Source organism: Amphiprion ocellaris, chromosome 5 (assembly GCF_022539595.1).
Source record: "Amphiprion ocellaris isolate individual 3 ecotype Okinawa chromosome 5, ASM2253959v1, whole genome shotgun sequence".
In the NCBI taxonomy this organism is placed as follows: Eukaryota; Metazoa; Chordata; class Actinopteri; family Pomacentridae; genus Amphiprion; species Amphiprion ocellaris.
The window spans coordinates 33,843,149-33,967,344 of record NC_072770.1 but is presented as its reverse complement, the minus strand read 5'-3'; the positions used below and the strand labels follow the sequence as shown (position 1 = coordinate 33,967,344).

Below are 124,196 nucleotides of genomic sequence, written 5' to 3'. Positions count from 1 at the left end.
AAACACTATGGTAAGGATTTCTTTGGAAAAAAAATCATCATGAATTTTGGCGCAAAAAAAACGCCTTAGTATACTATGTCGAAAAAAAATGAGATTTTTCAACATGTTGTAAAAACGTGCCATATGATGAAATAATGTAAAGGAGGCCGTGAAAAACACTCCAGAAAGGTTTTCTTTGAAAAAAAAATCATCATGAATTTTGGCGCAACAAAAACGCCTTACTATACTATGTCGAAAAAAAATGCGATTTTTCAACATGTTGTAAAAACGTGCCATATGATGAAATAATGTAAAGGAGGCCGTGAAAAACACTCCAGAAAGGTTTTCTTTGAAAAAAAAATCATCATGAATTTTGGCGCAAAAAAAACGCCATAGTATACTATGTCGAAAACAAAATGCGATTTTTCAACATGTTGTAAAAACGTGCCATATGATGAAATAATGTAAAGGAGGCCGTGAAAAACACTATGGTAAGGTTTTCTTTGGAAAAAAAAATCATCATGAATTTTGGCGCAAAAAAAACGCCATAGTATACTATGTCGAAAAAAAAATGAGATTTTTCAACATGTTGTAAAAACGTGCCATATGATGAAATAATGTAAAGGAGGCCGTGAAAAACACTATGGTAATGTTTTCTTTGAAAAAAAAATCATCATGAATTTTGGCGCAAAAAAAACGCCATAGTATACTATGTCGGAAAAAAAAATGCGATTTTTCAACATGTTGTAAAAACGTGCCATATAATGAAATAATGTAAAGGAGGCCGTGAAAAACACTCCAGAAAGGTTTTCTTTGAAAAAAAAATCATCATGAATTTTGGCGCAAAAAAAACGCCATAGTATACTATGTCGAAAAAAAATGCGATTTTTCAACATGTTGTAAAAACGTGCCATATGATGAAATAATGTAAAGGAGGCCGTGAAAAACACTCCAGAAAGGTTTTCTTTGAAAAAAAAAATCATCATGAATTTTGGCGCAACAAAAACGCCATAGTATACTATGTCGGAAAAAAAAATGCGATTTTTCAACATGTTGTAAAAACGTGCCATATGATGAAATAATGTAAAGGAGGCCGTGAAAAACACTATGGTAATGTTTTCTTTGAAAAAAAAATCATCATGAATTTTGGCGCAAAAAAAACGCCTTACTATACTATGTCGAAAAAAAAATGCGATTTTTCAACATGTTGTAAAAACGTAGCATATAATGAAATAATGTAAAGGAGGCCGTGAAAAACACTCCAGAAAGGTTTTCTTTGAAAAAAAAATCATCATGAATTTTGGCGCAACAAAAACGCCTTACTATACTATGTCGAAAAAAAGAATGCAATTTTTCAACATGTTGTAAAAACGTGCCATATGATGAAATAAGGTAAAGGAGGCCGTGAAAAACACTCCAGAAAGGTTTTCTTTGAAAAAAAAATCATCATGAATTTTGGCGCAACAAAAACGCCATAGTATACTATGTCGAAAAAAAAATGCGATTTTTCAACATGTTGTAAAAACGTGCCATATGATGAAATAAGGTAAAGGAGGCTGTGAAAAACACCCCAGAAAGGTTTTCTTTGAAAAAAAAATCATCATGAATTTTGGTGCAAGAAAAACGCAATAGTATACTATGTCGAAAACAAAATGCGATTTTTCAACATGTTGTAAAAACATGCCATATGATGAAATAATGTAAAGGAGGCCGTGAAAAACACTATGGTAAGGATTTCTTTGGAAAAAAATCATCATGAATTTTGGCGCAAAAAAAACGCTATAGTATACTATGTCGAAAAAAAAAGAGATTTTTCAACATGTTGTAAAAACGTGCCATATGATGAAATAATGTAAAGGAGGCCGTGAAAAACACTATGGTAATGTTTTCTTTGAAAAAAAAATCATCATGAATTTTGGCGCAAAAAAAACGCCATAGTATACTATGTCGGAAAAAAAATGCGATTTTTCAACATGTTGTAAAAACGTAGCATATAATGAAATAATGTAAAGGAGGCCGTGAAAAACACTCCATAAAGGTTTTCTTTGAAAAAAAAATCATGAATTTTGGCGCAAAAAAAACGCCATAGTATACTATGTCGGAAAAAAAATGCGATTTTTCAACATGTTGTAAAAACATAGCATATAATGAAATAATGTAAAGGAGGCCGTGAAAAACACTCCAGAAAGGTTTTCTTTGAAAAAAAAATCATCATGAATTTTGGCGCAACAAAAACGCCTTACTATACTATGTCGAAAAAAAAATGCGATTTTTCAACATGTTGTAAAAACGTGCCATATGATGAAATAATGTAAAGGAGGCCGTGAAAAACACTATGGTAAGGTTTTCTTTGAAAAAAAAATCATCATGAATTTTGGCGCAAAAAAACGTCATAGTATAGTATGTCGAAAAAAAATGCGATTTTTCAACATGTTGTAAAAACGTGCCATATGATGAAATAATGTAAAGGAGGCCGTGAAAAACACTATGGTAAGGTTTTCTTTGAAAAAAAAATCATCATGAATTTTGGCGCAAAAAAAACGCCATAGTATACTATGTCAAAAAAAATGCGATTTTTCAACATGTTGTAAAAACGTGCCATATAATGAAATAAGGTAAAGGAGGCCGTGAAAAACACCCCAGAAAGGTTTCCTTTAAAAAAAACAAAACAAATTTTGGCGCAAAAAAAACGTCATAGTTATACTATGTCAAAAAAAAAGCGATTTTTCAACATGTTGTAAAAACGTGCCATATAATAAAATAATGTAAAGGAGGATGTGAAAAGCACTATAGAAAGGTTTTCTTTGAAAAAAAAAATCATCATGAATTTTGGCGCAACAAAAACGCCATAGTATACTATGTCGAAAAAAAATGCGATTTTTCAACATGTTGTAAAAACGTGCCATATAATAAAATAATGTAAAGGAGGATGTGAAAAGCACTATAGAAAGGTTTTCTTTGAAAAAAAAAATCATGAATTTTGGCGCAACAAAAACGCCACAGTATACTATGTCGAAAAAAAATGCGATTTTTCAACATGTTGTAAAAACGTGCCATATAATGAAATAAAGGAGGCCATGGAAAACACTATGGTAAGGATTTCTTTGGAAAAAAATCATCATGAATTTTGGCGCAAAAAAAAAACGCCATAGTATACTGTCGGAAAAAAAATGCGATTTTTCAACATGTTGTAAAAACATAGCATATAATGAAATAATGTAAAGGAGGCCGTGAAAAACACTCCAGAAAGGTTTTCTTTGAAAAAAAAATCATCATGAATTTTGGCGCAATAAAAACGCCTTACTATACTATGTCGAAAAAAAAATGCGATTTTTCAACATGTTGTAAAAACGTGCCATATGATGAAATAATGTAAAGGAGGCCGTAAAAACACTATGGTAAGGTTTTCTTTGAAAAAAAAATCATCATGAATTTTGGCGCAAAAAAGTCATAGTATAGTATGTCGAAAAAAAATGCGATTTTTCAACATGTTGTAAAAACGTGCCATATGATGAAATAATGTAAAGGAGGCCGTAAAAACACTATGGTAAGGTTTTCTTTGAAAAAAAAATTCATCATGATTTTTGGCGCAACAAAAACGCCATAGTATACTATGTCAAAAAAAAAAAAATGCTATTTTTCAACATGTTGTAAAAACGTGCCATATAATGAAATAAGGTAAAGGAGGCCGTGAAAAACACCCCAGAAAGGTTTCCTTTAAAAAAAACAAAACAAATTTTGGCGCAAAAAAAAACGTCATAGTTATACTATGTCAAAAAAAAAGCGATTTTTCAACATGTTGTAAAAACGTGCCATATAATAAAATAATGTAAAGGAGGATGTGAAAAGCACTATAGAAAGGTTTTCTTTGAAAAAAAAAATCATCATGAATTTTGGCGCAACAAAAACGCCATAGTATACTATGTCGAAAAAAAATGCGATTTTTCAACATGTTGTAAAAACGTGCCATATAATAAAATAATGTAAAGGAGGATGTGAAAAGCACTATAGAAAGGTTTTCTTTGAAAAAAAAAATCATGAATTTTGGCGCAACAAAAACGCCACAGTATACTATGTCGAAAAAAAATGCGATTTTTCAACATGTTGTAAAAACGTGCCATATAATGAAATAAAGGAGGCCATGGAAAACACTATGGTAAGGTTTTCTTTGAAAAAAAAAATCATCATGAATTTTGGTGCAACAAAAATGCCATAGTATGCTATGTCGAAAAAAAATGTGATTTTTCAACATGTTGTAAAAACGTGCCATATAATGAAATAAGGTAAAGGAGGCCGTGAAAAACACTCCAGAAAGGTTTGAAATCTTTGACGTAGCAGAACTAAACTTCAGACTGTAACCTCTGATATTAACATGTTCTAATATCGTGTTTTAAAGTTGTTCTGTAAATCTGAGATTCCGTTTCCTCATTTACTGTTAACGCTGATGCTAAATCAGGTTAGCCAGTGTCATAAACTAGTGAACTGTAGGCTGTAGCTAAGTTTCCTGCAGATCACAGCTGATCAATCATAACGGATTGATAACTGCTTTTTAAATTATCAGCAGATATAAATAAATCTACGTTAATGTTCCTCCACAGAACTGTTACTGATGAATGTTAATCTCTCAGTTCAGTTCTGAGTTAATATCTCTGTTCTTTGCTTCAGTTTATGGTGAGATAACTGTGGAGCTCATGGTAATGCTAATAATACATTAGAATAAAATAGAATAAACTTTATTGTCCATCAAAGGCAGTAAAATGTTCTTTAGCCTCAACCAGGAAAAGAAACATTTCCATATGATTAAAAAATAGGACAAAATACAACACTCTGTTGTGTTCCATTCATATCCTGCTGTGTTCACTCTCACATTTAACGTTCCTGCAGTTGGAATGAAAGAACCTTGTGGATCTTTTCCTCACTGTTAGTGTATTTTCCCTCCAGCCTTGGTCTGGATCATTGGGGACATCTAGTCGGATGCACTGAGAGCTACAGAGAACATGAACATCCAGCTGTAGTTGTCTGAAAAGTCTTCTCTCCTTCATCACTGTGAGGAAGAGCAGCACTGATGTCTTCCTCATCCTTCCAGTAATAACAATAATGCTGCAGATTCAGCTCCTCTCTTCATAATACAACTTGTATTGCGACTGTTCAGGATTTACATTTCACTGTCAGCAACACATTATTTATTTCATCCGTATTTATTTCATGGATTTACACATCTTTACAGTTCCCAAAAGTTAAACAATGTAGTTTTTAAATGTGCAACAAAGATAATAATGAAGCTCTTGACCTGAATGTGTTGATGTTTTAATGCTGCATATCTGCTATAAATAACATGGACTTTTTATATTGTATTTCTGCTACAACAGCAGAGATGAATTTAAAGGTGATAAATAGAACCCCTGAATACTAAGAACAGAGAATAATAAACAGCTGAAACAGTTGGTCTGTCCTTCTATAAGTAAAAGCTAAACAGGAAGTGGCTCACTGAGGATGTCGTCCATTCAGTCTCCTTCTTCACAACCAGATGAGGTTTTCCTTCTGCTGGCTTCACTCAGAGGATCCTCACAGTGAAAATGAGACACCTGAGATGAAGACAGACATCACAGTATCAGCATCAACAGCAAAGGTTCATTTGTAAGTGACCCTGGATAGATTTGCCATCATATATCTTTTTCCAATCACTGTAAGACAGAAAGGCCTGTAGTCACTTCAGCTTTAGAGGAGAGGATTTTATTATCCAGCTTATCTGTGCTGTAATTTAAATGTAATAACTGTAGTGTTCTTCATTACTTTGGACATATTCTGGGAGGTTATTTTTCTAATCTACACTGCAGGAATAAGTACTATAACATGTGAATCAGTCATTAAACAATGTTAACGACTAGAGATTAGATTTACCGTTTTCTCCAGTTTAACTTCAGAGACTCAGCAGATATTCAGGACTACTGACAACACAGAACCTTAACCTTACTGTTTTAATCACATTTAGGTTTTCTAAACGTTACATTCATGTGAACTGTCTCCATGAACAGTTTTATTAACGAAATGTACCACATTACAGTAACACAGCACACTTCAGCTGTTTACATGAAACTCAACACAAACATCGTTAGCTTAATGCTACGTTAGCTTTAATCAGGCTATACCTGAGCAGCTAGCACGGTTAGCATCCTAACGTTAAAACTAATATTTACCAGATGCTAACTTTCTTCTCTGGTCAATACACACAGAAATAAACTCCACCAACGTCTGGAGTGCATGGCACACATTATATCTGACACTGAAGCTGCATATAAAGTGCATTAAAAGCGGCACCGATACGAAAATAAACATTAACTTACCGAATTATCAGTCCTTTCAGTGTCTGCTGGTAGAATCAGGCGAAGGTAGAAAACTGGTTAAAACAAGCCAACGGGCAGGAAAACGTTCTGCTGCTCCAATGATAAATAAACCAACAGTTATTATATCAGAATTAATCCAAACGAGGAGAGCAGAGTCTCTGCTGCCTCCTCCATAGGACCTGTCAATCATTCCAGACCGGACTTTCAATCAAGTAGCCCCGCCCCCTGGCTTCGCAAAACTTTAATGCTTTATAAATAAAAAAAAAATCAATATTGATTCATTTTAGGATCGGCCACTTGATCTCTCATTTTGACCATGAAAACTAACGCAAAAAATATATACAGTCTATACACCGTACTCTGTTTGGCTCCACACTTGCTGATGACCACTTCCGGTCTCAGAATATGAAAAAACGGACTTTTTCGTTTCTGTCTCTTGCTGATTTTACTTTTTTGTTATTCTAAATATAAAATGAAAATCAAAGCATTTTTAAAATTTCGTATGTCCATTTTGATCATGAAAAGAAAAAACGCCTTGTATTTCAATTTTAATTTTTGTATTTTAAAACGAAAATCAAATAACCACTCGTTTTTTGGTTTTCAGCACCCGTTTCAGAACGGAAAATCCAATTGCCAAAATGTACACGGACCTGTAACAATCCTGCTTCGTCACAGCTGGGTGTGGTCAGGTGTGATACCCAGCAACAAGTAAACATCAGAAGCTCAAGAAACTCAAATCCAAATTTCCTTGTGGAGTATAAAGATACCCTGTGGAGTTTCTGAGCAATGACCTGCAGAACTGTTCTGACAAATAAGTCAATCTGTTGTTTGTGTCATGCACATGGACAAGAACAAAGTCCACATTTCTGCTGCAGCTTTTACATTATTCTATCAACAGTTGGTGACTAATACACAGAGCTGTTGCAAATGTGCCCATAAAGGCACCGAAAAGCCAGTAAACATGGGTGTAAACAATGCACGATTCAAACCTCCTAAATGGGACCTGAACCAGGAATGTTGCAGTTACATAATCAAAGCGTTGGATGCTCTGGTGCCACCTTATCATAAGTGTTCATAAAGCTTGCCAACATCCCGTTTATGGTGTATGACATAAAGAGAATCTTTGTATAATCAATCTAAAAGCTGGAGACATTTCCTACAACAAGACCCTTTTGAAACCAAACAACCATATATGAAAAACACACAAAAACTTATAGTCACAGTAGACATCAAAAGGTGAAGCACAACGAATCAGAACAGGACATGTCACACGGGGCCAGGACACACCATGCTGGGTCATGCTGCTCTGGGAGATTTATTTAGTGATTTTTCCTTTTTTTTGTTTTGTTTTTTTTGTTTGTTTTTATTATGTTTTTCACTTGCGCTCCTGTCAGGAGTGTGGTAAATTGGACAGTAAAGCAGCAAGAGTCACAGTTCATCATCAGCATCATCATCAGCATCATCATCATCATCATCAGCATCAGCATCATTATCATCACTGTCACCACCATTGTTATCATCCTCCTCATGGTATCATAATAATTTTCATCATCATTTAACTTTTTCCTCCAGCTAGAAAATAATTTACATCACATTGTTTTTACTGACTTTTGAGACCACAAACATTCCAGCAACACACTCTAGGATTAAGGGTGGGTAACAATCAGAAAAGCATGACTTTTTGCATAGTATTAAATGAACAAAGACATTGAGTTCTTTATTTACAATTATTGTATAGATAAAAAAAAATATCATAAAAACAAGATGAACACTTAAATCACTTACCCATAAATGGCTAAGTATGCCAAAAAGTTATCTGTTGGCATTTCTCTTTTTCTTTGTTCCACAAACTGCATGCTGCTAAATACAGTACATCGAGGCAGGTGAGAGTATATTGCAAGAAGTATCATTGATATCATCATCATTATCATCAGCGTCATCATTGTCATCATCATCATCATCATCATCATCATCATCATTGGTGTCATCATCAACATAATCATTGGTTGTTACAACACGTGTTATGATTCGGATGTAATCACGATGTTTAAAAGTTTCTGACAGGAGCAGTGATTGATTACATACAGCCAAACAGCTGTGTCGGCAGTATGACTCGTCGTGGTGCATGATGGTACATGTAGTCAGGAAGAGTTCCTGTTTTTACACCAGTCCGCATTGGAGTTTCTGTCCTCAGTGGACTCATTGCTGTATTTACAAAGATTATTTTTAAACTCAGTTTCGTTGCATCCTCTTAAAGCTGAATGTCCTCCTGGATGTAAAAATGGTTTGAGAATGTTGGCTGAAGTCTTTTTTTATTATTATATTATTATTGAAAATGTTATGTTTTTGTCTTGTTTATTATTTTAATTTTTTACAGACAAATAAACAAATAAATTGTCAAGTTAAAACATTGGAAAGGAAACAAAATTAATCAACAGCTTCTAAGCAGAATATCAGAATCCAGACTGTTTTTCTTCTTTTTTTTTCTCCAAAATTAAACAAGAGACAGATTTTTATTCAAACGGTCCATGTTACTTTTTCAACATGCCTGAGCTGACTGGTAAAGCTTGTGCACCCTCTCAAGATGGTCAGATTGGCTGGGAAATGACAGAGGAGGAGGATATAAAAAAGAAAAAAGGTAGAACTGCTTGGATAAATGATTGTATATACTGTAGTAGTGTATAGGATTCTTTTTAAGTAGAAAAATTGTGAATTTTCTCAAGTTGCATAATGAGTCTATCATGTCATGCTTGCCAATGACTTCGGTTAGTAATAGAAATAACAACAGTACAGGCTAGTTAGGTGGCCTTGTCCTTCTGAGTGCAATAAGACTGGGTAAATGTGCCTTCTGTATGTAACGTCTCTCTGGTAATGTCTGATTGGTCAAAGCACAATAAATAGTTTACAATTAGTGAGTACAGTTGAGATGCTAGAGTACTGTATATTCTGTGACGGCAGGAAGACAAGCTTGGTTAAAACACACAAAAGCACATCTAGAATTACACCACAGAAGTTTTCATTCATAACCAGATAGTGCAGAAAATCTTTTTTTTATATATAGAAAAAGAGTCAAAGCAACATTCCATTTTTGTTGTAATTTGTCTTTTTTTTTGTCAGTTTTTGCTTTTTTTTTAGATGTTAAAAATGCCAACAGCTTTGTGGGGCTGCGTGTGTCTCTCTGCTGGACGAAAAGAAACTCCTTGAAACAAAAATAAATCGAAATTAAATAAAAAATAAACAACGCAATATATTCCAAGTTTGAAACCCCCCTCCAAAAAAATAAAATAAAAACAAAAATCTGATTTCCGTGCGGTACAGATAAGCCAAATATAACTTTGCAAATTTCTAATATGACTGAACTGCAGCCTTTTGATGGTCACACATATTTTTAAAACATCAAGTCCTTTGAACAAGCAGGTTTATCTAGAAGACAGTTCACTATAAAGGTCCTGATATCAGCCTTTGACTCGAGCCCTGACCCCAGGCCAGCGCTGAAGCACAGAAAAAAAACATAATTTTAAAACAAAAGAGAGAGAGAAGTAGTAGTGGAAAAAAGAATTAAATATCCCCCTCTGTCACAAAAGGAGGCCTCTGTTTAGAAAAACCAAAGGCAAGCCACTCCAACTTGATCCCAACAATCATATAGAGTAATACTAAGATTCCACATTTACTATGTATCCCATTATATTTTGGTTTCTTTTTGTTGTTAATCCTCTAAAAATATCTACATTATTTGACAAGATAGCAGGCAAATTCCAGCACATGGTTTTTCAGTAATAACACACCAACACAGCTCTGGTCCATCTGAGCGTCAACTTCGTCTCCCTCCTTCTAGAAACCAGGAAGTTTATCTCTACGAGGTTGTAAACAAATTACATTCTCTTTAAGACATAAATAAGTCAAAGTAATTTGAGCCATTGAAGCAGGAACAAGGCAACATGCCAACAAACAAAGATAAACTCTCTCTAAATATATTTATATGTATTTATATTTATAGAATATATCCCATAAATGCTATCATCATTATTATTTTGCGTTCCTCTTTTCCGACAGGTGCAAAACTACTGTGCAAGTTGAGCCCTACCACCTCGGTACACATTTCCGTTTATGGATGAAATAAATTTTTACAGTCGGGTACATGTTCATGCCACACAGAAGAGGGAACTTTGCAGGCCAGGAGATCAGAGAAGCTGTCTTTAAAACTGCAGTCCGCTGCGAAGGCCTAGCCCATCAGAACCAAAGAACTCCAATAAAATTAAAACCCTTTTAAATAAAACTTGGGTAATGTACATTCATGCAGGAGCAACAATAATAATAACAATAATAATCAGAATCAGAATTAGAATAATAACAATGTTTTTCAATTTAATTTAAACTATTATCAGTATTAACAATGTTATTGTTGAGGATAGGGAGTGTAAGGGGAGTTTTAAAGTCTGTCCTGTTTCGTGATTTTCACTCCTCAGCAGAGTCTCCCTCCTCATCGTCCTCCTCCTGGTGCCAATGAAGACACAGTTCATACATATGTGCAGTCAGCGGCACGCTTATACAGTACATGCTAACCAGTACAAGCATATAGTCATACACACCACCACGGCTGCCACCATACGCATACAACCACAAAAGCAGGATGGCTGTGTAGGTTTTGTGGCTTTGTTGCGCTTTTTTGATTGTATGTTAGTTTGTTTTTCTTTTCACCTTGCCATATTATTTAGATTTTCTCCATTTTGAAAGGAGCTTTAAGGGCTCAAGGTTAAGGGAGGGGGAGGGAAGATGGACATTTTTCCACAGGACCCGCCCTGTGTGGGTGGCAAATGGTGTATTGGGGGATTGGGAGGTGAGAATTAGGTGTATATTTTGGGGGCGACAAGGTTACAGTTAAAGGTCTGGAGGAATTTGAGGAGGCGCCCCCTGGACCGCAAGGGAACAATATTAGAGGTTAGAGCTGAGTGTAGGATCAGGGTTAGAGGCTGGTCTCCAAGCTGTGCAGAGGACTGGCGGGGCTGGAGGAAGCGGCGGATTTACTGGTGTCGATGGTGAGATTGATGCCACTGTCAATGGCGTTGTTGTTCTTGTTAGGGGATGAGGGCTGGCTGGAGTACTTCCTCCTCCTCCGAGCAGAGTCATCGTCCGTGTCATCAATGAGGGGGATGTTGGGCGTGGAGTCTTCTATCCTAAACTCAGGGTGTGTCATGAAGTTGTGGATGGATGTTCTGGAGTCTGGTTTTTCCAGGCCTTCATAGAGGGAGCTACGGAATGCGTTCACAACTCGGATCTGTCGTGAAAAAAAGGGACAACAAAGAAGAAAAAAAATGATGAGAGGTGACGTTAGAGACGAAGTGGAAGGGTTGGACGGACCCTCGGGATGAGAGAAAGAGGGAAGTTGGAGGAAGGAGGGACACAGAAGAGGGAGGGATCCTCTAATTTGAGGATAAGGAGGTGGAGAGGGAGGAGAAGGTGACGGAGAAGCAAGAGAGAAGGCAACTGCAGTCTGTGTTCTGCTTTCACAAGATGACTACTGTTCACAAGTCACTCAATTTTGGCGTGCACTAAGGAAAACTGTGAGGAACACAATCGTAAAAAAACACAACCAAATCATACATTTCCAGAAAAACAAAGCAACACAAACGCTCGTTGTAAGTATACGCTTTAGTCCAATGTGCTGTATACCTAGAAACAAGCCACGTTAATAAATGGAATGCTCACAGAAAAAATTAAAGGAGAATATCACATGCAAGTTTGAAGAAATCTGGTGGACGAGGTCAGTAAGAAGGAAGGAGGTTAGATCTGAGAGATCCAATCAGGTGGTTTAAAAACTTCTGGAGGTACCAGAACACTGTCTGGGACAATATCCACACAGACTCTGGATAGGACACACAAACACGCAAATATAGCACAGGGTGGGTAAAGCATGGTCCCCAACAGGGCAATGGAGAGAGTCAAGTCTGCATGAGGCTGGCTCAACACAAGCATTGCAGTGTGAAACTCACAGGAAAACAACACATCCCCCCAAAAAACGGTGGCATTTAGACAACAAGCAAACACAGCAGGTTAAAATATTATGAACACGGAAACTTAACAGGGGGTAAACACAAACTACATGCAACAAGACAACAGGACTGTGAAGAAGGGCCACATAGACTGCTGACACAAAACACGGGGAGGTGAATAATGAAAAGAATAGTTTTATTGCCAGAGGTCTGACGGTCAAAGCAGGTTCTCAACTCCATGCACATCTAAGTAAACACTCAAGTATAAGTCCCAACCAACTGTGTGACCATTTAATGACGCTAAACAAGTAGCTGTGTATTGGTTTATTTAGGTAGAGGATAGTGGGAGGGTGTTGTTTTAATCAAACCCTTGTTTGCATGTGCGGTATCATCAAAATGTTGACACTTACGATGTAGAGGACTCATTTGATGCCTCTATGTTTCACAGGAAACTGAATCCTGTCAACACTCAAGAGTACATATATAATAAAAGAAAGTTTTTAAGGACCTTTGTTGTTTATTTTATCCCAGTTCCACTGTAATACAAGATCGAACAGATACTGGAATGCTACTTTTTTCTTCTTATTAATAAAACAAAGTGTTTCCAACTGCAAACTATACATATTGGCAGATACAACTATTTTAGGCTGATTAAATAATCAATATTTTCCACGGTGAGTCTATAAAATACCTGAAAATAGTAAAAACTAAAAATGACTCTTTTCATAATCTAAGAACATCATCTTGAAACTGCTGTTTTTGCTCAACCAATGATCAAGAACCGAACTACAAATCGTTTTATATTGATATAAAACAGAGAAAACAGTGAATCCTCACATTTGCAAAGTGTAACGTGAATGTTCTGTGCTGTCGGTTGATAAATGACTTGATTATTAAAGATGTTTTCTCATGGATCACTTTGGCGCTGAATATTTTGAATGCAAATTGCTTCCTGGTCTGTCAGAAATCTTTACATTACAATCTTATATAATGTAGATTTTTCTCATTCTGTGGGGAGTTATGCTAAAACGAATGCTAGTTTCAACTTCTATTAAAGTATAGTTTTGTTTTTTTTTTTTTACTTTACCCATGACAGGTTAAGAAGAAAAAGTCAAGATATTGGGTTTGGAAATGTATTAGGATATTGTATATATTTTAAATACTGTTGTACTGTTACTGTATTAAGTGTGGCAGAATAGGTTATAAGGAGACAAAACAGATAAAAAAATAATAAGAGGAGCCTGTCTGGATGAGTACATGTGACAGGATGTCTGACAAGTAACACTGATGGGGTGTCAGAGAGGGGTGGGGAGTTGAATTTACGTTGCTGGTGCTGCAGAGGATCTTTGTTCGTAACTATGGCAACATGACAGTCAACTACACCGACAGTATGAAGCGACAAGACGGGATGAATTATTGGCACAGTGCTGCCTTGTGGTGGTTCTCCTGCCGCTCCCATTCCAGTCTACACATTGTAAGCACAGAGTTTCACTTGATTTTCATCAGGCAGGTACAGATTAAGTCAAGACAGAGGAGTGTGTACACATGTGTGAGAGAGAAATAGATAGAAGATGGAGGTGGACAAAAGCATTAAGTAGATTCGCTGACGCTATCACTACCCCCTTGTGGGATGTTTTAGTTCTGGGATCCCCTTTTGAATTAAAACAAACACCTGTCTTTAAGGTATTTTAAGCCACACATAAAGCAGCTTCCTTAATGTTTTCTTGCCATTGCAGATGTTGTGTCAGCTGGAAAATGCATGAATTAGCAGTTAAAATTTGCTTTATCTCAAGTCCGTCAGGGTGATTCGCCACATCAGCAGCAAACTCACAGATAAAAATACATTGCAACTTATACTTGAATGTTACCCAGTCCCTTGGTGAGTTGATTGGAATTAGTTCACACCGATGTCTGTCAAGACATTAAAATGAGAGGACTGAGGGATGGGATGATGGATGGGAGGGATGAGCAGAGGGAGACAAACTCACAACCTGAAATGTCACGCCGTGGGTATCACCCTTAGTCCTGCGCTCCTAGCACTCTGGGGAAACAAACACACATTCACCAATGAGAGGACAGTACACCCAACCATGGGAGGAGATATCAAGATGAATTTGAAATCCAGTATGAACAGCAAAAAGACAGAATAAAGAGAGAAAATGAAAAAAAAAAGGCAGATAGCGAGAGAGAAAATCTTCAGAGATGCCAACCTCAAAACGGAGACTGTCACTGTGATTTGTTTTCAAATTCTAATAGAGAAAAAGAACTTTTGGTTCATGACAGGATGGCACCCCTGAAGCAAAGAGAGCAGAGAAGCAGACTGACAGAGTTCTGACTCACGGCCAGTAGTGGGAGGAGCAGTAGCAGCAGTAGTGCTTGTAGGAGAGGAAAGGGCATTGGACAAGGACACGTGACTAGGACTAGAAACATTGGTTACATCCTGGGTCTGGCTGGTGGTGGATGATTGGCGTCTCAGAGCCCCCGCCCCCTGAAAGGAGGTGCCGCTCTTGAAGGTGTTGACTACTTCAATCTGTGGGAGGAGAGCGGGACAGGAGAGGACAAATGGCTGCTCAGAGTGACACAGACCAAATGGCAACACAGGTTGACTGGCTGGGTGACTTTGGTGGTAAAAGGGAGTACAGTGTCTCAGTCATGACACGATGGGGGGGCAGCTAAAGGCCAGGGTGTAGTATCCCCACAACAACACGGTGAATCTGACCTAACGAGTTGTTTCACCCAAATCAACCAAAAGGAAAAACGGATACCTTTAATAGCAGCCATGTAGACAATATAAGGTTTACCTGTCCATTTTTTTCAGAATATCAGCAGCCAGCAAAAGAGTGCAAGTGATCAAGTATTTTCTTTGGGGCAAAGAAATTTTCTTTTGAAGCTTTTTACAAAATATGCCAGCCAATTTCAGTTTCTCCTGAAACAATGTCTCATTTACTGTGTACGATCAAAAGAAGTAACTATGAGCAATTGTCATAGGTAGCAGTCTCTACCAAGAAAGGCACTGATAGTGAATTTCGTGGATTGCGCCACAAAAAAAAAAAGTTTTGAATTGAACATCTGGAAAGCACTTTGACAAATAAAGCTGAACTGTCTACATGGTTGCATACTTCAGTGACATGATTAATTTTTCTGTAATTTGGGTGATCCAACCCTTTAAAAGACTAGTTGATGTAAAATTTAAAAATGTACAGATGCAGCCAATTACATCATCTAATGCATGTTGATTCATGACATCTTAACACAATATAATTCAGGAATTACAAGAAAACTAAGGCTTAGAAACTTAGGTATTTCCTTTTGTAGACATATGTCTTGGTGAGTACAGTATTGTCCAAAGTAACTTGTTTTTTTTTTTTTTTTTTTTTGCTTTTAACAGTCTCTTAACTATGTTTGGCTGCATCTGTAAGATACTGGTCCATGGTATCATTTCGTGGGATAGGAACCAGGACCACCAATGACACATCAGTGAGATGAAACCACACTATCTGAAATATCACAGTGATACCGGTCTGCAGAGCTCATCACAGTGGCAACAACATTTCTACTAATTTCAGTTGTATTTCACTCAGAGGTTTGATTGTCGTTCTTCCACAGGTCCACAATGGTGATCGTCGCTGTCCAGTGAGGGAAAGCTGCATCTTCATGTTCCTAAATAAGTCACCTTGAGATAAAATGACTTTAAGATTGTGACTGACTAACATTAACAACATGTAATATTGTCTAGCATTTTATCTTAGTGGTAAACTTTACAGGCTGTCTGAGGTGACCTACATAGACAGACAGTGAAAGAAAAAGCCATTTCAGAAAACTTCATAGGTGAAATGCTCACTGCTTGGTGTTTTTTAAGGATGAACTTGTTTAAATAAAAATCTCAAGTACTATCTAGTATCTCTCTCTATATATATTTTTAGGTCATATCAATCCATTAAAATCTCTCTGTGAAATGAAACAGATAATACAACATGATATTAAACTGTGCCTATCACATGTCCTCACCTGAGTCTGAATGCGGTTGAGTCCCCTGAACCAGAGGATCTGTCCTCTCCTCAGCTCCCTTTCCGCGTGATCGATCTCCTCATTTTCTTCATTAACGTCCTCCTCTGGTAACTCATCTTTCTGAGTTAGCTGGCCCGCCCGCCTCAGGAAGCGCAGCCTGCTATTAGGTATGGTGGCTATCACCTAACCCACAGAGAAGACAGAGTGCTGAGTCAAAAGGAAATCCACAGTGTGTCTGTAAACTGGAATAACAGAAAGAAAACAAGCAAAGCAGGGATCAAAAGGCTGAGAAACACATGAGTTGGCTTGTTACCTGTCCCCACACAAGCTCTCCCAGCCCGAGGAAAACACACCACATCCACTTTTCCAGGTCCAGAGGCTGACAGCTGAATGGCTTTCCTCCAAACTGCACAATCACAATCTATACAAAGCAAACCATAACTGGTGAACATACAGACAACAGAAAATGGCTTTCACTTACTGCATTTCTGAGAAATTTTTCAACTACTTTGACATGCCTTGTCTATGGTATGACAACTAGGAACCAACATTTAGTAATTAACACAATCAAGAAATATGCATTTTCTCACCTGTACAGCAAATGTGCCAAAAACAATCGAGCAGAAGATGGGGTTCCTGAAGATACCATCAAAGACATTCCTCTCTCCGTGGATTTTGCGGGCGTTTATCTCATTAAACAGCTGCATCATGACGAAGGTGTTGAAGATGATGGTGTAGTGCTCAGAGGGAGGAGAGTGGAGAGGAGCGTTACGGCCACTGTCAATGTCAAAGATCTGTTCACCTGTAGGGTTTAAACAAAAAAGGAGACAGTTTGACGTCATTGACCCTGAACCTGCATAGTGTCATGTCATTACCGCAGAACAAAATGACTGCACTTACCAACAAAGAGCAGGGTGAAGATGATAATGAGCTGATAGACTCCATGTCCGAGGATGTTCTTTGTCATGGTGCTGGAGATCAGAGGCTTATTGCGACCATATGGCTTCCTCTTAAGCAGAGACTCTGTGGGAGGCTCTGTCGCCAGGGCCAGAGATGCAAAAGTATCCATGATCAGATTCACCCACAACATCTGCACTGCTTTCAGGGGGGAGTCCTTGGAAACAGAACAGAAACTGATATTAGGAACCAATAACTTTATTTCACACCAGGAATGGAAAGTAACTAGTAACAAGCACAGTGGCTGTTGTAACTGAACTTTTATTTTCATAATAAAGTATTATCTATATCTTCTAATTAAAGCAACTGTTTAGCTTCTTTAACTAGATATTTGATCAGTTACATCCAACCATGAGGATGCTTGTCTCAGCACCGCCTGATAATGTTGTTAATACAAACAGCTGCTAATACAAGCTTTTGAATGCCTCTGACCTGGGTGATGCAGGCGCCAGTGAAAGCCACTATGACGGCCACAACATTGACAGTCAGCTGGAACTGAAGAAACTTGGAGATGCTGTCGTAAACGTTTCGGCCCCACATGACGGCCTTCACGATGCTGCTGAAGTTATCATCAGTAAGAATGATATCTGATGCCTCCTTGGCCACATCTGTACCAGCAATACCCTGGAAGAGCGATGATAAGCTGCCATCAGAAACAAACTGGGGTTTTCGATTTCACAGCTCGATCGTGTATTTCATCAAACTGCATCATCGTAAAAACAGAAATTTATCTTAATCAATTCCACAGCCACTGGACAAAACTGGAGTCTAGACATGAGTCAGCTCTGGCGATTGATAATAATGAAGACTAATTAGGGAGTGAGTGCATGTTGGTTTGATGAGAGGAGGCTCCATATTTACGGGAGGAGCAGGACACTCATTCTAAATTTTGCCATATTATGTACGTGATAGTATGAGGAGCAGTGTGTAACACCTTCTAAAGGGTCACTGCATTTGGACAAGTTTGTGTTTGCGAATTAAAGTGGGAAAAATACTTATGAGGACATCTTTGTGAGTGTGCTCCACTTAAAAAATCCATGTAGAGTGTTTCATTAGGCTTGAAATATCAGCCTGAGGCAATGTCCTCCTGACAGAGTACATTCATGCACACACACATGGAAAACTAATTTTGCACAGAATCATAAAGGAACACAGTGGACATGGCCAGCCTAGTAAGCACCACCTTACACCTTCTACCAGAGATTGACAACCAGAGATCAGAGTCAGGGAGGCGTCAGTAATTGTCTAGCGTTGTGGTAAAATGGCTCGGAGAGGCCTTCTAAAAATAGTCAATTGTAAAATCACATGGTATGACTCGGAGTGTGTGAAATGTGGTTCTGCACGTGTGCAAAAATCAAAATGCAGAGTAAATATAAAGGATAGTCAAAACATCCGGTTTGAACAGGAGGATGAATCACAACAATAAAAAGCGAAGGGAAGCCGAAATAGAGAAAAACAACCATAGAACAGAGCAAGTAAATATATCAAGTTATGATTTACAGAAAGACCTGTCAAAACCTTGTTTAATACTTATTTATTAATAGTCTGAGGAATCCACTGCAGGGAAAGGGTGTGAAAATAGAAATCCACTAGGGGGAGCTTCTGATCTACACAGCCAGAGGCAGAGTGCCTGAGAAAAAAAAAAAAACAACTAAATACTGCAGAGGTGAAAAGGACCTCTGCAGATTTTGACTGAGATCAGTCTCACAAGAATGCAAGAACAAAACAAAAAGACACAAACCAACAGACAAACAAAACAGGGCGGTTGCTTACCATGGCAAATCCAACATCAGCTTTCTTTAGAGCAGGTCCATCATTGGTCCCATCTCCTGTCACAGCCACCACCTGCCTCTGGTCGACCATAGTGCTGTCAATAATGCCTGTCAAAAACACACAGACACTTAAAGATAGTAGCATAGGCAGAAGTGCACATGCATTGATCTCTGTTGATCTATGTATGCATATCATAGTAATATCCACTGGAACACATGTTGATCTAACAGAAAACAATGTCAGAAAAAAAAGAGTTTTACAATGAACAGTGATTCTGCAACCAATTCACCTTTGACCAGTGTGTGTTTGTCGGTTGGGGATGATCTGGCCAGGACTCGGAGTTTTGGCCAAACCTTGTCAATCCGCTCCTGTTCCACCTGTACATAACGCACAAGAATGTCCACAGACACAAACATGGAAATAGAAAGACAAGTGGTTGCAGTTTTCTTCTTTTCTAGATACCCTCAGTCTCTGTACCTGTCTGTACGTAAAAGTAATTGGTTTTACCTCTCCTTTCTCGTTGCGGATCCTCCTGTTGAACTCTTTGCCATCGATGCAGAGGAAGTCCTCTCCAGGGTGGATGATACCGCACTTGATGGCTATGGCCCTAGCTGTGTTTATGTTGTCTCCTGTCACCATTCGCACTGTGATGCCTGCGCGCTGACACTTCTGAATGGCATCGGGCACCTAAACAGTGACACATAAGCACAAATGCAAACTGAACAGAAGGTACGTATATAAAGTTACACACAACAATTTGCTTGCTACAAACTTTTTAGTAAAAAATTGCCCTCTGATGCATGCAGCAGACACAGAGACACTAGTATTCATTTAAAGTTTCGATTCTGGCTATTAGATGAATGCAAATCCAAGTTCCAATAGTTGTCTCTCTGGTTTTGGTCTCCACCATCTTCTAACCTTATAATTAACTCTGTCTTTTGTGGTGTGTGTATGGTGGGTTACGAGAGCTTCATTACTGAAAAGAGCTGTCTGCTGATAAACAAAAATACAGATTTATATCCTGTAATGAACAGAGGGAAACTGCTCTGTGAATGATCCCTTTCACATACAGGTAGTCACATGATTTATTGTTAATATACACATAATGAATATAGCGGCTTCAAGAATACTGCAGTCCCTGACAAACACACACACACACACACACACACATAAAAGGGACATTTCATTTCATATTTCATTTAATCATAAAAGAAGTCAGCCGCCTTTATCTGTTTTTTTTAACCGTATTCACAAGATGCATAGAGGCATGTTATCAAAGTTCTTTTCTTCTAGACTGAAGACTAGTAGATTAACAGGGAGATATTAGCATATGGAGATTGATCTGTGGTAGAAGCAGCGAGCAAATGCAAAGTATTAATTCAGAAACACATCTTCTTGCAGGCAAAGGTCAGTGTGGGCAAGGTGTGCTCTCTCCAAACCCACACACAAACAAATGTGTGCATATACAGTAACAACAAATCAAATGAATTTACACATGCAGGCCTACACTCTATGTTTCTCTATCTTATACACACACACACACAGAGGTAGGAAGCTGTATACTTTCCACTTCACACTCATCTTGCACATACACATGGGAGCATGTTTGTACTCACAAACACGCAGATGTACACGCCCACACAGACACACAATGCAGCATGGGATGGATGAATCCACAAATGTATCGTAAAGTGCCAAATGAAGCTGCTCATGTATGAGCATAAAGGAATTAACTCATTTAAAGGGAGCAGATTACAAAGAAAATCCAGTCAGCGAAGGAGTGAAAATCTTAAATGAGCTGGAGGTTGAACAAACAGAAACATGTAAGTTTAGTCTGCACAGGACTGTGTAACTTCAGCTCAGCAGCAGCTGCATAGAAAAAATATGACCCTACATATTAAAATGTACACTGTGGGAAAAATCGTCAAGGCAATAAATGCATTTAAAAATTTCACTGCAATATTTAAATTGACAAAAAGATTTAGTTTTTCATCTCCTCACTTCTACAAAACTACATACAAATATTCAGCCTACTCACAATAATACTTCGAGGAAAAAGTCAAAGAGATTAAATATTTTCTGAAACTAAGAATAATATCATCGCAAATATGCATTTAGAAGCCAGTTAACATCAGTACTGGTACATATGCTGATGTAATACTCGTGTTAAACTGTTAAATTAGCATTTATTTTATAAGCAGCATGATTTGACAAGGTAAAGAAGCTCTTCTAGTAAATATTGTGGCAAGTGGGGCAAGTTAGTACATTCTGCTTTTTCTTCTCACACTGAGTCATTCTTATTAAGATATCAAGTTCCCGTTTGCCTGTCTGTCATCTCTGGTGTTTATTTATTTATTTCATTTGGACTCTCATTTTCTCTGGATTCCCACCGCTCTCGTTGACTGGTCATCGGAAAGAGGAGGTGAAGAGAAGAGTGGAGGCTTATTAAAAATACAATCTGGCCCGACAGAGGAAGAGGGTAGGAGGATAGTAGGTGAGACTGAAAAACAAGCCTCTCGTGTCTTCAATATGGATCTGGTTACACTCTCGTTTTCCTCCATTTCTCTCCTTACCCGTCCTGCCCCTCCTCCTCCTCCTCCTGCGTTCTGTCATCCCTCTGACATGAATCTGATTTTGAATCTGTTTATCTTTCTCGGTCGCTATCTCTCTTTCATTCCCTGCTCCTCTCCCGTTCCCTCCTCTCTTCTCGCTCGTCTCTCTGGGGGCAACCCTACAGAGCAGCCAGTTATTAAAAGAACATCACATTCTGGAGGAAGAAATTAGGGACTAATAAACAAACAAAAAAACATGTTTACCACTCTGTGTGACCTTTTTAGCAGAGGGGAAAGTCATCTCATTTCCAGTATTAGCCGGTATTAGCAAGAGGCCTGGAAAGATGTTGCTGGAGCGCAGCGGTGTTCTGTGCACTGCTTTTCCACATTGGTCATCAAAGATATCAGACGCTAAGTGGCTTCTTAGGTGGAAGAAAAAAGGGAATTCTTCAAATTTTCAGGCTATGCAGCAATGTGAAGGGCTGCATTACCATTTTATTGAGAATTTATGGATCATAAATGATAATATTTGGCTTTTTTACTCTAAATTTCTTGTGACTTTTTTATTTTCAACTCTGTTTTCTATGATAGAAGAAGATTTTCTTTTTAACTTCTTAAATTTCTCATTAGATTATTTGCAGCTTTTCTATTCTAATTCTTACTTAACTCAGCTTTAGACAGAAAGACAGAGAGATGAAACGACAGAGAGAAAAGCAGGTGCAGGGAAAGTCAATGGAAAAAGCGAGCAACCAGAGTAAGGCGAAAGCCAAACCTGACAATACAGTGAGAGGTGGAAAGGAGAAAACATGTTGGGGAAAGGTTGAATGAGAGACACTGTTGGAGAGTGAGGAGGGGGATGGAAAAAAAGATGAAAGGAAGAAGTTGAATAATGCAGTAGTCAGTTAGTTTCCTGCTTCCCTCTACTTCACTGGAGCTGTCAAGTGAGGTCAGTTTTCCTACTGTACAGATACCAGTTTCTTCCAATTATATTACTTCTTTTGTTTACAAGAAATCCACTATGAAATATTTACAATGCCAAAGAATTCACAGACCATGAAAACATTCTGAATTATAAGGTAATGTCCTGCAATCAAAATAAATGGGTCAATATATAATTGAGGGACTTTTGAAGTCCATAGGATTTATCTTGCATATATTTTTTATTAAAAGTAAAAAACTAATGTTTTTTAATGTTCATTATGATCATGTCTCTACAAATCCCATAAGTATTTATTATGGAAACATAAAAAAAGACTGGATATCATTAAAATGTCAACTAAATAACTGTCCTAATTTAATAACAACCACCTTCTAATCAGCTAAACAATAATAAAACGTGGTTATCAAAAATAGTTTTGATTGTGTTCTTGTTATTAAGCTGAGATAATTGTGACAGATGTTTCTTTTTTTGGCAATATATCAAACTTTATGTGGAAAATAACAAATTGTATCTGTGTTCGAGAAATCGCTTTCAACTAAATTACCCATTACAGAAACACCTCTCAATGAAGTGTGTTAATTCCAGATCACATGACCTGCTCCACATGATGTCATTTCCTCCTGAAGAAAAGACTGGCCAGACTCCAAGGCTTTCGGAGTTATTTAATATAAAGTAGTGTGTGAGTCAAGTGTGGATTTATGGCATGTCAACAGGTTTACTACAATATCTTTATAAATAATTTTTAATTTCAATTTTACTCAATGATATATATAATATTTAGAAGAATCTTTCAGTAAAAATGCCATGCAGTGTTTGGTTATAGGTGGTCATGTTGATTTTAGGCCTGAAAACAGCAAAAACGTCACCTATGTTACAAAAAGTCCCACAATTATATATTTACTCAAATGTATAAGCATAGCATGATACATAATGAATTAAGATTACTAGCATTAAAATGCACTATCAAAAGTAATGTATCAAAAGGAGATTTTTTTAATGCAAAGAATGGTTCCTTTCATAGTGTTAAATGAATGATGCCTTAATATAGATTATCATTACTATCATCATCATAACTGCTGTTACTATAATTTAAGGACTTGTTGCTGTTTAAGTACTTGAACTCTGCATTACATTGTCACTGTTGAGTTCAAACATCATAGAGTGTCTCCAAATCTATTTCTTCAGTTTGGGTCTATTCTTTACGACCTCTCAGCTTCACTGAAACTTTTCTTGAAAACTTGACATTTTGGAGATACAGTGATTTGACCCAATCAGACTATGCCCACGCCACAGAAAATCTCTTTTGCGGATGACCCGGCACCACACAGTCAGTAATTTCCTGACTAATAAGCTTGGTTATAACACAGATAAATACATTTTTTTCCTGCCAATTTCTTTTTTTTTTCCACTGCTACAAATAACTTGCCAGATCTCTGTTCCAAGCACATATAAAAAAATGATCATTACCATAGGAAAAAAAACACATTTAAGTAGGTATGGATGTACAATCCTTGAGGATAATATCAAACTGGCTGAGAGATTTTAACCCAAAAGAGGGATATTTTGTGATCATTATTTATTTATTTTAGTTTGGACGTAAATATTCCATCGGCCTAGTGACTCAACTAACCATAGCCAAGAGATGAATTTAGAAAAGTAACAATTATTTCCACTTTGGTATTGTGAAAGTATAAAATGGAAATATGACAGTTCAATAAGGTAGTGTCAGCTTTAATAAATGTTCTTCACTCTCCACCTATTCTTCACACATGCAGCCTTTAAAAGTTCGCCTCTTCAAAGAGCTGCAGGTCCACTCCTCAATATCTAATATACAGTTCCATGTCTCTATGTATAATATGTCTAGAATTCAACCAGTATTTGTATATTTGGGGACCCAATGCAATATATTTATTTTCAGAATGATTATTATTTCTTCAAATGTTACAATCTTTTTACAATATACAATACTGTAACCAAAACACACACATATTGCACGTTATATTAATGTCATATTGTAAAATTATCAGTGTATGAAAGCTGAGTAGTGCATGTCAGAAGTCTCGAGTCCCATCGAAAGTGTACATTTAGTTACATCCTTGGGTCAAGCCCTGCAAACGACAGATGATCCCTCTCTGTCAGCTCACTGTGCAGGCTGCTACTTGCCACTAGAGTCTTGTTACTGTGTCCACTTCATGTTTATACAGCGCCACGTGTTTAGATCTCATATCAGAATCAATACAGAGATAGCGTGCAGCCCAGCCAGTTTACAAAGCTTAAATCTTAATGTAATAAAACAGCCATCAAACCGATAAATGTTCACTAATAGGGTTGTTTTGTTTCCCTGAAATTACATTAAACTAAAAATTTTCAGCTTGTACGCATTTTTCCCAAGTTCCATATAAACAAGGGGGCGATTCTATTAGATTAGATTTGATTTGATTAGCCTTTATCGTCTCCCTTAGGAGAAATTTGTCTTGGATATTCGAGAGAATGCGGTCAACGTTTAAGGAAGTGAACACAAGAAAAGGAGCTGAACTGATGCAACTAAATTCCATAGAAATGCTAAAGTGTTCAAATCTGGGCTTTCTAGGGGAAATGTGTATTAACTGTGCAAAATTTGAGACATTTATGAAAAATCCCAGCAGTTGAAATGTAAGAAAATTGTGGATGGTCAATAGAATGTCATTTTTATGTGTCCTGGGGTAGAACAGCAAACACAAACTGGACTGATGAGATACAAACCTAAAGAATAATATTCTGTTATTCGACTGAAGATGTAATACTTTCAACCTTATCTATTTCTGTGATATTGCTTGAAAGTTACAGCAAAGGCACACCAGCTGCTGACAGCTGTAGGTATAGGCCATTTGCTCACTCTCCTCTCGGCATATTACTAAAATATCTCACACTCTCCTACCTCTGGCCTGACAGGGTCCTCTATTCCGACGACGCAGATGGCTGTGAGGTCACTGAGGATGTTGTTCTCATCATCCCAGTTGGGCTCAGGATCGCTGGGAAAGTCACGATATCCCACACAGATGGTCCTCAGGCCATCGCACGCCATGGGCTCAATCACCTTCTTCACCATCTCGTCCTTGTCTCGTGGACGGAAAACCCTCGGCTCACCCACCTCGTTCAGGATATGGCTGCATCTGAAAACAGGGTGGGGATTTCATTAAAAGTGTACGCTATACTGTCAGTATTTTTGCAGCTTTTGTACTGTCAAAATGACCCAGCATGCTGATCTCAAAATGCAGAGTTGTGCTGACCGGATTCGGCAAATTAAACACAGTGCCAGCCAAAACTATTCACTGCCTTGGAAGTTTTCTTCTTTTATTGCTTTTCAAAATTAAATCATTGTCAATTTAATTTAGATTTTTTGCCTAGAATATACAAAAAAAGAGTCTTTCATGTCAAAGTGAAAACTGATTTCTACAAAGTATGTCAAACTATTAAAAATATAAAACGCAAAATGAAATACTGGATTCATTCCATTTAAAGTGACTCTTCTAATTCAATACATATTTCAGTGAATTGGGGTTAGAGGCCACACAAAAACAACACTCCAAGCATCTCTGTGAAAAGGTTATTTCAAAGCATAAGTCAGGGGATGAATAAAGGAAAATTTCCAAGTCACTGAATATCCTTTGGAGTACAGTTAAATCCATTATTAAGAAATGGAAGAGCAATGGTACATGCGTAAATCTGCCTACAGCAGGTCGTCCTCAAAAAACGGAGTGACTGTACAAGAAAGAGACTAGTGAGGACGGTCACCAAGACAGCTATGACTCCTCCTATTTTACACTGTATAGTTACAATTAATGGATATTACTATGTATAAACACGTTTTCACTTTGACAGGAAAGAGTTTTTTTTGGAAATTCTAGTGAAAAAAACCAAATAATATTGGCCATGATTCCATGTTGGAAATCAAGAAAAGCAGAAAACTTCTAAATACTTTTTATAGACACTATATGCATTTCTTGGAGAAAACACCAGACTATTAAAAAAACATGACTTAAAATGCATCGCTCTAAGAGAATAACATATAAGGATTGGGTAGCTTTGGATAGTAAATTGGAAAAAAATTTACAGGAAATATTTTGCTGTAAAAGATCATCATAAGTGCTTTATCACTTTAGGACAAGTGGGCCATTCTAAAATAATATGAAGCTTCTTTGCAGACATTTAAACAAATTGTAAGTTATTACATGATGTGATTACGGTCTCTGAAACAGCAGCTAAATAAAGCTTAAGGTGATGCTCATTTGGATGGGTTTAACTGATATCTGCTTTATTCTATCTGCTGATAAACATCAAATGATATGGTCCAAAGCTCCAGTACCAAATGGACCATGCAATTAATTAGCTTTGTCAGCTAATTGTGACTGATTTAGATCAGAATATGATGCCGTTCTCACCTTACTGAGGATATACAGTAAATCTGTTCAGAATTTAATGTATTTTTTGAAGTAAGCAAATAGATCCGGATCCTTGTTCATGCATGTTCAAAAGGCTCAGGAGTTTCGGATAAGCACTCGTCCATGAGAGCAGAAGAAAATAATAACTAGAGCAAATATTACTATAGTACTGCAGCCAAAATATATTAACATTTAATTAACAGTAAATGGTCTTCTAATTAACAAAATAAATCAACATAGAAATGGAAAACAAACAGGTGTTCTGGCATACAGCTGCAAAAGCAAATGAACTGTTATTTGCACAAATATGATTTTAGGACTTTAGTTATTGAGGCAAAAATGTGCATTTAAATGTATATATAATGGACTTTCAAATGAAGCTATTTGTGGCTTAATCAGTTACACATGTAATATCTAAGAAACTTACAATTCCGTATTAATAATTATAATTTAAGTAGTAGTTTACTGGCACTAGATCTCAACAGAGACTGATGTCTTATTCCTTCAGTGGCTAAAGGAAGCTTGATAACTGCCTCCCGTGCTTTTCTCAGTGTTACTTATTTATTATGATGCTGTTCTTGTAACACATGGTAAAATGACACAGTTTCGAGACCTTCCGGAGGAAGCCCAGCCCACGCTGATGGCAGCGAGAATGTATGATAGGCCATTCCCTCCATGCTACACAGCTGGTAAACATACAGCACCTACTGAGATCTTATATCTGTACAACTGCGATCATTATCAATCAAAATCATTTATTTTTTTCGGAAAACCAATCTTACTTTTTGAGTACAATCTCAGAGGCTCCCTTGCTGTACATGCGGAAGCTCCCATCAGGCAGTTTGATGACGGTGCTCATGGACTTCCTGACGGAGTTGAAGGTGTAGACTTTGTAAAGCTTCTCCTCTGGAATCTGGTTTCTTATTGGCTGGTAATCCCGCTTCAGGTCCAAGACCAAACCCAGCAGGCCGCACTCTGTCTTGTTGCCCACTTGCTTCGGCAGACCGCCTTCCTTATCTGGGGGCTGGAGAGAGGCAGAGGAAGAGATTTTCAGAAGTTAATTTCTATTTTTAGGCTAATATTTGGTACAGCACAAATGATTTAGTGGGATTTATCTAGCTGTAGATGTTTTTTTTTTTTTCACTTTATAGCAATTTTACTTGTCATGTTATTTCAATCTATGCAGGCACTTTCATTGTGTTTCTTTACAGAGAAAAAAAAAGCCCTGCTACGGAGGCTGTCAAGTGTTCAGCTAAACATGTTTTGAGCACAAGCAATCTATACTGTTTGTTCTGTGATCTACTCAATGAATGAGATTCTCCTTTTCCTTCAGTGCAGTGCAACAGATGCAACACTTGAAATAGCTGCTAGTGATAATTAACCAGCTAGCAGGTGGAAGGGTTACTCTGTGTGGGAGGGCAGGAGATTAGATGGATGGAATCAAATGTGGATGTTCTTATTTCAGGCGTGCAGCTCAACCCTTTGCAATCTGTAATTGTACGCCTGGAACCATGCATTTTTCTGGTTCATTACACATGCCCATGGATTATAGCACGTGATGTACTATTTTTTACATAAGATATGAAATTAGTTTCTTATAGGATTAATACTACTATGTGTGTCTTAGGTGTGCACCCATTTTTTTTTCTTCTTTCTCAGTTGATCTGCCATTACTACCTCGATCATTACTTTTTAGAAAACTGGAAGAAAAAAAAATGGCTGCCACAATTTCCCAGAATGTGATGTTATTAAAATACCCATTTTCTCAAAGTAATAATCAAAACCACAATAAAATTAATTTTACCGTCAAAGAAAATCAAGACAGGCATCAAATCTTTGCTTTAAAAAAGCTGGAACCAAAGATATTTGCTTGAAAAACGATCACTCAGTTATTAAAGTTGATGACATTGCTGAGAATTGATTATTCAGTAAATGTGTCTACCTTCAAGTAGCAGAAATATCACACAGAAATGTGCAGTAACATCAAGGGAGCATTTTCTCTGCCTCTGAGAGCTGGAATGTGTTTATTATCAGCCAACAGCAGAGACTTCTATCGTAGGTTGTGTGTTTGTGATACAGTATCTGTCCAAATCTGTGCATGTGTGCTGATCAGGTGCTACAGTACATGTGCACAGTTGCACACACACTTACTGTATGTGTGAGCGTGTGTGTGTGTGTGTGTGTGTGTGTGTGTGTGTGTGTGTGTGTGTGTGTGTGGTCAGCTTGTGGAAGACTCAGCATTGCCATGGTAACAGTGGGCAAAGCACACTTGGAAGAAGAGAAGTGGGAAAAGAGAGAGTGCACTCTTCGCCACTTGGGGATTCTTACTCCTTGGCTCTGATTCTCTTACAGGATTCTCACTCATCTCACTTCACACGTCCTCCAATCTTTTTTTTTTTTGTGTTTCCCTCTTCATCTTTTCCCCGGGCCTCATTTATTAGTATGCCTTGAGCCTCACTCCATTTAGAAACTCTTTTTTTTTTTTTGTCACACAGGAATGCAAGTCTTAAAGCATATAGACGTACAATCTGCCACTGTGCTAGACCAAATCTCATTGTTGTCAGTATCTTGCACACACTCACTCACACACACACACACACACACACACACACACTGACCACTGTAGTGACACTGATGCTCATATGTCTGGACACATCTAAGGAGTGTGCAGATCTTACTGTCATTATTCATAGCATGCCTTTTCACACAATCACACATTCGAGTTGATTTTAATTTCTGTCTGCTAAAAGACTGCTCAGCTTCACATATAAATCTTTTTGCTCAGAAAATGTCAAGAAATAATGAAAGATACCTTCTTCTCAACAAAATAACCAACTATCAAAAAAGCTACCTCTTCATTTTCTATTATTTGACTCATCATGCAACCGACTGAAATAAGCACAATTCCAAAAACATGCATCAAATTGGTTGCAAAATGGTGAACAACTGTTGGTAAGCATTAATAAATGTTACAGTTAATCAGTATTAGCTTTGGGCTGCAATCCTGTTTGATAGCACAGCATGTTACATTTGCTTCATTCGGTTCCCTATTAGCTGGCACTGAGGTGACAGCTAGTCTCCCTGGGGTTTTGCGACATAGTACCTACAGTACGCTCAACACCTACACTCACAGCTAAAGAACAGCTTGTCAGGTACACTCTCTCTTACACACACACACACACACACACACACACACGAATGCATACAGCAGCATGTCAAAAGCACACTGAACATAATGCTTCTACCTTGCTGCTAAGCCGACACCTTCAGTCTGTGCAATTTGCCCCAAAATAGACTGACTGCAGGCTCACTGTTCTGCGCCTAAACAAGCCTCCAACCAAGATTAGATTTAAAAGGAAAGCTTGACATTTTGATGTTTTCTCTTTTACTTTATCGCTGTTGTTTTCTTCACTTGGAGCCCACCGCAACGTGTTGAGAGAGATTCCGTGTTGGCAGTATAGTTAATCACATTAATAGCTTGTTGGAATTGATGCACTCACATTCTGCATCTAAAGATTTCCCCTGTCCACTGTGTTAATGTGCCTTTTTTTTAGGTGGACTGATGGACAAGATTAAAATATATTTCCAAGCAGTGAATAAGAAAACCTCACAGAACATTTGTTTCTCCATAGAGCCATTGCATTTTATTTTTTTCAGCCTATCCTGAACATATGATGTATAATATACTGCACGTCTGCCAGTTTTTTGATCTTCCTGTGCTAAATTTAGAGGTATATTTATTATCTGAAAACAAGATGTAAACCTTGAGGGTGATGTATAGATTATAAATTTATGGTTTGTGCCTTAACTTGGTTGAGATCAATAATTGCAAGGTTTCCACTTTCTGTTGTGTCTTTTGCAGTTTCTCCAGTAAATCCTACATTAAGTGAAATAAATAGCCTGGAAAGATTCTGAGCAATCTGTGGAAATTTAGCTGAATACTGAAAAACTTCTTCAAAATCTTAATTCATCTGTCTTGCAATTGATATATCTGCTTTCAGTGTTTGCTTTAGCAGCTCAATATTTTGAAAACACATTTCCTTGAATAGCAGTGAATATTGATTCATTTGGGCTCCGAAAAATTTGACTTGTCCCTTTGGCTGCAGTTGCTGAGAAGCCTAGTCAGTCCAGTTGAGAGGGTTCGAGAGAAAGTCATCTAAAATCTCATTAATCATTAAAACCCAATCAGAGTGCTGGCCCATCTTCACTTAGTAATTGGACATATCTGGTTATTGTCCAGCTGTGTGTCTCACAGACACAGACAAGAGTATAAATACTTTATACTGAATTTGTGGTAAATAACAGAATTAATGCCTTTTCCTAATGACCAATGATTACATCAGGAAGACACTGCCTGTCATTGGCTAATGAGGGGATGGAACAAATGGTCTCATCTGCACTGTCTGTGAAGTGTTTGGGAGAAAAGGCTCCAAGCCAAAGGACAGCAGCAAATCAAACCTCTAAAATGTAAACTGCTGCCTGAAAACCCACACAGGATGTATTGCAGCTTCAAATCATAATTCTACATAATCTAGACTATAGATGAGACTCCCTGGTTGGTGTAGAGTAAAGCAGCCATATGTAATATTAATCATTAATTGCATTTGTAAAAATATTTTGATACCGCATGCAGGATTCAAGATAAATTACTACAGTATAGAGTTCATCGTGTTTATTGGAAATACTGCCATTTTAAAATCAACTTGGCTAGTGGCACAATTCCTGCTACAAATGAAGAATATTGTAGGGAACTGAAGAAACCGACAGCTGCTGCAATAACTAAACAAGGCAGGGGAAGGAGCGATGAATAAACAGATAATAAACAGAAAGCAGACACAAACACGGCTGCCTTTCAGAGACTCCGCAGAGGTTTAGCTTGACGTGGGTTTCTACGCACAAGGACAGTCGCTGGCATGGGATGCCCACTGTTGGCACGGCTGGGCTACTGCTGGCACGTCTTGGCCTGGACATGGCTATGGACCAGCTGCCCTCTCCCTGGTCCTTGGGTGTTCCCGCAGGCAAGGACATATGCCAGAGGGAGAGCTGGCAACTTTACTTCCTATTCCACCTGGGGCTCTCCTTAATCCATCCCTCCTGTTCCTTCCCCGTCTCTTTTCATGCGTTCTCTTTTCTTGCCTTTTCTCCTCCCACTCCACTTTTACAACCCACACACTGTTCATTTTACAAATTTTCTCCTCTCTTTCCCCCTCTCACTCCATCCCATTCCTGTCCTCCTGTCTTGTTTCCTCGCTATCAGTTTCCCCAGTCTCCTGCAAGGTGCTCCACCTCCCCTGCCTCCGCCTTCCTTCTCGTTCCCTCTTTGCATGTAGGAGTAGATGATATTCTAGCTCTCCACATGACTGTACCAGCCAACCAGGCTAAGGCCTGGAGGCGTGCTGGAGGGCAGTGATATACTCTTTCAGTCCATGATGAGGACACTTGTCACGCGAATGTGGTTTCTCTCATAACTCCGCGTCTTCTTCTTCCTCTTCTTCTATGCTTTTTTTTTTTTTTTGCACTAATACTTGCTGTGCCTCCCTCTGTCCATTTTCCATTAGCATCCATCATTAGCTGTTTATTTCCTGGTCATTTTTCCACAACCAACACGACAATAAATGAGCTTTACCTTTCAACCAAACAAAATTACCCAGAATCAACATTACTCTTATCCATAGCATTAGCATTAAGCATATTATTATTGTGTTGTAGTGTTATTATAGCACATATTATTGCTACTTCTATTATTTTCAAATTGTTGTTCGTCTGGACATGCTATTTTCGTCCACTCTGGTCAGCTAATCTGTCAGTGGTTTTGTTAATAAATAGGTATTTATTTCATTATTTATTTCTTTCCTGCTTCTCACTTTGACTTGTTTTATCACAGAGAAACACATCTCCAAATATGGACTACTATGTGATCATGGCCGTCGGCTTTAATGCGTCATTGGCAGTTTATTAATTAGCTTGTTAAATTTAAGTGGCCGGCTAAAGCCTTTCTGCTATGACAAATGCTAATTACAGTTCTGATTTTAAAGAGATATCTGGTTACCATACTGGTTATTATTGGGAGACAAATCATGGATGTCTGCTAAACTCTATACCAAAACTACTGTACAAGTGGCAACCAAAAATGCCAACCAGGTCAAGCATTAATATTGCCGTTTGATAAAGTGGTCAGCTTCGTTACTACTTCCTTCGCTTTTAACTCTTTCATGTATTTAATTGATGCTGGTCTCTCCAATCAAATTTGTCATGTCAATTGAAATGGAAACGCAGGGAACCCAATAAGCTCTGTGCCTCCGAAACTTCAAAGGAGCGCCATTCTAATGTGTTGACAACTTATTTTTCCCTGCCATCTCTGCAGCAAATCTATAAGAGTGAAGAGAAGAGAAGAGAAAAGAAGAAGAAAAAGAAGAGGAGGAAGAAGAAGAAGAAGAAGAATCTGTATTGAACATGGTTCTACTGTGGGTATCTCTGGGAACACTGGGTGCTTCACGCCAAAGACATCCAAGACACTCCCCTCCATGTTGAGCAAACAAGCCCGCACTGTCCAGATGACACAAGCACTGTGAGCAACAGCTAATTATATCAAGGCCTCACTACTTACAACTGAACAAAAGCATGGCAGTCCATTTTAATCACAAACTATACATTGCTCATTGTTGAATGTTATTCCTCCGCTATCTCCATTTCAACACATTCTGCTGAATTAACCACATAGCGAGCTCCTCTGACGGACGATGCCTTTTCCAAAAAGCACGTACGTTTCAGTGCCGATGCCGTGTTTTCGTCCCTGACCGGAATAATGACCTGAGCAGGTGGTTGAAGCTACATGAAACTGAGCTCCCAGGACACTCACACTGCCATGCTAAACACACACCACTGTGCTGTGAGAACACACACCTGTGATCCGAATACCTCCCACCATGTCTGGATGTCCGAGATGGCAGATGTGTGTATGAGTGATATATGTGTGTAGCTGCACAGGCATGAACACACAGACTTCCTATGTTTTATAACTAACACAAAAGAACTAAGAACATAAAGTTTACAGGAATGCAAGAATAAAAGCACAATTCATTCTCTGGGGCCTTTGCAACCAGGGATGACGCATATTCCAATGAAATGGCGTCAGTATATTGACGTCACTGAAGGCCGTTGACAAATTGCTATATACCATGCCTGACTTGTTTGCAAGAGACATTCCAGGCAAACTGGTGTGTTAAGAATCTACGCGTGCGCCCACCTGAATGAACGCATGCACGGATGCTCTTCAGAATATATGAATAAAATTACGTGTGCAGATGGATATAATATCTATGAGCATGTGCATGTACAGTAGGGGCGAGCGTGCGTATACAGTTTGCGTGCATGGTTTCATTGTGTAAATGTGTGTGAATTTCTCCCTCGAGGACAGAGGCTCCTCCACTTTATACTGTAGTCTGTATGTGCTGACAGAAGAAGCAGAGCTATACCAGTGGCTGTATTATGAAGCCAGAGAGGCAGTAGGGGGACTGATACGCGTATCAAAGCCTGCCTCTTTGCCTTTGTGCCTTTGTGTGGTGGCCATCAAAGACTTCCATTGCCATCCTGGCATCCCACAGGATTGGCCTCTTATATAAGAACACACCAGCCAGCATACTGCAGGGCTGGAGTGGCGCTGAGGGAGTGGGGGCGGCTGGGGGAGGGAAAGAGGGATGGACTAAATATTCCTCAGAAATCTCCCTTCTACATCCTGCTTTCTGAGTTCCCTTCAATCCTTCATTTCCTCTGCTCTTCTCCATCAAACTTGTTCCTGTATTCCACCTATAAAAAGCTCTCAGTAAATGAATACAACATGTAGTGTACTATCAACTATAAATGCATATTCAGTACTTTAGCTATTAATTTAAGTATTGTGTATTTACTGTATGTAAGCATACATGGATAAATTGGTGTATGTACATAATATGCACATGAATGTGATGAAATAGACGCAGTCAGCAAACACACTGATCGGCCACAACATTAAAACCACTGACAGGGTTAGGGTTGCATCGATTATCTTGTTAAAATGCAGTGTTACCATTCATAATGTACCATCCACTGAAACATAGTTCCGGACCAAGAGGATTCTCTCCCAACATCACAAGGATGGCCTACATACATAATATTAGGTAGGGGGTTCTAATGTTGTGGCTGATGAGTGCAGTACACAGATGATGCAGGGAATCACTGTCGATGGAAGGTTGCAAACAGGACAGGTAAGTAAGCTGATTTCATTTTATGTTTACCCTAAGTTTAATTTATACATGAGGTAAACTCTTTTATGAATGAAGAGATAAAAAAAATAGCAAATGTGCCATTTAATCCACAAAGTCTAAGCTGTGCTCTGCCAGTGCTTAATTCTGTTGAGTCAAGCAGCTATGGAGGTACAATAGTCTGATGTAACGCTGCAAAGCCTCCCTCCAGGTTTTCAAAAGGGATAACATCGTGTAAATGTGGCACATTTTGGTAGAAATAAGGTAACCTCATAGGCATAACAACTGAAGTGATTAAACTGTTTACTTATGTGGAAATACAGATTCACTAACTCACAACAACAACACTATTAGTAGTAATGATGACCTTAGCATTGAAGTGTTCAGACAAATTTACACACAGATCACATTAGTTTGTATCTTTAAAAGAACATGAACCTTCATCCCTCTATCGTAAGACAATCACGCTGTGTCACTCACACGGCATCTCATTAACACCACAAGTATTTCCAGTTCCCGTATGGTATTTGAAGTGTTTCTAGATTGAGCTAAAGGATTACACTGAGTGTCTGAAGTTTTATCACAGTTGATTTCTAACTGTGAAAAACAGCTTACCAAAGTATGAAGACTATTACATGGCTACTGTTGAATTTATTTAAGTCTTGCGTTTTCTCTCAAGCTTGCTTTGACTCAGTCCAGTTCGATCTCAGAATTGCTTTGATTAGACTTTTAAGGAGTTAACTTCAACTCAGGCTGTAGGTCCATGTCAAAGCAGAATCATTACTTGATATTTAGAGGTAGCATGGAACTATAATACATACTTACTTATCAAGTCAAAGAACTCCAATATTACTGTCCTGTCTGGCTTCAAGACTGGAAGACACAATGAAAACTGTATACCAGCACTAACTGAATTCTTTACATGTATGTAGCATGTATCAAAGGAGAAGAAGTTACAACGAGAGCAGAAACAAATCTGTAGGTCTCCATCTTAAAGCACCCAGTGACCAACACTCTGTTTTCACCAAAACTGTGATTGTGCCTTGAGGGGTAGGAAGTAAAATCTGTGGGATCTTTCTATCGCAGATGTCCCGCCTGCTCAGCTCATTCCCCATGCATGTTCCATAAGGGCATTTGTCAGTTGGTCAACCATCAATGAATAGACACTACAGGAGTTTACAAGGATGGCAACACAGACAGGCACAATTAGTGTGTGTGTGTGTATGTGTGCATGCAGGTGAGTATATCTGGTCATGCCAAGAAAAGGATTACTCAGGCATGTTGTTCTAACAGGCTGAAGACATCCTGATCTTGGCAATCTTCACTTTCAGAATATTTAACCAAGTGCTTCATTACAGAAGCAATGCTTCAAACCTGTGGCCTGAACAAATATCCATGCAAACAGGTTTCAGATTCCGTGATTAAGAACATGTAATAATCTGTGTATCAGTCTGCATGTCCCTATATATATCTGTCTATTTCGTATTGCATGCAGGTCTAATTGGCTTAGAGAAAATCTCTCTTCACTGCATTCACTGTAAACAAGAGACCATCTCCAGCACTTAGACAGATTGGATTCAATTACAGTCTGCTACGCTCTGAATATCAGATAAGACAAAATTACACAACCGTTCTCAAGGTGACAAGTTGAGTGAATGCCTGATGAATCTAAAGCAGCAGCCAAGGACATTGACTGCCTGCTATGCCAAGAAAAAAGCACTGCAGACCTGTCTCATACTTTCAGGGCTGCTCTCATCATATGGTTTCAGCTCTCACACGGAGTAAACTCAAATCTCTGCAGCTAACCCAAGATATTTAAGTCTTATCTCATTAGGCTTTAGTACAATAGAACATCTTCAATATGGCAAGTGCCAAGCATGATGTACACTATAAAAATAGCATTCCATAAAGAGACCATAACGCTTGATTATCTTACAGAGAAAATGAATTTGATCAGAGAAAAGGACTGAAAACTCCAGATACAGGGGGGGCTACTGCAGGTGTCTTACCAGTATCTTCGTGGTATAGGCGCTGTTGATGGAGATGGCATTGACCAGTAATTCCAGTGATTTGGGTGGCAGAGCTCCAGGATCCGGGATTTCTTTGTAGTGCACATCTCCAACGTAACACTGCACAGCTGTCATGCGGTTGGTGGTCAGTGTGCCTGTTTTGTCCGAGCAGATGGCTGTAGCATTGCCCATGGTTTCACATGCGTCCAGGTGACGCACCAGGTTGTTGTCTTTCATCATTTTCTGTTGGTAGGAAACAATGTGTTGCAGTTGAAAATACGCTGTATTAGTATTTAAACTACTTGATGGATGCCTGAATTTGGCTGTGATGCACTTGCAACGCTTAAACTTTAGTGGCGGTGATGGTTACTCTACATGTCTGTACTTACATAATATACTATGTTGAAACACCCTCTTAATTTGCATCATTTTAAGAAAAAAAACATTTATTTTTTTTTATGTTTGCTACTGTGAATCAAGTAAGCATGTTGACACAGTGTAAGAATTAACTGTGATGAATCCTCCTGCATGCTGTGAGAGGTTCACAAATGCACATGGAGTCAATTGAAAATGACGCCAAATAACAACACAATAAATACATTATTGAAAAATGTGAGACAATTTCACAGTTTTTGAAATTTAAAAGTCAGTCTTCTCAGAGCAGCTAATGCTCAGATTACATATGAAGGCAGATCTTGAAGAGGGACACGATAAAAATCTTTACAGTGTGTAAATGGGCAGCTCTGTGTGAGTTTGTTCTTCCTCACCTTGACAGAGTAAGCCAGGGAGATGGTGACGGCCAGCGGAAGCCCCTCTGGCACGGCCACCACCAACACAGTCACACCGATGATGAAGAACTTGACAAAGTACTGGATGTAGATGGGGGTGCACTCTGGCATCCAGGGGCGCTTCTGCATCACAAAGTTGTCGATGGCAAAGTACAGGACCAGGATGATGACTGTAATGGCTGACATGAGCAAACCTGGAAAAAGAGAAAAGACGAAAGTGAATCTTGGAGAGAACGTGTTACATAATACTCAACATACAGAGCTAGAATGCAGTAACACTTTACTGATCCATGTGAGGAAACTTGTCTGCTGGATGGACCCATTATGTTAGGAGCAACTGCACTTGCTACGGCTGTAACCTAATGCAATGGTGGGGTTCTTTTAATTTCTTTTAATTTGCATGTGTTTTGGAGTGGGAGAAAACTGCCCCAAACACAAGCAGATGCAAATGAAGAGAGCCTTTAAACCTCACACAGAAAGACTACACAGGGATCTAACTGACAGTCATGTATTAACCTCTGAGGTGATTAAATTGATCTTAACTGACATTTAAACATCTGAAATGTGCCTGTAATTAAGAACATTTAGTATGACTGCTTTGTATGTTGCTGTCAGGGCTCTGTTTTTATTTTTTTATTAAAGACTGTTAATGAAAGATAAATGTAGCAATCATGACATCACCCATTAATTTGCAGACTACTGTTTGAAAGCCTTGGGTCTGGTCTGCCTTGGTCTTTTGAAACCAGACTTAAAATCTGTAGTTTTTATGTCCATGGTTTTTATACATGCTGACTGACGTTCATGATTTACAGACTCAAAAGGCAAGCATACATATTAACTCAGGGATAAATACACCCAAATGTCATGAAAGAACAGTATCAATATGATCCACTTGGAACTTCATCAAGTAGAGCAAATGTCATGCGCTATTGTAAAGTATTTTTGGAAGTGGTTGTCTCTTTGTGCTCAGCAAGTCATAAAGTAAAGAATTAATCAGTGAGGATAGACTAAATGTTACATAATAAAGCTAAATAAAACCACTCCACTGCAAAAATGTTGTATTAGATGACATTAGGTTAATGTATACCGCTTAGAGGATACTGGTCATTTCCACAATTGACAGAGTTGGTCAGGTCATTAATATCATTACTCAGCTCTTTCTTCCATTCTTAAATGTATTACTGATGTTTGTGGGTGTAACTACGTGCCAGGATGGGCGGAGGAAGTAATTATGTGCTAATGAAGAGTTGTATTTTGTCAGACTTTGTCATCTTGTTGCTTAAATAAAGGCCACTATAGTAAGTTGAAAAGTGTAAAAGCAATGCAATATCCAAATATCAGTTTAATTTAGTTAAATAATACTTTTTAGTCCTTCTCTAAGAGCTATTACAGCACATCTGATGTCCACTAGCTACAGACCAGGCTCTGAAATGTACTAATGAATTTTCACAGGAATGCCATATGATTTTGCAGAGCTGCTTGTATGCTAATCCATCCACGGTACATCATTGTTCTGACACCATGTCCCCATTCCATCACTCAGGCCGACAGTCTGATATAACAGCACACTGTAAAAATGAGAACTCCTTGAAGGGATTCTGTAAAATCTGCAACTGTTTATTAATACAAACAAGAAAATAGCCAGTATAGATGAATGCTTTAAAGGTGAGGCTCTTTTAACTTCCCAAACAACTACTGAGCATTAATTATGCATGAACATGACTGTTGTGTTGTATAGATCAGTCAGAGCCACTTTGTCTGTTTCCCATTTACAGACTTCTGCGGGGTTTTGTATGAGCTAGTGTGTCGTAAGAAGACATTCACTGAATCTGAAAAAGTCTATTGGATCGCTGACTCTCTCTACCTATGAGAACAGTGAAGTCTCCAGACTTTTTTTGGTGTGTTATTTTCATCTTCATCATCAGTTCGACAGTGATCCTACTACGTTGCTGCTGGGAGGACACCCACAGTGTGGGCTGTCGGCATGTTTTACATATTTTACTAAAAATGCTTGCAGGTATGAATCTTCCACGAGTGTGCTTGACATTAGCTCCTCAGTGCTTTAGATGATGTTACAAACATCTGATTACATTTATAGACTGGAAATTTGCAAAAGAGAACAAGCTGCACAGCAGAATTTCAGTTGTTCCCAATACAATGATTCAGTGAGTCCCTTAAGAGCAGATCCTTTTGAAATATGAGGCGAACAGACTTTTTTGGAGTTCTGTAATTCAGACACCTTTGCTTTCTTTTTAACCACCTAAAAAGTGAGTGTCTACAGTGCAACATATTTCTGTGATGGACAGGATGATAGTCCAGTACCTTGTTGTTCCTGATGTATCTGCCTGACTGAGTGATTGACTTGTCCATGTGCAGTTTGCTGTACCTGCTTTGCCAATCTGGACAGCCAGTTTGGTCAGCTTCCCTTGCAGCACAGACTTCTCTTTCTTTGGAACTGACGCTTTCTTCCTCTCTTTCTCATCGGCCTCTCCGCCTTCAGCACTCTTTAGAGGCTGCATCTCCATGGCAGCTGCTCCATCCTGCTTCTTCACTGTAAACACCACAAAAAAAACAGACAGCACCAGTGTTAGGAATGGAGATTAGACCAAGGAAATGAGGAGGAAGAGGGACTTCCTGTCACACCCAAGCGTGGTACACTCAGTAGTGACATACAGTGTAGGTATAAAACCCAGAAAAGATAATTACAGCAAATCAAGACAAGCTGGAAACTAAGTGGTATGTATACATCTCTCACATACCAAAATAGTGATTGATAGTTTGTCTCTGCGTTGTCTTCTTAATAAAATGAATCAAGCTCTAAATCTTTTCCTGTATATATTTATATATTATGATTTTTATCATTCTTGTCATCTTACGTCATATTTCCCATAAAGACCAGTACAATTCAAAACAGGATACAAAACAACCAGAAAAGAAAGGAACAGGCAAAAAAAACAAGATTAAAAGGGATAAATGGACCAAAAAACACAATTTAAAATTCACAAAAGCAATATGGAAAAACGAATAAACAAAAGGTCTGTTAATCTGTAACATGCTAAATATACACTCATGTTTTGGTGTTTCAGTTTTGTTTTTACCCTGAGAATACTTTGCAGACCACTTTCAAATGGCCTGATGGACTCATATGCATGCCAGAAACATATCTTAGCTGACAGCTGACTGATGTTCCAACTGTGATGTAACAGCTATTTCTCCTATCATATGAGAAATGATCTGTGTGAGAAACTGTCAACAGAACCCAAAAAAAAAAAAAACTCCACATTGCAGAAAGCTCGTCTCTTATTATCATACAATTTACCGAAATAAGTCTTATTTTTGAGTATGCTGGAAAACAAAAATGCCCAAATATGTAGTGCATAGAAATAAAATTAGTCCAAATCAAAGTGGCTGTTTCTCCAGCAGGAACATTACAGATATGGTATGTAATCTGTCTTGTCAGAGTAGCTGGTCTTTATCTGCTTCATACAGCAGGAACTGCTTTATGGCAAAAACAAGATCTTCTGTAAAAAATACTGTTCAGGCGTTAAAACCAATCCTCAGTTACCTCACTCTGTCTCCATCACTCTCCCCCTCATACACACACACACACACACACACACACACACACACACACACACACACACACACACACACACACACACACACACACACACACACACACACACACACACACACACACACACACACACACACACACACACACACACACACACACACTCACACACACACACACACACACACACACTCACACACACACACACACACACACACACACACCCTTTGGTGTTTCAGTTTTGTTTTTACCCTGAGAATACTTTGCAGACCACTTTCAAATGGCCTGATGGACTCATATGCATGCCAGAAACATATCTTAGCTGACAGCTGACTGATGTGCCAACTGTGATGTAACAGCTATTTCTCCTATCATATTAGAAATGATCTGTGTGAGAAACTGTCAACAGAACCCAAAAAAAAAAAAACTCCACATTGCAGAAAGCTCGTCTCTTATTATCATACAATTTACCGAAATAAGTCTTATTTTTGAGTATGCTGGAAAACAAAAATGCCCAAATATGTAGTGCATAGAAATAAAATTAGTCCAAATCAAAGTGGCTGTTTCTCCAGCAGGAACATTACAGATATGGTATGTAATCTGTCTTGTCAGAGTAGCTGATCTTTATCTGCTTCATACAGCAGGAACTGCTTTATGGCAAAAACAAGATCTTCTGTAAAAAATACTGTTCAGGCGTTAAAACCAATCCTCAGTTACCTCACTCTGTCTCCATCACTCTCCCCCTCATACACACACACACACACACACACACACACACACACACACACACACACACACACACACACACACACACACACACACACACACACTCACACACACAGACATTCAGTGCTTCTCTGTTAATGTAAGCCATTACCAAGAATCATTTCAGTCCGGTTTCCCAATCACAATGAGGCATGCGTCTGTGGTCATAAAAAAAAAAGCCTTTTAATGTTACTGTTTGTCATATTCTTTGGTGGTGCATTTTGTTTTTTCCACCCTCATGACACAAGACAGCGTCATTCATCTGTATCCAGCTGTATGCGGCAGAGAAGCAATGTGTTAAACCTGATTACTATATAATGATAAAAGAACGTGAAAAGAGCCTTCATTTACCACTTTACCCCTCTACTTTGGGGATAGTTTGACTTTTTCATTTTGAGAACAAAAGCATATTCATCCGAATATGCTTTTGTTTTGAAAAAGGAAACACATTTTGACATGGTTAAATAAATGTGTTGCAAGTGGCTAAAGTTCTACAAAATAAATCAATTAGTAGATTTCAAGAATGTATGTATGTTAACTATTGCTTTTGCAGTGCTTCTGAAATGTGAAAACCGTCTTTCTTTTGTCTGTTTTGTATAATTAAGACACATTACATAATTTAAAGGCATCATTTAAAGGCACCTTTTAATAATTGATAGATAACGAATGAATACAAGCCTTATTTCCGCTCATATGGGACACCAAACAAATGTCACAGCATCCCTGTAACGCCACACCAATTTATGTCAAGTTGCACGAGGAAAACTTCATGAAACAGTGGAAAGGGTAAGGAGAGTACTAAGAGAACAGTTTTGGGTGTTTCTGGGGAAAAGGCAACCAGAGTGAGGCAGACACAGGAAAGCTGAGGGTTGCTGTTCTCTCAGAAAGAACAAGACGAGTCAACAACAAAACGAGAACAACAACAACAGAACAACAGACCAGGGACAACACATCTGTGACAGACAGTGAGAAAGTGAAGAAGGAGGGGGATTTTCTAACCTAATGTGATTGTGGGTAAAACCTGGGTCATATAAAATGTTTAATTCCTCCTGACGCACACAGATTGTATTAAGCCAGCGACAGACTTTCTCAAAATCCTGGGAATCTATTCTGAATTAGCACTGTGCAGCCCCTCGAGAGTGGGCTGAAATAAATACAGAAACATTGGATTTTCCACCTGCGTTTGACCCAGAACTTACACCACACACCATAAAAGGGAGAAAAAAAAAGATGAGAGGGAGGAGGAGGAGGAGGAGGAGGAGGCAGGGGAGCAGAGAGTGAAAGATATGGTTTGGTTACCTTTAATCTGGTTGCTCTCCATATTGCCATCTTGCATTTTACCTATGATGGAGACATACAAGACAATAACGACAAAAATAACCAAGGCAGACAGGTCAACAAATTATCACCACAGAGACGACACAAACAGTGAGAACCAAAAAATCACAAACAGGGAGACAGGAAAATGACTTTTAATACAACATCTCTGTGACAGTCACATAGAAAGGCTTGTGATGTTATGTAACTCGTAGCTACATCCACTGGCAAGGAGTTAATAAAACAAAAAATCAATTGTGCTATTCTAATTCTAACCACAGACGTAGTGCAGTGTGCAGATTTCCTCGTAATGAAGCGGAAGGAACTGAAGTTTGAAGAGACTTGCAAACAATGCGGTAATTAAAAACAATTAACGGGCCTTTTCTGAAATACAAAAAAAATATCTTGACAAAAAATGACAAAACGTTGTGCTCGCCATTAAAAACTGCACACTTTCTTCTTCTGTTTTAAATGTTGTCCTGAATGACTTGCTCACTACGAGCACAGGTACTGTAGCTCCGCACACATTATCAACAGTATGAGGCAAACCGTCGGGTTATAAGATGAGGATTTAAGACAAACGGCAGCATTACACTGAACACTGACGGACACCACAAACACACACGTACAAGAGACAGCATGCACAAGAGGAAAGTTCAGAAAGCACATGCAAGATCACACATTTAGAGGGAAGCAGACTGGAGATGTGAACAATACAGAAAGAGAGAGAGAGCGAGCCTGAAGGAAAAGCCTCCCACATGGAGAAGTTACATAAGAACAAGTGGAGGAAAACCGAAATCTAAGTTCGGGGACAATGAATTTATTATGCTGTTGGTTTTTGTTTAAACGGAGCAAACTTCTTTGAATGTGCACTTCTATCTAAGAGCTCTGTTTATAATTATACAATCAACTTGAGGGCAAAAATTGAGCAGAAGTGCAAATTTATATATATATATATGTGTGTGTGTGTGTGTGTGTGTGTGTGTGTGTGTGTGTGTGTGTGTGTGTGTGTGTGTGTGTGTGTGTTTTCAGGCTGAATTAAGATAAATCTAACTCTAGTAAAGAGACTTGCACCTTCAAACTAAACGTATGAATACTCCTCACAAAAGAAAGAAATAATATATTATATACCTCAGTGTTGGTCCCATTACCTTCATGTACTGTAAATACATAGATACACACTTTCTGTATCGGTGGTAGGCAGGCCAGAAATTGTACAAAATCGGTCTTTCAGGGCTTTGTACATAAATGTCACTGAGAAAATTATTCAGGTAGAGCTGGAAGAGCAGCAGACCAGAGCTGGCTCATTTCACCTCCACTTCCACATTAGCCAGGTCCCTGGAGTCACAATAAAGCTGAAGATGACAAATCACTCTGTTCCAGCCCAGGACAGCACAAGGTCACCATTACAGCGCAAATCACGCCCCTCCCGCCTTGAGTACAAACACTTTCGGGCTGCTCTCCAAGGAGGCAAAGATAAGAGAGAAGCCAGTGCAACATTGAATGAACTTAATCTTTTTGCATCTTGTCCAGCTAACACAGAAATAGAGGATTTGCGCTAAGTGATCTCAGAGGACACCCAAGTTGAGGAGATGGCCCTACCAAAGGATTTCGCCACCACTCACCAATCAGCTAGTGTCTCATATTCTGTCAGTAATCGAAATTAATACGGTTACAACTATATTTATTTTAATTACAAGGCCAAAAAAAGCCCAAATGCACCATTTGGGAAGAAACCACTCTAAATTTTGAAAAATATTGCCATCCAGCAAGAGGTGATTGATACCAGTTAGCTGCGCTTAGCATAAATGGCTCATGTGTTGAACTATGTCTTGGCTGATTCTTTATGCATACATCCAAAAATGTCAAAAGACTATTCTAAAGACACATTTTAAAGGTTGAGAGACTTTACAAATGTTACCTTTTCAAGCCTTCACAAAATGAAAAAGGTCTGAAGGCTTCAACTGCTTTTTACCATTAATAAAGGACAATGTTATAATTGTTTTAGTTGTAATTTAGAGATCCATAAAACATAATCTCAATTTGTATCATAGGTTTCCATGACAACCATCTACCATGTACGTTACAAGCATTACAAGACAAAAGACAGTCTATGGGGAAGAATGAGAAACACGGGACTAATTTTCTACAACTAAAAGGGCATGCACTGACAGCATGGATACAAAAAGGTCCAAAAGACAACTGAGAGGAGAAAGCAGAAACAGAGCAGGAGGTGAACACCCACGGTAGGAGGCAGTTGGAGAATGGAGAAGGTAGGAGGAATCAAGAGTCACAACAGAAAGAGGTCACAGATCAGAGGTTTTGTCAACCTACCATTAATTAGGCTGGCACTGCCTGGGGCATTAATGCCTGCAGCCCCATCCGTGGCTATAGTTGCGATGGGGTGGATAGGGGGATGGGAGCAGTCTAGCCAGTAACAATGAGGGCCGAACACAAATGAACAAAAACACACACACACGCACGCACACACACACACACCCACACACAAAAACATCCCCGCACGTGCATACACAAGACAGTGAACAGAAATAACATGGTTATAGCACATTTAAGAGATTCAGCATATGTAGACTGTATGTGAAGACTGTGTGATTAATGTGCATTATAGTATGTGTTTGCACATAAAACTATTATTATTATTATGTCATATCTAACTAGTGTGATGTGCTAGCAGCAAGAGGTTTAGTAAAATGTCAATAAACAAACAAGTGTTACAGTGGACAGACATGAAACGTGAAATCTGAACATAACATGTAGAAAACAATTTCAGAAAAAGTGAAACCAGAGCTACACATGATTTTAGAAAAGTTCTCAGTTTTATTATACTGTGTGTAGTAGCAGTACTGCTTGTATTGTATCTCTGTTAGATTATGTTTAGATCATGATTGTGTTTTGATTGTATGCACTGCCAATTTTGACTCTCATTTTTGGTAATGTGAAATTCATTTAAACCATGTTATTCATGTGATATCTTTTAGCATCACAAAATCATAATTTGAGCCAAAAACCTGGAAAATAAGCTTGAGGGTGTTGCATAACCAATCTCAAATTAAACTCCCCGGTGCAAAATAAACAAAACGTAGGAGGGATCCATTTATTAGGCAGGGAAATACACATGTGCCAACCAGTGAAGTGAATGAACTTTGATATTGTAAGTATGAGAAAGTGTCACTTCTTTCACAGTAACCCTTTGTGTTTGTAGTTAGTGTTACAGTTGTTTTGTAAACATGGATGGGATCTTGCTCAGATTTGTTTTTTGTCTTTTGACAACAGTGACATCAGCTATGACTACCGGAAAAGGGAAAGGAAAGTTCACTTCCACAACATCTCAGAAATGTTGGTGTAGCATGTGTTTTGTCAACAAATGCATGTAATTGATCCAACATTTGGCTGGTGTGATCCTTTAAAAAGTCTCAGCTGCTTACAAGTATATCTTACCTGAAAAGTTTTTATATATTTAATCTTAATCCACCTTTAAATAAAGCTGTTTAAGGTGTACAAATTAAACCGGTGATAGATTGAGTGCAAATGTGTGGTAACATGTTTTGTAAATTTCTACCACTGAAACCTGCAACGTAAAATAAAGGATCACAAATAAGCAATTTTGCATTGCCTTAAAGGGCTATTCATTAAAAGACTAAGACTATGTGTGATGATTGTGCAGTTTGTCATTTGTTGATCAGACACCTGGGACTATTTTCTAATCAGATTAAATGAACCTGCAAAATATTTCATTGTACCACTGTGACACCATAAAAATCATTTTGTTTAAGCACTGCAATTACCGTACAAGTCAAATTAGGAGGACAAATAATATTTATTTGAGTTTTCAGATTGGAAGAAGATCTCAGAAAATGAAATGGTTACTGTTATCTCTTACACAATGACAAGTCTTAAACAGCACTGAAATAAAATGCTTCAAGATATGCATGTTTTCCATGCAAGCTACTGCAGTATCTGCTTATTGAAAACACTACTAATGTTTAAATATGTATGTAAGATGTAAAAATAACATCTTACAAAGCTTACAGTGTCTACTTTACTCTCTACTGCTGGTACATGTGCTGTACACCCACAAGGCAGTCGCTCTCATGTCATTGTTCTGTAATACAGCAATGAGATGAGTCTGACAGGCTATCTTCATTTATGGCATTCAACATGTATATGAAACAGCACTAATGTTGGATGCTAGCTAGTTAGTTTGATGAGTGCAGTGCCAGTTACAAGGGGAGAGGATTATGCATTGTGAAATGTGTCATCTGTCAGCACTTAAAAAGATGCAGTGTTGTGATCATGAAGCTTCTCTTTTTAAGTGAGGAATTCAACTGGAGCAAGGGGTGCTTGGCTACAGGAGAGGGGGTGAATATTAACGGGGGTTTACTGGGAATCGTTAGGGGTTAAAGAGCAAAAGGATCAAGTACCACTCCCAGGGGTCAGAGAAAGGTGATACTCTACCTGTGTTCTGGTGTCCGTCTTCCACTGCCCCTCCTTCGAGGTGAATTTGTAATGATAAGAGAGTAAGGACAATGATGCACCTGAACCCACAGAACCTGGATACTGCAGCTTACAACTGTACCACCAATGCTCTGTATCTTGTATAGCATCTACACACATTCAGCTTAGGGTCACGTACTGCTCTACAAAAACCTACAAGAGCTTCATACAGAGACTAAACAGCTGGACATTCGTTCATTTGCAAGTTTAGTTTTTAGAACCCTTCTGATAAGAAAGACAGTTAAGAAACACTGACATTATGCAATGAGTGTACACAGACTTTGAGCACATAAGGAAAAGACCAAATCTTGTTTTCAAGGGTACGTTGCTGGGCAACACTGGCAAAAAAAAAAAACCAAATTACCTCAGTATTCCTGAAGCAAGTGCAGGACAAGTTATATGAATCAGGTTATGTAGAAGAAAACTATTTTAGGACATCGTAATCTTACCTTTCTTTTCTTTCTTCTCCTCTTCCTCTACACCGGCCCCCAGCAGGGTGAAGATGATTCCAGTCTGAGAGTTGACACCGACAGCAGTCACCACCATGCGCCCTGACCCCTCCATCACATGGGTCCCTAAGCAAAGGGCAGCAGAGTGTAATAATAAGCTATTACTCATAAATTAGATGTTTTCAGGGTCTGCTTTGTTTCTGCGATGAGTGCGTGCATTTGTACTAATAAAAGCTGACTGAAAGTAGGGTCTCCACTCCACTCTGGACCTTCCATCTCAACAGACTTTGATAAACTAACGGAAGCACACGCTACAATTTAATTTCCCTATTTGGACTTGTGCATTGTGTAAGTGTGAGCATATTCCCAGGCTAACAATGTGTTCCAATTCGATAGAACAGTAGCCACATGGTTTATACTAGCAGCTCATTCCTATTGCAATGACAGCCAGAACTGACCTGGTCAAACAAGAGCATTCAACTATTCATAAAAACTGATATGGTAATTGTGTTCTGGTCTGCTGCACTGACCTAAAACCGGAGGACTACTACATATTTGAAAAGGGTTACACTTATAGAACACCTTGTAGAATGTACCTCAGTAACATTATTAAAGCCAAAAGTCAGCACTGAACCTCATTTGCTGTTTTAAATGAAATATGTTTGAGAGCTGAAAGCCAAAAAAAAGAACATGTATCACTGTATAAATTTGTGCAGACTACTGACTGCTATACTGCTAGACTCCTATATATATATATATATATATATATATATATATATATATATATATATATATATATATATATATATATGAAACAGCACTAACGTTGGATGCTAGCTAGTGAGTTTTATATATAAAAAAATTTACTATAAATTATATGTATATATATATATATACAGAAAATCATTAACCTTTGGGAAAGTGAGTCAATGTGGGTGAATATGAGGCTAATTAAGGAAGGCAGCAAAAAGGCACAAAGCTAATTATCCAAAGGAAAAAACACTAAGATGTGAAATCAGATTAACCCACATTTCTGTTATCAGTGTTATTCATTTCTAAGAACCACAGCCGCTAATTCTGGTTTCTCTGCAGCAGCAAATACCAAACCAATGAATAGGAGCACTGGATTAAGAAAGTGTGTCTTCCACGCTGTCGCCAGTGTCATCTGCCTTGATATTCACATTGCAATTAACACATTTTGTGCCTTCTCTTTGAAGTACTGACATAACTATGACTTACTGTATAATTTATAAGATTGTATTCACAACAGATTGTGTCAAGTAAAGTAGTCGGGCCAGATTTTTAGCTTAATCAGTAATGGCAGGCAAACCTTAAATATTTCTCTAAGGCTTTGAAGGTGACCATCACCGTCATTTTATTGCCTTTTTAAATGGGTATAAAAAGGGATCATAATTACCAACTTAAAAAAAACATTCAGAAGATGGAATTTCTGTAGAGTATTTGAAGGTTTTGACTATGAGGTAGTAGGTATAACAGATCATCCTATTTTATTTACCTCTGTTTAGTATTGGTGTGAGACAACAATTGCTAAATTGCTTGTCCGTACTTTACAAATCAACATGCAGTAATACATGTCTGCTACAGTCTATGCCAAATACCATGAGAGAGAGCATCAACTAGGAACACACCAGATAACAGCATGGGGTCCTTATCTGCAGACTTCTTGACGTGGTCTGACTCTCCGGTCAATGATGACTCATCGATCTTCAGGTCGTTGCCTTGGATCAACACTCCATCAGCAGGAAGCAGATCACCTGCAACAATGCACAATAAAACAGTTTAGAATAACTCCAAAGATTCACTGAAGATCTATTGTAAGGTCGGCTAGACTGTGACCGGTGCAGTATTTTCTGATGGGGTTAGTGGAGGATGTGCATGTGTAGCTCCGTGTATGAGTTTGTCTGCAGCTAATTAATTGCTCTACTGCAGCTTAAATATATTTAATTGCTTAAGGTGGACTTCATAACTGTAATCCCCTTCTGGAAATGAGGTGCTAGTCTATTTTCAGCTTATGAACCATGAAAATTACTTTACACAGAACAATGGACGAGCCTGTCGAGGCAGTCAGTGGACACGTCCGACCAAGCCGAACCCATCAAAATACGCTTGGACATTTGGTCAATCACGTTCCAGAACAGAGAACAAATAACCATCTAATCTGTCTAATTCTGACACTCGTCTCAGTGCACGTACCGTATTTGATCTGTGCGATGTCCCCAACTACTATGTCAGCCACAGGCAGCTGTATGACCTGGCTCCCACGGACCACCTGGAACTTCTGCTCCTGCTCGATGCGGCTCTGCAGCCCACGGAACTGCTTCTCCTTCGACCAGTCGTTGAAGGCCGTCACCAGCACCACACACACTACTGACAGCAGGATGGCGGCGCCCTCAATCCAGCCAGCGTCTGCTTCTCCTTCATCCTCCACACCGCCTGCTGCTGCACCACAGGCTGCAGAACGGTGACGGGAAGGAGAAGAGGTAAATTATATATATATGCTGTATATCTGTAAGCACCTTTTATCTTTTTATATATGCATGCAGACTGAAGAATTCTGTTGAAACAGGTCCACATCTACTCACAAATTCCACACAGGTATATAGATTTTCTACTGATGTAGAGTCTAAAAATCTACAGTCAACAATTTATTTTTTTTTTTAGGTTTGCTTAATCCACCAGTACTCATTCTTTTGCTGCATGCCTGCTGCCTCTACTGCTGCCAGCATCTCATAAGCTCCATCTCAACCTCAGCATCCACCTGTAAACTCTGAATCCATCTTCCCTTTAGGATGGGACCTAGTATTGCCTGTTGAGCTGATGTGGGAGGTTGAAAAGGTCAAAGCTGAGATGGCATTCAACGTAAAAGCTGTACATGTTTTACATTTAAATAATGATCTATTACATGTACTCCCTCAGCCTATGTAGGAATTGTGCAATAAAAAAAGAAATGAAATGAACTCTTGCTGGTATAACCTGAAGTGATTTCACTCGACTCATTTATTTGCTCTATTTCAAATGAAGCCCTGCAGTCCACTGGCTGTGCACTGATAGAAAGGGGTATATTTGGGATTGAAACAAGGCCTATTCCCAGTCCTCCTCGTGCGTCCTCGTGTAATTCTCTGAGAGTTATTGTGCTCTACACTCCTGGCTGATTGACCTCAAAAGCTCACAGTAGAGTGATTTGCTTTGGACTGTAAAATACTTCTTGCTCCCTGGGGAACCAACAAAAACCCCATATTAGAGACAATCCATATACAGGAAATGCTGTAAACAAGAACTGGAGTCCAAGAAGTAATTTGGACCTACAAAAGGGGTTCCACTCAACATGAGGTTGATTAAGCGTCTGTATTCAGAAACAGAACCGACCTTGATCCAGCACCAGTACACACATGCAGTTGTGTAGTCATGTATATCTTAGCTCAGACAGTGATATGTTTAGATAAACATCCATTTTACATGATTTATTTTATTTATTTACAGATTCAGAATTGATTTCCCTCCTTGAAGATTATGCAGCAGTATATAGACATTTATTCCCATAGAGTAAAGCCATTAAGTTATCGTTCCAGGGAGGCGATGAATAAAAGCTCTAGTGACAAAATATCAGAAAAAAGGTTGGGTATAAAGCAGTTCTTTCCTATATTTTTTTTTCTTGTTTCCAAAACAGCAAAAAACCAGTTAATGGCGTAATTGTGCAGCAGATTTTATGCCTGTAATTTATTGTAATGGCATGAGTTCCGTCTGTCCTGCTTGGCCACTGCAGTACATTAACAGTAATACAGTGAGTGTAGTAGCTGTCCATGGTCCTGATTGTTCAGTTGTCAGTATCTGGACATGTCAGTGCACAACTCTCTCTCACAGACACACAATCACTCAGCACCTTTGTCGCTGTCCATAGTGCTGAAATGCCAGCAAAAGCCCCAAATATTTTAACAAATGCCTCTGATTGAGAAACTTTCATAACCAGGTAGCATGTAAATGAATAAATATATATTAATAAGCTTCAAAGGCACTTGATCATTTTTACAAAATGTGTTGATGTCTAAATCTAATAATTGTAGTTCCTTTGTATTGTTCACACTTGGGTTTAGTTGCATGTTGTGTGTTTAACACAGACATAATTAAGAGCCTCCTCATTCTACTGCATCCAAGCCGCTTCATATGTAAATGAGAATTAAGTCAACCCACCAGCTTCTATTTCTGGACCATTGAGCTTTTTTTGACCTATTAATGAACACAACAGTGAGGGATGCAAACATGTGTGGATGGTGAGTGTGTGGGGGTCATAGTCCTGGTTCTATCATCTAATTACAGCCAATTTGCTCATCACAGAATTTTGATTGCTATTTTTCTCTTTCATGGAATTTTCAAATATATTTTACCAGTTAAAACTTTGGACACACCTTCTCAGCCAATGCTTTTTTATTTATTTGTATTATTTTCTACATTGTAGATCAACACTGAAGATTAACACTTTTTTCTTTACAACATAATTGCATACGCATTCTTTTATAGTTTTGATGTCTTCAGTGTTAATCCACAATGTATAAAATAATTAAATAAAAAACATTGAATGAGAAGGTGTGTCCAGACTTTTGACTGGTAGTACATGTTTAGTGCATGTTACACTTGTATTCGTATAATATCTTCTAAATTTGCTGCTATTTTATAGGTAGAGTTTCTGTCATTTGGGTGGAATTCAGGAAAACATTTTTATATCAGAATAAACTCTTTGTCAGTATCCTTGATTTCAAGACAGTGAAGTCAGCTGTAAAACATCTTATCTCAGTATATAACTTTGTGATGATGTCTATATAGGACTATCAGTTTAAATAGCTTTTTGTGGGGTCAGAAAAGTAGCAAGCAGAATTATTTCTTATCTTGTTTCTGAGTGCTGCTCTGCATCACAAAATACCCTTAAACTCCTTTGGTTTTACCTTCATTTTCCTTTTACAACACACAAGCACACTGTTTTTTTTCTGAATAAGGTGACTCAAAGTGCGACACGTACATATCTTTCTAATACGCTTTGCTTTTCATATCTATTTGTAACGGCTGCGGTTTCGTTCATATGCATTCAAATGTGAGAAGAGACTTGCACAGTGGCACCTTCTCTTTGCTGCAAGTTAAAGGGAACCTTGATTATGTATCTGCAGATGGACTCAGTTATTAGCATTATGATGCCTCCGGCATTTCTCCGCTTTATTTGGACTCACTGATGCAGGCAGCTAATTCTCAAAACGATGCAGTTGAAAGATGCACGGCAAAGAGGGAAGTTAGCAGGTCGATGTAGTGTTCATAAATGAAGATCACATTTAAATGATCCATTTAATGTACCTCACTACGCAACTATATAGCTGATTAGGTAAATCATGTATGTACTCGTCTGCTCCATTTTCAACCACTAAACTATGCACCGAAATTATTTGATTAACCTAACTTTGTAGCTTAGAAGGTGGTAACTGGTTCCTCTTTCTCTGGTATTTCCAGCTTTATGAGAGTTTTTAAACCCCCTAAAATGATGACTGGTCCCTTTGGCAGGGTAACTGAATTCCATTACTGTGATAACGCCGGGAGCAATGACTGATGCCGCTGACTCAGCACCTCGTTATGGTCTCTGTCTTCATTTCCTGTTTCACAGCTCACAGGGCTGATGTATGGGCCCTGGGAGCTCAAGGTTATTTCTCTACTCAACACTTCATTAACCTTCAGTACCTTTCATACACACATTTAACACACACACACACACACACACACACACACACACACACACACACACACACACATATACATGCAAGAAAAAAATTTGCCCGATGCTAAAATGAATCACTTGACCTCTTGAGGCATGTCACAAACAAAGTGTGGCCAGCCTTTCCAATTAAAAAGTGTGAGTGCATACATGTTGTTGTCAGTGTGTCTCAGTTAGAGGTAGTCGTGTCAGAGGAAGTGATGTCAGTGAGTGAACGCAATTATAGCCCTATAGCTTTTCGCTGCAATAGCAGAGATGCCACAGATAATGTCATGCGTGTTTTCATGTGTCTATCTCAAGACCTCACGACAAATGACAGATTTTACAGAGAGTGACGTTGCTGGAGCTGCGTCACTCACATTCTCCGCCGCTCTCTCCGGGAGGGTGGTAGAAGGAGAGGCCCAGGGAGATCAGGGCAGCGATCTCCAGGATGATGAGGGTGACGTCCTGCAGGGCCTCCCATACCAGCTGCAGGAAGGTTTTTGGCTTTTTTGGAGGTATCAGGTTTTTACCAAATATTTCTTTTCTCTTGTCCAGGTCAGTTTGGGCACCTGCAAGACCTGAGGGACGCAGAAAGAGAGAAAAATTAGTATCACTGATAGCACAGCACATGACTGTACAATGAGTTTTAAATTGTTACATAGCTGACATCACAGTCACTGTTTTAATTTCATACTAGAGCCAAAAAAAGATCACTAGAAAAACAAGTGTTTAAGCAGGGTTACTGCAGTCGTTTCGTGTTAAAAGCACCAAACCAAGCCCGGTTTTATAACTGGTCTTTTTTCCTGACTTCCTATTTTCTGCCTTTCTTCTTTTTCACTCTCAAACCACACAAAACCGTCTCTAATTACCCGTTTGAGTCACGGTGGGCCACAGCTCTACATTCCTTATATAATTCTGCTCAAGAGATGAGGGCCTTATGCTTCGACCTCATCCACCTCCTCATACGCCATGAACTATTGTACATAAATATCTTTTGCTCTTTTATGTAGAGAACTTCTTACTGGCTTGAGGCACAATTTACTTTTAGAATATTGCCCAGAAAATAAATTATTTTCTTACAGGAGCTGAAATTGCATCAAATGCAGTGCTGTTGGCAAGAGCGATGGTAATTTTGTAATCCAAATATAATGGATGATTTAGAATCACAAAACATTATGTTCTGTGTTTGTGGTGAATTATACTCAACACTACTTTGAATGTGGACCCAATTTAGGGTTGAGTCTTTGATTTATTATGCTGGAGTTTGGAATGCGCCAAGGTTTTGGGGTCACATTTCTGCATGTGTTCAGCAAAGAAGAGAAAGTATTTTGAAAATGTAAACGCCCTCACTAAGTGTCTCAGTGGCCATTAATGTAACAGTTATGTCATTGAAATGTTGACATACAGTCAGTAAGGGAAAATAAATTAAATTCTGACCTATACACTCTTAGGTATACTATCAGTCAAAAGTTTGGACACACCTTCTCATTCAATGGTTTATATTTAATTATTTTGTACATTGCAGATTAATTCTGAAGACATCAAAACTATAAAAGAATACATATGGAATGATGTAAAGAAAAAAGTGTTAATCTTCAGTATTAATCTACAATGTAGAAAATAATACAAATTAATAAAAAGCAAAAGTGTGTCCAAACTTTAGACTGGTAGTGTATAAAATAAATCAAATAAAAATGCACATTGAGTTAAGTGCAACCTATTCGTAATTAATTCAAATTGACCAATTAAACCAGCAGTGCAGCTTTGAATAAAAAGAATTGATTCACTTTTCTTTTTCGGTTAAAACTCAGTCAATCAAGCACCATGCCATTCAGCGTTGGTGATCATTTCTCTCCATCAAACCTGATCGTTTGCTTTCTGAATTGTGACTGTTGCCCATTCCATGTGTAGCCATGATGTCAGTCTGCCTCGTCCTCTTTTCCCATTAACTTTTCCCGTTGTGACAATATATTCCTGGGTCTCTTTCTTTATGATGTGTCCAAAAAAACGTTAGCGTATAATTTGTGTTTAGTAATTTTAAAATATCTTCATTGCTTATTCTGTCCGTATAAGATATCTATAATTGTCATCGGACACAGTTTAGTGTGAGCTCCACATGGCGGCAGATCGACTAACCAGTACAGCATAAAAAGCGAAGCTGTGGGTTCTGGAATCCAATATAAATATGCAGTGTGAGTTACCACGTCGTACAAAATTAAAGAAAGTTAGCTGTATCTTCCCACCTTTAAAGGTCTGTGAAGTCATGCAGGTCATGGCACTGAGGTAGACCTTTAAAGGCTAATCCTAATGGCATGCAGTAGCTGACACACAACTACTGGTACATTGCCAAACTGCTCAGGGTGAAACTCACGTTCTATAATTTCCATTCTGGTAGTGAAGGTACGTCAACATAAATAGATTCTTACTGTCATTGTTTGGATCACAGGGCGTAGTGAACAGAAGTCTCATACTGTACCAAATGTTACATATCAAGTATATGCCTACTAGTACATCCTTATCCCAACATTTTTATCTGCATTCCAGTCTGACATAATGGATTTTAGATTTGTGTTTTTGACAGTTCTTTATATTACACAATATTCATTTACTAAAGCAAATTCTCTACAGTTGGAAAATAATCTTGGTTTTTGCAATTTTTCAGAATCCAAAATGACATCAACAACAATGCTGCTCTGTACAAAAGGGTTCAGTCAGTTCAGTTTTTGTTGTATTGATTCTTTTCAGGGGAGTCAAATTACAGCCTCATTTGACAAAACTGTGCTGCAGCTGATTCTCTATATTTTATCTGGATTCTATTCTTGCTTAATGGATCTTACATGTAGGTATAGCACACCAGATTACTACTTTATATAAATAAATGCTCATACATCTAATTACATTTGTTACAGCTACAACGAAAATCACTCTGGAGTCAGAAACTGCTGTGGACTATAAACTATACTTACATCAAGCATTCCCACTATGGAGGTAGCATTAGGTGCATTAACTGCAATGCAAGTTAATGGTCTCTATCTTCAGATAAAATTATTCATGAAAGATAATAGATGCAGGAACATTATTCTGTCAGTGTAGAACCATTATCTGTTTGCTGAGTGCACACATCAGCAAAGTGTGTGTCTCTCTGTCTCTCTCTCACAGACATTACCACAGCATTATGTCATGCAGGGTGCGTCACTGGGTCTCCCAGGAGTGGCCCTGGATTGCACCTGATAACACTGCCGCTGCATCGCAATGCTACAAATGTAAACTCATACACTGATGTCTTATTAACATCTACAGAAAATAACTGATCTTCCATCTGTATTTGATGCGAGAAAGCAGAAGAAAGGCAATGACAGAGCTGTTAAGTGAAAAAGCTAATGTTTAGATATTGCAAAGATGAGAGGAATTGAAGAAAAAAGAGAGAAGGAGTGTCAGAGAGGGAGAAGGTGAGGACAGAAGGAGGGCAGGCTGAAAAGAGAACAATTCCCACCTCCTACGCTGGAGAATACCCTGGATACAAATAGATCAGTCTATAAATAGCCTCATTATCTATTCTCTTTTAATTGTCTCTGTGAGGAGACCTAGCATGCTCTCCCATTGATCTCAACAGTACCCTGCCTCACATCACATGCACACACATGTTGCTGTGTGCATGTGTGCTCGTGCATGTGTGTGTATTTGGCTCCGTGAGTCGTGACCACCTGCATGTGCGTCATGTGTGTGTAACAAGGCTGGTCATGCATGTCTACTATCACATGACAAAATTAGACATTATCCGGCATTATCCTGCTCCATTTGGCTGTATATACACATGCACACAAGCAAACAAAGGCAGCCGCATGATGTATATGAATTCACATGCATGGATGCACGCATTTATGCATATTCACATTTAGCTTTTGTAGAATCTTCACCATCTTTTAAGCTACTTTAGTTGAATATCGTACCCAGTTTTCCTTCTATACAGAGGTCAAGACAGCAGATACATATTCCAGACATGCAGGAGCTAGTTATAGCACGCAAAACACCATTCTGCACAAGGGCAGCGATCATTTCACATTAAATTCCAACATGCTCTGTACAATGGTGCTTGGGTTCAGAATGACTTTTAACCTTGTTAAATATCTAAAATACATTCTTCTGAAATGCCCACGAGACGCGAGCTATGCTGGAATCAATCTCTCTAATCATTAAATAGTCAGGGCTTCCAGGAAAAGCCTCTGCTATGTTATCATTCCTTCCTGGATTGCTGATTGCGAATACTGCTTACTGAGAAAGATTCATTTGCCAGATTATGAAATATTGCAGGCTAAATACTGTCAGCCCACCTAACTGCTCTGGCAATGGATTTTGAGGAGGCAGTGAGAGGGCAGAAAAACTGTGGTGATACACAGATGAGTCATAGCATTCTCAGAAAGGCTTAGGGCTGATTGCAAAAGGAGTTTTTGTGCGACAGTTCATTACCAAATAGTGAAGTCGGAACACAACAAACTCACTGACTTCAATAACTGTTGGCAAAATATGAAAAAAACAAAAAAACAACAGATGGCTGAAACCTTTCTCAGAGCTTCTATGAAGTTATAAGGGTAAGACCTAAGAATCTAGAATTACTAAATTTGATCTGGACACATTGTCCCCTTTTTATAAACCACATCTAAAAAAATGATAGTTTCATTTTTGATTCATCATTGAAGTATTAATGGCAAAATATGCAGGTACTTAAATCAAATTTCAGTGAAATCGCCATCGTGTGATCAGTGCCTCTAACTTAAAGAAAATTATTTCTTACCATCCTTCCTTGATAACTTTAACTCTTTATACTTTAGTCTCCTCTGCCATGGCTTCAACACTCTATTACTTTAAGTCTCTCTACACTAGTTTCCTGTTTGCTATAAAATTAAATTCAAAATCTTGCTGTTTATCTACAAAGTGTTAACATGTGCTATCTCTAAAGCTGCTCCAGAAATGTGGAGCTCTCTTCCATCTACTATATGAGGCTTTGAGTCATTAGCCTTTTAACTGTGCCACAGTTACGTAGCTCACATTTTACTGCTGATATCTTTGTAGGTCTGTGTTATCTCCATGTGCCATGTATGACCATGTGACTGTTGTCTGTGTAGATTCTCAGTCATCCAGATCATGGTAATAAACAACTTCAGTAACTGGACTTCCCTGCTTGGTCCAGTTGCTTATTCTTACCTCCCTTATTTGCTTTCTTGTTTTCCTCTGTGTGCAGTACATCTGTGTGGTGTAAAGCGCTATATATGTCGACTATATATAATAGATGTACACAATCATTGATGGGAACAGATAGGAAATGCCAGGTATGATGGAAAATTTCTTTCAGTAAAGATCATTGTGACTGTAATTAACATTTGAAGGGTAAAAGCCACTTTTGAAACGAATTATGAGTCTATGAAATATGAGATGAGTCATGTTTTCAGTCACTTTCTACAGAATACCAGCCAATAATGCAGCTTACTGTGCTCAGATGTTTGCATTAGATGACTACTTCTATCATTCTAAAAGCCCTTGATAAACCTGATTGTTTTATATTCATGAACAGGACTGTATCATAAATTATCAATATTGGCTTCTTTGACTCTCTGGGTTCAGGGCCAAGATAAGCCATCTCAGCCTCTGTAATTTAATAGACAAACTGGCTCTAAAAGAAGCCTCTCTACTGTCTGACCACAAAGTTTGGCATCGAGGCCAAACTAATGCTCTTGCATCTCACTCTAATGTTTTTATAATAATGTATTGTTTCATTAAAAGTCCAATGATGAAGATGACTGTTATTATAAGAAATATTGAGAGCAGCTGGATGGATAGCAGGTATCTTATTCAGTTAGCTTATTTATTAGGCAAAATGCCAAACTATAAAAAAGATTATTTACGACCAAAGAGTTGCATACATTCTTGAAAATAAAACTTTGTGTTTCTCTCCTCTATAATTAATGTATACTAATGCACTGATCCATCAAATGCTGCAGGATCTCTGATACAAATCTGCTTTGACAAATTGTACCTGCCAAACATCATGTTTCCAAATAGACAAGACAGGGACATGAAAAACTGAGAAGAAGAAAAAAAGAAACTTTTTACCATCCTTTCTCCATGAGCCAAAATGGGAATTTTTTTTTCAGTCAGAGGGAACATGATGGCATATTTTAACAGTTGCCCTTTTTTTTTGTCAGTGGCTAAAAATAGATCTCCATGGAAACGCTATGCATCCCACTCGCTGAGTGGAAATACCCGCGACTCTGAACCTTGGAGAATGTGTGAATATGCAAGTAAGAGTGTGTCTGTTTGTGTGTGATCTGTACATGCATTTTGTGTCCAAGAGGATGCAGTTAAGTGTACATATGAGCACAGTGATGCTCCAGCAAAGAAAAGACAGTAAAGAATTAAAAATGACGTTGCGACCTCTAAATGTCCTTGCTACGTCACAGAGGAGCAGGAAGCAATTTGCATTAATTTTTTTTAAAAATCACAGAATGAAGTGAGGAATGTGATATTTAAAGCGTCCTGCTGGGTCCCAGCTGAACCCCCCCACCCCTCTGATTTTACACCTGCTCGTCTTAACTTTTTTTGCCCTTCGCAGTACTGCACGCTACAGTGTCCAAGACAAGTCGCCATGGCAACAGGGTTCTGTGATGATGATGATGATCATCATCATCATAACGACGCAAAGTATTGATGCTTTTGTTCTGCAGCAAATGAATAGCTTCAACATGTATTCTGAGCTTTCACCATTTTAAAAAGAGAGAGAGAGAGAAAAAGAGAGAGGGGGAATAAAGAGAGGACTGAAGTGTGACTCAGAGAACAAGAGAGTGAGAAGCAGAGAGAGAGAGAGAGAGAGAGACGGGGACTGAAACAAGAGAATGAGAGTAGGCTGGATGTGGAGTAACTCTATGAATAATAACCCATCAGCAGCTAAAAGGTGGGTAATTATCGTGCTCTTATTAGAAAAAGGATTGATGGAGAAATGTGTCACAGTGTCCTTGAGAATGACCTCCATAATAATGACACCATTTTGTGCCATACAGGAGAAGGTTTGGTACGGTATGTCCAAAGGAAGAATATATGTAACATGTGTTGAAGGTGCTGGTTTAAAAATGCTGAAGAAAGTACTATGGTATGTACAAGAAAGGTAAATGATGAATAAGGAGACTGAGTGGGACAGAACTGAGATTCATACAACAGAAAGATTTACACAAAGACGAGAAAAGAAAGTGAAAAGAAATAAATACCTTTTGTATCTTTCAGTAATAATCATCTCAAGAATCTGCCCTTGTTTTAGCCATATGTCTATGTGTATATTACTGTGCATGTATTCATTTGTTCATAAAACTGTACAGAAGTCAAATGAAAGCTACTAGAATAGGAGTCAAGTAACTTGGCCATTAAGTTGACTGTGATTTGGTTTTCTCGTAATTGACGATATGTGTACAAACAATGACGCAAATGGTGCATAGCTTACTTACAATGATTTTAATTTAGCGGTACATTTTCCACAGTACATTTATTTTCAGGGGTTTTCTTTTTTTAAATAGTAGAAATAGAGATAAAAACCAAAGCTTAGAGTACATAACAAAAAGTGAGACAATGTAAGTACGTAAATTTAGATCTGCTGATCCAGTCTCTGCTTCCAGCAAAGAGGACACTGTATTTATACATAGTATTTGCATGCCAGAGACTCTACCCATGTATCATACACACAGACATAAAAGAACAAGCATGCATGTCCATGTATGTCTACGGTAGACTGCGTCAAACAACCAGATGGGCAGTGCTTGGAAAGAATCAGATCCAAGTCACGAGATGTAAGTTTAGCTTAAAGACGCGTCATCAAAAGTGGACAATATAAAAAGGAAATTGCATCAGTTATTTCTGTGAACACCCAGCAACAGAGCCACTGTTAAACGAAGAAGTAATGTCAATCAGCATCTTTTATCCAGGGAGGGACATTCCCGTGTAAAGAACCATTTTGTCGTATCATCTTTTTTGGCTTGGCTTGCTAGTTTTCCAGACTGGCCTCCATCCTTGGCTCTTAGTGGGATTTTGTGTGCACTGATTGTCTGCGGGCTCCACACCCTGTCAAGATCCACAGAGAACGAGGCCACAGCAGGCGGCAAGCTCTCCGTGAGGGGTTGATGTGACATGTCTTCAGAGTAGTAAGCAATCTTGCACTGTTATGCACAGACCATTGAGCAGTCGCATTCTCACAGGCCAAACATGCAAGCAGACATACTGTACTGTATGTAAACAAACCACTGAGAAAATTCTTTCATTTTATGAGCAGTCAGAGGCTCACACGAACACAAATGCATGCTGGCATGCACCAACATACACACAGCTCTATTATTAACCCCCCATGGACAGACGCATCTAAAAGCCAATGGACTAGAAAGTGACACTGTGCAATTCCTGCCACTGCGTCGTTCCTGTCATGAGAGTGCTCTATGCATGCGTGTGTGTGGTTATATGTGGCACCACGCTACAACCTGTTAAAGCATCCATCCATCCATCCATTATCTATACACCGCTTAATCCTCTCTAGGGTCATGGGGGGTGCTGGAGCCTATCCCAGCTGACTCAGGTGAAGGCAGGGGACACCCTAGACAGGTCACCAGTCTGTCGCAGGGCTACATATATAGACAAACAATCACTCTCACATTCACACCTACGGGCAATTTAGAATGATCAATTAACCTCAGCATATTTTTGGACTGTGGGAGGAAGCCGGAGTACCCGGAGAAAACCCACGCATGCACAGGGAGAACATGCAAACTCCATGCAGAAAGATCCCGGGAAAGCCGGGACGCGAACCAGGGACCTTCTTGCTGCAAGGCGAAAGTGCTAACCACTACACCACTGTGCAGCCCCTGTTAAAGCATTTTCCTGCAAAATGGCAGACCAGTCGGATGTGAGAGATGCACATATGGGAAAAACTTTTTATGTAAATCAGTCAGCAGATCACTCAGATGAGGTTGGGTCACAGTTGCTGATTTAAAGGAAAAATTATTCAAAGGAATAGTTTGATGTTTTGGGAACAGGGAAATACATTTGATGTCTTGCTGAAAGTAGGAGAACACTCTATCTAGGAAGTATGGAGCTGGAGTGAGCAGCTGGTTGGCATAACTAAGACTGGAAAAAGGGGGAGAAACAGCTAGCCTGGCTCTTTCCAAAGGTAACAAAATCCACCTAACAGCAACTAATTGAAGGTTTCATTGCGGCTTATATGTCGGACTATTTTTGGGACCTGTTGCCATGCAACTAAAGGCAACTTCAGTAAGTTTCTGCATTTCCCCAAATGTCAAACCGTTGCTTTAAGGCTTGTGAAGAACGTAGTACATATCCTGCCCAGCTGAATTAGGTGTAATAGTAGGTGGTCACTGCTGAAAACACAATTTTGATGAAGCATTACAGGTTTGGACTGCTGCATCTCAACTTGGTTTGTGATATAATTTGCGTTTCCTAATAAAAGGCCCAAATGCCAGAGCAACAACCAAAATTAAATGTATGTTGCAATGCCGAAAATAAAATATGCAAGTGTGTGTGTGTGTGAGTGAGTGTGTTTGTGCTTGTGTGAGTACATGTGTGTGAGTCTGTGGGGGCAGCTGTACAAGTGGGTGAGTTTTGCTGTCAGGCACTGTGCTCTATGAGTCTGACTCATGCGAGAAATGGCAGAGTGGAGTGAGACAACACAGCTCACAGCTCTCCCTCTGACACACACACACACATACACTAAAACACACACACACACACACACACACACACCACTCACTCTGCAGGATAAGTGATAATTACTGAGCATTCCTCCTTTACAGCATATATCAGCATAAATGTTATAAGGGAGCTTATGTAGTGTACAGTGAATGAATGGAGATGGAAAAGAATTTTGATGTCTAAAAAAAAGGGTGAAAGACTGAAGAAAGCTATTATGTTCCGACACAAAGTGCATATCCTCTCTCGTTTCTGTGATGTAACTTTTTAGCAGTTTGCTATTTCATTAAACCTCCTAACCTTAGAAACTCACAGGTTTTAATACTATCTGTTAAAAAAATACATAAATTATATCTTTATCAGAGCCAGAAACTGTAAAAATAGAATTTCTGACAGTCTCTGAACTACTCATCTGTGACATGCTGCCTGTCAGCAAACCTAACCAAATATTAGCTTCGAATTTAATCAAAATCACTTTACTCTACATGGCCTATTTAAAGATTCACCAAATATAAGTCATTTCAGTATCCAGGTTCTAAAAAAATTTTGTGCAGCTTGATGCATTAGTGATTCAAATGCGACCACAACAGTCATTTGACAAACATTAACGGTCTTTTCGGCTGAATTGCAGGTTGTGTTTTCACAGAAATGCAAAAACATAAATAGTAAAATATTCATACGATTTAAAGTGGCCATTATTTTTCAGAGTTGGCAACACCTGTACTAGGCTCATTCCAAGTTTTTTCAAGTTTTGCAAAATAAAGAAATTTAATCTACTGTGTCGCACTGCACAAAATACATTTTTGAGCTATTTCTACTTCTAAGTTGTGCTGTTTCTATTGAGGTGCATCATTTTATATTGCGGTAAAAAATGAGGTCTCAGTCAGTAAAAGTGTGACAGGAGTAAAAAATGCCCAGAAACTTTGAGGTACAGAAGATTAACCTGAGAATAAAAGCCAATAAAAGAAAAGAAAAGCATAAACATGTCTAGAATGTGCTGCTCATATCGCTGAATTCAAATGCCCAAAGGTTTAATTTACACCTCTCAAAAAGTCTCTTTTGGAGGCCTGGCAAGCAGCACACCAAGAACAGCATGGAAGGAAACAAATGGAACCAGATAATGGTGACTCGCATGGAATTAAGGCTTCAGTACACAGTTACTGATTGGGTTAAAATTCTGCGTATGGATGAAGTCCACTTCGTATCACGGATCTGTGTTCTTGCCAATAACCTACATCAAAGAAAAAAAATTAAAGAATTCTTTAGAGTGGCTTGATTGATCATATTTAGATCATGCCTCTGCTATGTTTGCATTTCGTAGAGATCCACGGGCGAAAACAAGCCTCTAAATTTCTACCTGAGTTGTATTAACAAGTAAGTGTGCAACTGCAGAAAGTCAGTGTGTTTCTTGTTAAAAATACTGAGCCTCAGAATTGTGATTGGTATTTACTTATTTACTTTTCGGGCGTAACTGTGGAGGCGCAGTGTGTATGCATGCTTAGTCAATTCGCCGTGAGTGACCAAAAGTGAAACAACAATGGAAAAATATGAGTGTCTTACTGAATTTATTAGTCACTTTGTGTATCTGTTCCACCATCTGAGCCTCAAACACTGCGATGTTAGCTGGCCCGACTGGCCTACATGTGGACACAACATTAATGAGACATCTGTTTACAGCCTCTGTGTGTGGTGAAGTATGCGTGAGTGTGTGTGTGTGTGCGTGTGTGTGTCTGTGTGTGTGTGTGTGTGTGTGTGTGTCCAAAGCAAAGGGAACAGAGATAGTGAGAGTGTGCGAGCGTGTTTAGACACAACTGCTTAGTGATAAGGGCAAAGTGTAATGGGGTCAGTAACTTCATCCTGTAATTCCAGACTGTTCAACCATTCATTCATTCAGTCAATCAATCAATCAATCATGCATCCATCTTTCTTCCTCATCCATCCATCATTAGTATGTCTGTCATTTATTTATGGCATTCAGCTCAAGAATAAGACAGCACAAATTCAGTGAATTCTTGTTATTTCTTTTTAAGAGTCGGTGTAAAATACTGACATTAGCTTTTTTATTCTTATTTACCATGTGAAAATAATGTGATAAATAATACACATCTTTTGTTGTCAAGTAGCCGTAACAACCCAGTTCCTCCTTCTTAATTTCTATTTCTCATACATGCAAACATGGAAGGAACGTGTCATTCACTGCTCCTCTCATGTGTAACCAGGTTGTCATCAGTGCAGATATATAGGAGCTGCTGAATGCACAACTGCAGAAATATAAGCAGATTTTGGCATCTTTAATAATGCTGCAGATTTAGAGCTTATATACTGCCATACTGCACATTCCCATCCACAAATAATAGTCACAATCACAAGTTACTTTACCATTTTAAATGCTTTCCCAGTAAAGTAAGAAGATGCTAATGGAAAGATTCAAAATTCAAAGATTGTTGCTTAAAAATGTCTGTAATTCTAGCTCTGTGGTTTAAGCCGACCACATAGGCACGGACATTTCTAACTGCACACGAGCACAGTGCACACGCCCTCACACTAGTCAGCAACCCTTCCCCCCTGGGAGTGAAAAGGGAGAGCATCCAGGGCCAAGAGGCTGAAAGGGAGAGTGACAGTGGTCTATCGGCTGTCTCCCATCTGGGTGTCAGTCTCTGGTTTCGCCCAGGGACTCAGATAAGCACTGGACACAATAGGGACAGCTATTAAAATTCAAACTACCAGAGAGAGTCATGAAATAGTCATGACAGGTAAGGGAAATCAACACACTCTAATGTGCCCCTTATTATCTGTCTGCTTGAAACTGCAGGGGAAATATACCGTTTGGTTTAGGTGCTCGTGATTAGGGAAGGAAAACTGCAACTGGGAATAAAAAAAAGCTAAAAACTATGCTTTTAAATGGTGACCTGTAAACAATAATAATAATGATAACAATGTATTTAGCAAATTGTTTTTCAGTAACACAGACCGTTGCAATAGAAGCTCACATTCACTGAGTCTGAAGAGAGAGTTGAAACAGTATTGATCTCTCCCTGTGCTATGCAGCAGCATTCTGATTGAACTGTAATGCGACTGAGCCCATGAAACTCCATCCAAAAAGCTCCATCTGCTGCACAAATGGATGCATGTCCTTTAATGCTCCTGACATTAAACAGATATTCTTGGACTGTATTCAGCACAATAGATTTTTCCACATACCACTAATGTAAGGTTAGTCACTGATGGTAGGGCTGTATTTCTGTACTCTAACGATTTGTTAAAGTACTTAAGAGGAGAAAAAATATCTACTACACAGTAGAAGACAAATTATTTTACTTGTACTATTGTAGTATAATTTATTATTGAAGACTGATTTTTATCATCAATTCTTGGCTGCTGTTGGATTATTTAACAGTTTTGTCTAAAAAAAATGTCCATCACAAGTTCACGTATCTAAAGCTGAAATAATTTTCTGTCTTACCAATAATCCAATATTAAACATACTTAACAAAAAAAATTAAAAAATATTTTGCTTTTTGGTTCTGAATATTTGCACATTTGGTTTCATAAATAACTGGAATTATTGCTTGATTTTTTGACCATTTAATTTTTATCTACCTTTCAAATTATTCCATAAATTCAACTGTTATGTTCTGTTTAGAGAATTACAATTATGGTATGCCATGTTGAGGATTTCATGTGAATGAAATTAAATTGTAATGTAAAAAAAAAATAGCCAGTGAAGGCTATGGTGAATCATGACCTTTCTGGTATGTCTTAACTGGAAAAAAAATCACAAGAGCTGAATGATGCTGTCACAATAGAAGGGCTAGATTAGTACAAGTAGCTGAAATGATGTTTATGCACATGAGGCAGTGTTTGATTTTGGTGCTTTGATCCTCTGCCCTTGGGTGGGTGTGACTATCTCTGCAGCAGGATTCCTATCCTCACAGGCGAGAATAATAAGGGCTCAGCTTCTGTTTTCTTTATGCCAATGGGAAATGCACGGAAGGATAAACTTTAAAGGTTCAGAAAAGGTAAAATTCCAACTTTCCATATGCCTGTTTTTGCTCGTGATCTCGGCTGCGTCTGGGTTGTTATGGATTACTTCTCTCTACAGTAGGTATAAACCCAAAGTTGAGAGACAGCTGCTCTGTGCCCTTGAGCAAGGCAGGGCTGGATCTGGTTCAAGACTGTATCTGTTTGTATGCCCTTGAGAGGCAAATGCTGTCTGTCTGTGTTGGCAGCAGTGGTAACACCCTTGTTCTGCCCCACAGCGGGAGAAAAGAGAGGAGAGAGGTCAACTCAGGAAAAAGAGCTGACATGGAGAGAAACAAGCCGGTTATAGCCCCGGACTCTGCATATCCAGCTAAAAGCATCGCCACGCCTGTCAACTCGGTATCCAAACTCCTGGCTTCCACCAGCAAGTTCACATTCAGGACATTTCAGAGGACAAGTCTGCATGTAGATATATGACAGTTCCCTGGGACACAGACGCGTTTAGAGATGTCAAGTTCTGGCACAGAATTTCTGAGCAAATCACTTATTTAAGGGAAGACTTTCGTGCAGAGCAGAAAAAGTAAGAGTGCGGTCTACTGGCCTGGTGGTGAACTTGTTTGAAAAATCAGCAATCACCTGTCCCTCAAGTGCCTTGGAGCAAGAACTCTCATCAAGCCTCCAAGACTAACGCTCATGAAAAGCAAGTAGAGAATCACACACACACACACACACACACACACACATCAAACAGGAAATGTATTTCATAGCCTTGATAAGAATGTTTTAGTATTAATCACCAAATATTTTCAAGCCAGGGTCATCAGGATGCCAGTAAATAAACTCAGTAACCTGCACAGTCGGTATTTGTGCAATAAAGCTGCCGTAATAAACTGTTTTCAAGTGAACTGCTAACTGAAAAATGGACGGTTACCTTAAGACCCATGTAGTTCACAAATGTTTATTTAACACTGGGTTTATTTACCATTAGTCAAGTTTCAGATGTGGAATCTATCAAGACACTCACGTTTTATATATTTAGTTATATTTACTGTATACCAATTTGTACACTATAGTAGGCACTCACACACACAGACACACTGTATACGGTTGTGAGTCAGCAGCAGTCTCCATGGAGCAGCCAGTAGTCTGGTTTTTGGCATATGTCCTCTTAATTCAGTCAGGCATCTCTTGGGACAACTGACTTCACTGCTGGTCATGTCCAGCATCTGTGCGTGTGTGTGTGTGTGTGTGTGTGTGTGTGTGTGTGTGTGTGTGTGTGTGTGTGTGTGTGTGTGTGTGTGTGTGTGTCTACAGTATCTGTCTGACTGTCCGACAGTCCTTCTAAAACTGGGATTTAACTGGAGAAACTTATATACATAGATTTACATGTAAATATGAAGCACAGGACACAAACAAAGACAACAACTGGTGCCACTTGTTTGATGTTTCTCCTGATTGTTGCTTGCTTTACTAAAATGAGATGACTGGTTCATCAGAGCCCTATTATAATGTAACTGGTATATTTGTTATGAGGTAAATCACAATGGTACAATTGATTTTCTACTGACATGCATCACCACTTAATTTACAAATTTAAAACCAGTTTCTCAAAAAAGAAATCAGTCTAATTCAAGAATGGGAATGATTTTCTGAGGATATCTAATAGATATAAATTCTGTTTTAGTCTGAGGCCCTGTTTAATCCCTGCCTGGGAAACCAGCCCGCAGTGGGCTTCTCTCGAGACTTATGACATTACAGGTATTTGAGAAGTGACTGCACTTCACAACACATCCCAAAGGAAACATTCACAAGTCATTATTATGTTTCTCCTTCACCTGCTCATCTACGCTGAATTAAAAGCGTGCACAGCTTTGCAATGAGGGATACAAATAGTTAACTTTATTAGTGCCTTATTTAAGCTTAATAAATAAGCAGGAAGCTACATAACCCTTTTGGGTTACTGAGTTGAAGCTTTCATGGCTTTCCGCTTTATATCAAGCCATAAAAGCTGCAGTTATCATTTTTTGTAAGTCAGACTTCTCATGTTACAGTAGGCTGTCCAGCTTGCGGATTCAAATGTGAGTACAGTAAGTCATTTTTGAAAGATTATTTTTCCTAACGTCCTGCAGGAGAAATCAAGTGTTGGAAGGGATCTGTTACGGTCCTTTTAAAAAATATTGCTACGCTTTGTAGCTAAAATATAATTTGCTTCATGTCTGATTACCTACACTCACCAGATTGATTGTAATCAGGTTTGTCGGTTTGTACCCATTAGCTTCAGGTCATCTCTCCACTAACTTTTATTTTTCCATCTACAGTAAGTAGCATCTTCACAGACTACTAAAAAAAAAAAAAACACGGTGAAACAACTACATAACCATGACACAAGATAAACCTGTAGAGCATGATTCATTTCATGGAAGCAAAAAAAAGTAAAGGGAGGGAGGCAATGCACCAAAGAGATGCTTCTTCTACAGCTGCATGTACACAGCGGTACCCCAAAATGTAAGCTGTTTTCATACGCTTAGTGCTTATAGCTGGACTAAGATGCATTGACAAAATATTAACAATGAATAAAATCAGTTGTTTTTAAAGACACACCAAATACATCACATATTAGCTGAACCCCTACTTCTGACAGCACATTCCTGTCCCTGCTTAATCTTGTTAATATTGCATATAGAGCGCTAGCGCAGTGACTGACCACTGAGCCACAATACTGCTTCAGCCTGCCTCAAGGTCATTGCTACTACACTGCAGAAGAACACCTGTGTGAGTACTGCTGTGTGTATACTATATATATATATATATATATATATATATATATATATATATATATATATATATATATATATATATATATATGTATGTATGTATGTATGTATGTATGTATGTATGTATGTATGTATGTATGTATGTATATATATATATATATATATATATATATATATATATATATATATATATATGTATATATGTATGTGTGTGTCTGTGTGTGTCTACCCACAGTGTGGTTTTGCTTCCTCACCGAGCAAAATGGCTGTGTATCATTTATAATCTGTCCTCTGAGAGCCATCTCTGTCTCCCTTCTCCACTGCCTCCTATTTCATTCTCTCTCTCTTTTTCTACCTCTTCTAGCCCTTTTACAGAACTCTAGGGGAGGGAGCGAGAGGGGAGGGTGGATGCAGGAGGAGGAGAGGAGGAGCAGAGGAGTTGCAGAGCAGGAGAAATTGTCCTTATTAAAGAGACGGCAGCTCCATGTGAGAGATCCCTTGTGGGACAGAGATTAAATAGACTGCGTCAGAGGGGAATGCGCTCGTGGTGCTGCGACTGGAGGACGTGATTAGTATGATCATCAGGGATGGAGGGAGGGATGGAGTAAAAAAAAAATAAAGGGAGCAAGGAGGAGAGGTGCTATGAGGGACAAAAAAACAGATGAGGAGAATGGAGGAGAAGGAAAAACGGGGTTAAGATGAAAAGAGGAGGATGTGCAGAAATGTCAGACTGGAAATGTGGATGCTATTTCACGAGGGGGGATGAAAACAGATTAGAAGGGAAACACATAGAAAATATACGTGAATGATGAAGAAAAAAAGATGAAATAAGAGAGCAGGTAAACTGTAGTCAGAAAGAAGAGGGAGGAGACAAAGGTGACGGATGACTGGGGCAAACAGTTTCCTGATTTGTGCAGAGAATTCATGAATTTCTCATCATGGTAACAGCATAGAACATATGGAGTAAAAGGTGTACAGCAGGATGAATAGGAGGAGCAGCACAGCAGTGTTTTGATATTACAGAGGGAAACAGCATCTGTACACACAGCTGATCCTTGGCATTATTGTAAGGGCACGAAGAAATAACCCGGCAGGAAAACACATTTCTTCACAATCCCTCCTCTGTCCCATCTTGCTTCTCTCCAGTGTTCAACCTCCCATCTCATTCTGTCTACACTGTCTGCCAAACACACACAGTCCTGTCTGTGTCCTTGACATCATTGCAATGTCACCAAAGCAAAAATGGATGCAAATGTACCTTGTTCCCAGTCAACAGATATACAATACGTGCGAGACACCATCATGTGTCTGTGTGTTGAGGCATTTAGAATCTGATGATGGTTTCATATCACATTCTGATAAATAAGTTTCACCGCAGGGATTGGATTGTTTACACAAGAACCACCACCAACATCGTCCCGTGAGAAAAACAAGCACTGTGTATGATATATTATTTGGCCACCATCCACTACTGTCACAACGGCTGCTAAAGGCAGTGCAGGAACATTTCCCCCTCTGGGATCTATTCTCAGTCAGATAGACACCTGCATTCCTGCAAGACATTTTTTCCCACTTATCGAAGCCTACAGTGCTCTCACTATTACTGGAGGCGGATCAGCTTGAAGCCAAATTAACTGAAGTTTGTCTCTATTTCAACAATAGCAATATCTAGAATACATTCTGGTTAAAATATATATTTTAATAGCTTGGAGATAAACAGAAGTTTAAAAATGGTGTGCTACTTTTCCAGCACTATTACATTGTTCGAGTAGAAGGGGGAGATGATGAAGGTTATAGATGTAGAGCAGGTCTATTTAGGCTATGCTGCACACCGGCCCACTGGGATACCAGTGAACGACCAGTACACTGAAATAGAAATGGGAGCAGAGGAGAGAATAAGAGAGGAAGGAAGAGAGGTGAGGTGTGGCGAGAGAGGGAGGGATGGATGGGAGATAAAGGGCAGGTGGAGGGTTGATGAGGAGGAGGCCTGGAGGGGGAGCAGGAGAGAGGGAGGGGAGGGCTGTACAAATAGGAAGAAGGGAGATTTTAAAGACATGTTCACCACAGAGCTGCAAAGACACAATAAGAAAATCTGGAATTTCCACCTTGAAGATGCAGTGTACTTAGGATAGTTTCATAAACACAGATTTCTGAGATTTTATTGGTAACAAACCTTAAGAACGGATCCTGTCAGCTTACCTCGACTTTTCTGTATCATTATTCTTCTTTAAAATAATGTTCAAAAATGCAACACTTAATATTTGCTTCCTTCCAGAGTCAGATGATACTATCAAGGCAACTTGCACTGTTTTACAATATGTAGGCACCAGCAGTTGGTTAGTTTAGCTTAGCTTAGCTTAGCTTAGCTTAGCATAAGTAATGGAATGGGGAAACGGCAAGCCAGACTGTCAGTGAACTACATCGGTTTTAAAACATATTTTGCTGTTAAAGATGAAAACACCCCATCAAAACTTATCCAGAATCTGAAATTTGAAATCATGGTTTCTATACAGCATAAAATTTCTATTCCATTTGCCATCAGCAATGAGAGTATTTTGGTTGCGTATTTTATAAGTAAATAAATAAATGAGATCTTTGCTTTAGTCCATGTTATGTCCACAGACCTGTGCCTTTGACCTTTAATTGAATCCTGATGTTTACTTTGTGATGTTTTGTAATGATTATTAAACTAAAGGGCTTTCATACCCACATATGAACAACCTGCTGTTGTCTACGTAGAATTAATTCCATTTTCACTTTCAGAGCCGTACAAGCCTAAAATAGCTCCATCAACTTTCTGTGAGCTGAACAACAGAGCCAAAAAGGTGGATGTGATACAAAAGGCGGGGCTGTTGTTATTATTAGGCACCCCCTCCATCGCCAGTTTAGTCACTATGCAAATGGCTAGATGTAGATTTGTGTCAGTAAATCTGGTTTGGACTTCATCAGAAACAGGGTTAGGCAAAACTGTCTCTGGAGGTGGTGGAGAGGTGATGTTGAAGGAGATTTGCAGGTGGTGAAGGTGGTGAAGGTGGTTTGTGTATGTGCTGGACTCAAATGAAATGAAGTAAAGACTGGAGAGAGATGGAGGGACGTAGGTAGTTGGGATACTGAAATGAGGTGTGGTGATATTGTGAAGGGCAAAGAAAAGTATTAGAAGGAAAAGAGGTGACGGTGAAGATATTGAAATTGAGGAATCTCATTTGGTTGGAAATAAAATACTTCAGTCGCTGACTGAATATAAGTTATTAAACTTATATTAAACTGCATTGAAACCCTTTTGCTTTTTCAAAGCTCCTATTGCATTAATTACTATTCAGTACTATCTCTCTTCAGCATACACAAGATACTGTAGCTCCACATCCCATCATCTTGGCGACTAAAGCCATTCTGACATTCAGCTCTACAGGCGGTGAAGTAGAAACCTTTTAGGGCTGCTGGTGGGTGTTCTGCTCTTCATGATAATACTATTAACCACACTATGTACAACAACAAAAAATTTACAAAGCAGCATAATATACATTTAGTGCAAACAAGAAAGATGCATTTTAAAAAATTACCTGTTTCATTCCCAAAAGCAGCTGCATAAATTGGCATAAAATACTACCACTGTAGTTTTGTAAAGGTGGGCATCCCTTTGTATATGTGAGCTCTGCACACATCTATATGTACCTCTCATTTCCTGCAAACGCCTGGTAAGAACCCTCCTACCCTCCCAAACAACATCAAAGGCTATCGATGCCTTGAGCACCCCTCCATCAAAGAATGGCTGAGCGCTCTCTCACGATTCTTTTCTCCTTTCCCAGGGGAGACCTACCGACGTGCTGCAGCGCTCTCTAGAGAAAATAGTTGTACTGTCAACACCCACCCAACGTCTCTTGTTCTGTCTCAGGAGAAGCGGCTTGTATACTGAGCAGCTTTGTGCCGTTTCTTATCGGAAACCAAGCTGTAGCCTGACATCCCATATGGCCCCTGAATGACTCATGCCGTTCACCTGCTGGCTGCCTGAAGGAAACGCGAGTCCGTCACCCCAGTCACCTACAAAGCAACATGTAAGTACATCGTGGGTGCTGGTATGTAGTACACGCAACCAGGCTACTGAAAAAACTGAAGGGTAAGAACTCAACAATCCAGGAATGATGCTCTACATACAGCAAACGGGGCTACTGTATGTACTGCTTCATGTGTGTGCATAATGTGTATCATCAATAAACAGACTCTGAAACATCTCATTGTGGTCCTTTTTAGCCCCCTTTTTCTAAGCTGTGCAAGAGTCAAGAGTGAAACCTCTTCACCAGCTGCATTTCTATACTGACAGAGCCATTATGCATTTATGCTGCATAATGTGGGACGGCTATTCATGAACTGCCAGTGTCATGTGAAAGGGCTGGTATAAGCTACAGTATAAAGGGGCTAATAGGTCAAGCGTGCTCAGGGCCTCTCACCATCACATGCAGGCCCCTGGGACATATACACATTACACACACTACACATGATGACAGCAAGTATTACAGAGTACCTTAAAGGATAATTACAACGATCATATTTCTGAGGTAACATATGTTCTGTGGAGTAACTGCACGGCACACGAGGAGACTGACGTGGCACGAACATAGAAACAGCTAATGCAAATGGGACGAGATACCATTACAGATTTTCCAGTCAGTCATTGTTCCTGTGTGGGAAAATAATTTATAAAAAAATATTACTCATAACCTTTGTTGAAAGAAGAAATTAAGTAACCTAGTGAAAACTGATTAAGTAAATATAATATGGAAGCGCCTCATTTAGCTAAACAGAAAATTGGACAAAATACATAATGCATTCTGGTAAATCTAGTATTACATACGTGAAAATAATTAATGGTGCACAGACTTGAGATGGTGGTGTGTTGAGTAATGCAGTCAACAGAGCATCTTATTTAGATTATGTCAGTCATTTGCTTCATTTCTTTTATTGTTTTCATTATACATGCACTCATTGGATGTATCATCCAGAAAGAACCAGTATTTTACACTGTGATAACAAATAACATTATTTTATAAGGCCAAAATTGGATTAAGAAATTTTAATGGCATCACATATGTCATTAGTTTTATCTAAGAATTTTAAAGATTTTAAATGAGACGCATTTTGTAATTATTAATTATACCTGAAGTAGATAAATCCTGTGATAATGTAATGTGCTAAGATAATTAGATAGTGACACTGTGCAGACAATATCTGTAAAATGTTTGGCTGAGCAAATCGGATTTCCCATAACAGAAAGCACGTTAATCATTACAATAGTCCTGTTTTTATTTCATAAGTTTAATTACTATAATTTTAGTTTTATTACAAGGCTGCAGGCTGTGATCCAGGGTTAGTGTTTAGTGCACTGATAAAATGTATCATTCGTGCATCTAATCAGGATGCTTATGAGAATGGGAAAATGAAATTATAATTTTATGTCTGTTATGATAATTTTATTGCTACTTCAAATTCAGTTTAATTTCAGTGTCACTGGAACACTGCAGGCATTGTTTCACACTGATGTTGCAAATAAAGTCATGAGCAATAGTCACTGTTTCACCTATCTGTCAGTATTAGAAATACGGCTAAAAAACTGGTAGTATTATATAAAATTTAGCATAATCTTGCATATTTTAAAACATTCACTGCTTCACATTCCCAGTATTATGGCGTTTTATCCAAATTTGCAGTCACATCTAAACTGTGAACAGACTCTTGGTATATAATGTGGTTTTCACATATCTATTATATATATATCTATTTTTACTTCTCCTTTCTCGCAGGGTCTGCCTAAGTATCCTCCCACTCTGCCTTTCTCACAGCATCAAAGGCTGTCAATGCCCTGAGCTCCTCTCCATCCTCCCAAACCTGGAGGAGCAGCGATGCCCTGCATGCTATTTCACAATTCCGTACTCCCCAACCAGGAGGATCTACGTGTTGCAACTCCCTACTCTCTCTTGAGGAAAACAGTTGTACAGCCAGCACCCACTGATTTTCTCTTTTCTCGAATCTCAAAAGATGCAGGTCACACACCAAGAAGCTCAGTCCTTTCTTGGAAATTAAGCTGTAGCCTGACGACCCATCTGGCCCCTGAATGACTCATGCCGTTCACCTGCTGGCTGCCCAAGGGAAACGTTAGCTCTTCACCCCACTGTCACCTACAAGGGAACACATAGGTAACTACATTCTGCAGATGTACAGCACGAGAAACCGAAAAGCAAGAACCAATGTTCTATCTGAGTCGGTGCTCATCTGCGCATTTGTCCTATTCCATCCCATTTTGATTTGCTCTTTATTGTACTCTGTAATGTTGAAGATTCTGTGATTTAATTTAGCTTTTTCTTGCCATAGGCTTCACCGGGAGCTGACCTATAAGTGGCTGGACTGGCATTAGAAGATCAGGAAACACTATCTTCTATGACCATCAACCTCTAAGGTTACAGGGTACCTCTGATGTCACACAGGTGATGCATACTTATCAATGATCCCAACGTCAGGGGTGGTGGATGATTTCCACACTGTTATAAATATTCAGTGTACAGGTGTAGCTACCGGAGAGGTCCATTTTGTATCCTTGCTGGGAATGATGCAAGAGAAAATCCGGCCTTAATGCAACATGTAGACGGAGAACAAGTTGGGCATTTAAATCGTGTGCATATTTGAAGAGTTTAAAGGGGATATTATGACTAAGCTAAGGTATTAAAAATGTATATAAAAGGGATGTAGTAGTAGGTGACTGGGCTGCCATCACCACAGCATACGTTGTTATGCATTTATTACATCTTAAAAGAGGTGCTATAATATATTCATAAACCCATGCTCCTTAGGATAAAAAAGTAGAAGCAGATATTGAATAGTCTACCTTTGTAAAGTAAAAATTTACCATTTTTTTTCCTAGATGTAAAATTGAAAAGAAGCAGTACATTTATGGGTATTTGTTGGGGGTTTGTTTTGTTTTGTTTGTCGCTATCTCATTCCATTCATTCCCAGTCCACATCTGCAGACGCCACAGCACATCCCACGTGGCCAAAACCTTTACCATGCTGCTCCAGCGATCTGCTCCTTAATAAGGGTACGGCTGATTGGCTGAACAGGAAGATGACAAGGGAGGGTGGGATGCTTTTGTGGGGGAGGGGGATTGAGGCGGGCTAAACTGTCCAGGGAGATTTCTGTGCATACTAAACAGGTCTAACGCTAGCTGGCTGTGAAGGATTTTCATTAGTCCCCTCAAACGGGACTCCCCTCCCCTGTGTGCTATTCTGATGCTGTGCTTACGCATTTCTCCAGGTGCTTTACGAGCTTTCTGCATGTCTGCGCTTTTAACATTGACTTTAATGATAAAAAAAAAAAGGATGTGGCCCAAGTAAATACACAAACCAACAGAAAATACAATGAAAACCTACAATCAACTGCATGTTCAGTAGAAAACAGAAGACACATTCCTCAAGATTCATCATACAAGACACACCAGTGCATGCATTCTCACATACACACCCACGCATATAAATAGACAAGCATGAGGACTCACCTTCTGTGGGTGAGGTTTTCAGTCGTTTGCACAGTCCTTCCACTCCCCCGTAGTCCTCCTGGAGCTTGACCACCGCCTCTGTGCCACGCAGCTCCATCAACGAGCGCAGCTCCATGACCGAGCAGCCGAAGGCTGCCGCATGGTTGCCCTCGTTTCTTTGGTTCTTGGCATAAAAATCGCTGTTCGACATGTCCCCCATGTTGTCAGCTAGTCAACTCAGTTATATTAGTTTTTGTTATTGCTTATAGATCTGACAAAAAAGCTTGCACAACAGCTTAGCTCAGTCTCATCCAAAAATAAAAAATCCAAAACACGTATCAAGCAGGCAACAACAACCAAAAAAAGAGGGGAGAAAAAAGAACAACTCTTGTGGGTAAAGTAAGCAGATAGAGAGATTAAAAAGGGGGAAAAATCCGAGGGGAACAAACTGATGAGCAGCTTCTCCGTTTCAGGAGAGACAGATTTCAGCAGACCAAAAAACCATCAAAGAGAAGAAACAGAAGAAGAGGAGAGAGAGCAGCAGAGAAGGAGGAGAGGAGGGGACGTGAAAACACAAGTGGGAGCATCCAGGTAAGCGTTGGACAGCCCCAGTGGTCAGGTCCTGAGAAGGGCAATGAGAGTGGCTCCAAGTCCTGTAGGTCTCAGGCTCACCACGGCTGCAGTCCAGACCCGCTCCATGTGTGGCTTCCCATTGCTGCTATTCTGCTGTTGCCTCCGCTGCCTCTCTGTCTCTACATGGTGGTCTTCCCCATCACTGCTACAGAGAGAGAGAGAGAGAGAGAGGGAGGGAGGGAGAGAGAGAGAGAGAGAGGGGGACGAATTCAAGAGATGAATTCAAAGAGGACAGAAGGTGAGGGAGGAGCGAGGAGAGACACAGAAAGAGAGCACAGGGATGAGCGTTGCGTTTCTCAGGGCAGAGGTGAATGCAGCGGTAGATGGTGCACGGCTGAAGGACAGCCTCTCCTGGCTGCTGCAGTAACTGTGCCTCTGCTGTCTCTATCTACTGCTGCTGGTGCTGCTCCTAACCTCATTCTGAGGACACACCAGCTGACAGAAAGAGAAAGAGAGGGAAAGAGAGAGGGAAAGATAGAGAGAGAAAGAGAGAGAGAGAGAGAGAGAGAGAGAGAGAGAGAGAGAGAGAGAGAGAGAGGATACGAAAGAGAGAGGGAGAGAAGAGAATGCTCCTTTCTGGTGCAGAGCGGAGAGGAGTTGTGTGCGGGTGGGAGGCTGGGGCTGCTCTGACGACAAAGCGGAGAGGCAGAACGTAACGCTGCTTTGTCACTGGGAGGATGGGCTGAGCTGGGAAGCTGCTGCTGCTGCTGCTATCTCACCTCCTCACCGCTTGTTCTCCCTCATTCTACAGTAAGTGACCTCTCCTATGCAGTCACTCTATCTCGCCGACACATTTCTCTCCGCCTGTTGTCTCGTAATGCTTTGCTTTCATGCACTGACTCCATGCTTCCTGCCCTCTCACCTTACATGTGCACCTGGTTCAGGAAAGTGTAAGTTAAGGAGGCAGACTGCAATTTATTGAATTACGGTAATTCTGTCTGTAGCCAGTGGACTGCACAAATTCCTTGATATTAAAAAAAAATGTTGGTGTTCACAGCTCATTTCTGGCTTCTCTAACCTATCTGAGACACTCAGTCCATTTGTTCCTACTGAAAAATGAAATATTTTAAAACAGATCACACATATAGTTTCAGATTGAGGGCCAGGTTAAGTAATTTCTCCAAAGCATTGGGCCCTACACCACTACATTTGCGTTTTGATTCTTGCTTGTTCTCTGGTGATTGAGTCAGGACTCCACAAAAAAATCCACATTTATTTTAGCAAAGTGACATGTCACCCACTGCAGTGGTGTGGCCAAATGTTTTTTAATAGTTTCTGGACATCAATAGAAGTCTAACACACAGTCAAATAAACCACTCAAGTGATACTTGCTAACAGGATCAGATTTTTTCACACCAGAGCAGCATACAGTTGAATATTGTCGGCCTGTTCCTTTTACTCACTGGTTTCTCACAATCTGCCTACTTTCACAGAAACATCTAACATCACAATACACTGTAAAAAAACAAAACACTATTGATCTGTCAGCAGTGATTTACATGCGTGCCTTTATTTTTAATCTGTGACATCAGTGACCCAGCATGTCACGCATCGATCACCTCCTCATTTGCTGAATCTAAATAAGCTTCATCATTAATATTACTATCAGAAGTAAACCTCTGCCTCGCGGCTGCCCTTTATCACCACCCACTCACTCAGGGGGAGACCTGGAATCAAAGCACCATAGTTTTGTATTCTGCTAAACGCTGTAGTGCCATAGTTTGTCTCCGTCATCTGCGCCATGCAATATTACCACTAGAAACAATTCCTCTATGAGAAGGAGCCGTAATGCAGCAACGCCTGCAGACACTTGGGACATTCAGATTATAAAATCAGCACTGATGGCAGGGCTGATTACTCCATTGTCAGTCTATCAAACAAACTATGAGATCATACAATAAGTGATTTTGTCAAGCCATCCCTAAAATGGTTCATCTGTGCTTTAAATCATACAGTGAATTCTTGCATGTAAAAGGTCTACAAAAATCTAAAATCATCATAAACATAGCATGAGGTGAATCGAACAGGACCTCAGCCAAGAGCAAGCAGCTGCATTGTTGAGAATTCCTTTCGTTAGGGTAAAATATTACCTGTGGCTATTGCTGCGGCTGTTAGTGCATCTTTCTAGGTAGAAAATTAAGCTACGCTGCTGTTGTTATGCAGTTAAAATGTCATAGAATAGTGTTTATTTCTCCGTCAGCTAGACAATGCTTCATTGTAGGTACCTAAAAGAAAAAAAATAAATAAATAAAAAATAAAAGAAACCTTGGCACACTGAAAGATCAGTTAACAAACAGAGGCTGGCACAATACAAAATACAGTTTATCTGCACATCTGTTGCCTGTTGTTTGGATTTAGCAAAGGAGATTTACAGAAAAATTACCTAGCAGCAGATAAAAGAAAGATAGTGGGCACACTCAAGATCTTTGTGCTGGTGTCAAGTGCTGCTCGGTGAGTCTAATGTAATCAGCAAGGTGTCCAGTTGCTAATATCATGCGTGATGATACAGATGGGATTAGTACCAGACACAACTGTGCGCTTGGAAACAGCAGGCCACGACCTTGTCACAATAGGTTGGTGAGAGTCACTGCCAACATGTGAATACACATAAGTAGGATAGAGGCAGCATGTACCTGTGACTCCACAGGGTCCAGTCCTCTCTGCTAATGATCTCCAACCCTGTCTGAAGGTATGAAATTAGACAGCACTGCCAATGTCACTTGGACATACCGATTTAACAAACCAGCCTACCATGATTTTAAAGCTGATTAAAGAAAGTGATTCCAACTAAGATTAATGTTCCGCTGGTTTTATATATATGATAATAATGATGGATGGTTCTGGCGGGTGTCTTAATGTCTTTAGGAAAGAAAGACAGCACGGGCCAAGACTGTATCGTCCTCTCAGTTTTATTCTCCAACCTTTTATGCCGTCCCCCTCCCTCGCCTACTGATCAGGTCCAATCAATGTTGGCGGTACTCTCTGCATGCCAGGCAGACATCTGTGCCGGCCAGATCCTCCAAAACCGTCAAATGAAAGCAAACAAATGCTCTCCCAGGAAATTATGTGTGTGTAGTTGAGGTTGGCTGAGGAGTGAAACTACATCACACAGGTAATTCTGTTTAGCACCAGATGGACCACCTGCAAGAGACAGGGACACGGCCACCATCACCAAAAGTTATTCACAAATATACCTGTTCAGTATCAAGAATATTACAGGTATTCTATCCCACTAGCTTACTTTTCTTTCAGCAATGCAGTCAATCAGTCAGATAATTGGGGGAAAATGGAAATAAACAGCTTCCTGTAGATTCTGGATCTACCTAGACAGATGCAGTTGCTGAATATCTGAGATGGCATCGCACAGAAGCACAGATTGCCAAAACACCTGCAAACCAAAACGCTAATGATTACAAAAGACGAATAGAAATAAATGCATAAGTAGCTGCCAGGAGGCCTCAGTTCAGTACTGATAATTAGTATTCCAAAAGCAAAAAAAAAGCTAAATCTGTCCACCGTAGGATCTATTATACAGCAATCACCGACAATATTAAAACCACTGACAGGTGAAGTGGAAAACCTGAATCATACCCATACTACACAATGTTCTGTTTGAAAACCTTAGGTCCTAGCTTTTGTTGTACTGCCAAGCTAGCCATTGTTGCAAACCACACACATCCCCTCTCTGCAATTGCTCAGCAACATGACAAAAGAGCTCAAGGCACTGACCTGGCCTCCAAACTCCCCAGATCTCAGTCTGATCAAGCATCTAGGGGATGTAATGGAACAAGTCTGATCCATGGCGGCTCCAGCCTGCAAAATACAGATTCCAAAGGATCTCTGTTGCCATTGTCCTGCTAAGCTAATCACCCTCTCTGCAAGCTGTTCTCCCATCTTCTCCAACACTTTTTTGGAAAAAAAGATATTGATTTTTACAACTATGTATATATATAAGAACAGAAGCGGTATTACATGAGCAATATACCGCAGCATCACTCCATAACATCTGTTCATTACTGACCATACAAAGCCGTGTTTCATGCTTTACATCATCATGTTGGCGAGATAAGTGACGTAATGGTGGTGGTGGTCATGGTGGTGCTATATTCTGCTGTCATGCAGCTGCCCATCTTTAAATTACGATGACATGGAAAAGATTGAGATGTGAGAGGGAGGCCAATAAGGAGAAAAGAGAAGAAGGAGGGGAGGGAGGAAGGAGATGATGGAATGGTTTGAAAGAGTGATACAAAATCACGAAATAAAGAGGGAAAGCACAGGAAGAGAAAGGCACAGGGTGAAATAGAGGTGAGCTGCGTTGCTAATGCCTGAGCTGAGTAACTTCAAAGCAAATGATGCCCTACTTTTTATGGGACATAAACCCACAGACAGTTACACTATCATGCATATATGTGCACACAATTGATTTTCTTTGTCTTCGGAAAAAGCGGAGCAGCTGTGAGCAGAGCCACTGGTGGTGGTGTCGTATATGCTCACGGATGAAACCCTAATAAAGGCATGCTTCTCCCATACTGTCACTGCTACTGTACTTTCCTCTAGTGTTGAGAATATGGAGCTGTGATTGATTTTGTCGTTGCAAAAATGTCTGCTGCCAATATTTCCTTCACTACAACCCTTGAGTCTTCCTTTGTACAGTGCATGCACTGTCTGACCACTCTTTGATATCTTGCTGCTATCTGTCTATCTGCACCTGACTAAAACCTCTCTTGCTGTGTTATCCTTCTGTCTACCTCCCTGCCTACGTGCCAGTTCATCTGCATAATCGTTGGCATGCTCCCCATGACTTGACAGTGAGTAATGAGTAACATCTGATCAAATAGTCAAGGAGAAACTGCACATTTTGCAATAATTAACAGCTTTTTGCTTAGACTTGATGGGACTTTATGAACTTGAACGCCATATGGGATCCAAATTAAAATGTGACGCTTCACAGCCAGATACCAGGACCATCTGATCACCGTATTATATTGTGTTTGCCTTATGACCAACTACTGAAAAAAAAAATAAAAAATCAGGAACTATGACAGCTAAAACACAAAGGGGGCTATTGGGGCTATTCTTTTTCTTTTTGGTGGTGGTTGAAGAACTCGGAAATAATCAAATTTGTTTGTCACATCTTTGAAATTCTTTAAAAACAATTTTTTGCACAGTTAATGAAAATACTAACATGGAGCTACCCTGCAATAGTTTTTCTGAAGTGCATCATACAATCATACTGTGGCAATAATGGGATCAATAATGTCTGAGTTCCTAGAAGATATTTGAGTATATGCACTTACCTAATGTATTGCCGTCTTCATTTTCTCATCAATTATTTTCAATGGCATTGGAATTTTTAGAGATTAAAGGACATTCAGCAGAGATTGCAGTTGACGGCTGTCGTGGTGAAGCTATCACAATCTCTCTATGCGACTTCAGATTCACACTATGTGTATAATAGAATATCATGCATTCTATTTTAAGATTGCTTTTACCTTTAATGTTAGGTTTCTGTACATACTGCATTGTGCTTAGCACTTTGCTGGGTCTCTCAGTTGTGCTCTATGATTATAAAGAGCATAATGATGAAACGCCGCTCTAATGACTGCTACTTTCTCCTTGATGTAAAGTTCCTGGTCTGACTAGCGGAGGGAAGCTCGTTGCCCTCCACGTTGAAGCCGTGCTCATTCTCCATGTGTCTGTCTCTAAATGTCCTTGAGCACAGTGAGGGGAGAGCTGAGGTATGAGCTGTGCCCACTGCATCATCACTGCCAGCATCCCTGGCATACAGCCCCCCCTGCCTGTGACTAACAGTAGTGCAGGAGGCTTCACTGATGTGGAGCTGCTCTGCACACCTGCATGGTCAGAAATATCACGTTGTAATTTCACACGACAGGTTTACAAACGCTCGTGAGTCTCATGACATTAGGATTTTCTTTTCAAAACAAGCTCTAACGCACTGATCCTTCTTTTTTAGAACAAGATGTTTGTGTGGGAGGGATTGAGGTACATGAACTTCTTAAGATGCAATGCAATCGACACATCACAAGCTACAGTCTCACAAAGGACTGTTTCAACATCCTACTACAACAGTCACAAATAAAATCTACACTATATGCTTCTCAAATGTAGTCTTTACTTCATAGCCTTTGCATGGTAATTTGAATGTCACTGTGAATGTCTTAATAGTAGTTTCCACGCCTTCGTATGTCAGTATATGTACAAATACAAGGAGTTGTTGATTGTGTGTGTTAAGTCACTTTGTGAAGACCTGCTTTGTCTGTAACAGAACAGTGTTAGAGTATATATGTAATTCAGCTCTGTATAATAAGTCAAAAAAGCTCCATGGTCTAAAAAATAGATTCATATCAAATATATATCCTGCACTTTACTGCCAGTTTCTGCAGTCAGACAAATTTCACTTGTCTCAAGGTACAAAAAAGACAGGTAATAAAACAACACATATCAGCTAAGCAGTAGAAGCAATTACACAATGTTCGGGGAATTCCATATTGCCATCTAATACATACATAGTGAATTAGATAGCAGCTGTGTTGCAATACCGTGCTGAAATATCCAATTTCCAACACACACAGCCAGAAAAAGTAGAAAGACACATTAACCGACACTGTCTCTGAGGTGAATTGTTATATAACAACCACACGGAGAGTCTCCTTTCAGCCACCATCAGTGCTCTCTAATTGGGTTGAAACCAGCTGTCATGCGAACTAAGCGCAACAGACAGAGTCTGACGAAGAAAAAGATTATTTTGGTAACCAATGCAGGAGCTTGACAAGGACTGCAGCTCCAACTCATATCAGGCTGAAGGGAAGATAAAACGGCGAGGAAAAAGGGAAAGCAATGAGTCAGAAAAAGGGGGGGGAGAGAGACAGACAGACACAGATGCGAATATGTAGTTCGATGAGCGCTTCGCCTATTTCTGCTTATAGACAGTGAGTGGATTTTGAAGACAAGCAGTTGGCCAGGCAACCTCGATGGCCGCAGGGGTTGCTGTGTGTCACTGCAGAGCAAGATTAAGGAGTGAAAATGTGAGAGCCGGTGATGATACGCTATAGCTGTGAGATGACTAAGTTAGAGGACAGAGAGATATAAGCCTTTGATCCAAAAAGAGAAGCCCTAATGGAACCCATCTTTTACATCTATGAGAAAAAAGCCTCCTAAACAGGACAAGTAGTGCCTCAATAACATGTAATGGTGTGCCACAGTGGGCCACTCCATCTCTCCATCGCTCTCCTCGCGACTTCCATCTGAATCTTTTGCTTTTCTGCTTCTGCAGCTCACGCTTCAATTCTGGCTGGTGTACAGGTGCCACCTTTCTTCTTGCCTTGTCCATGCTGTTGTACTCTTTTTATATCGCCTGTTCACTCTCTCTTGTTTTTCAGACGAACAACTTTTCATTAACATTACATCATTTGGAACAAATAACTGCCTTATTTTTTTCCTGTCCTTGTTTCTGCTGTCAGGAGTTCTACTGAATTCATGAGTATTTAAAAACCTACTTTTCTAGGTCTACATAGTGAGTTTATTGTCAGGCACAAATGAAAAAAAAATACTACAACAGTAATACAGTAAATGGTGGCACAGTGTTTGCTTAATAGAGTTAATGATGCTGGTGCTTTCATAAACCGTGGTCATGCCTCTGTAGGAGATCATCCTGTAAATGATGAGCAGATTTTGTATCTGCTGATTAATTTTCCGATCAAACTAGACTCCCTGCTTCCCCTTGAGCCTTGTATCTAGTTGTCAATCATTTGTGCATAAATTCAGGGGAGTGGAACTGTATTAAATTATAAGATAAGGGATGTAAAGTGCCAATTTTGTTACTCGTTTTATAACCTAACAGGACTAATAACATCTTGTAGTTTAATCAGTAAATAGTTTGCTAATTGAGAAAGACTAGTGTTGAAGGCGTTGAGGTTAATTGGTAACTCTAAACAGTCCATTGGTGTGAATGTGAGTGTGATTGATTGTTTGTCTGTATATGTAGCCCTGGGATAGGATGGAAGTCAGCTGGGATAGGCTCCAGCCCTCCCACAACCCTAATGAGGATTAAGCTTTGTATAGACAATGGATGGATGGATGGATGGATGGATGGATGGATGGATGGACGGATGGATGGACGGATAGTGTTGAAGGTTAGCATGAGGGGTAAACAGTAATGAGAGGAATTGATATCAGAAACTATAGGGTTAAGAGTGTCTGTCTTTTAATGTGCATCTGGAGGGAAATTAAAGCATCAAGCTGTGGAGTCAATACATTTTTCCACAAGTCATTATGTTGTCAAATTCACTGTTTCTGATCAGTGTGCTTTGAAAATAGTTCCATAATTAAGTAGATATCAGGCCTCAAAGCAGAAATAACGGAACTGAATCACATGTCTGATTTGGAGTGACTGACATGTCAATTTAAGTGAGGCAGGCCTCAGGGTTATTCACTGATGGCATTGTGTTGCTTGTTGGAGATACCAATAAATTCCATTTTACACTTACATTGTTCATTGGCTTGTTTTAATCAGTTTCTCGTTCATCATAATTATGGCATGTTCTTTTGTTAATTCTACTAACAGACCATCAAGGGATTCCGATGTGCAGCGGTTTTGGTATTTATTTTCCAAACGGTTTCCAATTTGAATGCTCTTAGACACCTTCTCATTAGCTAAGAAACAAATCAGGATATAAATGTTAGTGATGTGCTCCAATCAAGTTTGAGTTGTCATTCTCCCAGCTACAATCCGCTCCCATGTCTATAATGTCCTGGCTCGAACTGGAAAAGATGGCGTCAACCATCAAGTAATTCTCCAGGCTTCAGTTCACTTTCGGTGCAAACCAGCAGGTGACATCATTGGTTACATCTATCTTCATATACATGGAGCCATTCCGTTCATATGTTTATATTCCGAGATAGTGGTGTCATTTGGCAAATTTACCACTTTAGTGTAGGCTAAACTATCCCAGCAGCTATTTGATGGATTTGGTCATGGTCATTTGGACATGGTTACCTACAGCATGTATTGATAGAAGGAGAGAAAAAAAAACCTGTAGCAACGCTCTCAGCTCTGTAAATGTCAAGGAAAAATCTGAATGCATGAAATCTGCAGCTATACAACAGTATACCAGCAATAGTCCAAACATTTCCATAAATTTGTGGTTTCAGGCAACTTTCAGAAATACTCTAATGTCAAGAGCTGATATTAATTTAGCAATATGTCTACACTATATGTGTACTAATTATGAAGAAACAAAATTCTGTTATTAAAAACTAATTGACTTTAGGCCTTGTCTTCTGCATTTATTTCCCCATAGGCCAGAAGCATGACCTTAGATTACTCATCTGTTTCTAGATTTGCAAGCCTGTTTTTAATGGAAACAAAGCATGATACAGCTTATTAGTGGGTTCCTTCCTATGTTGGTAAATGAGTGTGAACATTAAAGCTCTCAGCAGCGTTGTCATTTCAAGGAATAGAATAGAACAGAGGCTTGATGTCTGAATAGTCTGATGTGGGATGCCTGCATGTGATGACAAAGAGAAGATCAACAGTACTTGATGGTCAAACCCCTTCATCATCTCCTAAAGCTTCAACATATAACACAAACACTATGCTTGAGATTTTCCAGTCAATCACTATTTAGATTTGACATTACCAGAATTTAAACTTGTATCCAAAAGATTCAAACTGTATTCTGCACACTGTGTAACTTGTGAAGATATATTTCTTGGTGCAACATTTCAGGGCAATTCTAGCACCGAACGTTGTGCCAATACATGTATTTGTGATACGCTTGTCCTTCTCCTACGCACCTGAATCATGAAATAGATGTGCGTTCCTTTGGTTTAGAATTTAAACTTGTAAAAATCAGTACATCACTATTAATGGTCTCAAATGGGTTGGGAGACAAGTGAAAAGAGCTGTTAATCCTCAAAAATTACAAGTTAATTTGAGCCAACTGTGTCATCGTTCTGATCTAATACAGCCTTGGTCTGATCTGAATACTGGTCATATAAACCAAACTGTGGCAAGAATTAGTCTTACAAATCAGATTAACATCGACATGATCTGCCATGTGTTCAGTCATTCCACAGGGATCCTCACTAAATAAGTGAGATTTTTCTATCATTTTTATCGTTCTTGTGTGAAATCACATCATTTAGCAGAAACACAGATTGATCTGTTTGTTGTGTCTCTCTACATATATATATATATATTTTGTCTCCGTCGTGTTCTCCACTTTGGATTTAAATAAACCACCCCGCCCTTCTGCCTCTTCCCTCTTTGAACTTCTCAGTTGCCTTCTCGCCTCCTGTGCGCCTGCCTGCTTCTTTGCCCGCCAGTGGTTCGTTACATAATGCTGGAGTCTTCCAACAGGGGGACATTTGGATCCTGTTAGGATCTTATGCTGGTTGGGGGCTGACAAGTGCATACGAGGAATCAGTATCTGTAAACAATCTGTCTGATGATGCCACCAAGCATGTAGGACTGACATCTCCAGCTAGCAAAACATCTGGATGCAGCGATACATTCAGGCCATTATTTTAGGAGAAGAATCGAAAATTAGGCACAGGAAGAAAAGAACTGATACTGGTGCTCCAGGTTTCACTGAAAAATAGGACAACAGGCATAAGGCCTACAAAGACAGACTAGAAATAGAAAGAGACAGCTTTGAATTCAGCTGTCTACAGGAAGATAAGGAGGAATTGAAATGGTGTAATACTGGCCGCAGTATGCATGCAGTGGAGCACATCTATCTAACCGTTAATAGAACAAAAGAGCGAGCTTACAAAAGCTTCACTGGTAGCCATTTTAGTCCACCAGAACCCATTTATCCCCTGAATTATCAACAGCTGCACTCAATTTTTTCACATATCAAACTAAAACTGAATAAGCATATTACCAATGTGACACATAGCTTGCTTATCATGACTGAGTATCAAGATTACATTTTATGCAATCTGAAGACTGGAAGGCAGCAGAACTCGACATCTTTGGTCTTTTTTTATGGAAATGGGGTATACTGATAATTAAACTCACAGCCATACATACATCCATGCTTTTGCATTCACTCATTAAACAAGATCACACTCGTTAGGTTTCCAATACACATGTACACGCTGTGTGCACGTTCCTTTGTGCACCCACACACATTCACAAACACATTAACTTCCTACTGCAAGGTCACTGGAAGACAGGAAAAAAGGCTGCTGTGGCCCTCTCCTTGTTCCAGATGAGCCTGTAGAAATCATGAGGGAGTTATTGTTCTAATTAAATCCAAGACATGCAGGCTAAGTGTGCTAGAGGGAGACTAAAGACAGAGGAGAGGAGAGGAGAGGAGAGGAGAGGAGAGGAGAGGAGAGGAGAGGAGAGGAGAGGAGAGGAGAGGAGAGGAGAGGAGAGGAGAGGAGAGGAGAGGAGAGGAGAGGAGAGGAGGAAGCATTAAAAACCAATTTAAGGACAGTGGATGTATCAGTTGTCCTTTAAATGTATCCTCTTAAAATATCACATGAAGATAATTCTGCAAACGAGTGATTTCCTAAAGAGGCTTTAGATGAATTGTATAATTCTCCTATTACACAGTTACCCAATTTATCACATGCTCATATTATTATAATACACTAGACAAACTCAAATCGTCTCGTCTACCATTTTATCTGCAATCTTAAAAACATCTGGTAACTTTAGAGCGAGTTAGCTATTAGCTTCTCATGCATGAACATTTATACTATAGTACACAGTAAACTAGATTCTTACTTTAGCTGCTGTGTTCTGGACTACTATTTGATAGCATGACATTGTATTTTAGGTCCTAAGTAGGTTTGGGATTCCGTAGTATTTTACCAAATCTGAATCAAGTCAAATCCATTCAATAAATAAAGATTATACCAAATTAAGCTTAGCTCGCCATCATTTGTAGTTATGACTCAGAGATTTACTTTCATTGGACAAAATGATAGAAATGCCTAATCATCTTGACCAGTAGCTAGACAAATAAGAAGCCAGCTAAGATTACAGCATCTTTTGAACACTGGTCTAACAAATATACTAAAAGGAGTTTAGTACTTGATTTGTTAGCTACTGCCGGTCCCAGCACCACTAGTGTCAGCCCGTTGGAGCACTCACTGTGAGGCATTTTTTTCTTGTTTTTATTTATTTAACTTGGGGTTTTTTGGGTTTTTTTACTTTTTGTGTTTATACTACCCCTTTGCTGCTGTAACACTGCAAATTTCCCCATTGTGGGTTTAACAAAAGTGCATCTTAGCATTGGTGCTCTCCAACTATGTTGCTGAAATGAAGCGGGATCTATAATGGAACCAACAGTTGGAACCCAACCTTATCTTGAGCAGAGCACTATGAACCACACCCTGCTCTGAGGATAAAAAGTATAATCAAGTGTGAGCTGCTGATGACATGATTTCCACTGGTATTTCATTGGATTTATCACTTCACTAGTTCTAACGAATCCTTTTTTAAAGAATTCAAGCTGTATAGAAAGTGTACACAAAGAAACAGCACCAGAGACAAACTCAAACAATTTCATTGTAACATATATGTTAAAGATACATCTTATCACTCTGCACTTTGACAATCAGCAATATATGCTTCCAATCCTTAAACATAGCATCTTGGATAGCTTATTAAAACTGTATTTCAATGTGCATTTTTTAAAAATTACAGACTAAAACTGTGACTCAGAGGTCCAAACTGAAAACATGGAAGGCTACACAGTGTGCAGCAAGTCCTCCCTCAACAGGACACTTTCTAAACAATTACCTCAAACATTTACCGGCAACACACCAAAAATATAATGACTTGCAGGTCAGGAATAGAGAAAGACAAAAGCTGTTAGTCACTGTCGCCCACTGCGTCACACACGTGTATGCGCACAAAAACTCTGTGCTGTCAGATTATCACACAACGGGTGACGGGAACTCAAAGTCCTTTCACCTGAATATCATTTTTTGAAACTTGCTGGACCCAGAAATGTGTCAGTACACTCAAAGCGAGTGGATGTCAATGTCAAGTGATTGCCTTCAAGTGCTTGCACCATGCATTCAACCCGTCTTTTCAACACTTGTTATTTAAGGTGCATTTCATGAGGCTGCCCCAGCATGCAAAGTATTTACAGAAAACTGTAGAATCTCATCATTAAAAGAAAACCTCAAACTGTCAGCACTCCCATTCGATCATCAGACATATATTCTCACAGCACCTGTACCTGACTTAAGTCTGTAAAATCACTGTCAAGTCTTCTTTACCACTGTTTGTCGCTGTGCTACACAGAGGTGATGATGACACAGCAAAAATTAATGCAGTGCGTCACTCTAGACTATGAGATATGAGAGAGCAGAGCAAGGTATGGATTTTTTTCTATAGGTGATTTGTTTTATTACGAACCTGCAAAATATATCATGATGACATACTACAAAGATGTTTTTTATTTCACAATGGAAACATTTTAAAATACAAATGAAGGATTGGTTTGAATTCATCATACTGCTGTTGCAAGATTTTATTCTGAAACGATACAGAACTAGGAACTTCACATAGAGACTTAACTCAGAGAGTGGTAGAATATGTCAGTGCACGCTTGCTACTGTTAACGAGACACTTTGAAATCTTACTGTGTTCAGGGGCATGGAGTCTCAGTGGACGACTGAAACTCCAAGACTGCAAGTGCATGCATTTTTTTTACTCCCTGTGGCTCCAAATTTTACTTCTTCTCCTCCATTTTCAATGTGTGCACATTCGCGTGGACTTTTAGTCATTTTTGTCTCATCATCTGCATGTCCTGTGTACTTTAGAACGCAACATAAGTAAAGAGGAAAAGTGAGGGAGAAAAGGATGAAGGATCGGGCTAAAAGAGGACTGACACTCTGCTTCTGAGCTGTCTGGCTGTCTTGGTGCAGTGGAGCTGATGGTTGAGGTCACGCAGTCATTCCAGCCCCAACAGAGGCGCAATCAATTTCTTATGACAGCCTGTCTAAGAGTGTGGCTGAACGACTGAACAACTGACTTGCTGACTGAATGAATGCATGAATGACTTGTTGGTTTGGCAAATGGCTGACTGGTTGTTTGACTGGCGAACTGTGCTGCCAGTTCTCTGGATGCATTTTTTTTTCTTTTTTTTTTGCACAAGCTGACTAACTAGCTGTCAAATAAAGTGATTGACAAGTTAGCCAACCAGTCAACAAGCCACTGACCCTGTCAGTCTGATGCTGTGATGATCGGTAAGTTGATCGGACAAGCAAGAAAACATTCAGCTACTGAGATTATCAATTCACTGGCCACTGACTATAATCAGTCACAGAGCCAACCAAGAAAAACTGACAGCCAGCAGATCAAGGAGGAGAGGTGATAATGTTCTCTATTAATGCAGTCACCATGCCAAATAGTCAGTTGGCTAATGCAGTGAAGACAGCAAACACGCATGATCAGCTACGGCAGCGAAACCTGCTGCTATGCCAGAACCAGTCAGCAAGTGTGACAGAGAAGAGAGGCTGCAGACTTCATGCTGCCAACAGATGGCCTGAGAGAAGAGGTGTGCAATTAAACATCTTCATCTAGAGGAACGACAAGACAAGGGGATTAGATATCTACTGAAAGAGACTTCAACATAAAGCATGGACCTACACAGCTTATGAAATATATCTGTGCACGTAGATATACTAACAGCACTCCATATGTCATGCATACGTAGATGGATCAAACAGACAGCCCAACATGACTCCTCATCCCTCGTCTCCCTCTCTAACGGATCACCTGCTTCTAAGCCATGTTGGATCTCATTACAGGGCGACAGCATCATCTACGTACTGCAAACCCACAAACCACAGACACACACGGAACAACGTGTACAATCCACAGCCTCCTCACATGCAAGGTGATTTCTGCCGACAGACACAAAAAGGCAACTAATGAAACCACCAGATGCAGATAAGCTGCTAGTTCACTTACATGTTTTCTTTCACACAAGGACAGTGCATACTTACATGGCAGAAAGGTTATCAAAACCATCGCCGTGATGTGAAAATCCTCCCACCTAAAAATGATATTGCAACGGCACATGCAGCAGAGGACTCGCCACCACGGCAGTGTGCGGTATGTGTGTGTGTATGTGTGTGTGAGTGAGTGTAGGTGTGCGTGTGTGTGTGGAGACTCGCTAAGCTGCACTCTCACTGCTACTGCCTCAGCTGGGGCTGTCTCAATGCACAGCCTGTACCATGTCGGCAGGCAGCAGGGGTGGGCGTGTGTGTGTGTGTGTGTGTGTGTGTGTGTGTGTGTGTGTGTGTGTGTGTGTGTGTGTGTGTGTGTGTGTGTGTGTGTGTGTGTGTGTGTGCGTGCGTGTGTGTGGGGTGTGTGTGTGTGTGTGCGTATGTGAACAGTGCTGCATAGCAGAGAGACTGCTCTTCAATTGACAAGCCACTGGCTAGAGAGAAGGATCAAGATGTATTGACGAAGAGATAAATTGATGGCTGGATTAATGAGCAAACAGAGAAAGGAGGTTGGGAGGAAATATATGACAGTGAATCTGTTTCTCTACATCTTTTTTCCCCCCTGCCTCTCCCTCTTACTCCCTCTCATTGACATTTTGCCCTCAGAGCAGAGCAGGAGGTCCAGTGCAGACATGCAACCTAATTTCAGAAATGACTGGACAAGAAGAAGAGATGGAGGGGGGAAAAGAGAAGGGAGTATAAAGGAAACAGAGAAATGGCGTAGAAAAGGAAAAGAGGAAATGAAGCACTGGAGTAGGAGAAGTAAAAGGAGGAAAAGATGGAACCGCAGAAGAAAACCTGAAAGGCAGTAAAAGCAGGAATAAGAATGAAAGATGTAAAGAAGCAGGTAGAGAGGGAGGAGGAGGGAGGTGTAACTTTCAAGGATCTTTGTCATGCTTGTCTTCTGCAGATCGGGATTCCCAGACAACATACACCAACTTGCATTGAAGCTCACCTCAGTGGACATGATGGCTACAGGACATAATGCTTTAGTTTGTTGCGTGTGTGTGTCTCATCCACTGCTGGCACACAGATGCACACAAACGAACCTGTTCTGCCCCAACCAGTCATCTGGCTACCTGGCAAGGCAGCGGTGACAGGAGAGGATAACAGCTCTGTGTCATGTTGCCGTCACGTCACTATCTCACATCTCATCCTGCCACAGCTGGCAGGGGAGAAAATTGGAGGACGAGAGACAGCCTTGCTGCCCCTCTCTTTACCTGTGTGTTCTGTTGCCCATGTTTGTTTTTTCTATCTTCCTCTCACTGTGCCACTCTCTCTCTCTCTCTCTCTCTCTCTCTCTCTCTCTCTCTCTCTCTCTTTCCTGCTGTGTCACAGGTGTATTATGCAAATATCAGATGTTGGACAGCACCAGCGTCACTAACATTCCCCCACTTTAGCTTATTCCCACAAGGATGAATGCAAGTTAAACAGAGCTGAGCTCGGCACATCCAAGCCTCGGCTGGGACACCACATACAATACACAACATGCACCGACACACCTACAGCATAGCGGAGGGCTCGGTTTTGACTGCACGCCATGCAGTTTCACAATTGTTCCACTTGAGAAGGAGTGCATCCTCAGTTATCTGACAGGATTTGAGTCAGAAAATGAAGTGGTCAGCACAACGTTTGCAACAAATAAGGAAAGGGGGTTAGTATGTGGCTGTTCAAAGGAAGAATGGATTCTGCCACAGTTAATGTCAAGCTATCAGACCAGCTTTGCTTAGCAAGAATTACTGACTGCAAATATTACAATGTGGATGGCATTGATCTGCATTGTCTTACGTTGGTCATTTACTGCAGAGGTCCACTTTGAAGACGCTCACATTTCTATTGACTTACAAGGGTTGTTAACTGGCAAGTGTTAATTTATCCACTACTGGTGATGCTTTTTAACATCTGCACGTTATGTATGTATATGATACATATATAATGTTTCGGTGAGGGCATTTTATGATTTCATCTGTTAGACAAAAACTCAAATCAGTCGAGCTGGATAAAAGGCGATTACTCATCAAAGCAACAGCTTGACTCATGACAGCATGACCAGAAGAGCACAGCTGTTACAGCAGGTTCAGTGCAGGCGAGAACAGGTGGAACAGAATAGAATAAATCGAAGCAGGATAGAAGGACTCAAACACAAGACTGAAGACACAGGCAGATAAAAGACAAAAGGCTCTTCACTCAATTCACGCGGGGGTTCAGCCATCAGTGGAGGCAGACAGCATTCAAGTAGCAGGCAGGAAAAAATCAGGTTCAGGCGAAGGTCAGGATCAGAATGAGGAGAAAGACTGGAACTCGATGAGGGCGAGAATACAAAGAATACTGGAAACTGACATGTGAAGCAGGGCTGGTGGACCATAGATACTGCAGGGGAAATGAGGGGGTTTTACAGGTGTGAAGGTGGGTGGGAGGTCATGTAAATGGGAGGTAACTGCAGGGCAGGTGGGAGTGGGTGTGTCTGAAATGACAGGAGTGGGTGTCCAGACGAGAACAGAACAAAACAGAACAAAAACTGAACAGTATTTAGTTCGGCAGGCCTGAAATATACCTTCACATTATGGTTGTGACTGAATAATTTCACATTAAAACTGATTCTATTAGTTCCTGTATAGTTTAGTGAAGGAGGCTATGGTGGAGTATGGAGAGAGAGAGAGCAGTGATGGGGATCAGAAACAGTCCCTGAATATCAATGCAGCACGTCTAAGAGAATTCAGGGCTGCAGTGCACCAAAACCAGGGAACCTGAGAGAACGAGCACAAGAACACGGAAGCACCACAGGCGGCTACAGCTGGACGTACCAGTCCTGCACATGCAACACCTCCCCTGCTAAACTATCACCATCCACCTCCACCCACATGCATCATAAATACATGAGATCACCCTTGTCTGAATCTTCTGCTTGGCTGAATGTGTAGAATTCAAGGCTTGTGATGTCAGACTGTTTTAAAGTGTTCAATGTAAAAAAAAATAAATTGATTAAAAAAATTAAAAAGTACAATGCTATACACCTTGTATTGAAAACCATCATGTGCCTCAATAGCATGAAAGTGAACTTCTCCGCACTCAAATACTGCAGGTAGGCCGATTTTAAATAGATGCTGCGGACATGCCTTCACACTAAAGAAAGCACATGTATTTAGCTTAGGAGGAATTTATGCCATACATCTTAATTAAAAGAGAGTCATTCAAGAAGCCTTTTAGACACATTAGTATAATACTCTTTGTCCTTCTCTCTATAAATAGCCTCTTCTCTCGCTTCCATAAAAGCTCCATTTCCTTTCAGAGGGAATCTGTTAACCCATAAAGTGCCATGTTTACCTCAGGTCAATCAGACGTCCCATATCCTCGTCACCAGCCACCAGCCAATAACCATTAGTCTTATTAATTGCGGAAGCCTTAGACCATCTCCTGAGTGCTGTAGTAAAATAAGACCATGCACTGTGGCTGTGTGTGGACACGCACACAAGCATGCAGTTAATGAGATGAGTCCCAAAGGTCTCTAACCTTTCTCTCTGAGAGGTCACCATCACACACGCCCCCTCTTAACTAATACCTTACTCACATACTGCACATCCATATTTCCTTGTAGCAATCATCTCAGGCAGTTATGAAGAGTGAAAGCTCAATGCCGGGTCTCCAACCTTCAGAGTTTGAAATATAACAACGCTTTAAAGGATAACAATCCAGTCCAAATGCTTTTAATGAAATAAGACAGTGGACACCAATGTTAATGTTCTGTAGCCTTCAAAAATCACACATTGTATCACAGAAAAGCAGCTAATCTGTAAGTTTCCATATAGAATTCCACCAAGAATTCCCACTAGCTAGTAATCAGATGCAAACTAGACACTGCATGTGTGATTTAATGCACCTCCACTAAATAAATCACTAATCTAATCATATTTTCCTCTATTTTTTCATCACCCAGCATAGTGACATTAGCCTGATTTGTGCTCCACATGGTCAACAATTCTCCACTGTGCCTTTACAATATACTGCACAAAACAAGAATAAATGCTTAAAATGAATAAAAACAGCTAAATAGCCTATTTATTGTTCACTGAAGCCCATTTAATTTACTATGCAGGACTTTCACCAGATGCTCCAGCATCACACTCTACAGTATTACCACTAACTAATTCCAGATTAGGACTGCAGCTAATGGTTATTTCCTTTACTGATTAATCTGCCAATTATTTTCTCAATTAATCTATGATTTGCAAGACCTATAAAAAGTCAGAAAATAATTGAAAATGTCGATCACAATATCTCAGAGCCCCAGGTGACATCTTCACAAAGCTGATGGTTTTGTCCAAGCACTCCAAAACCCACAGATGTGCTACTGTACGAGACAAATAAAAGCAGCAAATCTCATCTCATCATATTTGAAAATTGTAAATAAGGACTTTGAATATTTAGATATGCCTATTGTATGAAAATCCTGAATGAATGAACTTGGATATGTTGCCACTGTTGGCAAATACTGGCAGCAACATTTCACCCAGAAATTCATGGGTGAATTCTGTGCCTCCAAAAAAAAAAAAAAAAAAAACGAACAAAAAAACTGGGTATTTAAAAACAGGACGATCATACTGTGACTCATACAATCCCAAGCAGCATAACAGGCGCTGCTCTGAGGGCCTCATCATCCTGTCCCATTTTCCTCTCTTATACCTCTTTGCACTACTGTTTTCCTTTTCTCTCCTCTCAGTCCTTGTTCCAGGAGTGATGGAGAGCTTCATCCAACTCCCCAAGGACAGCCATAAGACTAATGGAGACACACACACACAAGCCTGATAGTCGCACAAAAATTCAAGACACCTACATCCACGTACACAAACCCTCACACAGAGCGAGCAGACAGGGAGACACTGTCCGACAGTCGGGGTGAACTCAGTTAAATATTCTTCAGCGAAGCTTCCTGCATACCAAACCCACTGGCAAGGGTAGACAGAGGAGAGGGGATATTACACAATGACAGATAGTGCAGGCAGTACATAAAACATCAGCAAACACTCACTGTACCTTTTTAAACTGAGGCTGTATCCTTGGTGTGAAATACAGGAGTTTTGCCAGGATGATAAATTTAGATTTTTTTTTTCCTCTTTGTGTGCACCGGCTATCTACAACTCCTGTCACGTAAGGACAACATCCCTGGTTCATACCGTATGTCTGTCCCTGATAATCCTCCTGTGTCTCAGGGGTGGGTCGACTGTGAAACAGAGACTCAAGTCGGGGTTTCATTTGACTCTACAACACATAGTGTTGCAGTTACTTTTTTTTACATGAAATTGTAACATGTACACATATTTTACTACACTGAAAATACAAAAACAGATCAGGATAATGAAGTCTTTAACCCCAAGAACTTTGGGAAATATTTAACATGGAACCCGAACAATATAAAATGCTAAAAAGAAATAGGAATTGCTTCAATCAACATCGAATAACACATGCATTTTAATTCATTTCGGCACTGATCTTTGATGTTCTGATCATTATGTTTGAGCCCAGTGGTTGAGAAAGTATTCAGATGCTTTAATTTAGTAAAAGTACCAATACAGCAATGCAATATTATAAGTAAAAGTCCTGCATGAAGAGTCCTACTTAAATAAAAGTACATGCATGCTTGCAGCAGATTGTTGTTAAAGTATTTAAGTAAAAGTACTGGTTTGGTCCTTCAGATCCAGGGATCCATTACTAATGTAGGTGAAAGTTCTGATACAAAGATCTGATTTCAGTTTTTAAGTGTTTTTTTTTTTCTAATCCATGGTTTTTGGTGGAATATTGCATGACTAAATTTTTTTTTTATTAAATGTAAGAAGTTTATAGAGAGAATCACTATTTGATGGTGCTATGAAAAACTCAAAAACACCCAATTTTATTTTAGTTTTTTTGCAAAATGCCAGAAGCCAGAACATTTGAAAACCATAACTAAAACAATTTCTTGTATTTTAAAGCTTGTTGCATTGCCTACTATTTAAAATCCAAATAAACACATAACTAGTAAAGCGGTCAAATAAATGTATAGCAGTAAAGTATAATATTATCTTCTAAAATATGGTAGACTGGAAGTATAAAGTTATATAAAATGGAAAAGATTTAACTACAATTATCTCAAAATGATCTGAGTAAATGTACTTTGCTATTTTCCAGCACTGCTTGGACCATTTTTGCACTGATGATACGGCAGCTTTGATAGATTTTCGAGTGTTAGTTACAGACCTAACTGAGCTAAAAATGCTACAATAGACAAATACAATCATGACTAATAACATTGAATTCAGTGGAAGAAACCTAAAGGCTAAATGGTAGTGCAGAAACTGCACAGAGAGGTTGGTGGTTCAGTGTTTGTGGTGATGCTGAAATATTAATGAATGACCAACCGGCCCATTTTTACCACCTAACAACAAGTGTAAACACAGAGGGTTCAGAAGGTTGTATAAAATGTGGTAAGGAGTAATTCTGGGGGGGTGGAAGACCACGGCTCACTGCTGAGACATCCGCATCTAACAGAGCTTTCCCTTTTTCTTCTTCCTACGTTGTTAACTGACTTCTTCCAAAGAGCACAGCTAAGTCTTGTCTGCACATAGAAGTTGTTGATTAGGTAGCTCTCTACTTAGTCCAGGCAAAAAAAAATTCAAATTCATCCTTAATCTAAATATGAAAGAAAATTGCAAAAAATGAGAAGATTTACTGTTTCTGTAGACTGATTTAAAGTTACTGCCACAGAAACAAAAAAGAATAGCATGTGTTTGGAATTAAAGGTTAACGATATCTCTAAGAATATATTTCATTCTAATACAATTTATTTTCTTGCATATAAAGTGATAAAAGTGACATTCATCACAATATACACCTAATTATTCTTAAGATGTAAGATCCACTGGTTTTAAGAAAGAAAGCCATCCCTACGTGTACAGTTAGTTTAAGCCCTCTATTTCTTACAGTGAAATCAAATCACCCTGCTGGTCTATGTTCCTCATTGGCAGACCCCTGGAAGCAGAGCTAATTAGAAAAAACAAACAAAACAAAAGCAGAAACAACAACAACACACACACACAAACAAAAAAAAAATGGGATACATATAATCCAACAAAGCTGCCTGCTTCTGAAACCTGTTCAGCTGGAAGAGGATTCAGTGAGGTACAGATGAGAAAAGCTGGATGTCCAAGGCCATTAATCTACCCAAGCTTCACCGTTTTTTTCTTTTCCATCTATCTCCTTATGCTGTCGACACATACACTCCCTCCTAAATAGCCATATATTCAGTTCTTTGTTCCCCATTTCCAGGGGAAATTAATGCCTGGTTGAGGTGAGGTGTGAGGATTAAACTGTGCCAGAAGATTAATCAGACTTGCTTGTCTGTAAGCTGGACAATTCCAGATAGTTTATAAAAAGACAGGAACATGCATATGAATAGGTCACAGCCAACTGTGATTAAATATGGCTAATTCTCACTTGAAAGCAATATTCTGCCAGCAGGACTGGACAATGCATATGAGGGTATACATTCTTTGTTGCAGTGTGTTTGCACTTTATTTATGCACTGCAATTGCATAATTTCACTTTAATGTTAAAACAAAAGGGCATATAATTATATTATTGAAACTTGTAAGATCTGTATAAAGGTAATTATGACATAAAAGCCCATGCTGCTTTTTAGAAAAAGAAAAAAATACGTCAGTAGCCTCTTAACTTGAAGGCATCAGGTTAAACAAACTGTCCCTCTATGTGATGTAAAACAGTTTTGTCCTGCTCAAGTCAGCAGTGACTGATTTCCTGAGCCATTAGTAAGACAGGAAACACATGGAGTGCAAACTGATTATCAGTCAATACTGTTACAAAGGGCTGTCACTTCAGCTGGAGGCAAGGAAGATCAATTAGGAAAATATGGGACAGAGGAAGTTATTTCATCATAGGAGAAATAAACTCTGTGCTAATAAATCTCATAAACTTAACATTGCTCTTGTGTAAAATGTAGGTATGCTGTCAAAAACGAAACATTCTCCACCTAGACATCTCCTGTGACAAATTCAGGTTTGAAAAGCTGATAATGTCTCAGGTTTCAGCAGATCAGCAGTCAACACTGGGTGAAAATTGCATGTCAGCATGGATAAGAGAGGTTCATTGTGAAGTGAAGAAGTACAAGGAGGTGTAGGAAGCATCCTGTTCCACACACCAAGAGTTGGAGATGTCACAAAATCAATCTGTTCTTCAACTGGCTGGACACTGAAGTCAGTGTAAAAGTAATTCAGAGATTAAATAACAGATTTTACATTTTTTTTTTACATATACAAAAAGACCATTAAAACTGTTTTTCATGATTTTTGTGCCCAGGATTTTGGGGAGCCAGAAATCATAGGGCGATGACGTTCGCATACTTCCCAAAATGAGAAAATTATTCAATCTAGAGCGCATTAAAATCATTGATTCTTCCATTCTTCCAGTCTACAGTTTGCTAGCTAGCTATATCTGTGTCCTACAAGTGCATCTTCTCTGGATGCCATAGTTTTAAGAACAGCTTGGTCTCCTTATTGACATTCACTGAGAATGATTACACAAATAAAGCAACACTTGCTTTGTGAAGAGCCATAGTCTCCTCTTCAGTGACATTTTACACAGGCAGTTTTATAAACTGTTATCTTAAGCAACTGAGATTTATGGGAAATCTGCTGCTACTGCTCAATCAGGCAAACCAACTATCTCCTTCCTTGGCCTACATCCTCCTGTCTCGCAGACATCTGCTACCATTGTTTGCAGTATATATCCACTAATGAGTGTAACATGCCTTGTGTATTTATGTTATAAATTAATGCCAATTAAGTCCACAATAACTCCACTACGTTATGTTGGAAGTGTGAACTGCTATCATATGTTGGCCTCATTACCTGAGCAGAATTCAAAGGAAAATACATGCTGATCCATGAGTAATATTTAATGTTCATTAATACAGCTACGACAAGGAAGTTTGTGTAGATCCAGTTTAGCAAACATGGACTGGACGTAGGGACACCTCGCCTTCCTGGGAGTGTTTGGTTTTGGTTAAAATTAACTCTCATCCTCTTGCCCAGTTGCCCAGTGGGTGTGAGCTGGTGCGAAAGCTGCCAATCGCCCTGCGGTGTGGACCAAAACAACTGAACCAGAACGACTTGAAAAGGCGGATCTTTGTCTGCTGTGACTCTGGTGCAGTTCCTTTGTGGTGTGAAAGCAAACAAACCAACATGCATGACTGTACCAGTTCAATTAAGCTGCCAAATGGGGCCTCCGTTTTTCAGATAGCAGCGGTGTTTGACTGCAGTTGGATGTGGTTTAAGTGTTTTCAGCAGACGTGCCCCCATAATGCTACTCATTAGGACATGATTTTGAAACTTCATTTCAAATACTTGCCGATGACGAACTCAGAACACACGTTTAATACTGCTTCACACAGACTTCAAAATGGTGGTGCAGACGTGACGGAGTCGGAGCGCGATGCACTCCGAAGCTGTGAACATGAGGCGTAATGCTACACACAGCTGACAGAAAGCAGTTTTGAAACACTATGTCCATTACAGACAGAGCATGACACTTGGCAAGTGCCTCAACCTTGGTGTCCAGTACAATTTTCAGGAGAACTCACTGTGCTCACAGTCCGTGGATAAAACACTGATGAACTTTGACGTGTCAGATTCCGTCTAAATATCAGCTGCTGTAAAGGGACAGCTATTTATTCAAGGACCATGTTTTATAAGGCTGTAAGCTGGACAATTCCAGATAGTTTATAAAAAGACAGGAACATGCATATGAATAGGTCACAGCCAACTGTGATTAAATATGGCTAATTCTCACTTGAAAGCAATATTCTGCCAGCAGGACTGGACAATGCATATGAGGGTATACATTCTTTGTTGCAGTGTGTTTGCACTTTATTTATGCACTGCAATTGCATAATTTCACTTTAATGTTAAAACAAAAGGGCATATAATTATATTATTGAAACTTGTAAGATCTGTATAAAGGTAATTATGACATAAAAAGCCCATGCTGCTTTTTAGAAAAAGAAAAAAATACGTCAGTAGCCTCTTAACTTGAAGGCATCAGGTTAAACAAACTGTCCCTCTATGTGATGTAAAACAGTTTTGTCCTGCTCAAGTCAGCAGTGACTGATTTCCTGAGCCATTAGTAAGACAGGAAACACATGGAGTGCAAACTGATTATCAGTCAATACTGTTACAAAGGGCTGTCACTTCAGCTGGAGGCAAGGAAGATCAATTAGGAAAATATGGGACAGAGGAAGTTATTTCATCATAGGAGAAATAAACTCTGTGCTAATAAATCTCATAAACTTAACATTGCTCTTGTGTAAAATGTAGGTATGCTGTCAAAAACGAAACATTCTCCACCTAGACATCTCCTGTGACAAATTCAGGTTTGAAAAGCTGATAATGTCTCAGGTTTCAGCAGATCAGCAGTCAACACTGGGTGAAAATTGCATGTCAGCATGGATAAGAGAGGTTCATTGTGAAGTGAAGAAGTACAAGGAGGTGTAGGAAGCATCCTGTTCCACACACCAAGAGTTGGAGATGTCACAAAATCAATCTGTTCTTCAACTGGCTGGACACTGAAGTCAGTGTAAAAGTAATTCAGAGATTAAATAACAGATTTTACATTTTTTTTTACATATACAAAAAGACCATTAAAACTGTTTTTCATGATTTTTGTGCCCAGGATTTTGGGGAGCCAGAAATCATAGGGCGATGACGTTCGCATACTTCCCAAAATGAGAAAATTATTCAATCTAGAGCGCATTAAAATCATTGATTCTTCCATTCTTCCAGTCTACAGTTTGCTAGCTAGCTATATCTGTGTCCTACAAGTGCATCTTCTCTGGATGCCATAGTTTTAAGAACAGCTTGGTCTCCTTATTGACATTCACTGAGAATGATTACACAAATAAAGCAACACTTGCTTTGTGAAGAGCCATAGTCTCCTCTTCAGTGACATTTTACACAGGCAGTTTTATAAACTGTTATCTTAAGCAACTGAGATTTATGGGAAATCTGCTGCTACTGCTCAATCAGGCAAACCAACTATCTCCTTCCTTGGCCTACATCCTCCTGTCTCGCAGACATCTGCTACCATTGTTTGCAGTATATATCCACTAATGAGTGTAACATGCCTTGTGTATTTATGTTATAAATTAATGCCAATTAAGTCCACAATAACTCCACTACGTTATGTTGGAAGTGTGAACTGCTATCATATGTTGGCCTCATTACCTGAGCAGAATTCAAAGGAAAATACATGCTGATCCATGAGTAATATTTAATGTTCATTAATACAGCTACGACAAGGAAGTTTGTGTAGATCCAGTTTAGCAAACATGGACTGGACGTAGGGACACCTCGCCTTCCTGGGAGTGTTTGGTTTGGTTAAAATTAACTCTCATCCTCTTGCCCAGTTGCCCAGTGGGTGTGAGCTGGTGCGAAAGCTGCCAATCGCCCTGCGGTGTGGACCAAAACAACTGAACCAGAACGACTTGAAAAGGCGGATCTTTGTCTGCTGTGACTCTGGTGCAGTTCCTTTGTGGTGTGAAAGCAAACAAACCAACATGCATGACTGTACCAGTTCAATTAAGCTGCCAAATGGGGCCTCCGTTTTTCAGATAGCAGCGGTGTTTGACTGCAGTTGGATGTGGTTTAAGTGTTTTCAGCAGACGTGCCCCCATAATGCTACTCATTAGGACATGATTTTGAAACTTAATTTCAAATACTTGCCGATGACGAACTCAGAACACACGTTTAATACTGCTTCACACAGACTTCAAAATGGTGGTGCAGACGTGACGGAGTCGGAGCGCGATGCACTCCGAAGCTGTGAACATGAGGCGTAATGCTACACACAGCTGACAGAAAGCAGTTTTGAAACACTATGTCCATTACAGACAGAGCATGACACTTGGCAAGTGCCTCAACCTTGGTGTCCAGTACAATTTTCAGGAGAACTCACTGTGCTCACAGTCCGTGGATAAAACACTGATGAACTTTGACGTGTCAGATTCCGTCTAAATATCAGCTGCTGTAAAGGGACAGCTATTTTTTCAAGGACCATGTTTTATAAGGAGAGAAGAGAAGAGAAGAGAAGAGAAGAGAAGAGAAGAGAAGAGAAGAGAAGAGAAGAGAAGAGAAGAGAAGAGAAGAGAAGAGAAGAGAAGAGAAGAGAAGAGAAGAGAAGAGAAGAGAAGAGAAGAGAAGAGAAGAGAAGAGAAGAGAAGAGAAGAGAAGAGAAGAGAAGAGAAGAGAAGTGCTGACAGTGAGGAGATTCTTTCCTCTACTGATCGACTCTGACCTTGGATGGGAAAGAAGCTGGAGACAGATTATCTGACTGCATGGAGAAGACAAGTCCAACACTTCCAATGTCTGTCTATGAAGCTTAGAGTATAATCTAATGTCTGTTTGTCTATAGTCACAGCTTCTCTCTATGCAAGAGAGATCTTTTCATCATGTATCAGCCTTCAAAATGGTCCAGCGTGCACTGAATTGTGGCTTAAACTAAAATGTTCAATGTCAAGATAAATGAGTTACAACATAAATAGCAAAACTAAACAGTGTCCCAGAGTGAAATAACAGATTTACCCATCAGACTCTGGTGTATTCCAACTCCCATGAAGTAAATTAGTAAATTAAACTGTCATTCTCTCTCCCTCTCAGCACATACACTCCCTTATAAATAGCCATACGTTCAGTTCATATTCCTCCATTTCCAGAGGAAATTAATGCCAAATTGGGGTACAAGGATTAAACTGCGCCACAAGATTAATCAGTTTTGCAATTCTGTAAGCTGGACAATTCCAGATAATTTCAACAGCGACTGAATGTAGTTGATTCTCTACTGACTACAACAGTCTTCCCAACTGTAATGGACAACATATACAGGCTTACTTTGCTGTTGTTGCTGCATTGCACATTATTTTCCTCATAAGGAGTAAATATTTTCATTGTTAGGTTAATATTACAACTAAATGTTAGATAATATCTACCACGTTGTAGAAACTCTATGAAACTCTAATATATTAACAATGAAACTATTGGGATACATGAAACAGCAAAATATCAGGAACAGAAAACTAGTGCAGTTAAATAAAATTTTCTGTCAATGTAAAGACAATGGGAAGTTGTCTAAAGGAAGAACTAATGTTTTCTTTCAAGTATTATTTTTTTAAACCCAGTTTTGTATCTTCTTATTGCCATCTAAGAAAAGCCCAAATACTGTGCACTGTGCACCATGTGACCCTGAAAAAACCTAAATCAAACTAATGTCTGGTGTGACCTTCTTCTTTAAAAGTACAAGGATTCTGCTTAGTTTTTCAAGATATGTTGTTCCAATCATCTCGGGTAACTAGCCACAGTGTTGCATTCTGGCTGCCTCCTCATGTGAATCCTGACTGACTCCATGATGATAAGACTAGGGCTCTGCAGTCATCATACCATCTGTTGCAGGACCCCTTATTCTACTTGTTGCAGAAGATTTTTATTACACTGGTAATATATTTTGGGGGTTTTGTTATGCTGCAGAATGAACTCTGGACATATCAGATGATGATATAAATTCTTTATTAAGAATCAAAACTTCTAAATTGACTAAAACTTTTGAACAGTACTGTAAGACCCTTATTAAAAATCCAATTTTATGACTCACGGCTTCAAGTAACAGCATTCATGCAGATGCAGCAGAGTAAAGAGGAGAAGTAAGCTGCTGTGCTGCATCCAGCTACTGACAATAGGGACTTTCTAACAATGTGGCAGCATTCCCTCCCAGCACTCAGTATTGTTCGGGATGTTGTAATTTAAATTAAACATCATCTCAAGGAATACATTACAAAGCTAAAACAAACACCTGCTGCAAGAACAGCCAGCAGCGGAATAGAGTAGCAGATATGGAGAAGAATGTAGTTAATTTGGACACAGGAGTGTGCTTCAGTGTACATGATGTAGCTGTACCAATATGCATATTTTATAGTAATTCATTCTCAGATATTCTGATCCAAGGATGAATTCTACTGGGTTGAGAACACAATCAGCCAGTTGTTTTCTCACCCTGACAATGAATCATTTAGACCAGTGTCGACGGCTCAATGTGCTTAGAATTTGCCTATGAACAGAAGAAGAATACAGAAGACAATAGAAATACAAAACAGCCAGGAAGAAGCAATCACATATATAGTATTAACAGAATTACTTATAACAGAACAGACAGAACAGTGAGTGAGAAGCCCAAGTCAAGTCAAGTCAATTTAAAACAACATCACTGACCCAGGGTGCTTTTCAGTGGAGGTTTAGTTTATCATAACTAGTTATAGCTGCTCAGTCTCACTGATGAACAAGAAAGAGGCAAGAAAAAGAGGAGGATACACGGTATAAAAGTAGGAGGAAGTTAGTCTCCGGCAAGAAGCAAGGTTGTTTAAGAAGGTTCAGCTCTGACCTGTCGCACCATTCAAAACACACACACACACACACGTACACACAACACCAAACACACACCAGCCCTGCTGAGTAAGCGCTCCACAGGGTCATTAAAGCCACTTCTTACTGCAGCCTCTTCTGCAGCTTTACAGTACAGAACATCACTTTAATGCAGCCTATTAGTGTGAGATCACGCACATGTTCACATCTCTTTGAGCATGTTAACTGACACATTAAATGACATATTAAATCCATTTGTTTAATGATTTCCAGCACATATTTAACATTACAGGTTAATGATAAAGGAAACATAGCAAAAAAAACAAATATAATATAAATATACTGCCCAACCAGTCTGGAACTCTGCAGCTTTGTAGTCTACCTCATGCTTTCATGTATTTTAATCAGCATTTGAAGGCTTTGTTACCATTACTGCTGTTACAGTAAACTCTCTGACTGACCTCTCTTTGGATTTCCTAATTTTGTCCCTTTAAGTAGCTTATGTCAACAATAAAACTGAACTTATCATTCCCCTGAACATTTGCGATATATATATAAAGAAAACATACAGCACAATGCTTCAATAAGACAAAGGTTTATTTATGTCAAGAATGTTTTCATACAGGCTAAGAGAACTTTACACAAAATCTGTCAAATTTTTCCTTCTATCAGGTGTTGCAGTTGCTTTAATGTTGGTTTGAGTTTTTTATATATCTTAGTTACTCAAAGTGTTAGAAATATGGTATTAGTACTTTGACTATGCTATTAGTTGGTACTGATTGTGTGGTCCTCAGGTTTGTTTAGGAGATTTGGAAACATGCTTCAGAAACATACTATGGGTCTGACAGTTATGTGCTATGGATATGCTTTACCTTAAAAAACAAGTGCATACTATTTTTGTGTTATTTTTTCAACATATTAATATAGGTTTACAGTTGTCATGTGATGATATAACTTTCAAACTTATAGTTTAAGAAGATCTTCTGTTGTATTAGATTTTAATTCCAGACACTGGCAGCCGTTTCTTCAGACCATCGCATTACCGTCAGTGTGTTGTATGTTATGTAATCTTCTGAAGTTATATAGCCGATGGGAATTTTGGGGTATGTACAGTATGTATCTCTCTATTTCCATTTTTACTGTTCTTGTGCTTGACACATTCCACTGGTGAAAGATTTCCTGCCCTCAAAAAGTTCTTGTTGCTATGCAACTGATCTGCCTGGCACTGAGAATAATGCTAGCTCACATAGGCTACCCAGAGTACACACACACACACGCACATGCACACACACACATGCACACGCACACACACACACACACACACACAGAGCAGCTCCTAGCCTACATCCTGTACTTGGACTATTAAGCTAGTGTGAACAAAACATCTTTAATCTGTATTGTTTTTGCCTAAATAAGCCTTTTGCAGCAGAGCTACTTTCCTTCTCTCCTGCTAAGCACTGTAACATTTAGACAGGACAAACAAGATCTATTACAAAGAAATACAAATTGGTACATTATCAAATTCCTCTCACTGGCCTTACTTTCTTAATTTTAAATGATGACAGGATGACAGGGGGTATTTCTTTACTCACAGAACACTTTGTAGACATGTTTAAAAGTGAGCAAAGGACTATTTCGATGGATAAAACAAAGCAATTAAACCTTTGTGTGCATCTCAGCATTCTCTAGGATTAGAAAAGTACATTCCTGAAAAAAAGCATATACAGTCACAGAAAAAATTATTAGACCACCCTTGTTTTCTTCAATTTCTTGTTCTTTCCAATGCCTGGTACCCCTAAAGGTATATTACCTGAAGAATACAATGAACATGACAAAAAATGTAGCTGATTACATAAAACATTATGTCCTATTTGACATGCTTAAGCTTCATTGTATTCCCAGAGTAAATAAGAGGCCATTTCATGTCATCAGCAGCACTGCACATGCAAAGGCCTGGAGTTGCTTCCTGCTTACATTCAAGCTGTAGCACAATACACTCACATAATGCCAAAAACAAAAGAATTATGTGAAGCCACAAAGGCAGCCATCTTGGCACTGCTGGAAATTAGCATGAATGAGAGACAAGTAGCAAAAAAACTGAAGATCTCCAAGACAGCCGTTCATTACACCAAGAAAAAACAAGCCCAACATGGTTCTACCAAACTGCTAGCTGGTCATGGCAGGAAATGTCTTTCTACCCTCCAGATGATGTCACTCATCCGTTACTGTGTCAGGAGTCAGGAATCGTCCTCAGACCTCCAGGGACCTTAAAAATGAGTGGGCACTGTGGAGAAATGGGACTTGTTCGGGAAGGACAGTTTGGTGGTCTAATAATTTTTTCCATGACTGTAATTATGCTCCTCTGCCATTATTATATTTCATTTCATATAGAGAACTATAACAGACGTGCAAATAATAAATACATATCAAAAGCTTGTGACTGGCATAAAGAGGTACATCTTAAGCAACAGATATGTTTTGTGGGGGCTTGGAGGTAGTCTGCAGTTAGGATACACATCACATACAGTTAGATGGACCTTTGTGGTATTTCCTGTGTCCCCACGTTTCCTGTTTGTCTCCTCTACTGCTGTCAAATAAAGCCATACATGTCAAAAAATAGCTTGTTCAAACTCTGGTGACAGTTTATCTCCTCAACATAGAATTGAGACCAGTGTCTAGGTGGTTAATCAACCTGGCTAAACTTCTTACAGCACAGCAACTTAGTTCAAATGCCCTCATGTGTAACTAAAACCAGGCTTGTCATTCCTCCTCATGGTCACTTATTTACAACACAGTCATAGATAAAGCAAACAAAGTGGGAACAAGAAGGAGAAAGACATGACAGAAAAGATAGAAAGAAAGACAGGCAGTCAGAAAGAAGGAGAAACTAATTTTGAATGACATATTCAAGGAAGTAATCAGACAAGAGCCCAATCCTTTTAAGTAATAAAGTTTATCACTCCGTCATTAGTCTTTTCTATCCAATGGAAGTCTTCAGGATGACACTTGAATTCTTAACCCTCACTAAAGACGACAGCTAAAAATGACTCCCTGATATACCGTCTTCGTAAAATCTGGGTTTTCATTTCAGTGCAGCTCACCAGTTTAAACAAACAAAGTCCTCGCCATGCCCTTTGCCATCTACACTCTGTTATTTTGATACTGCATTATGTTATGAGTCAGAACTGCCCTTAAATCCTTTCTGCTGTCTGTGGAGTGAAGCCGTGTTTGTGAGCAACACAAGAAAGTGTCAGCAAATGTGGAAAAAAAAATGTTGCCAATGCAGCAAGATTAGCTTTTAACTCCCTTCCAAAGAGGAGAGGGGCGTCAGATCAGGTGACCAAGAACCATGTCATGAAGAGCGACGGAGCAAAAGGGAGAGACGAGGCTGATTTGGGAACGGTGGGCTTCAGAGGACGGACAACCCGGTCTGCATGTTAACCAGGGTTTCCTGGTTGACTTGCATTACCAAATGCACTGACTGGTGCTATTGAGGACAGAAACACACTGACAAGCTGTGCTGCTTTCACTCTCCATTGCTTACTATCTGAATAGACACACTCACAAACACACAGTGAAAACAACTTGCTCGCTCGCTGGCTTGCTGCTGCAGAGCTTTAGCCCATCTCTCTCTCACGGTCACACCAAGGGCATCCACTCCCTTGAAACACTACAGCAGAGCTCGTCACAGGAGAGGAGAGGAGAGGAGAGGAGAGGAGAGGAGAGGAGGGGAGGGGAGGGGAGGGGAGGAGAGGAGAGGAGAGGAGAGGAGAGGAGAGGAGAGGAGAGGAGAGGAGAGGAGAGGAGAGGAGAGGAGAGGAGAGGAGGGGAGGGGAGAGGGAGAGGAGAGGAGAGGAGAGGAGAGGAGAGGAGAGGAGAGGAGAGGAGAGGAGAGGAGAGGAGGAGAGGAGAGGAGAGGAGAGGAGAGGAGAGGAGAGGAGAGGAGGAGAGGAGAGGAGAGGAGAGGAGAGGAGAGGAGAGGAGAGGAGAGGAGAGGAGAGGAGAGGAGGAGAGGAGAGGAGAGGAGAGGAGAGGAGAGGAGAGGAGGAGAGAGGAGAGGAGAGGAGAGGAGAGGAGAGGAGAGGAGAGGAGAGGAAGAGGAGGAGGAGGAGAGGAGAGGAGAGGAGAGGAGAGGAGAGGAGAGGAGAGGAGGGGAGAAGAGGAGGAGGAGGAGAGGAGAGGAGAGGAGGAGAGGAGAGGAGAGGAGAGGAGACCCTGTAATGATGATGATCATATTCATACAGAAAAAAAAATACTATACAAAGACAGGGGGAGCAAATGGCAGGTGGATAAAATGATGAAAAAGAAAACAGGCAAACCGCCAAAATATTAAATATTGTTAAAATTAAATGAAGGCAGGAATGGTGCCGATAGACGGAAAGAGAAAACAGGAAGGTGGTTAAAAGCCGAGGGAGAGAGGGCAGGGCAACGCTGGGTAATGGAGATGAGATGTTAATGTGCCTGCTAGTGATGCACTGCAGCAAACTGAGAGAAGAAGGAGAAAGACAAGAAGAAGGGAGAGGAGGTGGTAGAGGACGTGAGAAGACATGGGTTGATTAAAGGATGAGGGAAGAGAGAAGTGAAAGGGGAGGAGGAAAAAGAAGGACAATGAGGAGATAAGCATTAGGAGAGGAGGAGAGCAGGAGAGAGAAGATGTTGAGATTTGAACTTTGATGATGCTCGAATAAACCGATGCTCATGAATCTATAATGATACTAACAGTGCTGGAACTCAAAGCCAGCACTATATAACTAACTTTGATTGTCACACATTGCTGAATCACAGACTCATTTATCTTCTCAAATTGTTCCCCACCTCGTCACGTGCAACATGTTTATCCGTTGAAATAATTCCATTATTTCTTTCATGTATGGCTCCAGTGGCATGTATCCAAGCCACATGTCTCGTACCTGTAACACTGTCAGCATGCATCCAGCATGACTCCAGCTTGACACAGAGCTCACTACATGAAGGCATCTTTGATGTTACAGTTTAACTATGGCTGAACCTGCACAGCAGCAAATCTGCTTACATGTGGCTGCTCTCTAAAGACTTACCAAACAGAGAAAGAACATCGGAGCAATTTCATTAAAAGATGTAACTCAGGAAAAAAACAGATCAGAGGGAAAATGAAAGTCATAACAAATGCCACAGGGCACAAAACCTCTAAAGAAACTGTCATTTGCCAGCTAACTATGAGACAAAAACATACAAAACACATATATATCGACTGTAGCTTCTCAATACGGAATATGAATAATCCCAAGAAAGCAACCCGTTGTTATAAGCAGTTCGCCTCTTTGATTAAAAAGTCAGCATGCAGCCTCTGTATGTTCAGTGTGTTAGTTTATGTACAGAAAAGCAATATGATATACCCAGCTTAGCAATGAAACCACAATAGGATGAGGTAAACTCTCTACTTTGTCAGGGAAAATAGTTCAGATAGAGATATAAACGTTAGAATTAGTGAAATGTTGTCACAGGTGGTATTTAGTTTCTTATGGGCTATTTCATCATTACATACCTACATAGTATTTTGTGTGTAGCTATAAAACTATGTTGTTTTGGGAAGGCCACCAGCAGCATCACATAGACAGGGGACCTTTCACCATTTGTCATTGGAAAGCTCTATTGCTAAGATTAAACGGTGCAAGCCAAAAGGTGTTTTTATTCTTAGCACCATCCAATTATTAATTATTTGAATGCCATGGGTATCCCATTGCGTGACGTGTCCTTCATTAGCTCATAAAACAAGAACATAATTTCATACCTCAGTGAGCAGCTCCTTCACAATGCCAATAGTGAAAACATGCTCAGCAGAGTTCATCAAGGAAATATTTATTTTTAGCGATTTGAGTAAGTACAGTGCAGCAGATATGCAGCATTTAGCAAATACCAAGAAGGATGCAGAGCAGGCCTTTCATTCATAGCTTTTTGTATGACTGTGACATATGAAGTGAAGTCTTTGTAGTGTGGACCTTTCACGTGAAACATTAATGAACATGCCTTTGGCTATAAGGTTTTCTTTTTACATTAAATGTGACTCTCACATAGGGTGAGCTAAGTTTAAAGAGAAATGGCTGGTATCGCATTTCAGAGGAAATTCCAAAGGTTAAAAAAAAAAAAAAAAGTAAAAAAATGAATGAACCACTGGTAAACACTGTTCAACAAGGACTGCGGGCTGTACCACTAAGTAAGTTTGACATAGCCAGACATTCTTTGTGGAAGCCACATCAACAAAACCTAAAAACCAGAGTCAGAGACAATGGATATCACAGCAGTGGTTATTAACTTTCTTTATTAATCCAGGCTTTGTCTTTCAGACTGTCCACATTTACATCGAAGGTGGTGTTTAATTGTGCGATTCTTCTGCACAAAATAGACAGATGGTGTGGCACCTACTTCAGGTTGTTTTAGTGTAGAGCTACGAGGAATGCAAAAATTGATGATAAGCTGCCACTGCAAGCGAGCAATGTTGGTAGAAAACTCTTGTTTTTTTACTCTTTTGTTGTTAGATTTATTTTACCAATCAATGCAGCTACATGATAGTGTACTGAAGTGCATGTAGGTCTCACACTGTCCCATAATCAAGGATGTCGCTTTCATTTTTGACCAAATTAAAGCGAAACTGAGTATTTTCTGTAATACACCAATAGAAAAATTAATTTTCTAAACTGTGTCCCAGCAGTGTAAATGGACTTTTCAGCAAATCAGGACAAAACCTAAAAACATATCTATGCATTTTCTGAATCACCAAATGAATGCATGTAGGTTCCCGTGGCAACGCACACAGTGTGCAAGACTGTAAACACACGGTTTTGCTGGATTAGTAAGGTACGCCTCAGTCGCTTACAGAGAATCAGCAGGAAACAGTTGGTGAAAGGGACTAATTTCTTCCAGGCATTTTAAATTTAAAACGCTGAACATGGACCACGTTACGTTATGCGTAAGTTACCATGGTGATATAGCAGGTTAAAAAGTAAAAGTCAGCTACCTTCGTTACACTGAACACTCTGACTTCAGGCTCAACACACCTTGCTAACCCATTGATTTTGCTTAACAGTACAGCCCTCTATTAAACCTGCGTGAGTCACATTGATCGACCTGCTATCAAGTACAAAATGAATATGAACACTGAAGACACAAAAAGTATTAAACTGTATGCTTTTTTTATTGTTGGTTTTTTTTTTTAAGCATCAATAGTGAACACAGTGAATGGCCATAGTGAATAACCAGCACCAGTAGGAATTGAATTCAAAGCAGAAAGACAACCTGCTGAATACGGTATGTGAGAACAATATTTGCTTTTGCTCATGTCTTAGTAAAAAATGCAATGTGTTTCTTTAATCAGACTAATGTAGTCACCTATCAGTGTTGTCCTCACTTTATCAAAACCAAGGAGGTTTTGTTTGTTTTGATTTCTTCCTGGCAAGCTTCAAGTTAACAAAGGACACAATGATCAAGTGAAGGTCACAATAAATCTTTCCAGAATTTACTCAGCAGTGTGAGAGAGCAATGGACTATGATTCCTTGTTACACAACAACCAATCTATAGTATATACTTTTATAACGTGTCTGCAACAAGCTGATACCAGCTTGACTGTTTCATTGCAGTCAACATATCGAAGTTTGCATGTATTTACTCGCTATGTCATCACTATCAGCAACCGGATATTGCTCCAATTTTGTTTGACACAAGGAATCTTATATTAACATCTAAAATGATACTAGTTACTAACTTCCTACAACTTTGACCGACAGAAACCAAGTTACATACCATGAATGTACAGAGCATCAAGCTAAAGAAGCACTTAGTAGTCAACTGCTTTTTCTTGCATTTGACATTGGTGTGCTTCTTTTGTGAACAGAACTCATAATCAGCCTCAGTGTACTAGTGACAAACCTAGTAGCTACAAAAATCACAAATGTACATAAGTATTTTTCCATTTTGAAAAAATCCTGTTTCCAGTCTCTAAACAAAACCGAGCTAAACACCTCCCAGCACTTTCACTGTACAAATAGAGATGAAACTGATCCAAAGTCATCTCAGTACTTCCAGAAGGCTCTGAGAGAAGAGCTAAAATCTATTTACTACAAATCCGATTGCCATAAAGTACAATAACAATTACATGTCTGCAACCTGACCCTCGATGGAACATTAGCTAGAACACAGTTCCTGCAGTGGTTAGCAGGTACAGGGGGAGCCTTACTACCAATTATAGGAGGCGCAGTAGCTGTCCTCGAAAAATGACACCATTTACAATTCTTTGTTTATGCAGTGTTGCCTTAAAGAAAACAGGCAGGTAACTGCTTCAGTTCTTGGTACACAGATTATCTGTGGGAAATTGTGTTTCCAAGGAGAAAGCAATTTTTCTCAAAACACAACAGAACTGCAAGATTAAACTTTACCAAAGAGCATAAAAAGAAGCCAGACAAATACTAGCATCGCATTCTGCAGTGAGATGAAAGCAAAATAAGTTCTTGGGATGAGATGCTTCCAGCATGTTTAGTGTGGACCTGCCTGGATGGCTACAGTGTTGACCATCAAACATAGAGGTGGGAATGTGCTGATATGGGGCTGCATGATTGAAAAATGTGTGCAGGAGATCACACTTACAGACAACACAATTTACTAAGGTAATATTATATATGCTAATTAGTGCTGGGCGACATGACGATACATATCGTGGGAACGACAGAAAAGTGTCTATCGTGCCATTTCTCTTCTATTGTTTTTATCGTTTCTAACCTAATTTTATCAATTATTACAGCAAATATATCATTAAATAGCCTGCAACGATTGTATTAGTGTTTTCTTGTCACTATGCATACTCTAAGTTTATATAAGTGAAAATAAAGAAGAATAAAAAGAGATTTTTCGCAAAGAAACTCCGTCTTGTGGTTTTTGCGAGATGACACTGCTTTACGTTCTTTGATTCTCACGCAGGTTTGCAACATGCTTTACGTTACTTAACTCATGAGTGCTGAACGATGGACACGCAACAGGTAGAAGTTTCATGCCCGGAGTCGCAACAGACAGAGACAGCTACGCAGGCAGCCCAAGAAGAAGCACTTTTACCGAAAAGAGGAGGGACGTCTGTGATTTGGTTACATTTTGGGTTCAAGAGGTCGGACATGGAGCAGAGGACGGCCATATGCAAACTATGCACTACAAGGTTACAGATTTCAAAAAGTTGAAAAATAATTTGTGTTTATTTTTTATAGCTGAACTTTTGTGCAAAAATGTGTTTTTCTTCTCAGAAACTTGAAACTGTTGTGCACTTTAAAAAATGTTAAAAATAGAGTTTATTTTGACAATTCAGCTTAAATAATTGTATGATTTTGAAAAAAATGTGAAGGCTACTATACCTCCGCCACAGCGGTTTTCATTTGATACATTTATAAAATAAAGTTGGAGAAAAGTAAACAATTAAATTTTTGTCAAACTTTTCAGAGAATAACTGAAAACATACTTTATTGTGGTATATTGTGGTATATATCGTTATCGTGATATAAAATAATCCATATCGTGATATATGATTTTTTTTTCCTTTTCGCCCAGCACTAATGCTAATACTGAATGAAAAGGTGACTTCCAATCCTGACAGGAGAGGAATTTCCTAACATGACAATGATCATAAATACACTGCAACAACCACACAAAGCTTTTTAAAGAAGAAAAAAGGGAAAACTATGACTTGGCCAGGTGTGACCACTGACTTGAATCCAATACTAAACCTAGAACAGAGTATTTTAAAGAGCAAGGAAGAGCAGGTGAGATGAATCATTTGTGACTCATCTTGCACAGACTAGTGTGGGGCTGTTTTTTTTTTTTTTTTTTAATTCTCTCCACTCTTGTCTTGCCTCAATTGGTCGAAGCAAAAGGTTGCTGAACTGGACTCCAGTTTTGTCTGAGGTTTCTTCCTGTTAGAGTTTTTTCCTCTCCACTGTCACCAGGGGTTTGCTCAAAAGGAGAATTGTTGGATTTATCTTTATGAGACCTACGTTTTTACTTGAAAATCCATGCTGAAGGGAATAAAGGAGGACATACAAAATATTAAACACATGCAAGAAAGGAATCTCATTAATGATGGATTTACATCCATTTGTTAGATTGAAGTTGTTCTTTGGGGCCCATAATTTTAATGTAGTCTGTCTAACGTGTTCGTTTTTAATTGTACGTAATATGAAATGCCCAACATTTTAACTCAGGAGCAATACAGGTATTTTAAGATACAGTTCTGAGTCATTTAACATTTTAGTATCATCCAGGGTGTACAAGGATGTGCTCAGTTTTATTGTATAATGTACATTACATTAGGTCTGCTAGTGCCTTTTTTCTGATTTCAAAAACATGCATATCATCATTACTCATTTGTCTGTCGGATTGTCTGTTAGCAACATCACTCAAAAACAGACTAACGGATTTGGATGAAATTTACAAGGAAGGTCAGAAATGACCAAGTGATTCAATTTTGGCACTGATGCGGCTTATAGTCTGGATCCACGGATTTGTTAAAGATTTTTGTATCATTGCGAGATAGCGGCACAGCGTCTCTGTAACTATGACAACGACTGAACACTACATCAGCTGCCTGCTGACGATCACATGATTGTGATCCTACTGCAAATCGACCGTTGCGGACTTATCTGAACTTATCCATCTGAAATTATTCAGGGAACAGTTGATTAAATTGTGAGGGTGTTTCTGAGTCCCATCAATTCCCGCCGCTCCCTACATATTTAGGTCGTGTGATTCGGTATCCGTACATAACGTACATATGCATAACACATGCCTGTGCTCGCTGCAAGGTCATTTTGTTTGTGGGTACATCTATATTAAATGGCCACATACTATTGTGCCGTGATTTCTGCCACAAATGCTTTTCAAGATTTCAGCCGTCGCAAATCATACGACGACTGAGCAGCCTTGGCAGAGTACTGCGCTCTCTGAGTGCTTTTCTTGTTGCGTATGTCTTATGTTGGATTTTAAAACCATATTACTCATACCTATGGCATCCTCCAGGTGGTTCACAAGGGAAAAGACTCAAAGACAAAAAGGGAAAGAGGAACAAACAAGGAGGGAGGGAGAAACGTAAAGAAATAAGGTAAAAAGACAGATGAAAGAGTGACACCAAGGATTAGAAAAATCAACAGTCTGAGGGCTGGCAAAGCTGAGTTGGAGGAAGGAGTATAAGAGGGAAGGTAAAATAGAGGTGGAGAGAAGCTATGCAAGCTGCATTCTCACGTATAGTGAGGAATGAAAACATAAGATGATGGCAAAGATCAAGAGAAAAATGGATTTGAGGATGGATTGAAGAATGAGAGAGCTGAAGGAATCTGATGGAGAGACAGATGAAGGAAGAGGGAATAAATGATGGGCTTAAGATAAATGGTTGAAGGGAAAACAGATTTGTTAAAGCCACAGTGACTGTACACTGGAGTAGCATCATGTTTTAAAACTGAAAGAAAAGTCATGTTACTTATTTTGAAATATAGAAAGAGAAACAATAACTGTCACAAATTAAGATTCAGCAGTTGCTAGTATGATGCACAGAGACAATTATGCAGAAGATGGCTAAAGTGTAGTTTTCATGTTACATATTTCTGCAAGGTGGGGTTAGCTTTGTTGTATTTAGCAGTCCCACCTAACTCTGCTGTTTACCCAGCTTCAGAAATCCAACCCATTTCGAAATCACCAATTTCCTCATCTTGTGGGGACATTTAATTCCCCTTACGGTCACTTATTGTGCCTTTACAGCAACATGTATGTGTTTTTTCTCACTCTGCACCTATGCATGTCAGCCACCCTCCTGCTACAGTGTAATGGGATGATTGTGCAGATGAGTCATGACCCAAATGCAGAACAGAAACATTTATCACATAGATTACTCATCAGTTTATCATCATTACTATGCACTCACCGAAACACTTAGGCTGACGATAGAACATTGGGGGAAAATGCTGCATCTCAAATCCCTCCCTTTACTAAGAAAAAGAGCTGTAGGACAATCCACCACAGTGTTTCAACAATGTGCACAAGAAGAAACTGGGCAGGCATCCAGCAATACCTCTGCAGCAGAACAGGGTGATACATGACTCTCGCTCCCACAATCACACATACACATCAAACACACACACAGCTTCCCAGTATTAATGTCACATACTGCTAAGCACCATAAATCGCACAGACCAAGAGCACAATGCGTGGTGACTGATTTCTGGTAATGCTGTGACCACAGGTGCACAGATGCAGACGTATCAGAAGCAAGTATGAGTGATTGACTTGGTTTGTTAAAATCACATCTTTTACTTCCCTTCTAAAGCTGAGTGCTCTCCCTGTGGTGCACAGAGAACAGTCGGCCTTATAACAGGAGGGAACTCATGCCCTTATGTCAACGAGGCAGAAACACAAGAGAGCGTACAGAGCCGCAAATGAGGTCCCAAGGGCGAAATGTCATGTACGCCTGGGTGATATAACTGAAAAAATGAATCACGATAAACTGTTTTGCTTCACTGGAAATCAATAATTACCTACATACTGTATACCTAAATAATGGTTTATTTTCAATTTAATTATTTTAGCTATTTATCAAGGTGCACAGGTAATAGCTTTAATGTTAACACAACAATGACAAACATATAAATCAATACATTTACACAGAGAAATAAAAATAAATAAGGATAAACGGATGATCTGGACATACAAGAAAGAAAAAAATTTATTAATTCATTCTGATTTGCATCTAATGTATTTAAGTGACGCTATCAAACATTCCACTGCTACTGATGACGTCTATTATAAATCAAACAAGGTCGATAAACAATATTTACACTGAAGGTAACTTTTTAACAGTTTTAACAAATACGGTAGCAGGGAAGCTGTCATTCTTTACTAGGCTTCTCCATTAATAATGGTGACTATACCTGAAATGTCCACTAAGGTCCATATCTTAAAGTATTATTAATTATTGCTTTCAAGATTCTGTTTCAGGGTGATTTATGGCTTCTAACTGAGCTGCTAGCTGCTAATGTAGCCTTAGCCACTGTGAGAGTAGTTAATTTCCTGGTTTATGGCAACAGCTTGTGTTTCTTTTTCAGTCTCTGCTTGAGAGACATTTGTGAGAGCACAGAGTGATGACAGACAGAGAGAGGAGGCTGCATCACACCTGAAGTAGAGCACTGAACTGATCAATAATCGGTCAATAAAAATACAGATACTGGAAAAATGCCAAATACCAGTCACAATAATCAGCCAGGATGATAATCGGTCTATCCCTAGTTATAACAACAATTATGTTTGTATATTTTTGACTCGGCAGAGTTTGCCATATTTCCAGAAGTTCTATAATATGTTTATGAAAGAACCAAAATGCGTGATTGTGAAATTTGTTTCAATCATTATATCATGGAAAATTTAGAATTATAGCTATACATGGTCTTTACAAGTGTATGTAAAGCTTTGTTTACAACTGTATATTTAGACATAAATGAAATAAAATATGACGTAATTGTATCCAGAAACATGTAAACTAATTAGTTTCACATTATTGGCTTTTCTAATGTCACCTTTGAGTTTATTTTGGCGAAGGAGAATTTTCCACAGGGACACGGTCCAATTCACTCACACTCAATATTCAGAAGATGTTAGGTCCCAGTTAATTGCAGGAGGCATTTGGGGATATGGAAACAGAGTTTCTCTGAAAGGCCATTTTCTAAATGTATTGTACTGTACCAGCGGTGGTTCCCAAAGACAGTGTGTGCAGGCCTTTTCTATTGCTGCCATGCCAACACACTGAACCACACACTAGAGCTGTGGGAGTAGCCTATTTGCACCTGAATTAAGTTATTCCATCAAGAGATAAGCCCGAAAAGGTTCTATTGTGGATTTTTGTCATTTTGAAGGCAGCACTGAAGGAGACACACTTGTATTAGATTTTAAGTGACATGTTAGTGCTGTGGAGTATTTGTAATCACTGTTTACATCTCCTTACACTGAATTACTGCCACAAACACTGTCCAGTGATTTACCCCCACGTCTCAGGTGGAGGATTTTGCTGAAGCTGGCAAGATTTGTACTGTTATACAAGAGAATTAATTGGGTTATCAAAACAGGGAGTCTATTTCAGCATGAATGGAAGGAGATTTTCTTAGCATGACTAGATTTGAGTCTTTTCCTCGATCCAAACAACCAACTGGAACATTTATAGGTCAAAGTTCACTTCTCTTGCACTTTAAATCATCAGTTGATAGAAATGATCTCTCAGTCTTTCCTGTATTTTAAAAATATTATCACTGATTCTCTGTTTCATTTTGTTTTGCAACACTCGGTGACCTCCGGCGACTTAACCTCCTGTTCCAAAGCTCAGTTTGTGCTAATTCCCTTGGATTGAAGTCTTGCTGCAAACTAGCTGCTACCTTCACATGTACTTCATTGGTGATTTAATACTGGTTTAGTCCACCATCTGTCAAAAAGCATGTCTGCTTCTTTAGCTTCTTAGTAGCTACTTTGTTCACCACCCAGTAATTTACGCCACTGTCGTGCTGGGCAAGTAGTGAACGCAGAGACAGAACACTGAGATTCATAGAGTGAAACAGCCACTTAGTCATTCATCCTTCAATACTGTCTATTAAAGACTTAATTTCAACTGGATAGCAGAAAGTCCACTGAATAACACTGATTTCAGCTAAACGATTTGCTTGCATGACATTGTTTCTAATGAACCTTTATGGTCAGATTCATCTGTTCTTTAAGTTATGTTCAATCCAGAAGGCCAAAACAAATGGCTTAAATAAGCTAAAATTTTGGCCAAAGCTGCAAAAATAGATAATAGGTTGTGGCGTTGGAAGTAATTTCAACTTTTCATGAGTCCAGTTTGAGACACCTCAAAAACTATTCTTAAAAAATGGTTACAAACTTAAATTTGATCAAAATCTTTTTGAAGTAGCTTTCAAAAACCTTGCTAGAACCTAAATTCCTCGTTTTATGTATATACCAAAAACGGAAGCATAACTTCAGTGCATGTACCTTGTCCTCGCTATTCAATATAAAAATATATAGCTGTTGGTTTAACTTTTAATATGTTAGTGGACATTTTAATGAAATATCACCCTACAATAATTTAAAAGGAGAAGACAGTTTTGTTTAGACAGACAGACAGACAGACAGACAGACAGACAGACACAGACAGACAGACAGACAGATACATAGATACATAGATAGATAGATAGATAGATAGATAGACAGACAGACAGACAGACAGACAGACAGACAGACAGACAGACAGATACATAGATACATAGATAGATAGATAGACAGATAGATAGACAGACAGACAGACAGACAGACAGACAGACAGACAGACAGACAGACAGACAGATAGACAGATAGATAGATAGATAGATAGATGGAGTATATGTGATTTTTTTGTTAAGGGGCTAAAACCTGAAAAAAAAAGCTGACTCTTACTGGCAAAGCCCAAACAGTATACAACAGAATCTGACTGTCATGTCAGAGTTAGCACCCTCAAATCTGTCAGGTTCAAAGCAATGGGTCTCACAATTCACAATTATTTTGGAACTTAATGGGTGCAGTGCAGACAGACGAGCATACAAAACCTCCCTAGTGTTTTACATGCAACAACTTGTATTTATTTTATACCACTAGCAAAGGAAATGTTTTTTTTTTACCTGAATTCCAGTAAATGCCATTCAAACTTTAAACACTGTGA

General features: G+C 39.3%; 1 protein-coding gene across 10 annotated transcripts; it reads right to left on the bottom strand.

Moving 5' to 3' along the window:
- Nucleotides 1-7,592: 7,592 nt before the first annotated feature.
- Nucleotides 7,593-79,426, bottom strand: atp2b2 (ATPase plasma membrane Ca2+ transporting 2). 10 transcript variants are annotated; one of them, XM_023288048.3, is made up of 24 exons: nt 78,401-78,802; nt 54,751-54,951; nt 50,836-51,093; nt 50,271-50,396; nt 48,622-48,747; nt 48,134-48,166; nt 45,992-46,084; nt 43,640-43,681; nt 40,388-40,552; nt 37,981-38,195; nt 37,214-37,456; nt 27,747-27,988; nt 25,461-25,695; nt 19,559-19,738; nt 19,341-19,428; nt 19,052-19,158; nt 17,711-17,902; nt 17,222-17,435; nt 16,912-17,123; nt 16,635-16,742; nt 16,322-16,504; nt 14,654-14,843; nt 14,305-14,354; nt 11,460-11,598 (listed from the first exon to the last, which is right to left on the bottom strand). In XM_023288048.3, the coding sequence occupies exons 1-23, from the start codon at nt 78,597-78,599 to the stop codon at nt 14,347-14,349; spliced, it is 3,660 nt and encodes a 1,219-aa protein (XP_023143816.2). In that variant the 5' UTR covers nt 78,600-78,802; the 3' UTR covers nt 11,460-11,598; nt 14,305-14,346. The 10 variants fall into 10 exon arrangements, with proteins under 10 accessions (XP_035812146.2, XP_023143813.2, XP_023143814.2 ...); XM_035956253.2 differs by lacking the exon at nt 14,305-14,354 and having other exon boundaries at nt 7,593-11,598; nt 14,751-14,843; XM_023288045.3 differs by lacking the exons at nt 14,305-14,354; nt 14,654-14,843 and having other exon boundaries at nt 7,593-11,598; nt 78,401-79,426.
- Between the last annotated feature and the right edge of the window lie 44,770 nt (nt 79,427-124,196).

Excerpts from the sequence above, each read along its gene's own strand:
- atp2b2 (XM_035956253.2), bottom strand. The coding sequence starts at position 78,599 with ATGGGGGACATGTCGAACAGCGATTTTTATGCCAAGAACCAAAGAAAC. Across the intron at positions 48,167-48,621 it reads GGAGAAGAAAGAAAAGAAAG|GAGGGGCAGTGGAAGACGGA; the intron begins GTAAGATTACGA and ends TTCACCTCGAAG. Across the intron at positions 40,553-43,639 it reads GGAGAGCAACCAGATTAAAG|TGAAGAAGCAGGATGGAGCA; the intron begins GTAACCAAACCA and ends TGGTGTTTACAG.